Source organism: Seriola dumerili, unplaced genomic scaffold (assembly GCF_002260705.1).
Source record: "Seriola dumerili isolate Sdu_G_001 unplaced genomic scaffold, Sdu_1.0 BDQW01000319.1, whole genome shotgun sequence".
Taxonomy (NCBI): domain Eukaryota; kingdom Metazoa; phylum Chordata; class Actinopteri; order Carangiformes; family Carangidae; genus Seriola; species Seriola dumerili.
The window spans coordinates 2,024,961-2,164,895 of NW_019174574.1; the positions used below are offsets into that span (position 1 = coordinate 2,024,961).

At 41.2% G+C, this 139,935-nt stretch overlaps 8 protein-coding genes across 11 annotated transcripts; 4 read left to right on the forward strand and 4 right to left on the reverse strand.

The window, feature by feature from the left end:
- Positions 1–11,376: 11,376 nt before the first annotated feature.
- Positions 11,377–29,406, forward strand: chd1l (chromodomain helicase DNA binding protein 1 like). Of its 2 annotated transcripts, XM_022759084.1 has the most exons (25): positions 11,377–11,538; positions 11,748–11,860; positions 13,114–13,220; positions 14,412–14,523; positions 14,626–14,657; positions 15,249–15,330; positions 15,441–15,603; positions 15,893–16,048; positions 16,134–16,226; positions 17,295–17,391; positions 17,589–17,662; positions 17,971–18,081; positions 19,371–19,485; positions 20,982–21,135; positions 21,228–21,420; positions 21,747–21,892; positions 24,793–24,956; positions 25,059–25,255; positions 25,356–25,454; positions 25,581–25,651; positions 25,855–25,969; positions 26,441–26,549; positions 26,799–27,053; positions 27,186–27,267; positions 29,146–29,406. In XM_022759084.1, exons 1-25 carry the CDS (start codon positions 11,445–11,447, stop codon positions 29,266–29,268), a joined length of 3,057 nt encoding a protein of 1,018 aa, XP_022614805.1. In that variant the 5' UTR covers positions 11,377–11,444; the 3' UTR covers positions 29,269–29,406. The 2 variants fall into 2 exon arrangements, with proteins under 2 accessions (XP_022614805.1, XP_022614806.1); XM_022759085.1 differs by lacking the exons at positions 25,855–25,969; positions 27,186–27,267; positions 29,146–29,406 and having other exon boundaries at positions 26,799–26,997.
- Positions 29,407–29,850: 444 nt separating this feature from the next.
- Positions 29,851–35,043, forward strand: LOC111231802. Its single transcript, XM_022759041.1, has 10 exons — positions 29,851–29,987; positions 30,898–30,984; positions 31,144–31,799; positions 31,967–32,009; positions 32,108–32,172; positions 32,258–32,355; positions 33,977–34,045; positions 34,271–34,387; positions 34,533–34,607; positions 34,921–35,043. The coding sequence occupies exons 2-10, from the start codon at positions 30,920–30,922 to the stop codon at positions 35,041–35,043; spliced, it is 1,311 nt and encodes a 436-aa protein (XP_022614762.1). The 5' UTR covers positions 29,851–29,987; positions 30,898–30,919.
- Positions 35,044–36,952: 1,909 nt separating this feature from the next.
- On the reverse strand, positions 36,953–69,569 carry wwc3 (WWC family member 3). Its single transcript, XM_022759087.1, has 23 exons — positions 69,110–69,569; positions 57,856–57,965; positions 57,487–57,687; positions 57,089–57,165; positions 55,285–55,364; positions 51,492–51,621; positions 50,836–50,985; positions 50,099–50,172; positions 47,204–47,452; positions 46,029–46,118; positions 45,372–45,943; positions 45,176–45,296; positions 44,738–44,818; positions 44,553–44,639; positions 43,399–43,594; positions 43,119–43,289; positions 40,641–40,756; positions 40,378–40,525; positions 40,127–40,291; positions 39,850–39,942; positions 39,539–39,769; positions 39,320–39,447; positions 36,953–37,459 (listed from the first exon to the last, which is right to left on the reverse strand). Exons 1-23 carry the CDS (start codon positions 69,253–69,255, stop codon positions 37,393–37,395), a joined length of 3,483 nt encoding a protein of 1,160 aa, XP_022614808.1. The 5' UTR covers positions 69,256–69,569; the 3' UTR covers positions 36,953–37,392.
- A 2,716-nt stretch (positions 69,570–72,285) lies between these two features.
- Positions 72,286–73,421, forward strand: LOC111231863 (putative claudin-24). Its single transcript, XM_022759121.1, has one exon. It carries the CDS (start codon positions 72,286–72,288, stop codon positions 72,943–72,945), a length of 660 nt encoding a protein of 219 aa, XP_022614842.1. The 3' UTR covers positions 72,946–73,421.
- Positions 73,422–78,109: 4,688 nt separating this feature from the next.
- LOC111231858 (claudin-34-like) lies at positions 78,110–81,473 on the reverse strand. Its single transcript, XM_022759117.1, has 2 exons — positions 81,426–81,473; positions 78,110–79,659 (listed from the first exon to the last, which is right to left on the reverse strand). Exon 2 carries the CDS (start codon positions 79,569–79,571, stop codon positions 78,840–78,842), a length of 732 nt encoding a protein of 243 aa, XP_022614838.1. The 5' UTR covers positions 79,572–79,659; positions 81,426–81,473; the 3' UTR covers positions 78,110–78,839.
- Positions 81,474–81,685: 212 nt separating this feature from the next.
- Positions 81,686–116,555, reverse strand: shroom2 (shroom family member 2). Its single transcript, XM_022759103.1, has 11 exons — positions 116,350–116,555; positions 114,546–114,756; positions 104,318–104,466; positions 93,463–93,585; positions 90,594–92,991; positions 90,093–90,178; positions 86,074–86,679; positions 84,922–85,488; positions 83,676–83,841; positions 83,290–83,562; positions 81,686–83,197 (listed from the first exon to the last, which is right to left on the reverse strand). The coding sequence occupies exons 2-11, from the start codon at positions 114,750–114,752 to the stop codon at positions 82,925–82,927; spliced, it is 4,848 nt and encodes a 1,615-aa protein (XP_022614824.1). The 5' UTR covers positions 114,753–114,756; positions 116,350–116,555; the 3' UTR covers positions 81,686–82,924.
- A 415-nt stretch (positions 116,556–116,970) lies between these two features.
- Positions 116,971–119,348, forward strand: syap1 (synapse associated protein 1). The gene is made up of 9 exons (XM_022759042.1): positions 116,971–117,280; positions 117,396–117,514; positions 117,598–117,664; positions 117,833–117,906; positions 118,022–118,161; positions 118,303–118,454; positions 118,813–118,871; positions 118,993–119,137; positions 119,227–119,348. Exons 1-9 carry the CDS (start codon positions 117,103–117,105, stop codon positions 119,346–119,348), a joined length of 1,056 nt encoding a protein of 351 aa, XP_022614763.1. The 5' UTR covers positions 116,971–117,102.
- A 1,606-nt stretch (positions 119,349–120,954) lies between these two features.
- LOC111231783 (AP-1 complex subunit sigma-2) lies at positions 120,955–137,793 on the reverse strand. Of its 3 annotated transcripts, XM_022759021.1 has the most exons (6): positions 137,722–137,793; positions 136,424–136,602; positions 134,026–134,134; positions 133,762–133,899; positions 132,496–132,526; positions 128,322–128,393 (listed from the first exon to the last, which is right to left on the reverse strand). In XM_022759021.1, exons 2-6 carry the CDS (start codon positions 136,600–136,602, stop codon positions 128,341–128,343), a joined length of 510 nt encoding a protein of 169 aa, XP_022614742.1. In that variant the 5' UTR covers positions 137,722–137,793; the 3' UTR covers positions 128,322–128,340. The 3 variants fall into 3 exon arrangements, with proteins under 3 accessions (XP_022614743.1, XP_022614744.1, XP_022614742.1); XM_022759022.1 differs by lacking the exons at positions 128,322–128,393; positions 132,496–132,526 and adding an exon at positions 120,955–123,865; XM_022759023.1 differs by lacking the exons at positions 128,322–128,393; positions 132,496–132,526 and adding an exon at positions 125,422–127,076.
- Between the last annotated feature and the right edge of the window lie 2,142 nt (positions 137,794–139,935).

The window sequence follows — 139,935 nt, forward strand, 5'->3', positions numbered from 1 at the left end:
GGCCGCCCGCCCCCTGCTCCCACGGAGGACTCCTGAAAGCTCTGAGGACCGGACCACGCTTAGCCCGTCCTGCCGACGCTCCAGCCGCTGCATATCGCAGGGGCCGGGGCGTGGAACCGGCAGGATATGTGGGCCTCCACCGCAGCCGTGTGTCAGTGGGCTGCGATCCGGCAGAACAGAGCTTCCAACCACGGGTCCTGTGGGAGTGTGGAAGTGAGTCTGAAGACAGAAACGACTCCTATATACAACCTCGGAGAACGAGAGCTTGTGTGTGATGTCACTAGTCATTATGTGACGCCACAAAGCACGAGACTGGTTCTGGAATTGGAATTGTTATTGGAATTGAATTGAATTGAATTGCATTATGGGTAATGGCTAATACAGCGCTGTGAAACGTGTGCAAAAATGCCAAACAATTCGGCCGTTCCACTTTGTAAAATGTGATGACTTTCTGCTTCTCTTTGCCATATATGATGGTAAAATGAATGTCTTCAGGTGTCCACCTGTTGGATGAATGCTGTAATTTGCTTCAGGCTGATTCATTTGTTGCTATGGTAGCGGTTGCTTGGTTTCAATAAGAGACGCAGAGAGTTTCAAACGGTGCATTTGTATTTATTTTCTTCCTCTTTACGCTGAAGCTCCGTGAAAAGTAATAAACAAAGAAATACAGTGCTGATCTGTAACTGTACAATACACATATAAAATCATGTATGAGACTAACTGACAATACAATACATTATGACAAGCTCATAAATATGCTACTGTAAACTGCTACAATGAGCCTGAAATATAGCAGTAACAACATAATGTACCATATGAATCGTTACAATAAACCTCTTAAATGTACATTCAAAGTTTGGATCAATCTTCTGCTTTAATTAGGACAACTGTGCAGTGTTACTCATATGAACAAATCATGAAATTCTCATTTCCTTCATGAACATAAATGACACCTCTAATATTAATGAACACAATAAATGTTTCCATTTTCAACCTCTGTTAACAATCACTGCATAAGGCAACATCCAAGTCACTCATTTCCACTATTTTCTTACATTTTAATCATGAAAATAGTTCAGCTCTGTTCATTAAAGAAGGCTCATTCAGATCAATATTCATTTTCCAGACTGAAAATCAGTCTGAGGCCAAACTACAGCGAGTTTTTAACAAATGAAGTCAAAATAAAACGAGCTTTAGTAGAAGTGACCTCAACAGTTACAGTTTGTTTAAATCTAAGGTGCAGTGCTGAGACTTGGACAGATGAGGGCGCCACATACCATTTAATACCATACCATAGACTGTGACAGAGTGGAACTGCAGCTGTGCTGAATATAATATGTGGATGTATGTATTTGTTCATATAAGATTTCATTTGGCATCATAAGTAGAGCTGTATGATAACCATGTTACAAGAGCAAGTAAACAAATTTTTCATAAGACTCTGTGTCTAAATAGTTAATAATTGATTTGTATCATATCAAATTGAAAATATTCTTATCTTGTCCTACACAGTAAATTCCACAGTCCTAAATATACAGTGTCAGTGTTATTACAACAGAGTATGCAGTGTCAAAGTACATAGACTCTCTCAGAGTTATTGCAACAACAACAACAACAACAACAGCAACAACAACAATAACAACAACAAGAGTAAGATGCTCCCCAGTGTTGATGAAAATGATCAGAGTTAAAAGAGGTAGTGTAAAAAATACTCTGGAAAGCCCCGCTCGCCTCCTTCTCGTCTCAAACCGACCAGAACTTTTACGTTGCCATTTTCCTAACGTCGAAAGACTGCGGTACGTTTCTACCAATCACCTATTAAACTATATCTGGCTTTTCAGCAGAAGCTGTGTTTGAGAATATTTTTATATCGGTGTTCGCCATACACTTTAGCTGAATTCCTATTTTATAGTACCGAATTACACCAGTATGACGTGTCAGTTCAGATTAGTTATACTAAAATGGTGCGAGCAACATTTCAGCCTTAACATAACGCTAAACATATCGTCAAATTAATCAAGGACTGCAAGAGGCTAACTTGATGTTGTCAAGCGTGGAGGGTTGGTTTAGTGTATTCATTGATCCCCATGGATTCCGGTAAAATAGCCAAGACTATCTGTGTTGGGAGTTAGCTAAACTAGCTAACGTTAGTGTATAGTCATCAGTGGCTAATGTTACATTTACGTGCGCGGCAATCCAAGGATTGAGTTCATGCTAACTTGGCTTGTTGTAGCTTCCAAACGTTTTGGTGCAGTTAATTATCACGCTGCAGCAATCCCTTGCTCGTGTGTCGGGGCTGAAGCACCTCTACTAAATGAGGAGCTGCAGCAGAGACGAGCAGGGATTGCAAGCAAGCACTACCGTGCGGTAACTTGCAAACCAGTCAGTTTCCTCTAATTGCGAGTGTGCAATAAAACCATCGCAAGTAAAAAGCTAATACTTTTATTAATACATCTGGCAACAAGCATAAACATAGTAGCTATATTTAATCTGTTCGGATGTGTGACACCCTCGGGTTCGGTGAGGATTTAGGAGACACCAATGCTAAGTGGTTCACCTGTGCATAATTAAATTAATCTTATATTTACGGTGTGTTTTGAGTTTAGATAGGAGAGAGCGTGGGTAGTAAAGGAGTTATACATGTACTGAAAGTCACATTTTGAGTGTATTTGTATTGTGTCAGAGTAAATTCTATGATATTGTTTTTGTTTCACACGTCAAATTGATTTCTGCTTTGCACACCTCAGAGACTCAGTTTCAATGGCTTCAAATTTGATTTTTTTTTTTTGTGATTTTTTTTATTTTTTATTGACTGTAAAATGGGCAACTGGAACTCAGCTACCTCAGAGTAGCTTTTGCGTTTGTAGATCATAACGTCGATTCAGTTTTGCGGGTCTTACAGATACCCATGTGATAAAACAGAAACAAAACACAAGCAGAGTATCAGTGAAGTCGATGCCTGGTGGAATTCCTGAATTCTGGTAAGCTGTTCAGTCACAAGCCATGGAAAAATAAAAAGGAATGAATGAATGAATGAATAAAGAAAGTTAGTAGGCCAGACAGTGTGACCAGATTAGTGGTATGGTGAAAAGGTATAGCTGAGAATATACCCTTGGTTAAGACTGGGAATATCATATGGAATGTCTCCTCGTTGTATGTTTTTTCTCTACGCTTTCATGAAGTTCTCCATCCTACCCATCATCGAAGACATCAATGATGAGACGGGAACCGAGGTGGATGCAGACATCTTTGAGGAAGTAGTACAGCAGCCCAACGTTTGGGTTTCTACTATCAAATTCGAAAATGGTTGGGGTTTGACTTTTTCCTGTTTCAATTCTCCAGCTTTTTCTTGGTTCAGCTGTAGCTTTAAAGAAATTTTGTAAGATAATTGTTAGATTCTAGTAGCATCATGTAACATTTATCCCTTGTTTCTGTGTACTATCATCCTCTTCCTCCACCTGATTCCTCCTTTAGCCCAAGGCCAGAAGAGAAAAGACCAGGAAAGGTGTCCGCATCCCACACTGAGAAGCATCTTTTCATGTTCAAGAATGTTCGTATTACACCTTATGTGGATGTCAAAAGTGTTTTTTCATTTTTTTCTTCTCTTTAAGACAACCTGAGTGGATGTAAAGTTAGAATAAAACACAATGTTTTTTCCTTCATCTGTCTACAGTGTATGAAATTGATACTGGTTCATATTTCACCTGATAAAAGTTCATGTCTCACCTGATAAAAGTCCATATTTGACCTGATGAAAGTACATATTTGATCTGATAAAAGTTAAAACTATAAATACCTATGACATGGAGTGTTTGTGATGTCTGCTACAGTAAATTGGCTAAAGACCTGCCAGGTGAGAATAATGGACTAGGAATCACAATCAAGTTTGAAAGCATATATATATGGAGCTTTCCCACAGCACAATCGCTAACGTTTTTGAATATGGAGGAACCTGAACATCGCATTGCAAGGGAAAACATCAGATGTGATTTTGACGAAAGTCTCTGGCCAGACCAACAAGACGGACAGGATGGCCACATAGATGAGAACTTATAGTGTTATGTAGCTTACTGTGAAGAGCTGCAAAGGTTTTTGTTTAGTTTTTTTACTAAATTGCCACAGGTTTTTTCATTGTTGTGGGATGTTTTTTTTTTTGCTTTTTTTTACTTTGCTTTTTCACGAGGATGTAATTTTCTGGCAATCATAATCATGATATAATTTGTGACTAGCATGGTGAAAAAGCATCTATACATTTTGACCAGTATGACTTAAACGATAACAAAACAACTTTTCATTTTTGTGGCACTGGCCAATTAACTGACGGAGAAAAACTGTAAGTAAAGTAGTGGTATCATTGCAGCTGCTTGTTCAAGATCCTGTCTGGAGATGCTTTCACTGATGCAGCTCACGCAGTCATTACATCACAAAGGACATCAGTGTAGCAGCAGCGTTTACTTTACAGGCTCCTTGAAGAGACAAATAAAGTTGAAGTTGATTTACTTGGTACCAGGTGAGTCGAAGGAGGTTGAAAGATGAAGCTCATATGGACTTTGTTACAGATAAGCAGCTCCTTTGTTTTCTTATTGACTTTAAATCTAGGGGAATAGGGATTTCTTTACTGTACACTTTTAAAAATATAGACTATTTCATTAATTTTTGTTCAAAATAAATCAATACATTTGAGCCTTTTTTCAAATAGTTCAAATGTTTGTATTGGATTGGCAGCTTGTGAACATATCACTGACATATTGCTGAATGTATGAAACAAAACGCTGCAGTAATAATCAGGTGTAAAGGTGCTCTGTATATAAGTATGTGGATGTATAGTGTATGAATGTTTCTCTCATGTTTGTATTTAAGATGTGGGCTGAGCTCAGATAATATTTAACTGTATATTTGTGTGTTTGGAGGAAAGTTTCCCGCTGAATTCTTGGCTGATTAAAATGTGTGTTATTGATTAGTGCTGTAGATATGTGTGATGAATAATCAATGATAATGAATATTGGTATCGTGATTATTTGATTGTGTCATCATGTTTGATGTCATTTTGGTTCTGCATGTTAGCCCCTAGCATTCGGCTTTCAGCCAGTTTGTTTATTTTGTGTATTTTGTTTGTTTTTGATTTGTTTATTTGCCTACACTAATAGATTTTATTAGAGTTTGAATCCACTGGGGGCGGACAGGTGGCCTCAGGTCACCGGGAGAATCTCCCGGGTCTCCCTACTGGCCGCCCGCCCCCTGCTCCCACGGAGGACTCCTGAAAGCTCTGAGGACCGGACCACGCTTAGCCCGTCCTGCCGACGCTCCAGCCGCTGCATATCGCAGGGGCCGGGGCGTGGAACCGGCAGGATATGTGGGCCTCCACCGCAGCCGTGTGTCAGTGGGCTGCGATCCGGCAGAACAGAGCTTCCAACCACGGGTCCTGTGGGAGTGTGGAAGTGAGTCTGAAGACAGAAACGACTCCTATATACAACCTCGGAGAACGAGAGCTTGTGTGTGATGTCACTAGTCATTATGTGACGCCACAAAGCACGAGACTGGTTCTGGAATTGGAATTGTTATTGGAATTGAATTGAATTGAATTGCATTATGGGTAATGGCTAATACAGCGCTGTGAAACGTGTGCAAAAATGCCAAACAATTAGTCCGTTCCACTTTGTAAAATGTGATGACTTTCTGCTTCTCTTTGCCATATATGATGGTAAAATGAATGTCTTCAGGTGTCCACCTGTTGGATGAATGCTGTAATTTGCGTCAGGCTGATTCATTTGTTGCTACGGTCAAACGGTGCATTTGTATTTATTTTCTTCCTCTTTACGCTGAAGCTCCGTGAAAAGTAATAAACAAAGAAATACAGTGCTGATCTGTAACTGTACAATACACATATAAAATCATGTATGAGACTAACTGACAATACAATACATTATGACAAGCTCATAAATATGCTACTGTAAACTGCTACAATGAGCCTGAAATATAGCAGTAACAACATAATGTACCATATGAATCGTTACAATAAACCTCTTAAATGTACATTCAAAGTTTGGATCAATCTTCTGCTTTAATTAGGAAACTATTCAGTGTTACTCATATAGTTCATAGTTCAGCTCTGTTCATTAAAGAAGGCTCATTCAGATCAATATTCATTTTCCAGACTGAAAATCAGTCTGAGGCCAAACTACAGCGAGTTTTTAACAAATGAAGTCAAAATAAAACGAGCTTTAGTAGAAGTGACCTCAACAGTTACAGTTTGTTTAAATCTAAGGTGCAGTGCTGAGACTTGGACAGATGAGGGCGCCACATACCATTTAATACCATACCATAGACTGTGACAGAGTGGAACTGCAGCTGTGCTGAATATAATATGTGGATGTATGTATTTGTTCATATAAGATTTCATTTGGCATCATAAGTAGAGCTGTATGATAACCATGTTACAAGAGCAAGTAAACAAATTTTTCATAAGACAGAAGGTTGAATACTGCATGAAACAGCTGTGTAGCTATTGCATGACGTTAAAATGTACAAAGTGGGAAAAGTGTCTGTGTCTAAATAGTTAATAACTGACTTGTATCATATCAAACTGAAAATTTTTTAATCTTGTCAGTAAAGAAACATTTTTATAGGACAATAAATGTGATTTTAGTGCACGTGCACAGGTGACATCAGGTCATAAGAAAAAGATGAAACAGTCTGCTGCCTCATGTGTCAATCAGTCAAAGCAACTAAACAGCACTGTAACGGCAGCTGTGGCTGGAAGAAATGTGTGGCTTATAGCCTATATCTATCTAACTGTGGCCGTGCCCAGGCCTGAGTATATCAGCTTGTAAACTGCTTCTTGATATTGCTTGTAATTATTAGGTTCCTAATTTCTCTTGAATGAGTGCATTTAATCATTAATATCCCAAAAACTGTGAAGGCTATAGACATGAAATTTGACAGATAGGTGGCCCATAATGCAATGCTTCACATAGTTTTAGATTATTGTGATGGCCACACTCTGTGGCAAGATATGTATGTTTAATATTGATACTTTTATACCTACATTTTTTCTTACACGTTCATGTCCTTTGCTTTAACAACAATAACATCCTTTTTTACACATCTGTTGCACACTGCAGCAGACTGCGGCAATCACACTAATTTTCTTCAGAAGATGCAGAAGTTAGTTTTACTAGTTTTTCTTCTTCACTGGATCTTTCTGTAATAAAATCCTGTAGATCTGAGCTGATCACACAGACTTTGATGACTTTCATTAGCTTATTAGAATTTCTGATGAAGCAAAAGTAGAAAACAAAGCTATATAACATTGTACCTCTAAATAAAGTCAGAATAGATTCCTGTTGTCCTCTGCCTATGGCTTATTCTATAAAACTAGACTCACTGGGAGCTGTACTAGGAGTTGTGGTATTGAACCCACTCTACTGCTCTGCTCCTCCTGTCTGTTGTCTACAGTTACTGCTGATAGATCATGGGTGTATTATTACAGGATTAGAAGTCTTATAATACATCCATGTGCTAGATGCACAACTATTTGAAGCATCTGGATTTTTCTGGATTTTAACTGAACAGAACACAGTTTGCTGGGGAGGCAGACATGAGGGAGATGACGGCCACAAAGCCTACTCCACCGGGCGGTTCTCTCTTGCTCTCCCTTTGTTTAAGTCAACAGACCTTCAGTGTCTTTAATATTCAAGATTATTATTTATATTTTACATGATCTACATTATCTTATATTATTCACTTGTTGTTCATAGTTGTTTTGGATAAAAGTGTCTGTCAAATAGAGTAAATGAAAATGTAAATATTATTGTGTTCTCTAGATGCTCTGGATTCTTTTGTTGGTGACTCAGGTATACAGTCTTTCTTTGGAAGTCTGCAGGATGGTTCAGTAACTCAGGTATTGTCCATGACTATCAGGCTTTCACATGGCCAACTGGTTCTATTTAGAATCATGTCACCTGTGGGTGTGTGTAGTAGGTTGTTCACACATGCACCTGACTGTTACTAAAGGTCTGGTTTATGGTTAAAACTGTTATCTCTGTTTTGTTGACACATTTTAGTTATTAGAATAATTGTAAAATGTCATGTTCATATGAAATTGTGGTTGTGCTAATAAAGAAAAATGGACAAAGAGAGTAAAAACACCAACATAAAACCTATTCATTTAAATAAAAACCAGGTACAAACACTCAGTTAGCCTGTTTGTCATAAACATCACCATCTAGATGTTGGATTTTAGTTTTCACATAGCTGAACAGCAGCTGTTGGACAGAGTTAAAGTAACACAAAGACACCACCAGATGGTGCTGTTCTGCACATATTTGACACCAAATGTGGGGTACTCTCCCTGATTCACCTTCTGAGGAGCATTTTCTTGGACACTCATACACACAATTATAATTGCTTTATGACAGACAGTGAGCTGAAGCATTAAAGGCTAACATATATATTTATGTTAAGGAAAAGGCCCCACATAAGTTTTTTTGTTAGGGTTAGGGTCAGCTGCAACATCTGAATTCTTCCTTTCAAATAAATATGAGAGAGAGAAGGTCACAGTCTAGCTGATTGCTAAACTACTACTGGTGTTTCTGTACCCTGAGTTATTTGTACTAACTACTTAACTTAGTTGGAACACTGCTTTTTCACTTTTTGAGCTGACCTGCTCAAACAGATGATATTTTCTACTATTTGTCACTGAGCACTGTCAATACAACTGCTGCATCTGGATAAGGGTTTATTAATATACATATATATAAATATATATATATTAGTTTACTAATATATTGTAGTTGATGTGATATGTCACTATGAATGTACTGCAGTAATCCTTGGAAAATAAATTGGACCAATGTTCGCTCTAAAAAGAAGAGGTTGCCAGGTTGGCTATAACTCATGTTTTTCACGTTGGCTATTAATGTACCATTCTGTCTCTTTAGGTCTTTAGGCATGGCATATGCTAATATGTGAGGTAACCTGTTAGCCAAACATTGATCATCAGAGACAAAAACTTCATTCATTCCCACAGAGAAATGCTTTGTAACAGAAGAACACGAGAAACAGTTTACAACACAAGAAACAGTCTACAACACAAGAAACAGTCTACAACACAAGAAACAGAGTATCTCTCAGCCAGCAGCAGCCCTAAGCAGCTGTGGACAGGAGGAGGAGGCGTGCCCTGTCTTAGCAGCCGGAAACGAGCCCCCAAAGCGTCTGGGCAAGAGGAAACACAGGCGCAAGAAAACCAAGAAGGGGCGCAACTGGAAGCCTTATCACAAACTGTCTCTCTCTGGAGGAGAGAGAGCTGGCCAGGGTTATTCATGTAAGAGAGCTGCTGTTCGCCAAAGGGCACCCAATGGCCCCCTATAACACCACACAGTACCAGATTGATGCCAATTACCATAGGGAGCCTGACCTCAGCACCTAGATCAAGTGACCTTCAGGGGTAGATGGCTGCATAGAGGACTACAGAGGTGGCGATGGTATCAGGAGACCCAGGAATGCAAGTGGGGAGTTTCTCCAGAGAGAATTTTCCCGAGACCGAGAGATGTACTAGGTCCAGAGCCTGCAGAATATATCCAGGCTGGAGGATGAGAACAACCAGCTGAAGAGACTGAGGGCCCCAAACAGCCCCTTCTGAACCAGCCAAGCAATTACCACCCCAAGTCATTGCCAACTTGAGGACACTATACCCCTCTGAAAGAAAACACAGGACCACTACATTTAAAAAATAGCCTATTAAAAAAAAAGTTCAAATGTTTCAGAAATAAGATTCTTTTTTATGAAAAACAGTTTCAATAATTTCAGTGTGAATTTGTGTATCTGTAGGCCTACTGGGATTCAGTGTGTGTGTGTGTCACATATAATGATTAGGCCTACTGTATATAATGATATAACAGTCAGAGGCATCAAACCAGTATTATTATAATACTTAAACACCATTTTGCTGCTGATACTCATGTAGCTCACATGTGTTGTCAGCCATTTTGACTCATACAAGCCTCAATATGCAAGTGCACTTAAACCGTTTGGTGCTAACTGGTTCAGGTTGTTCAGTGTTAAGTCCTTTGGTTTTTGAATAATAACTCTAAATTTGTGAAGAATTCATCAGTGTCATTTTGGAGGAAGAACAAGCTCATCAAGAGCTTTTATTTGATGTCCATGTCAACCCAAATGTCACTTATGCCTCTAGTTCTCACACCTCAGTTTGAGCCAATAAGGTACATTTAAAAAGGTAATTAGCTGTACATAGTTACCTTGAGTTTCAATAATTAACCCTAGCAGGTATATTAGTGTAGATAGTACCTTGAGGGGCAGAAATAGACTCCTACTGTTCCTCTATTTCTGACCGAACCCAAATGTTGGTTGCTTGTGATGGCTCAGGTAAAATTTGGATACAGACACCATTGCTTTGAGTGTTGGGAAGGTATTTATTGGGAAAATATTTGAATGGGGTTCAAGGGTGGTGAAGGGCAAGTGTAAAGGTAGGTTGACTGTGTGGGGGGGAGTTGAGACAGAGACTGAGGTGTAGTCTGGCAGATAAGGAGGCAGCGTGGGCACAATGTGGGCCCTTAGATGGAGAAACATACAGGCCCAGCTGGGCAGACAAGCAGTGGGCCCTTGTGGGGTAACTGTGGGCAAACCCAAATGTGGGTTGCCCACATATTATTTTTCATTGTAGTAATCTTTTTAATATATAATAATATTTGTTCGAAAAAGGTTCAGATGCTGCATCATAGACCCCTGATATATAACAAAATAAAATATTTCCCCTTTAAATTATTACACAGATTGTGTCTTACAAGTCAGTGCCTGACAAATTCGTAAAAAAAAATAAACCCTTGTTTATTTTTGTCAAAACTCAAACTGATAATAAGTTTATTTTGATACGGCACCTTTTATGGAAATCTCTTATTATGTCCAAAGTTTATAATCATATTTTTTCTGTAAATGGGAATATGTATTGCTTGGTAATTTCACATCCATAAGGGGGTATGTTTTAAAATAAGAAACCCTTCTTTCCTGCTTTGATTATTGAGATATAAACCAACATTCACTATTTCCAGAAGTACAAATAGAGAGCAGCTTGTTTAAATTTTCGTTTAATTTGCTCCTTGAATTTACACCTTGAATCCCCATTTTATAACTATCGTTATAAAACTGTATCTGTTTGCTTATTCGGATAAATTACTCATTAAGTTCTTGCTTGTTCATATATACAATATTCTTTTACTGTTACATTATATTTGCAATAATTTTTCAATAAAGTTTAAGAAGAAGAAAAAATTACTGCTCACTGGTCACTGTCGCGCGCCTTTTTCCCACAGCGTCACATGACCCAACCAGGAAGTGGAGTTGCCCATAACAACTCTGAGCAGTCGCTTGTCGGTACATGTCTGTGTTCGACCAAGTTCTGTTTATTCAAGTCCCGTCGGTCTGAAAACATGACGGACATTTTGTTAAGAATAAAAAAGAACGTAGCAGAGAAAAAGAAGACGTGTGTTACTCAGTGCGACTTACAGAAGTGTGGTTTAAGAGGTATGGAGGCTTGTTAGCTTAGTAATGTAACAGTTGTCTTTATTCATGGAGTAGGATAAGTTTATCTAACAGGTGTTTTTGTCACATAAGCTTTGTTCAGTCAGTTTAATAATGTTCATGGTTCTCCTATTTGTGATGTTATTATTTCCATCAGATGATCCAGTGTTTTAATCTCAGTAGTGACAAATTGTACCGTTGTGTCATCACAGGGATCCAGCTGAGACCCTACCAGCTGGTCGGTGTGCAGTGGTTAACTCAGTGTCTGAAGAACCAGCAGGGATGCATCTTAGGAGATGAGATGGGTTTAGGTAAAACCTGTCAGGTGAGAGATTCTTGAGTCAGCTTTAAAAATATAATTGTGATGCATGGTTATTAGGACTAAATGAAATGCAAAAAAAACCCCAAAAACATGTGAAATATGAGTCACAATTTCAGATGGAATTTTTATATTTTCATTTTCACTGAAAAAATTGTACCAAACAAACATGTTTCATTATGTCTGGAGAATATGATTTGGTTAGTTCAGGGCGTCTCTATAGTACCTCAATGCCTCATTTATGGACTGTTGTGACACATTTGACCTTTATCAAAAGAATTGCAGCTTTTGCTATTTGGATATTGCACTTGGCCCTATTGTGATTTTGATGATATTTGGAATTAATGTTCAGCACATGTATAAAAAAAACAACAACACTGACTTATAGGCCTTTTCTCACAGGAGACAGTTTGACTTTTCATAGAAGGAAAAGCACAGGTGGTACTGATGACATGACCGATGGCTCTGTTCTGTTTAAATGCCCTGAGTCATGACAGTGTGACAGTGAGCCAGCACCAGGGAAGGGAGGGGGATTGTATTTTATATTCTCAGCATACCTCTATAGCAATTACTGTAAAACCAATCAAAATATATTTTCTATGCGTCAAATGTATTAATGTTAGTCAAGTTAGTCCAGAAAGGATTATTGCTACTGAAAGGAAGGGGAAAATCTCTTTTTGTATTTTGTGTTTTTAGATGTAAACTTTTTTCCCAGGAGACATTTTGACATTGTGTAGCAGGAAATGCTCAGTAATTTAACTAATTACAGTAATAATGAATGCATCTTATGCAGCGTGCATGACAGCTCACCTTAATGGACACTTAGTGGGACACGAGATAGAGTTGAGCTTTTGTTAATGAAATTAGTTGCACCTGTGCTTTTTGTGATCAGAAAATAACAGACTTTTGAAAAGAGCCTCTTTTCATTTAGAATTGGCTGAAACTATTACTGAGGTAAATTGAAGTTCACCTATGTGTGCTTATAATTACCAAATGAATCATTCACAAAAATATTTTGCACTACCAGCCATCATTATGCTGTATACCAGTAATGTATTCCTTAGCAAGTTTTACCAGTACAGATAAGCTGATGGCTATTTCATGCACCTGTAACTTGTTTCCATAGCAACATTGTACATTTGGATTGGATGGTTTCAACAAATGCATTTTAGTGTCTCAGGTTCCTTTAACCCCAGAGCAAGAAGATGTCAGGACTGCATATTCTTTGTCACTAATTCATAATGATATTTCCCCCTCAGACGATCTCTCTGCTGGTGTACATGTCAGGAGCTCTGGGGAAGAAAGGTCCGTTTTTAGTTCTGAGTCCACTCTCTGTCATGGAGAACTGGAGAAAGGAGTTGGAATGGTACTGTCACATTTATTATACTTTTATTTATTATATTTTTGTATTTGAATTGTTACTCTGCGTATAACACCATTCATCACAGGCTACAGTCAAGGCCATAAGTATTTGGACAGTTACACATTTTTATGTTCTTCAGATTTTGCATTTCAGCACATTAAATTTGATATAGAAGAAAGGAGACTGCATAATCTCAGTGTTAATTTGAGTGAGTTTACATCAGTATAGAAAGAACTGTGTTGGAGATGTAGTGCTTTTAACACAGTCAAAGTTTAGAGGTTCAAAATAATTGGATACATACACTTGAAGTCAAAGAAAATCATCAAAATGTTTAATATTTTGTGGAAAATTCTTTGCAGTCATTGACTGCCTGAAGTCTTCGACCCACAGACAACAGCAGACACTTTGTATCTTCCCTGCTGATGCTCTCCCAGAGCTTTGCTGCAGCCTCCTTCAGATCACTGCCTTAAGTCTGGTCTTCAGAAAGTGGAGTGCATCATCAACAGGCAAACATGTCTTCCTACGTCTTCAAGATCATTCTTGACTTGCTGTGCAGTCATAAAGGGCTTTTTCTTTACCAAGCAAATGTTTTTCTGGTTACCTTCAAGACTTGTGCTCCTCAGTCTATCACTTCCCATTTTCTAGTTTTCCAGTGTGCACCTGCTTTTTTAGCAAGTACCCAACTGTCGACTATGACAAACCTTTAATAACAACCTTTAATATCACTGATAGATTTTTGTTTCAGCCTCATTATCCTCTTCACTTGCATGGTCACCTCTTTACTCCAGACAGCTTTACCTCACAATCAAAATGGCAACTCTCAATCAGCTCTGAGCCTCGTGTGAGCTACTTTGAGCACAAACTAAGGCTAAGGCTACAACTCACAGCTGCCCAAGAAATATTTAGTAGCTCAGGGTCCAATTACTTTTGAACCATTGAAATTTGGGCACTATGTGTTAGGGTTATATTATATATATATATATATATGTGTTATATCTCACACACAGTTCTTTCTGTATTGATGTAAACCTAGTCAAGGCTGAGATTTGGCACTTTAGTGTAGAATCCATTATTTTATAACAAATTCAATGTGCTGAAGCTGAGAGCCTGAAGAACAAAGAATGCATAACTGTCCAAATACTTACAGTCTGGACTGTATGTAAAATTCTCATCTTGTGGTTATCATGGTTGCAGCTTTTCTCCGTCTCTGACTGTGCTGTGTTACAAGGGAGACAAAGAGAGGCGTGCTGAGATTCAGAGAGGAACAGACATACAGGACTTCCATGTTCTTCTCACCACATATGAGGTCTGTGGCTGTTTTGTGAAAACAAAATAACCTAAAGTTTTATCTCCATTAAAACTGACATGTTTTTTTTTGTTTTTTTTTTGTAAATCCTGTCATTTTCAGCTCTGTCTCAAAGACGCCTCATTTTTGCGACGGTGAGTGTGACACACATCATCAGAAACACCAGCCAATACAGTTACACACAGCAGCAGGGATTTGAAATGAGGTTTGGTTGTAAGAGACATTACCAGTGAAGACCATGTTCATAAATATTGAACCAAGCAAACCTATTAACAGTCTGTGGGCCCTAGTACTGTACTCTAGTGTGAGGAGTTGTGCCATAGGTGTGTAACTAACTTGGTATGAAATCATTTATTCATATGAAGCTTTAACGATGAATTTTCAGAGGTTAATTAAGCCAGTCAGTCAGTTATTAATGTCTACAGTTATTATTATTTGCACTAGTGATGTCATTCTCCCATGTTATTGTCATCCTCATTATAATATTACAGGTTTTGTTTTGCACCATTGTTGATTGTTTTTTCTTCGCACTGATGTTTCTTTATGTCATTGTTTTTTTTAATGTGTACACTTTGTTTTACACTGGTTGTGTGCTCTTTGTTGTGTATTTGTGTGTTGTTTTATGTCTGCTCTATGTGCCTTTTAAATTGCCCCCAGAGGACAAATAAAGTTCATTGAATTGAATTGAATTCAGCGTTTCCATGTACATGTATGTCCTCTCTCAGGTGGAAGTGGAAGGTGCTTGTAGTGGACGAGGCTCACCGTCTGAAGAATCAGAACTCACTATTACACAAGACCTTGACAGAGGTACTGAGCTGCACCTGGCTTTGCTCATCAAGTTTTTATCCCCTCATTTTCCCCACTGTTAGCACAGTTTTTTCCAGTTCATTGAGTTTGTATGTCTCTTTCTTGTGTAGTTTTCAGTGGGGTTCAGAGTTCTGCTGACGGGAACGCCCATCCAGAACCACCTGCAGGAGCTCTACTCCCTGCTGAGCTTCATTCAGCCCAGCATCTTCACCGCTGACGAGACGGACGACTTTGTTAACTCTTACTCAAATGTACAGAAGCAGCCTGCTCTTGGTATGATACATAATCATCATGTAACATAGTGTTGTTTACGTTGTTTGTTCATGTTATATTCAGGTAAAGAATTTGTCAAATAAGGAGTTGTAAAATATTAGTTACATACAAAGCAATATTTGTTATTTAAGTGATGTACTGATGTACTTGTGTAGAAGAACTGCTCCACAAATAGGTGCATAAAGAATGGTAATTGGTGCATAAATGGGTGCGTAAAGAATGGTAATTCTTCTGGTAACAGCTCATTGAATCTACACTGTGTCCTGTGTCCCTCTGCTGCTGTTTCCAGCTGCTGAGCTGCAGAGTGTCCTGGAGCCATTCCTTCTGCGGAGAGTCAAGTCAGAGGTGGCTGTAGATCTGCCCAAGAAGACGGAGCTGGTGGTCTATCACGGCATGTCGACTCTCCAGAAGACATACTACAAAGCCATTCTGACGAAGGATCTAGGTGAGACTTCTGCACTGTGGACCCGGCTGACTGACTGAGTTTGTGATGATCATTTAAAATCATAGAGTCACCTCTCTGCTTTCAGAGGCTTTTGGAAATGAACAAGGCATCAAGACACGGCTGCTGAACATCTTGATGAACCTGAGAAAGTGTGTCGACCATCCGTACCTGTTTGATGGTAAGATGTGTTGAAAGGACTGATGTTACTCATTGCACATGAGACATAGAAGAATATGTTGGTTTCCATTTACAATCAGACTATTCTTATAAAGGATTTATCAATTGTTTATTATGAGGTTATTAATTCGGTTGTTAACAATAAACAATTATAAACAAGTTATAACACAGTGGCATACAATAATGAAGACTCACTATTTGGCAAGATGAAGTTAATGCTTACTACTCAATCTTATTAATGAGTTACTACCATTTATAACTGGTAATAGGAGCCTTATTATAAGCCTTATTGTGTAGCCTTATCATTTATTAATGAGTAACTAGTATTTATTACTGGTAACTGATAAATAAATGGTTGTAAAATGAGATGAAGAAACATGAAGATGATGGAGGGAGAATCACAGAGATGTGAAGAGTGGGACAAAGAATTGATGAGCAGTTCACCAGGTAAAGGAGGGTTACCACCTGTGTTCTAGCTGGATGTTAAAGTCCTAAAGAAGAGAGCAACCAGCAAAAAGCATCTCCATGTTAATCTGCACTGAGCAGAACAATGTGATCAACAGCTGTGATTAGAATGAGGACGGCTGCTGATACATGTCAAGGTAAACAACACAGCCACGGCCTTAGACCATGAATCTGCTCATTTGATATGATCATCTTGTGAAGGAATTTTTTTATTTGCCCACTGTTAATGAGAGACTCAGGGTGAAAGGTCAGTGTGAGGCCCTAGGTCACAGTGCCACAGCTACTGCATTAAATCTTACAGGAGGAGACACTCAGGCGACAAATACTGATGATGGAGAAAACAAAGAAAGCCCAATAACTAATGAGAGAAGAGGCTGAACAGTACAGATACATGTTGATGTGATGGCTCACTATTTGGCAAGCAACAGGTTACTCTTTTTAATTTAATGTGTTATAACAGCTTATAAATTATTTATAAATTGTTAACTAAAAAGCTAATTAATAAACTAGTTATAAACCATTCATAAATCCTTTATAAGGACTTACAATATAAGTCTTATTGTGAAGTGGTGCCCATATGTTATACTTCAACTTTTTTGGACAGGGGTGGAACCGGAGCCGTTTGAGATGGGGGAGCATCTCATTGAAGCTAGTGGGAAACTTTGCCTTCTGGACAGCATGCTAGCCTACCTACACAAAGAGTGAGTGGATCTGCTTGTTGTTTGTCTCCCCCTGCTGGTACACTGTTGTAGTGGTTTGTTAACATTGACACCACATTAACTAGATGCTGACACAATGTACTGATCACTTGGAGCACTACATTGTATTCGCTGTCGTATATTAAGTCACATATTCCTCGTTGTTGTTATTATTTCTCTTTTCATGTTTGTGAGTGAAGGGGCCATCGGATCCTGCTGTTCTCTCAGATGACGAGGATGCTGGACATTCTTCAAGATTACATGGAGTACAGAGGTGAACAAGGGGGGTGGCGAGGACTAATTATTCAAACTCTCTTCTCATTAACTTTTAACTGTCTAATGTTGCAGTGATTTTCAATTTTGCAAAAATTTTGCATGTGTTTAATCTTAATAGTACAATGCTAATCCTAACCTTATTTACTTCCGAACCATATGAAATATCAACAAGGGATTTAACTTAACTAACATTTTAACTTATCTTCTTTTAACCTATCTACACTCTTCTTTAATGTACCTCCTAATGACATATTTTTTGATTTTTCTCCACAAATAAGTGCTAACTTGAGTACTTTTTCTGTTCAGGTTATAGCTACGAACGTCTGGATGGGTCTGTCCGAGGAGAAGAACGAAATCTAGCAGTGAAGAACTTCAGCAGCAAAGATATATTTGTCTTTCTCCTAAGCACTAAAGCAGGTGACTCAAACCCTAAAGTGTTGGCAGAAAGACAGATTGTGTCCTTGTTATGTGCAGGATGAAACTGAACATTATCAGTTTCAGTAATGTTCATATTCTGCTTGTTATTTGAACTTAGAGTCAATTGTCCTACACATCATAAACATCCTGATCCTTGCTTTTTAGTTGTGCAGCCTCATTAGTAATTATATATTTCATAGAAACTGAGTGAGTTTCTGTACTAAGTATGGTAAAGGTAATCATTTAAGATGCTGTAAGTCATGAATTGCATCTTCCAAACAACACTGGTAGATAACAGTAATTTTCAACAGTGAGTGAGCTGCACTTGCAAAGCTGTTGTGCATATCTAAATCTACAGCTGGGTTCGTAGAACTAGCTGAGAGAGGAAAGGGGACTGATCACACAGAGATAAGAGCTGTGGCAGGATGACACACCAGTGTAAATAAGGCCAGCACTTTCTCTTCTATCTCTTCTTCATGCACAATGTGAAAGCAGGTAGAAGGAAATCTTACTTCCTGTCACAGCTGATCACTTTTGCTGTATATTTTTGTAAGCTACGGTGGTGCTGAGAGCCCACACACTGCAAGTTAAGAACACACGTGCAAATAGACAAAACTTCAGAAAACATCTTCATCAGTTTGACACCAAATGAGTTGCAAATATTCACAACACGACACAAGTGTTTCCAGGCGACACTGAATAGTGATGAGGGGGCCCCCCATTACTCACCTGGTAGAGAGCGTACCTTGGAGGCATAGTCCTAACTGTAGCGGCAGGGGTTCGAGTCCGACCTGTGGCCCTTTGCTGCATATTATTCTCTTTCTCTCTGTCTCTCCCTTTCTCTCTCCCTCTCTCTCTCCCTGACTTCCCTGTCTCTCTCTCACTGTCGTTATCAGAATAAAGGCAAAAAGATAACTTGGAGGAAAACAAACCTGACTGGGAAGCACTTGCATGGATGTATTATAATGGATTATAATGTTGATAAATTAAAGTACATGAATTATAATACATCCATGTGCACTTGTTATTCAATGCTTTTAACTTTAAAAGTCACAAAGTATTGAACAACAAGTGCTGTGTTGTATTTGCAGCTCATGTGTTGTCAAATCAAACTGATGAAGCTTTTTTCTGAAGTTGTTTGTGTTTTGTCTGTTTGCATGTATTTTCTGAAGTTGCAGTGCGTTGAGCTCTCAGTGCCGCCGTAGTAAACGGTATAAGTGCATCATTCCACGAGTAGTATACATTGTATTAGACAAGTCTGTACTGTTCTTAACAACCTGTCTTTGCAGGGGGAGTGGGCCTGAACCTTACAGCTGCTGACACAGTCATTTTTATGGATAGTGACTTCAACCCTCAAAATGACCTGCAGGCTGCCGCACGCTGCCATCGGATTGGTCAGAACAGGTGATGTGTATGAAACATTATTCAGTGCAGTGTACATTGTACTAAGTAAGTTTAAGTATTTGTTAAAGGGGTACGCTGTGTTTTTACACATAACGGTCTCATCATGGATATACTACTCAGCCTCCTCAGCTTTCTTTTGCTCTGGAGGAGCTTTGTAAAGTTATCTGCAGTTAGGTTTGACAGAGTATTCCATGTGTGTGATTTACCATTGCTCACCTGTAGCATTTTCCCATTCACAATGGCCAATTTAAAAATAGTGTTAAAATTGATGCGGCAGATTCAGGCACATCACCATTTATTCCATGTATTCGTCTTCTTGTCTTCATTACCAACAATGCCACTTGACCGGCGACAGTTTGTCGGAGGTTCAGGTGTGTTATGCTAGCAGTGATTAAGATGGAGAGATGAGGACAGATGTCTAGTGAACTCAATTCTTTCTAAATCCCCCCCCCCTGTAATCAACATTTATCCCTCTGGACACGCAAAATGTTTTATGCAACTTTTTTTTCACATGTGGTCGTGACCGTAGACTGTAAATAAAGATGGCCGTAGTCTCTGTGATGTCACCCACAGGTTACTGAAGAGTGGTTTTTAAGCTCAGAGTGAGCTGCTGCACCATCACCATCTTGCCAGTGTCTTAGTCTGCCGAATTTATAGCTAATCCAAAAATAGGCAAAGTGGGGCGTGAGTGGAGCAGAGACTTTGGTGCATGCTGGTTTTTGGCAAGCATACACTCACCCACCTGTCACTCAAAGAGGCCACGGCCTCAATTATACATAACTTTATATTTTAATAAAATGTGAATAGTTGTCATGAAGGACGAAATTAGCTCTAGAGACCAAAACTGTTTTTGTACCAGCACCACCTCTGTGCTGGCGACAGTCAGAGTCAGAGCCAGAGGCATATTATTTTCGGGTTGTCTGTCCTTCCGTAAGTACGTCCCATTCTCATGGACGCCATATCTCAGTCACGCTTTGACAGAACTTCTCCAAATGTGGCACAAACATTCACTTGGACTAAAGAATGAACTGATTAGATTTTGATGGTCAAAGGTCAAAGGTAAAGGTCAGTGTGACCTCACAAAACACTTCTCAGCCATTACTCAAGACTTCACAGCAATTATGAGAACATTTCACACAAATGGTTCATATTTTCTATGACTCTAGATAAACAGGGATGTAACCTGAAACTAGTTTGAGTGGAAGAGGGATACAACCACGAGGAGGTGATTCTAGTTCAGCCCTGAGGTTTCCACTTGAGTAGGACACTCCAAGACCTGTAAACAGTTGATGTGTTATTAGTCAATATTTCTGTCTTAATGGGGAACTGAAAATTTGGGACTTTGCATCTGAAAGATGATTTAATAAGCAGTGAAGGTTTACGAAAGATGCTTTTGAGCTGCATTTTGTGAATCTCAGCCTCTGCTGCGTTGATATCAACCATTCTTTTTTTTTTTTAAATCCCTTTAACCTTTGATTGACTGTGACTTATTACAGGCCGGTGAAAGTGATTCGCCTTCTGGCAAGAGACACTGTGGAGGAAATCATGTACTCTCGCGCCGTGTCCAAGTTGCACCTCACCAACACTGTTATTGAAGAAGGTCGCTTCTCTTTACTGGACCAAGCTCAGTCAGCTGCTGCAGGACTGCAGGTTTGTGAACTCTGAACACTCAGTTCCTGCGTTCACTTTCATAAAAAACAGTTGTCTTTGTTTTCACCACTCATGTTTCCTGCCCCACACAGCTCAGTGAGATCTTGAAGTTTGGGGTAGATAAGCTCTTGTCATCAGAAGAGAGCTCCATACAGGATGTGAAACTAGAAAAGATCCTTGGTCTGTCACGTGATGGTCAGTGGGTGGATGATGAAGACTCACTCAGAGAAGAAGAAGAGGAGGAGGAGGAGGAGGAGAAGAACGGCTCTGGGTCTGACGGGCAGAGTATGTCTTACTTCCTAATGAACTCTTTAAAATCAAACCACCGTGGCTTTGTTTGTTTGTGTTTGTCTGTTCAGTTCTTTACCTTGTTTAAGGTGAATTTCATTTCATAATATCTTGGTGAGACCATCACTGGTGTGCTCTCTTGTCAAACAGGTTGCTCTGGCACATCTCAATTTTACTTCTGATTGTCTCCCTGCAAACACAACCACACATGAAAATACACATTTAATCAACTTGGTTCATATTCACTAATTCACAGTTTCATCATAACTTTCTCTGCTTATGATGAATAATTACATTGACCATCACTCTGTTCCGTCCATCAGACCACATGTATTACTTTGAGGGGAAAGACTACAGTAAGAACCCCAGCTCTGATGACCACAACAGCTTTGATCGTCTGTTGGAGGAGCAGCTGGCCGAGTTTCAGAAAGCCGCAGGAGACGGACGAGCTCTGCGACACAAAGCTGGAGTAAGTTTGTGTCTCCTTGACTTACAGCTGAGGGAAACATTGATTTTATTCACTTAAAAGAGACGAGATTCCATCCGCCTGAGTTTGATTCTGCTGAAGAAGGGAGAGTGAATTTTAACACACATGCACAATATATTTCAAGATTAAGATTAAGAAGATACTTTGTTTCCATGGGGAAGATTTTATTGTTTTTGACTCCAAACTGCAGTTGTGTAATAAATTAACAAATAAACAGCACAGAGTAGCACACACTATAAACTCAGAGCATAAAACAACAAAAATAAAAACAGCAGCAGCAGTATACATAAGACACATCAGTGATACTCCACATTTATCTGTTGCACATACACTCATGATCAATATCACCCTTCATTTCCTGGTGTTTAAGGTCCTGACACAGATACATGAGTATTTGAACAGGTTCTGTCTGCACTGGGGGCTCTATAGCCGGGTCTCATTTGCAGTGTTGTAGTGCCACAGGAGACATGCACCTGCTACACTCAATTGGCAGTTTATTAGGAACACCTAACAAAAATGAATACAGTCTAATTAAAACAGTCCTGCAATAAATCTGACCTTCATGAAGGTTTTTATTTTCAGATTTTTGTTGAAACTGTTTTAGAGAGGTGTTGATTCTTCTGTATGATGGATTGTATGTCACCTCATTGATATTAATCATAGAAACACCTGTCAGTGTCACTCACTACAACTCAACAACAGCACCACAAACTGCAGCCTGTATTCAGAGCAGTAAACGTCTGTTTGTCTTTAAAGGACCAGCTGATCTGAGCTTCATACTTCAGTGTGTATGAAACACTGGTCCTCAGCGTGCTGTGGTGTCTGAATGATCATCCTGCAGATTTTGTCACCAAATGTGTGGCACCAAACTAAACACTGGCTCTGGCACTTGGTCTGGTAAACAGCCTTCATGCGGGGTATGACAGTTGATGAAAAAACCACTGAATTAGGTTGTGTTCATACCTGTAGTTTTGTTCCCTTAGTACACATGACAAATGACAGGTGGCTGACTGACTTGTTACAATTTGTTATGTAATTTATTGTTGTGTACAAACATGTCCCCGGCTCAGTGATTGAACATTTATCAGACGTGAATATTCAGGCAAGAAAAAGTTAGACAACTTTTCGGGATTATCTCCATTTATGTCTAAATTTATCTTAAAATATGGTCTGATCTTCATCTAAGTGACAATTATGAACAAACACAATCTGTTTTAACTAATAACACACAAATCATTGTCTTGTTGTGTATCCATATTGAATACATCACTCTAACATTCAGAGTGCATGTTGGAAAAAGTATGTGAACTCCTCGACTAATGACATGAACAGAAGCTAACTGCAGTCAGGAGTTATCAGACCAGGAGTCCAGTCAGTGAAACCAGAATGAGCATTTTGAGTTTGTTATTCACAGAAACATCTGCTGATGTTGAACCAGGCCTCACAAATAAGATCTTAGAAGAGAAATTAGATGAGATGAAGAATGTTTTTTTTGCAGGAAGCTGGAAAGCAATCTCAAAGTTAAGATCTTCATCAGTCCATAGTCAGACAGACTGTCTATAAATGAGATAATTCAGTTCTTTGGCTACTCTCCCTTGAAGTGGACATCCAGCTAAGACGACTCCAACAGCTCAGCACAGATGATCAGCAACAAAGAAGCTCAGAGTTACAGCTGAAGGCCCAAAGGAATCATTGGAGCTGTTTCACATCTCTGTTTATGAGTCAACCACAGACACATCATGGGGTATGGAGTCCAGACATGGACACCACAGAGGAAGCTGCTGCTCTCCATAAAAACATCATCATGCCCCTGAAGTTTGTGAAAGAGCAGCTTGTCTCAGCACAACACTGCTGGGAAAATGTTTGATGCACTGATGAGACCAAGGTTGAACTGTGTGAAGAACATGCAGCTCTACAGTATGTGTGGTGTAAAAAGGGCTCTGCAAACCATCATCCCAAAAGTGAAACAGGGTGGAGGGAGCATCGGGATCTGGGTCTCTGCTGCCTCTGGACCTGGATAGCTCCACATCATCGATGGGAACATGAATTTTGTTTGGGTTCTGTGTCTTCCAGGATAATGTAAGGGTGTCTGTCCACCTGCTGAAGCTCAGGAGAAGCTGCAGGACAGTGACCCTAAACATCAAAGTAAATCTACTACAGAAATCCTCCTTCTGGATTGAGGGCAGAGCTGCTCACACCAGACACACACAACTTCCTCCTGAACATTGAGCGGCTCTGATCAGCAGCTAACAGCTGGTTTGAACTGAGTTATTATCAGTTATTAAATCATAGGTTTGCTTATTTTTTCCATCAGCACTGTGCATGTGTGATGGGTGTGTTCAGAAGAGTCACAAAAGATTATAGTTATTTGTATTGTGTATACAGGTTGTCCCAGTTAAAGATCTCTCTAGTGAGCCGCTGGTGCAAATAGTCACATCAGTGTTTGTTCAGGTGGCAGCAGGTTATGTTGCTCTGTAATGAGTGCCATTGATCTTCTCTGATAATCACTAACAGCTCACAAAGAAATTGGATTAAAAAAAAAAGTTGACAGACAGAGAAGTCATGTGGCAGACCCTGCTTTTGTGTGTGGTCTGAGGGCAGTTATGTTCATTAAACAGTTGAAGGGGTGTTTGTAGTGCAGTAGGAGTCAATGATCCCAGACTTATTCCATGATGCTGAGACCAGGACTTTGTGTGGGCTGGACCATCTGCTCCAGGACTCTGTGCTCTTCTTGTTGTTGAAGACAGTTCTTTAGGACGCAGTGTCCTGCTGCAGAATGAACCTGGGAATGTTGGGACTGCATGATGGATAAGGATCTGAACAGCACTGTACATGTGTGACTGTGCAGCTGTGACTGATGTATTTTCTGTGTTCATACTCAGGTTTCACTGTCAGCAGCTCTTGGTATTCCAACAAGGAAGAGGAAACCTCTTACTGAGGCCGAGCTGGAGCTGAGGCGACAGAGGAGGGAGGAGGCCGCAGCCAAGCGAGCCAAAATTCAGGAGGATGTGAAGAAGAAACAGCAGGAACAGAAATACAAGAAAAAGTTAAGATCTGTCAATCACACTCTGTGTCTTCACCCACTGAGCTTAAATATCTTTGACACAAACTATTTTCCTTTTATTTGGTGTGTTTGTTTATCATGCAGAATGGCATGGTGGGAGTCATGCAGCTACAGGTCACTGTGCCTGCAGTCTGTGGACAGTGAAGAAGAGGAAGAGGAGGACGAGGATGAGGGAAGCGTATGCTCCACAGACTCTGACAGCACAGCTATCCACTATGTTCTGGGGGATGTTACTCATCCACACGCTGCTCAGGGAGACACTGTCATCGTCCACTGTGTTGGTGAGGACTCTGAATTACAGCAACACGTCAGTTTGAATGAACAGGAAACACCTCTTCTATAGTATGTCCTGTATTTCTCAAAGTAGTGATATTTGTGTAGATGACTCAGGTCGGTGGGGCAGGGGAGGCCTGTTTACTGCTCTGGAGGTGAGATCAGATGAACCACGGAAGAAGTATGAGTTGGCTGGCAAGATGAAAGGTAAGATTTTCCATGATTAAGTAGAGAATGAAGACTTATACCATTAAATGTCTTTATCAGAGGCGTCTGGTTGAGAATGAAGTAGATAAATTACAAATTAAAGTGTGAACATTTTATTTGTTTTAGATTTGGACCTTGGAAATGTGCTGCTCTTCCCCATTGATGACAAACAGTCCAGACTAGACGGCCAGGATCGAGTAGGTCTTATTTAAATGAATAAAACCGCATAAAACTGGAAGTGCATGCTTGTGTCATCATGCATGCTGCTTCTTTGCAGTATCAGTGATCTGCAGGTTTGGGTTTATGTGTGGTGACAGAATTGTGAAGTTGTGGCAGATAAAATTGCAACAGTAATAAGATTATGCCATAACCTGATTCAGCCTCCTTCCTGTCACGTCAGTTGGCCCTGATAGTGGCACAGCAAAGAGACAAAGCCAACAACCTGTCTGGGATCCTTCTCACTGCTCTGGATGAAGGGCTGAAGAAGGTTTATGCTGCAGCCAAAAGACATAAGGGTACAGTGAAGCACGGAATCTTCATACAGCTTTTACAAATCTTTTCATGTTGTCTGTTAATGGTGAATCAAGTAAGTAATAATTAAGGCTCCTTCCATGAGGACAGAGAGAAAGGAGGGACATGATGTAAGCAGTGTTTGATTATTGTCAGACCTGACTGACAAGATAAATAGGAAGTGTGTGTGTGTGTGTGGGGGGGGGGGAAAGACATTCTTTGAAGCACAGCAACTGAAGAACACATGAGAGAGGAATTTGAGGAATTTTCCCTCAGGTCATTCTTCATAATAGACGAGAATCAGAAGAAAATGACCTGCTTCTGTCATAGTACACCTCACAGTGCTTTTATGTTGGTGACGAAAAACTGTCAGCTCACCTTCAGGTCACCTCGAGTGGAGCGTAGATGTGAAAAATGCAGCATGTTCAAGTTGACAGCCAAGCTAACCCTTCCCTCTTCGTCTGTTTCCCACAAAGCAAGTGTTCATCTTCCTCGCATCGGTCACTCCACCAAAGGCTTCAACTGGTATGGCACAGAGCGGCTCATCAGGAAGCACTTGGCCTCCAGAGGCATCCCCACATTCATGTATCTTTTAAAGCCTTCAGAGGTCAAGATGTGTCAGTCTAGTAATAAAGTTGTTCTGTGTACTGCAAGTGCTGCTGGAGTTCTGACCTGTTCAGACTTTTTTCTTTCTCCATGCATCTTGATTAAGTGAAGTTTACCTCTACTTTGCCTCTCGTAAAGTTTTCAGCAGATAAAATCTGTCTGTCTATTTCTCAGAGTGCATCTGTCTAAATGAAGTTTGGAGTCATTTTCCCTCAACATGACTGACAGATACTATCACAGCAGAGCTGCCAAGAATACAGCCACAGCACCGACTTCCATTTCAGCGTCAACATCCTCCCCTGAACCACAGTTGCATAACTCCGACAGGCTGACTGGTGAGACAGGAGCAGAGACGCCGGGCCCCTCGGCTCCTCTGCAGAGCTGCGGACCCACAGGGCTCCCCAGCTTCATGAAGGGAGTCCATGTGTTTTTCTACAACCTCCCTGCATCAGAGAGGAAGAGGCTGGCCCGCTACCTCATCACATATCCTTTCACACTGAGTGGTTTCATCACAGTTTGTTGTTAAAGTCAAATGGTTTTAAAAGCAACAATTCAGTGTGGTTCTGTGGAGAGAAGAGTGAACACAGAGTCAATAACTCCTTAGCTGCAGTGCACTTATGATGGAGATGAGGAGGATATGATGAGCCTGGAGGTCACCCACATAGTCGCAGAGGTGGAGAACAGCATCCACTCACAGGTTAGTATCATTATGAGTTTTACAGATGGTAATTTGACCTCTGACATACATTCACTGAGCACTTTACACTGGCTAGTTCCTCAGTTCTTTGTGTCACGGATCCTCCAGATGTTGAAACTTTCCTCTGACTCTCTGCTCCATGTTGATTTGATGCATCACATCATTTCTGCTGATTCATCAGCTGCACATTCAAGCTTTTGATGCCAAACTCTGACCCTACAAGTGCTGCCTCAGCTCAAACCCAAATTTATAGACCAGGTCATGTTTTTCCAGTCTTCATCTGTACAGTGTTGGTGAGTCTGTGTCACTGCAGCTTCCGGTTTCTGGTCTTGGGGACAGGAAGTGGAACCTGATGTTGCCTTCTACTGTTGTAGGTTGGACGTGTTGTTCACTCTGAAGCTTTTCTGCTCAGCACAGTTGTAAAGAGTGGTTATCTGAGTGACTGCAGCCTTTCTGTCAGCTTCAACCAGTCTGTCCCTTCTCCTCTGACCTCTGACCTCTGTCATCAACACAGAGCTGCTGCTCACTTGATGCTTTTGTTGTTGCTCCATTCTGAGTAAACACTCTCCAGGAAATCAGCAGTTTGAGAAACACTCAGACCAACAATCATGACACTGAGTAACATTTTTCCTTTTGATGTGAACATGGACTGAAGCTCCTCACCTGGATCTGCAGGACTGTACACACTGCACTGCTGCCACATTGGAGAATTACATTGATAAGCAGGTGTTTCAGTGACTGTAGATTTCCAGTACCTTTATTCTAAAGCAGTTGCCGTCTCCCTGCAGTGAACCATGGTGATGAACCCAGCATCCGTATGAAAGTGTTAGTTTTTTACGATTGCTTACACACAAAAATCAAAAATAATACACAGATTTTGAAACTCGACACACAAGGAGCAAAATGTCAGCCTAGACGTGCACAACTATACACACATTCTCTGCCTCACACTTTTTGCAAAACACCAAACACACCTCTCTACATTAGACACATCATTCAAAACTGAAAGCCTTTGTGTGTTAGCTGCTAAACACTGCCACTGAAACACCACACTCAGTTAGCAATCACCTGAACTCAGGATGCACATGTGAAGACACATGCAACCAATCAGATCACACAGAAATCACAGCTTGATCCCCATAAATACGAGTCAGGTTTGCTCTTTGGTGTGAACAACAATGGAGGACAATTTTGGAGAAAGAATTAAAGGAAGAGGTTTTCCAGTAAGAGGAGGAAGAGCAAGAGGAGAAATAGAAAGAGGAGAAGGAGAAAGAGGAAGAGGTGAAGGAGGAAGAGGAGCAAGAGGACACAGAGGACAGGGAGTGGTGAGAGGACGGGACAGGAAATAGGACAATTCTTACAGATGTCATCAGACAGACAGGATAGACAGTAACTGCAATACTGTACAGGCCTACTGTATTTTACAGTACAGTATGTTCATGTCATCTTCAGTTCACTATTGAGAATGAAGAGATTTTGTTTCCCCTTTGTGTTTGTGTTCATATTTACAGCATGCTGCAAATGTAAATGTCAAAAACATACAGTAATAGTGTTTTTATACTTAGTATATATCATGAGAAGAGGAGAAATGTGAAACTGTTTTAGATGTAGCACAGTTGTGTGCAGTTGGTGGTGGAACGCTCTATATATTTGGTGTTTGTGTGTAAAGTTTGGAAGCTAAAGTGTCACTTTTAGAAGAGTTCATTAAGTTTTTGATGTAGTGCTTGTTTTGCAAGAGATGTAAGATGTTTTGTATTTTGTGTATATGGTTTTGGTTTGTGTGTGTGGAGCTTTGACACACAGGGCCTTAGTTTCAGGAACTGTGGTTTTTGCTGTGGTGAAAAGCTGTAATATCTCTGTATGATGTGTGTGAACCAGGAGCTCCAGGACCTGGTGCGTCAGTACTCTCAGGCTGTCCCTGTGCAGAAGACCTGGCTGGAGTCCTGCTTCTCCAAACAACGAAAAGTCAACACTGCTCAGTTCATGCACCACCTCAGATAACACTATGATCCTGATCCGTAGTTTTCATCTCAGTCCCTACATGATGCTTTGGTTTAAAGCCCTAATCAACTCAGCTGTCTGCTTTAAACAGATGAATGTCATGTCATTTCAAAACAAGTTATAATGATTGATTTACAAATAAACAAAGACTTCTCTTCTTACTGCTGTGTTGGAGGTTTGTGTTGACACTTGTGTCAGGAGACAGTTTGCTTCTATAGGAACAGTAATCAGCAACAGGTCTGTCATAAATCCAGTGTGTGGAAGAGCAACACACACACGTTCACTCACACACACACACACACACGTTCACTCACACACACACTGACATATTTCATTCCCCTACCTTAAAATCAAGTGTGAACCTCATTTAAATTGGTGAGAAAACGTCAAAATGTCCCCACAACTATGGTTTCAAACCAAAATTTGTCAACACAACAATACAAAGACATCTGTCTAACACACACACACACACACACACACACTGTGGTAGAGAGAGAGCGGGGTTTCTCAGCGGGGCGGTGCTGCTCAGCCTCAAACTGTTGTACAAACTTACCTTCATTTTTCTCGGGACTCAACAAATCGACAAGTGTGAATGAGTTGAAGCAGAAGCTGGTCCAGTGTGTTTGACCCTCAGACCTCCAGGGTGCCGGCCTGTCTCTGAGCGTGTGGACGCCAGGACGCGGAGGAAGCGGAGGTTACCTGTGGGACACGTGAGGACGGTACGTTACCGTGAAGTCGTTACATGTTACATGATTATTTACTTTGACACACAGTCATGTTGTTTAACACACACACACGCGCGCGCGCGTGTACTTTAAATGTTCTTAACAAAACAGCTGGTTACAGGTCATTTAACAGAGGTTGTAAAACCTTTAACACGTTAAAAACTATCAAAACCTAAAACTTCTTGATAACTCGATAGCAGTTTACAGTTTAAACCATGTTTTATTAAAACACAGGTAATAATGTAAAAACACTAAACAATGACTGGAGGCGTGTGTCTATAGCCGTGTTAAAGTGCCTGAAGTCAGCACGATATAAAAGCAGAGGAGACATTATCTGGGTCAGCCTCAGTCACACAGTGGAAAGTGCAAACAGCAGTGAGTGTGCGCGACCACAGAGGCCTTTAATGAGTGTATTTACATTTACAGGAACTGTCGGGCTGTGTTGGAAGAAAAACCCACCTGAGCTGAGGTTAAACGGTCCGAAACTCATACGAAGTAGATTTATATGAAGACATTTGTTAACAAATTCACCATTTTATTTCCCACTGAAAACGTGTTTGGATGCAACATGTGGGAAATGTGAACACCTGGTGTTATAAATGGTGCTTTGAAAAGTAAAGTGAGCATTCAGTTTTTATTCATTATCTTTAATCAGTTATTACTCAGAAATCCAGGGACACGTTTTATCTGTGTGTTAGTGAGAGTCATCCTTTTTTTAATTTCCACACACTGAGAATTAACCACCAGGCCTGTGAGAGAAAAGTCCCCTGTGTGGGAGATACTCATGTACTAATGTTGTTCTCATGAAAATCAAATAGTCACCAGCAGCAGTGTGGGCTGTTCACCAATCTCTTAAATGTCAATAAAGCTGCATATGGGATGAAGCTGTTGTTGTCTCTGGCAGATTTTTAACCAGACACACATGGATGTCAGGAGGAGGAGGCCCAATGATGCTGCCCACGTCAAGCCTCCCAGCTTCAGCACCAAATAGGTGAGCATGACAACAAATACACAGTACACAAGCGAATGTGTTTTTACTGTGAATTTGTTTATGTAGCTTTAACCAGCCACAGCAGATGTCTCACCTTCATAAGAAATGTTGGTCGTCTCGTTGGTCCGGTCACTTACAACATGTCTTTCTTGCTCACAGTCACATCAGCCAGCTGAGCAGATACCTGAGCAGCCACCACAACACGCCTGAAGAGGACGATGAAACCATGAGCACCAAGGAACAGGACGCCATGCCAGACTCCACCCTAAACCATGATGGCCTCCGCTGTCTTCCAGAGTTCACCACCTTCGCTGATGACTCCCTGTTCAGCAGACAGACTCAGCAGGAACACAAACACAACCACACTCTCCCTCATCTGGGCCCGAGCTACTGCTCTTACCAGCCTTCTTGTGGCTTGCCGGCTGGATACGGTCAGCCAACTCCATTCCCTAGCCATGCTGAAGGGTCGTGGCTGCACCCGAGCTTTGCCAGCAGCTGGTCGGGGTATCCCAACAGCCTGTCGTCCTGTATGAGCCAGAAAGGTTACTCCAGCTGTTCTGGAGAGAGCTGCCACTCCAGGCACAAGTTCCTGTCCCTGCCCGGCAGACACAGCACCAGCATGAGCAGCCTGGAGCAGCCGCTCTCCCTGCGCTCCAACCCGCCTTCGGCCAACTCGTATCACCATACCTTGTCTCCATACTCGTGCTCACCCCAGGGAGCCGCCTGCTGTGCTCAGTGCCCTGCAGACACCTTCAACAGGGGGCCTATGGTCAACCACCCCGGGCCTCAGTACCACCCAGCGTACAGCCCTCGCTGTGAGTCTGCTGATCTGTTTATGACCCTGACACAGGCTCATACTGTATATCAGTTACAGTCATGACATGAACAGTAAACGAGTGCTTTTATTTTATTTATCATGCTAATGTATCTTAATCAGAAAGCTCATAAAGGACTTCTCTGAATTCTGTGTTTGCTGCTTCAGATCCAGGAGACTGCAGACCTCCTAGAGCTGGACACGCACACATGTGAGTCTCTGCCTCACACCAGACATACAGTATGTGAGTCCCACGGTACATGTTGCATGTTTCTTATTGTAATTCACATGATCTTTAACTCTGTGCAGTGGTCACAATGCTCCAGCTAAAGAGAAGCACCCACCTTACAGCACCATGCTGTCTCTGGAGCAGAGTAAGTGCTGATCTGCAGGTAATCACATTACTCCCCAAGCTGCTGTCCTCCTCTCTCATCACTTATGTATCTCTCCTGGCTGCAGGGAGGGTCTTTGTCACCTATGAAGCCGACAACGACAAACACGTCAATGAGATCATCAACTTTGTTGCTCTGCTGCGACACAACGGCTTCGATACACATGTATGTGCAAGTATCTTTTCTCATGTCAGTACAGGGACAGTTAATAAAGACTGTGCTGTCGTACAAAGACACAGAGCAGCGACTCCAGGAGAGAGACAATGGAGATAAAAGGTTTAGATCTTCTAGTTGACCAGATGAACGGTTACAGATGGACTGAATGTTTACAAGTCTTTTTATAGCTTTTTTAGAATTTACCACAAAAAAATCATTGATGTAGAAACTTAGACAAAGTTTGTTCTTTCAGCTGCTCTTCTGGCTTTCTTTTAAATTCACACCAACACATGAACCCTACTTGTTCTGGCTCTTCTGCTGATCTAATGTTAGAGCTTTTTAGCAGGACTAGTTTGTCTGTTTTTATGACTGGGTTTATTTATGTGGGATAACAATGAAATTGCCAAGACATTACATATACAAACTGATATATATAGAATAGTCAAGGGGTTTCAGTTGAGGGTAGCTGAGGCTAGCTTCAAGGATTTAGCTCTTGCTTGAACCTTGTAGTTGACTGGTTTGTTGTCACTGCACATTTAACATGCTGCTTCTATTGCATAAAAGGGTATGGTGTATATTATATAGTATAGAATAAATGTCAAAAAACCAAATTTTGACTAAACCCTAAACACACTATTTAACAAAACTACACTCCTGCAATATCACTAAAATGTTAAATGATTCAAAACTTCAAGTTTAGGCTATTAGATTTAATATACTGTATAATGAAAAACAAACAGGTTAGGGAAACATTGACACGTGTTGAAAATACAGTCCAACCTTAATGCAAGGTGAGTACACCTGTGATTTCCAGTCAATGCTGCAAGAACAAGGTTATAAAGGAGCCAGTGAAGCTTCTTCAGTTCTGATCTGTGTTGTGTCTAATGCATCATGGATCCACATGGTGAGGAACCGGCTGGAAGAAACCAGATTGAGAGACTTGATGAAGATGGAGAAGAAACAGGAGCATTCACAGATACTGAACATGAGCTGAGTGGTGAGGAGATACAGGAGCGGCCGTAGTACTAATAACAGAAGCAGCAGTGGCTGTCCTTGAAAAATGATGCCACACGCAAGAGATGGCATCGTGTTCACCCTAATACTCAGTGAAAAGATAAAAAATGCATGACAGGAGAGACACTTTCCCAAACACAGAAATAACTATGAGGTTTTAAAGAAGAAATAAGTGAAAACTATGACATGGCCAAGTTTGTCCCCGACTTGAATCCAGCAGAACATCCTGGTTAAAGCAGAAGTAGAACAAGAAGAAACGCTCCATCGAAGAGCAGCTGGAGGGAATCACCAGAGAAGAAGCAGAGCATCTCCACAGACTGGTGTCACCATGACTATCACAAATAAAGACTGACATAAACAATACAAAAAAGAAAGGATGTAATCTGACTGATGATGGATGCTCTGACTTTTGTTTCAGTTGGTTCTTTAATGTGGAAAATTTCATAGTGAAATTAGTCAAACATTTTTTAATTGGATTCAATTCATCTTGATTAAAATATATAAAACAGTATTCAATGGACAGGACCTGTAGTGATACTGATCAGAGTGTGCTTTGTTGTGTGCTGTAGATCTGACTGTTGGCTGAAACCTTCTGACTGATGTCTGTCTGTTTCAGATCGACATCTTTGAGCAGCAGTTCAGGAGCATAAGCAAGATCGACTTCATGGAGCGGTACCTCAGTGAGGTAAACACATTCAGATTTTTCTAAGTTCAACTGATTAAAATTCAGGAGATAAACCTGCTGTGATGTGTCAAACTGGAGGAAGTGTTACATCATCTCCAGCTCTTTCTTTCTGCAAGAGGGAACATGTTTTATGAGTTGGTTTAACTGCAGCACAAGAATGAAACCAGCTCACTGACAGGTAGATCTACTGACAAGCAGTCATGGTTATGTCGTCCCCTCACCCAGAAAGAGTACCTGATCATCATCATCATCAGTCCCAAGTACTACGAGACGGTGACGGCTTCGCCTGTTGGCCTGGAGAACGACGAGCGGACCTTCAACACTGTCTACATACACAAGCAGGTCAGAGTCCACATGGAGACTGGATTATGATGCAAAGATAGATGGATAGAATAAAGTATATATCTATCTATCTATGAGTCACTGTCCCATCAGTATCACTTTCTGATGATGATGGTTTGATTTTTTTGTTCTGTGTGTTGTTCAGCTCCAAAATGAGTTCATCCAGAACGGAAGTAAGAATTTCAGGTTCATCCCCATTTTGTTCCCCGGAGCTAAAAAGGTTAGTTTCATGCTGCATGATACCAGAGAGAGAGAGAGAGAGAGAGAGAGAGAGAGAGAGAGAGAGAGAGAGAGCATGCAAACTGTGATGTGCCTTCCCCCCGCCCCTCTTCCCCCATTTTACTCCCTCTGAATTATAATTATGTACGTAATCACAATGATGATGAACATGAGGATTTTCATCTGTGATATAACTGAAAACCTCAACAGTCTCATGATGTGCTTGTTCTGCTGTGTGTGCGTGTGTGTGTGTGTGTGTGTGTGTGCGTGTGTGTGTGACATGATCTCAGTGTCACTAAACCAACTGGCTTCAGAACACAAATGTGTACGGATGGCCTCGCGACCGGGACGACATTCTGCGGAGGCTCATGAGGGTCGAGAAGTACAATCCTCCTCCGATTGGGGAGTTGCCGACCATTGTTTCCATCCCCATATAGAGAAACTCAGACCTGGACTGAACCAACAGAGCCACCAGTCATCTTTGAGGTGAATAGAAATATGAGCAGGGTGTTTTATTTTTACTTGATTGTGACTGTGAAGCGATTGTAAATTGTTGTAATGTGTTGTTGTATTTTTCTTTAAATAACATGCAGTGCCAGTATTGGTGTGAAATTCAGGCGTACAGACTCACTGCATCACTGTGCATCACGCTGCATGTTTCAACCTGAACCTCTCCATGTTCTGATCACCACGAGTGATGTTTACTGGTTGAAGCTGATTACTTTTACAGCCTGGCAAGTTCATAAGTTTAATTTGTCCCTGCAAATGAATGCTTTCTCATATTTTATTGGGACTCACACTTGCACCTGTTATATAATTTGATATATGATGAATAGTCTGATGACTGTTTACCAGCAGGCTTTCATTTGATATGTAAACACTGACAGATATTCTCCACACTCATATCGCCCTCTCTTATTGCAGTGTATCTAATGCAAACAGCTGCTGGATGGAGTGAGTGAAAAATAGCATAAAACATCATTTACTCTGTTTTTACTGGTGCTCGGTGCATGGTGGCTGTTGTTTAAATTAGACAGATTCAGATTTGTTTACAGCGTGTTTTGTTTTGTTTTCTGTGATTTTTTTTGTACACCCAAGTTATAGGCCACACCGCAATTACACACATCTAATATTAAATTATGGTAAAAACTTTTCTTTTTTTCATAATTTGCATTAACGGGTGCTTTTTACTTGTTAACAAGGTGCTTTAATCACTTTGTCTTTACCCATTTACTACAAATCACAAGTGGCTGGTGCATCACCAGAGCAGGGAGGATTTAACCTGACAGAGTATTTAATTCAGGGTTATAGATTTTTCAGTTCACTAATGAAACCACTGAAACCAGCACGGTACAATATGCAGTGATGTGAAGAACACAGTATTTGTATTTGTAAAGAACGGTCTAAAGTAAAAACGAATGTACATTGTTACAAACACCATACAAAAGTCAATGTTATACATTTAAAATTTGAATTAAATTTTGATTCTGCACTGGAACTGTTCTCTGTGGATTTGGTTTTAAAACTAAACAGTGCGATTGTGTTTTGGTTTCCATCACAGACCTAATAATCACCTCTGGGAAACACACAAAGTGAAGCTGGCCCCAAATCTGACATTAACGCGTAGACAAGCAGAGACCTGAGTGTGGTTTGCCTGCAGGGCTAGGTGGACATTTTTTTGAAATGGCAAGCTGCATTTCTCTGTCTGTCTCACTTCAGCCTGAGATTAGAGAAGTAGAGCCACAGCAGAGCGACATGTAGTCTCTCCTCCGCGGCTGGTGGCTTATGTGGAAAAGCTCAAACAGGATGTATCAAGATAACTTGCTGACACAGCTGATTGTTGAGTGTGCGCCGGGGCTTCTCGAGAAACTGGCGAGTTCAGACTAAAAATGGGTCATCGCTCATCACAAGCTGTTTGTGGCTGCAGAAAAATCATGTGTAACGCTGCGACACGTTTCAAAGAAAATGTTTGTGTGTGCAGAAAGCACTTCATCCCAGCACAGGTTGATCAGGAAATTCACCTGCATCCGAATCATAACTGACAAACAGCGAAGCGTCGAGACGTGGTTTAATGGTTTTATCTTCACAAGAGGTAACACTGCAGATGTTCATACAGACATCATTAAAAAATCTGAATACAGTGTTTCATATATCCATCCATATATTGAAAAGTACATGAAATAATATTAATTTTAATAACATAACAAAAGGACAATAACATCAGTAATAAAAGTGGATTACAAGGATTGCAAAGTGACATTTTATGTAAATAACTCTTAAGAATTAGGAAACAGGAAACAAAAATCAGACAATAGTTCCATTTTACTGTATGTAAAAACACTGAAGTGCTATTTGTTCCAAGCTACAAAATACACTTAAAAAGCAGGAAGCGTTTTTTTTTTTTTTAAATTTCCTTCAAGGAAAAGTACTATAAAATAAGTTACAGTACAGTGAATTTGTCCAAACCGACTTTGTTCCCGTCTTCCAGCCTTTTTGTGAGCACAAACAACAGAAGTAACTCAGAGTACAGAGTTACGGTTTCCTCATGAAAGGCATCTTCATCAAAAAGGAAATGAACAGTTGTGCCGTTGTCAATAGGTGTGTGTCTGGTGTGTTCATGTTTAGAGGAATAGCCGCACAAACACTTTTGAAAATGTGAAACCTTCTAATCTTCACCATCATCTGCGTGTCACCTGCCCTCCTTGTCCTCCGTAGAAACAACTTTGTACTTCATGAATAATTCGACAAATACTTCATGTTTAGTCACATAATACAGAGGCGAGCGCTCATACGTCGTCAGCTGGTAAAGGAGGTATGTTGAACCTTGGTCTTGTGAAAAAAGCCATCTTCTCTCTGCAGACAGAAGAAAACAAAACTTATTGTCACAAACACCCATTTTATTTAGTAAAATAAAGACGTTAACAGCACTTCCACCAAATAAGGAGCTTCATGTCTCAGGTGCCGACATCAGGACCATGAATGTTTTGGTGAATATGTTTTCTTCAGACATGACGAGATTTGAACATTAAAATAAAAAAAATACATGTTCCAAGTTCTAATCCTGTGTCTCTGTGTGAACAGTTCTTGGTATGTGCAGAATATATCACAATCTCTATTCTCTCTTTCTATTAGCAAAATAGCAAACACCGGCCACCCTACACTACGGGTCTAAGTGTTAGAGCACCCCCAGTTCAAGTCCAGGGAAAAAACTTTCAATGGTACCCAGGTAAACATTAAACTGCCAAAGGTAAAAGAAAAGTTTAGTTCATATCATATAAATGTAATAGAAAACTGTTTTTTCAGGGATGAAGAAACTGGTTAAATCAGTTTTCCTGCAGCAGTGGAAATAAATGAAGTGAAATTAACATTTCCCGCAGGTTGATGACTGACAAACCCTCTGTCTGTACAAATTGTGTTACTGCACCTTCTGATGCATTATTATTATTATAATTATTATTATTATTATTATTATTATTATTAGTAGTATTAGTGTTAGAATTACTGTACTGCAGGAAGTAGGACGGTGTGCTGCTGTCAGACTGGTGAGAAACAGGCCAGTAACAAATGAAGACAGACTGGAACAGCAACATAATGAGCCACAACATTAGAAGATCAGAACCAGACGGAGGCTTCGCATGATGAAGACCAGACCAGTCTCCAGACCTGAAACCCATGGAGCTGGTCTGAGATGAACTGGACACGAGTGACACACAGTAGGAACTTATTAGTGCAGTAGAGTTGGGAGGAACCTTCTGAACAAAGTTTCCATTGTGTTCAGCTGCTGAATCAGTCAAATTTCAGATTTAAGATTCCGTGATTCCTTTTTTTAATCTTTATTATTTATTTGTTGTTTTAATATCATTAACACTGAGCCATTGAAATATGCAAATTTCAGTAACAACTGGAAAAATAGAGGCGATGTAAAACTTTTCCCTGGTAGTGAATATCATACTGGCCTAAATTTATAGCTTCATATTTTCCTCTTCTTCTGTATTTTATTTGAAGTGTTGATCCATAAGAAGATATATTTGTGGTTTTAAGAACCAAAAACCATCTCAGTGAAGTTTTACATCTTCTCTCTCAGGCTTCTCTCTGGAGCTCTAGTAACAACAGGTTGGTGAGCCAATCAGAAGAGAGGAGGCTCTAAGCCTCTGTGGACTACTGGCTACTTTCACAGTGTTAATATAGAATCTAGACCTGCTTTATAATCAAACACATGGAAATCTACCTTTATACTATATGGACCTTTAGAACTATATTTTTTTGCTGGGAGTTTATATTATTTTTGAAGATAAAACAATTATGTATTTGTGTATGAGGATACAAATGATGCAATAGACCTTTCTGGAGATAGTTTCTGACTGACAGGTGGTGGTGACGTGCCAACAGGCACAGCAAAGCTCCAGTAAAGGCAGGGCAGAAGATGAATGCTTTCAAGCAGACAGGGATGTAATTCAATACAATGCAGGTTTCAACAGTTCAACTAGGCTGAGGTCTGACCTACTACTTTCTCCTTTGTGCTTTGACACAGAGTGAAAGCGGGTGATGGGGGTGTGGGTGGAGGCAAACAGGCCTGTGAAGGATTTCACCTTGTAATTATATCAAAGCTACATATTGTGGTTTAATTGTAAATGTGTCACATTACTGAAGCTGAAGTTTGACTGTGACTTTAATCAGGTATGAACGCTGACCGGCAGTCAGCACAGTTCCAACCTGAATGTCTGCACAGGCAGGGGCTCCTTCTGACTCTGCCCCCTCATCTGCAGAACCTCTTTGGAAGCCTTCCTCATCCTCCTCTCCACCGCCTCCTCCTGACGCTGCTCCTGCTTGCTTTGGTTGGCCTGTAGAACATCAAACAGTAAGCTGCTGCTGAACAAGTCCAAAGCTCATGTGGATTGTAAAGTTCCTACAGCAGCCTGCCTCCAGTCTCACCTGTCTCTGGGCCTCTCTGAGCAGGCAGCGGAAGCGCTCGTCTCTCAGGGCCCAGTGGGGGAGCTCGGTGGCCTCCCTGGCTTGCGGCTCCTCCAGTCGCAGCTTCAGCTCCCTCAGGGCGCTCAGTTCCTCCATCAGCTGCCTCTGACGCGTCCTGCAGGCCTGGAGATCCAGCTCCAGGTCCAGGGAGGTACGGGTCGGCTGCTCGGCCAGGGAGGAGCGGTATGACTGCTGCTCACGCACAAACACAACTCAGAACCTAGACACTTAACACACTCCTACATGTATTCCTGATGAGCGACAGGCTGTACCTGCTTATATCGCAATGTTCTTCTCTCCAACGTGTTTCTGACAAAAGGTGATTTCTTTGGTAGAGTTGAGCTGTCGCTGTCGCTGCGATACAACTGAAAGGTAAAATCAGTCTTTTTATGTAGAGAAGGAATTCACACAGGGCTGTCAGTCCAGAAACATGAAGCAGAGTCGTAAATGTCAGTCAGCAGCACTGATAACAGCCTGCTGTCCACACAGACTGACAATTAAGGGCGTCACAAATGTTTTCCCTTTTTTTTTTTTTTTTTAGAAACTCACCCTGCAAACGTACTGACTGCGAGCCCCAGGAGAGAAGGTCTGAGAGCGGACGATGGTGCTGCCACGCATGAAGGGGGAGGCGTGACCCCAGCGTCCTCCCCTCTCTTTGGGCCGGACCCGCACCGGCTCTGGGAACAGGCCTTCTGTCATGGTGGCCTTCTCCACCTGTGGATCAACGGCAGTTTAATACATCTGCACCACACACTGCGAGTGGATGAGAATGAGCCACTACACACTGCTGTGCACTCTACCTTCACTGTACATAGTCGGCTGGCTGTCTGATCACAGCGCCCTCCAGTGGTGATGCAGATGCCCTCTGCACACAGGCCCTCTGAGCAGGGAGCTGTGAATGCAGTGCTGTTGCTGCAGCCGCTGTCCACAGACTCTGCCTGCCAGCTCCTGCAAAAAACACCCATGGCATGAAAACACAAACACACACACACATTGGGAGCAGAAAGAAGTGAATGTTGTGAATGACAGGAGAGACTTTGGCTGGAGCAGGAAATGTCATCACCTCTCAGATGCCGCCTCTCCAGGCTCGTCCTTCTTCTCCAGCCTCTGCAGCTCCAGCTCTGTGTGCCGCTCCTGTGTGGTGGTGGCGGTGCGTGACAGCAGAGAGCAAACATTGTCCTATAATATCACAGAAAATACTATCAAACACCATCTTCACACACCCTCCTGTGAGTGGGTTGAAGCTGCAAAGTGTGAAGGCGTGTTTGGCTTCACAGACACATTCTTGTCAATTACTCACTTTAACAAGCTCCACACCTACATTACAAAAAGCTGCTGAGCAACAGCATGAAGGGGAATTCCTCCAAAGGGCCTGACAGAATTTACAATTTAATGCAGGACTTTAATACAACATAGTTATTTTTCTTGTAACACCTCAGGATGGTGATGATTTTTTCTTTGTAATGTGTCAGCAGGTGGATGAGCAGTCACAGGATGATGACAAAGACATGAAAGAAAAACTACCGGATACTTTCACCTCTAAAAAATAAAATGAAACCATCTTCTATAAGTGCTCACAACGAACAGCTGGATGAGTGTTTTTGTGGTGTAGCCCAAGCTTCTATTTTACCTCCTATCTTATTTGTATTATATGGATTCCCCCCTGGATCTGTTTTAGAAGGTACATCGCCACTAGGGTTGTCAAAAAAAAATCGATACTCAGATACTAATCGATACTAAAAATTAGCATCGGATTAGATACTCATTTGCAACAGTATCGATACCAACAGTCTTCGCCTCCTCCAGTTGACACAACTTCATACAGCAGCACTGCAGATAGGCAGGCACACGGTCCCTGCTCTCACTAGCAGCTGAACACATCAACGCTAGTTGACATTCACAACAATGAGCTGGTGTCGCCAGCATAAAACTACATTAACATGGCAAGTGCTGCTGCTGAAGGACCATCGCAACCTGTTTTAGTGGAAAATGAAAAAAGAAAAAGTGCCAGGTAAAAAATTATTTTACCTGGCCGGCAGCACACGTTATCTTGAGCCGTTTAACTATTAGCAATTAGCCGTCTGTTAAGTTATCATTAAGCTAGCGGCTATGGTTATTAATAAAACGACTAACTTTAATGTGGGAGCTAGGCAGCAAAGTTTATCAGTCCTGCCCGTCTGTAACGTTAATAGACAGTGTTAATTTAACAGGATAACACAATTATTTGTGTTAGTGTTATATTTCTCTTAAAGTCCCAGACTGAAGCTGGGAAAAGTCGACCAGCAACTAGACAGAAACAGCGGCAGCCTACCCGACAACTCTATTTGTTCAGCAACGAAAACATGGTGGCAAGTCACGAGAAGCACAGACAATAAACAGGGCTGTAGCTGAATACATTTACATGTCATATATATATTTGCACTACCTCAAACAACCTAAAAATAGTGTCATTGTTGTTATTTGTTGTATTGTTCTAATCTTTATTTTAAAAAAAAGGGTTAGGCTCATTTTTTTCTTCCCATGGTATCGAAAATGGTATCGAGTATCGATTATCGAGTTTTGGTATGGAGTTTGAAATTCTAGTAGAGTGACAACCCTAATCGCCATTTATTGTTGCTAAGCGACAGCTACATTAGTCCTTTACAAATACAACAGGAGCTTCTTTCAATAATTCACTCTTATTCACAAGGTATTATTACTATTTCAATTTTTTATTTATTTTGTTTGTAACAGTGATTTATGTTTATATTATTTTCATTGTATGATGTGATTGTACAATGAACAAAAATATAAATGCAACATTTTTGTTTTTGTTCCTATTTCTCATGAGTTGAAATGAAAGAGCTAGGACTTTTTTCCCAGGACACTAAGGGCGCCTTCCTCTCAAACTTTGTTCACAAATGTCATTAAATCCATTTCCATCCACCTGACAGATGTGAAGTATCAAGATTCTGATTACACAGCATGAATTTTGCACAGGTGAGTCCTGGGCTTGTCACAATAAAAGGCCACTTTAAAATGTGCGGTTTTATTTTGAAAAAAGATTTCACAGGAATTGGGCTACAGATGTGCTTTTTTGTCGGAGTCTCAGTATCTGGTATGACCATTTGCATCATGCAGTGCAACACATCTCCTTTGTACAGAGTTGATCAGGTTGTTGATTGTTGGACCGCTCCTCTTCAATGACTGTGAAGTTTCTGGATATTGGCAGAAAGTGGATCACACTGTCATACACACAGATCCAGATCATCTCAAACCTGCTCAGTGGGCGACATGTCTGGTGACTATGGAGGTCATGAAACAAGTGGGATGTTTTAAGCTTCTAGGGAAGCTTCTTTGATCTTTTATCTCAACTCATGAAAAATGGTAGTAAAAGCAAAAGTGTTGCATTGATATTTTTGTTCAGTTAAATTCTCTGTAAAGACCTGTGGTCGGTATTTCCCCCTCCCTGTGGACGAAACCTTGGATCACTTTCAGTGCTGCCATGCTGTAAGTTGACTCTGCAGTAATTTCCTGTACAAATATATGTTTGTGCTGTTACCATGGCTCTGGGCCTTTGCTCATCTTCCTGCCCATCGTGGTGTCTTCGGTGGCTGAGGCTTTTCTGTTCAGGCCTCGGCACCTCTGTCCCGCCCAACATCTGGACTCGCAGCCAGTGGTAAACCATCTCTGCGCTTCCCTCACAGTCTGCCAGGCTCACCTGGGCCGTACCCTGCAGTAACACACAGACAACTTCATTATTTAATGTTAGTTTTCGTTCTCCCTCATCGGTAGCAGCGCTGCCGGAGTTTCTGAGTTGCTGCTCAGCCTTCCAGACCCACCAGTAGTTCCTCCTGAGCCTGAGGTCCCAGCGAGCAGACGGACAGCTGCAGGGCGCACACCGCCAGGGCGTTTGCAGGGACAGGAATGCGGAAGCCTTCGTTGAAACTCATCTGGGACTGCGGCTCCAACGCTGTACAACAGTAAAACGCACAGGCCCTGCCGGCGTCCAGTGGAATCAAGTGCACCTTCACATACCTGAATATGAACAGAACAATATTCATAGTGAGATTTCTACTTCTTCATCGATACATGGAGCTTCACATCAGCTGCTGAGGCCTTTTACATACAAGCAGCTGCTCTACTCTAGAAACAAGCCTCTTCACTCCATGTAAGAGCGCAGAGAGGATTAACAATGGTTTTGTTTTATAAACGTCTTTTGAATAGAAGCTACGGCAGTATTCAAGTCCATCACATTGAGGTAGATTAATTATTTTCCCCAACTTCTGCATTGTTTTCTTCATCATGTCCTTTTAAACTGTGACAGTGTGAGGGAGAGATTTACTCTCAGTTTGGCCTCTGCAGTAGAGATGCACATCAAGAAGCAAACTCTGGCTGCAGAGTAATATCCACACTCTGATGGAACCAGCTGCCATTAGAAATCAGATGAGCTCCTCCATCTTGATTTTTTAATCATGACTAAAGACACATTTTTATTCACTTGGCTCACTACCCTACTAGTCCCTTGTCATGTTCATAATTGTGTATTTGCTCCTCGTTATTTTCTTGTTTTTGTTAGCATGTTTATATGTTTCTGTATACGGTATATTAACTGTGCTTTCCTTGTGTTTTACTTGTTCTACACATTTGTTTTACTTGCTTTTATTTATATTAATTGTCCTTAGTACAGCACTTTGTTCAGCTCAAGCTGTGTTTAAAAGTGCTCTAGAAATAGAGTTGACTTGACATTATATCGTCCAGCTGTCATGGAGTCGAACAAATAGTTTGATATATTTTGGAAATATGATTATTTGCTTTAGCTTTGTTAGCTTTATGCTAAGCCAAGCTAACTGGCTGATGCCTGTAGCTTCATATGTACTGTACAAACATAAGAGAGGTATTGATCTTCTCATGTAAATTCTGACAAAAAGACAAATAAAAGTGTATCACCAAATCTCAAATGTTGCCTTTAATCATCGAAGCTGAACGTACTCACACTTTATAACCGTCTCTCACAGTGGACCTGTTTAAATTCTTCAGCTGCAGCAGATGTAGTCGCAGAGACTGAGAGTTCGACTCCCACCTGTGAAGAGGACAGGAGAGCAGAGAAGACGTGGAGTCAGATACTAACAGAGGATAAACCTGCCACGCATGTACAGTCTACACTAACAGTTTACTCACAGCAGTCCCAGCTGGATCTGGGTGGGCTCGCTCACTGAGCTCAGCTCTTTCATGTACGACATCTCCTCCGACTCCTCTGCCCTGTCGGAGGAATAAACAAACGTTTGTCTTCTCTTCCTGGACTTAGACTTCTAGTTTAATTATCAGAAGATATTCCAGTGATGTTATGTCGTGTGACATGAGCAGGTTTGTGCAGTTCTACTTCCTTTCACCTGTTATATGCGTGAATGTGATTTTACTTGCTAATTTAAAAATCTTTTCTAGCTTGCTTGCAGACACTGACACTGACACAGAGTGATGTGATTAACTACCAGAGCTCACACTGGGGTTGATTTAGGATGTTGTAGTTTTCTCCTATGTCACTAGGCGGCACTGTTGCTCGGGAAACCTTAGTGATTAAGTTGTGTTTTACCATTGTTGTTGAGGATTTCCTCTCACCTTCTACCCCAGGCCTCAAAGACCCCACTGTCTGTGGCCAGAGCGTCCTCAGACACCCCTGCAGACACTCTCCTGGCCCTCCTGCCGCTTCTGTTGGCACTGTTTCCTCTCAGAGTCACTCCTGAAGAGAAAGAAACACCAGTTATTCATGAGCTAGTCCTCACTCTGTGGGACAAGTATCAGCTGTCTAACTTGCCTGTGGAGGTAAACGCCCCCTGAGCCCCGCTGTCTCTGTGGCTCTTGTTGTCCAGTTGATGGGCGGCGGCGGGGCTGACCGCGTCCTCGTTGCTCAGCATGGCCGTGTGGGGCAGGGTTTGCGACTGCGCCCGCAGCCCCTCTAACAGGCCGCGACCCGCCTGCTCCATGTATTCCTCCGTCATCTGGGTGAGGGGGCAGTCCTGAGGGGCAGAGTGGTAGGGCGTGTCCATGGGAGAGCTGGGCGGCGACAGAGAGGAGAGCGAGGAGCGAGAGGAGAGGGAGGCAAGAGACTGCGGGGTGTCATGGGAGCGTTTGGTTTTGCTCTGGGTCAGGGGGTCAGGATTGAACATCGAACAGTCTCTGGACACGGTCTCTGGGGGCAACAGGTAGCGCAGGTGGGAGTCGAGCGGCTCTCCTGCCCCCTCGTGACGGTCATACTGGGGGGGACCGTAGATGTCGCTGAAACTGATAGAGCTGAGAGAGCCCCGGCTAGACGCCAGCGAGCCCCTGCTGGAGGCGAGAGACCCCCGGCTGCTGCTGGACGACACCGTCAGAGAGCTGGCCGACAGGCTGCAGATAAACAAGATGACAGAGACATGAGACACAGCTGCAGTGAAGATCAGCTGAGATCTTTGGGAATGCGTGGGAGCCACACCTCTTGAGCTGGGAGTGAAGGTAGGTGGTGATGCGCGTCGCCTCCTCCAGCTGTCTCAGCAGAACGTTCCTCTTCTCCTGCTGCAGGATCCTGTCATGAATGATGCATAGGAAAGTCAGTTAGATAAGTTAAAGGAGCAAAGCAGAGCAGAGCTGTGTGTGTGGTCTGTCCTAAACACCAAAACAATCCTGTACACATCTGTACACATCTGTATACAGATGTCCTGTGTTCCACTGTGAAATCTAGCAGCCAGCTGCTCCACATCAGCGAGCACAGACGTTTCATCTCACATGATAAACTGAGCAATGAGGGCACCCATACTTCCCTCCAATTACAGGAGCATAACTGCAAAACTAACAGATCACCTGATAGTGAACACACAGAGAGACGTGATGCCTCTTCACATGGAGGGAAAGGAATCCGAGTTATTGTTCTCTCAGTCCGCTCAGTTCTCATGTGCTGGGTTAAAACTGTTTTTACTGTTAGTATACAAGAAATACTTGACTGTGAAACTGTGACTTTGTGACTGTGTTTAGTATGCATACTGATTATTCTGAGTAAACTTTATTCTGTCAATTGTCCAGTGTAAACACACCACACACTCAAACCTGCTTATTCTAAGTAGGTATTATAGAACTGGAGAAAGCTGAAGTCCTGCAACTCACTGGGATTTATCACAACATAGTGTCAACACAGTGAGGCTTTATAAATGGTGCACGTACATGCAGTCATTCATTTGTATGATATAAAAGTGAGATCTCATTTATCTAAATTCTGTTCATTTATGACACAGATTTAACCTCTGGCTTTATTTGGGGTCATAGGTCACATCTGGCTGTTTGTCAGTGCAGTAACCTGCAGTTTGTCTTTGTGATTTCTGATATGGTGCTGTATTTCCTGGAAGTTCATGTTATTAATTAACCTGTAAATTGGTTCATGAATGATTTATTGATCCGTATTGAATTTGACAGGAGGGAATATGACTGTATGACTGATTTACCTTCAGTAATCAATAACATGCTGTGGTTGCAGTATTTCTCTTACTAGTTCACTATTGTTTGCATCTTAATTCTAAAATTGATTTACAATCATAAACCTGACTGTGATGTTAAATTATCAAAAGCATGATAATGATAACAACAAAAATCTGACAACACAGACATCACCATCCTCACCTCTGATTGGCTCCCTGGCTCTGGGAGCTGTGGGCCCTCTGCACCTCCTCCTCCAGTCTGGAGCGCTCCTCCTCCAGCTGCAGCAGCGTCTCCGGCGGGTGCTGCTGCTTGCTGACTAGGATGATCTCCTGCAGGAGGGCCTCCTTCTCACGCAGGAGCTGCAGGAAGTCCCGGTCACGGTCCGCCTCGGCCCGGCCCGACCAGCTCTCACTGTCCAGCTGTGCTAGCTGGTGCTGTATGCTCTGCACCCTGAGGAGCAGCAGAGAGGAGTCAGTATTGTACAGGAAGGATGTGCTGATGTGCAGACTTTGTTCAAAAATGGATAGAGCTGAAACAGATTTCAGGATACAAATTTTGCCTGCACCCAAAATATGTCAAGTATGTGGGGGGTCACTCATGCCTTATTGGATAGTGACAGTTTAGTTGGATCTCACAGTATCTTGAGTATTTAAGGTCAAATTGTGCATCAATATCTCTGATATAACACATATTAATGTGACTCCCCTCCTTTCATAGATAACACACAGTCTAGAGAAGTGGAGGGTGCTCAGTCCAACCCCCATCAACACCATTAAAATGATGAGGGCCTCACAGTTCAAATACCTGTCAGTGATGCTACTGATAAAACACCTGGAGACATTTACCATACAACCAAATTAATGTCCTGTGATGGACTAGAAACCTATCCAGGGTGAACCCCTGCTGTGACCATAAACAATATTGCTAATGAATGAATGAATGAGTGAATGAATGAAAAACCAAATTATAAAGGATTATTATGGAATGGGAACACTAAAAGTGAAGGGCTTCCCCTGCCTGATGTAGAGCTGCAGGTTATTACCTCTCACTGGACTAATGAGGATTAATACTGAGAATAATCACTTGTGATGGACAGGGGTAGAACAAGAACTTACTGCCCCCTTCAGTCCAGTTGAGGCTCTGTCACAAAACACCTCATCTCTGAATAAACCTGGGAGTGAAGGGACTAATCCAATGTCTGGACTAAACTTGACAAACTGTTAAAGATTTCACAATATAATCAGCTGAATTCTTCACCTGGGAATAACCCTACAATGAAAGTGAGGACTAAAGTCAATTGTTGGTGTCTCTGGTTGTGTCTGATGTGGTTATTGATAAAACAGCAAAGTCTGATCAAGAAGTTCAACCAAAAAGATAAACCAGACCTCTGGAGATATGTGAGTAGTTTGGGGAGTGTAGTTAAGCCTGGGGAAGATAATATGGTTCAGTGCTATTTTAAATTACCTGCAAATAATCATTGAGCCTCCACCTTTTATTGACGACTGCTAACACACAACACGGCAGCTGTGAGAAGCTCAGAACCAGTGCAGGCTGGTTTACAGAGAAGCTCAGGGAAAATGTACACACTATAACATGCTCTGTTTTCTAAGGGTTTTCTACAAAATAATTTGTGCTGGAAATGTAAAAGGGTTGAAGGTGTGTTCATCCATGAAACGTGGGTCTGCCCCCTTTTTCTGCCTTTTTACACCTGAACCAGCTCAACTCTGCCTCTCGGGTGCAGGTCGTGTTTACCCAAGATCTCCATGCCAGCACCACTACATACTATATTGCTACATAAACAATGTGTTTGGCAATCTGCATTTACTATACAAATATTTCTTATAAGATTTTCATTGATCGTTGCACCAGAAGTAACATTTTTGGAAATAAACGTATTGTTTTTGCCGATCAGATTGATTCGTTAGACGGATGTTACTCTCACACCAGCACCTCTAAATCTCACTAATCAATAAGGTATATGGTTTCTGCTAAGCTAATTAAGCTAAGCTAACCAACGTCTGGCTATAGGTTCAGAAAGTGAATAAACGTGCTTCCAAAATGATATTTTTCAGATGAAATGTGGTTTTTGGATGAAGCTGGACATGATGTTGCTTTATGCTGCGCCACTGTCATAAAAACATCACTGCGACCTGAAAATCTGCATCATCGACTGAAAATGAGCAACAGCTTTTATCTGCAGGTGAAGTCCAGTCCGACACAGACGGCTGCTCCTTAATGTTCGTATGAGAGGTTACTCACTTAATGTTACATGCCGTGTCCAAAGTAACACCTATGAGCCAAGCAGACACTTAATGCTGTGACTACAATCACGCGTTCAGAGGAGTAATTTCTACCTGCTGCATCAGCCACAGGTGCCACAGTGTGTGTCACCGAGACGTTGACACAGACAGAGTAAAGTAGGATCTCAGAGAGTGAAATAACTGTGTTTATGTGAGCTGGATTTCAGACAGAGTGACTCAGTGACAGAGCATGCAAGTTTCCACAGGTCTCCCTTCTCTCTCACCCTCCCCCCTCCCTCCCTGATGTCATGGTTGGCATTGGTGTTGCTGGGTCACCACAGCAACATGAATCTTGTAAAAAAGGAGCCAGCGTAATAACACGGTGAGCTAACACACAACCTCATCACACGCAGTACCTGCGCTGCATTCAGAATTCACACACATTCATGCTTCATTCACTGTTGATCCTGCCAACATATAATTCAGCCTGTGCTATAGGTGGAGCTGGGGTATATTTAACCAAACAGTGTGTACATTAAACCACCTTGTGGAGCAGCAGGGTGTGACTGAGGCAGGCAGTGGGCAGTCCTCTCTCTGGCTGCACACAAAGGCAGCACACAGTCAGCAGCGGCAGCGTGGCCAGGCAAGAATGTGACCACCCAGCTCATTCCGCTGGCCAGACATCGCTCAGCAGCCACGGCCACCAGGCGCAAATACTATTCATAACACGTCCTCCCACTGGACAACGCGCAGCGCTGAGGAACGAGAGGGGGCTGACGGGGCCGTGAGTCAGTGCTGCGCAGCCGTGTGTCATAGTACTAAGACTGATAAACAACAAACTGCCACACACACTTACTTTTTCTTGGCTTCCTCGTACTGCCAGTTGAGTTTCACTTTGTCCACCATGTGCAAGGAATCTTGAGAACCATACTAAGAGGAGAGAAATAAGGTGCCTTTAGGTCCCAGTGGTTTACAGAGGAAATAGTTTTGGAGACATTACAGGAAGTTAATCATAATATTAATCATTAGTCACTCCAGATGCATGAAGGGAGTACAGGGAGCTTCCTGCATCTTATCTAGTCATCATTTCAGCAACTGATCATTCTTTTAGGGGAGTGGTTTTCAAAGTCTGACACTGTGCAACACCCCCCCCCCCCAAGACCGGTATACCCCCTCAACAACATCCCCCATGACCACCAAGTAAGTCAACAACCTGAGCCCTGTTATTTTTTAGCATATACTTATTTACATATTGCCAAATTGGCAGCAGCAGCTCCTGTTTGTAATGAACACTGGATCCGTGTGATAATGAAGAAAACTTAAAAACATGATGAGTTCTGTTTCAGCAAGCCTCTTCTTCTGTGATTTCCAGGCATATTTGTGGGTGTTTTTTTGTTTGGTTTTTTAGCACTGATTATACAGATACCCCCATGGAGTGTAACTCACACTGAATCTAAAAATACAGCTTTCATATCTATGTGCTCAGATTTGCTCAAAAGTTGTGGTTCAGGTCTTCCCACCTCCTTCGACTCTCCCTCATAGTGTGAAAAGCTCTTTTAGAGGGAGACAGGGAGGAGCAGCGTCGTCTCCTACCTCTCCCATGATGTCAGTCTGACAGCCGGTGTCACAGTATTGCTGCAGACTGCATGAGTCACCCACGGTTCCAGTGCTGTTCGCCACTTCACTGGCCGAGTCGCTGACAGACAGGCTGCTGTGGAAGTGCACCGTCAGCTTCACCAGACTCTGGAATAAAACAGTGATTAACAAAACAGGAACATTAACAATAACAATAACAATAACAATAACAATAACAATAACAATAACAATAACAATAACAATAACAATAATATACATTTGATGTGATGATGAAACAATGAAAATGTGACCAGAAATGCAAAGTAAATCATCAACAGCTGGTGGATTTCAAATTGTTGTAACATTTAAAGTGTGTCATTTCCCTACAGTAATGTTATCACAAATACACTCTGACATTTGCCAGGAAATGCTTCAGCAAATTTGGCCTGAAAATCACACTGAATCACCCTCTTTAATTATTTCTCATTTCTCCTTCATATCTTTTGCTTTGCTGACAAAACTGGAGAAGTGGTCTGAGATTCAGGCGTCTGGAAATGTGCTTTAAAAAGACAATGATGAGGAGCAGCAGATCAGTAGAGGTGAACAGACACTAGAGGTCAGCAGAGAATATTTCAAGGACACATAACAGGAGTTACAGGAGTGGACAGAGCTACCTGGATGAGGTCCTGCCTCTCCTTCTCGCCTGTGCTGATGGCCTTCTTGATGCTGCGCAGCTCGTTGAAGATAGCCTGAGCCTCGTCCAGCTTGTAGTTCGTCTGACTGCAGGACATCTTCCTGTCGATCCTGTAACACAAACACACACATTACCATTTCTGCTCTGGCACTGAGAATTAGTTCAATGTTATTTTATTTGGTGCTAGAAGGTGGAGTTCTGATAAAACTTCCTGCTATTATAGTTTAATGGAACTCATCACCCTGGAAGCTTCAGTAAAGCTTACAGGTTCAAAACCTAATTATATTCAAGTGTGAGGACCCTTAATGAATTTCACTGGTGCACAGACTTTACAGAGTGGTAGTCACACTCCATTGTCTCCTCTTTTTATCTTTACCTTCTTTATTTTGTCTTGTTTTTCCTTTAGTTGGACTATTTTTTTATTATTAATAACAATAAAACTTGTGGTTCTTGTTTTACTTTAAGACTTTAATAAAGACGTTTAAAACAAGATCATTTTGGATAATAAGGAAATCAATTGATGCGCAACAACATATTTGCACATTTGTGAGTGCGCTGTAACATTTTAACTGCGGTGCAGATGTTGCAGATGATGGGAAAGTGGAATAAGAGAGAGAGGCACAAATCATGCTGATGTGGTGGTAATAAACACTTTGTTGAAATGTTATAGACATGACCAAACCTGAGGGAGAGCATTGTTGTTAAATCTGGGGGAAAAACAAATACGTTCACTCAGATTTGAATTTCCTTATTGGATAATAAAGCTGGGATCCTGCTGGTTTTGTTAGATCACATCAATTGTACATTTACTCAGCTGTGACCTGATGGGACGTTTATGTATAAACCTCTGATCGTAACCTCACAGTCCCACTCAGTGTCAGTGTCTCATCAGTTTGATTCATCCTGGTTAAAACAGAGTGTATTGTAGTTATTGTAACTTTTAGATGTCTATTATTATAAATATGAATATATATATTTCAACATGTAGTAAATTTAAACACACACAATTGAAATGTTGTTAAAACAAACTAAGACTAATATGCAGAGTGCATCGACCAATCACAGCATGAGAAAAACATCCTCTTTCATCAGTGTCTCGTGTGTGTAAAGCTTCACAAAGAATTTAAAAAAAAAACGTATTTACAGTGATTACTACAGTAATGTACGGTGAACGTTTGAGTGCAGGGGAAGTGGCAGACAACCTGCCAGCTGTCCTTTCAATCATCAGTGTAAGGACAGAGATCGCTGTCTCCGTCCTTACACTGATGACTGGTTGATCATAACAGTGGTAGTATCAGTAAAGATTGGGTATCAGACTAATATCCAACTGGGATTTCAATTTTCTTCCAATATAAACTTTGCAAATGAATGGACTCAGATAAGCGTTTCCATATCGACTGTGTGAATCAGGAAGTGAAGTGCTGTGACAGAGGCGTCTTCGGGCTCAGCAGGAGGACACACAAACAAACTCAGGGTGTGTTGAGGAAAAGCTCTGATCTCAGTTTCCCTCAGTTCAGGGTTAACACACCCTGAGTTTTCACTTTCTGGATCTGGATACACCCTGATGCTAAAACGGGCCTGCTGGGCGTCATTACACAAATTACATAATAATATCCCCCCAAGTAAAGTTCGCATAAGCATCAAGTAGAGTCAAGTAGTTCTAAATGAAGACTGACATCCCTCATTCTTCACTGGTCACAGATCAGTTTAAAGACTGAAGAAGAGCCTGTGGCCTCATCAGAGAGTTACAGTTTTCTCTCAGTTGAAAAGAATCATCAGATGAGCATCTGAAGTATTTCTGTGTGAGGTAATACTCATGAACAACTGTTTTTCTTAGACTGTGGTCAGTTATGAAATACTGACACTGCATGTGACAGTCCAGTGTAAATGCTCATCTTTGTTTCCACATGCTGAGATATTGTTTCAGGCTTTAAAGAGCTGCTTTCAGAGGCTCCTTCATCTGGAGGTGAAATCTCACTCAAGGTTAAACAGTCCAGACACCATATGATTCAACTGTATTGATTATTAAATAACAAATCAATCTGCTCCTCTGCTGTGAAGGGACTCTGCCTGTGTTTTTCGGTGTGGGTGTGAGGAGGGGGTTTGCTTGGTTTATTGGTTGGGAGCTGGAGGACTGAGGCCTGGTGCCTCCTCCATCACTGGGCCTGGCACGTGGCCCCCACTCTCACCACAGCCCGCTTCCTTCACTCTCTTTCAACAGCAGGTACTGTTCATCCGCCCGACCCTGCCTCTTCCTCCCAAAACAAGCCCTGCTTTGTTCCCCCTGCCCCATTGGCAGGGCCTGGGAGTTTATATGCTTAGCAAAAAAAAGGTACTACCCACCCCTAAGTGCCTGGCTGAACCCCCCCCCCCCCCCACCCTGCGTACTGTAGAGTAGCTCATATGCTCTTTCTATTTCTTAACATGTGTTTATGTCGATTAGGGCCTTAAAGTTTCTATAGAAATAGGGCAGGGTGTCTGGAAGCAGAAATTTGAGAAATTTGGGGAGATAAGGTGGAGAGCAGATGAGCAGAGGAGATACTCGTATGCCAAACCGTCCACAGATAAACTCCTGAATTCTTCTCGTGGAGTAGTGATGATCGGCGCGGGGATTTCTACATCACAAACTGTTTGTTTGCTTTATCTGATGTGTCATGGCGAGGACAACAATTAGCTCCACTGCTGACAACAGCTGAGACTGAAAAAACAACAACTGTACGATCCCTCCTGGCCTCAACCCCACTGGGCAAAAACCAACCCCGGAGAAACAATGGGACGCACGCACGCACGCACGCACGCACGCACACAGGCACACAGGCAAACAAAGGCACAAGCACATGCAAGAGCATATACACACATGTGAACTCTCAAGAGGAGGATGCGTCCATGTTTTCTGCAAGCTGTGTATTCTCCTGTTCCTATTCTGGGAATAACTGGAGTTGTGTATTATCTAAGAGATAAGAGACTCTTCGCCAGGACTCAGGAAGTGCAGAGGAATTTGCTGCCAGATATCTCTGTGTTTTTGAAACTGTTCTCGAGCCCACATCCCCCCACCCCCACCCCCCCACCTCCTACCCCTCCCCTCTCCATGGAGCAACTTCCTCTCCAGGCTGAGCCTTGGCTCCCTGCACTCCACTGGTGCATCCTCTTCCTGAGGTGGAGTCCCCTATTCCATCAAAAACTCCCTCCATTTGCCTTTTCTCAAACACTCTCTTTTTTTTTCCTCCAAGAGGTGGAGCTTCTATTTCTAACATGAAATTTGGAACCGCTGTGAAATGTTCCCAGCGCAGAAAGACGCTATGTGTGTGTGTGTGTGTGTTTAAATACCAACACAAACTAAAGGAAAATGGAAACTGCCTCTAAACTAAAAGAAAAAGAAGAGTGTCTCCTGGTTATAATTTGAAATCCTCTCATTTTCCATGGGTCAAAGGTTTTTACTTACATGAACCGAATAATGTCTAATAATGAAATTAAACTACATTTTTGAACTGTGTGAAATACTAGAAATTAAAAAAAGGATATTTCAAATATAAAAATCCGATAAACTACATGAAACACTCTGTATGAACACAAAGAGACGTGTGAAGAGGAAAAAGAGAATAAACAGAGAGACTGAAGATAAAGGATGAGACCCAACACCGAAGGTGAGAGGGAATAAGAAGGGGAAAGGCCACTGGGTGGGGAGCAGCGGGGCCGAGGGGTCGTAGGAAGGAGAAGGGGGGTCATGGGAGGAAGGGTGGGCCTGGGACACACAGAGGCAGAGGAACACTCACTCCTGCAGGGTCTCCACTCCCATTTCCTTATACTGCAGCTCCTGCTTCACCTGGGCCAGCTCCTGCTTCAGTCTGGAGAGCTGCGGACACAAGGCCGAGCACCGGGTTAGCGCGGTGCACAATGGGCTTCTCTCACCACCAGCACCACTCAGAACTGCTTAGTCATGACTATTCACACACAGGAATGTTTGACTGTGTTTATACAGAGATGTACATACACACTGGGTCTCACACTGAGGCTGCTCTCTCCTGAGGATGATTCTCATACTAACATTTTATCTGTAGCTGTGTAGAAAGAGACTGTGGCTGTAGCATTTTAGAGTATGACGTGAATTTAAAAAAAGGGCTGTGCGATAATTCAGTGTCGTCTTATAAAGACTTTAAAGGGGCAAGCTACACATTTCACACATCAAGTTCACTTCACTCATCATGGACTATTTTTCAGCCTGAAACCAGCTGTATAATGGCTTCTGTGGCTCTGCAGGAAATGATCTCAAGTTTAAGTAAATCACCCTGGTGATGTCATCAGGGTCTTGAGCCAAACTAGGAAATAAAGTCGATAGAGATATCAGCCTCCATCAGCTTCTGCTGCTTCAGTGTTGACCTTTATTTTTATTTTTTTATTCTTTATTTTTTCCCTTTATTTTGTTTCAAAATGAGTTACTATGGCGTTTGTTTTACATGTTTGAAAAGTTTTGTCTAATTGAATGCACAACAGCAGAGACAGTTATTGTGATGACCATCAGCTGGATAATATTGCACTGTATCGTGCATGTATATCGCTATCAGATTAATATAAAGGGTCTACAGATGTGCTAGCAGCTCTGTGGGGCAGTGGTTAGATACAGAAGCTGCTTTCCGCCGAATGTCAACATGCTAACATTCTCACAGTAACGATGCTAATATGCTGATGTTAAGCAGGTATAAGATATTTGCCATTTAGCACTAAACACAAAGTGCCGCTGATGCTGATAGGAGTGTCATTAGTTTAAAACTCTCCTGTATAAAGTGAAATTTTGACCTGATGATGGCGCTAGATGAAAAGTCAGTGGATCACAGTCATTAGGGTTTATCCTCTGAGGACCATGAATGTCTCCATTAAAATTTAATGACGTAACATCCAGTAGGTTTTAAGATATTTTTGTCTGGAGCAGATTTTGTGGGGCGGTTGTGGCTCTGGAGGTAGAGCGGGTCGCCCAACATAAGTGTGTGGCCCTATTACATAAAATATAATCAATATTGTGATATTGATTTTATCCACATCGACCAGCTCTAATTGAAAATTTAAAATGTTTACCAAAGATTATTTTGATATTTACAGAAATAAAAATAATGAGCTGTGGCTGAAAAATCCCTTTGACTTTGCTCATGTTGATTTCCGAGCGTTACCTATGAATAACCAATCGATCGATAAGGAAAGTGTTATTAACAATTGCTCTTTATAAGATCAAAAGGATTAACCGTAACCATTTGTCTGGAGTTGTTGTTATAGTTGTAATCACTCTGGCTCTGATTTGTTCTAGTTAACAGATTTCTATAGTCACGTTAAGTCTTATTCATCCTTTCAGAACAATGCTGCAGTAAACACCCTCACCCTTATGACTGATCTCAGAGAAATGTCCATCTTGGCCATGTGAGTCAGTAACCTAGCCTCTGCCTGACCCTTTGATGATGATCTCATCCTCATCCTCTCGAGTCCCCGGGCCAGAGCCACAGTATCCTGTAGGGGCCACACCCCGGCCCCCTTTTCTGCCCAAAGAGCCCCTCACTGTTCTCCCATTGTTCTCCTCTGATAATGACTTACCCGCTCCCGTCTACAAGCTATTTCCACTTTTATTTGGTCAGGGTCGTATTTGGCATTTGAGGACGAGCCGGAGAGCGCTGTGAACACAAGGAAAGAGAAGGACAGGGGGATCAGCTGTGAGTTAACAGTGATGATTTTAAAGTTAACTTGATGGGGGGGGGGACTTTGTTGCCTGTAGACACCCCCTGGATACTTTGTGTTTGACAGTTGGCTGGAGTGAGGAGGGCAAAACCGGGTGGGGTGGTTAAAGGGGAGGGTGTGGTAAACCAGGAACTGGGACTTTCTATAGATTTTTTATAAATCTGAACCCCCCCAACAGTTCCTGAAGGGACATCAACAATATAGAGTGTCCAGGCCAGAGAACCAGGTGAAGTCAGAGCAGGATGTTAGTGTCTTACTGCTGGTGATGGAGCGGTTGTCCTCAGAGAGCTCGTGGAAGAGCAACATTTCCTGCTGAGCCAGCTCCAGACGCTGCTGCTTGACCAGGTACATCTCCTTCTTGGCTTTGAGGGCCTCCTGGGCCACCACAAGGTACTCCTTCAGCATGCGCTCCTGCTCCTGCCGCCATTGAGTCCGCGGGTTCTCAATCTGGGTGGTCTCTGACAACAGAGCACAACAAAGATGACGTGTGATAATATAAATAAAATAGAAATGTCTGTTGTGGCTTCTTTGAGACACTTATATCCAGTGGACATTCATAAAATACAGAACTCTGAGGTTCCCTGCAGGACTGCTACGATAATACTGTATGGAAACAATGTACTCACTGTTGATGTGGTCGATGTAGTAAACTCCCACTTGCTGGTCGTAAACTTCCTCCCACCCGAGAGGCAGCTCATCTCCAACACAGTCGGCAAATGTCAGCGGTTTAGTGATCCTGAAATGATTTAAAATCCATTCAGTGCAAGAGGAAGACAGAGGAGCGCACACATTCACTTTTATATCAGCTGAAGAATTAACAGCATCCTGCACCTCCGCACTCTCTCTCTCGTTTCATTTTCAACGTGCCAATAATCAATATTGACCAAAGATAATGTGAACCATAAAAACTAATGTCTGTGATGTAATGATAATAATTAGAGCACGACACAAAAAGTGAAGATTTGTTATAACGACTTTTCTCTGCCCACACAATGAATGAGACTGTAAAGTATGAATGGATACAGCAGGTCATTTATGTTTATGCAACTCTTTCACTTATTTCGTGTGTTCAACGACTTCAGCAGATACAAATGAGGCAAAAAATGAGAGATATCATTTTTACTGGTTCCTCATATCCCAATACTAGCTTATCATGTGTCAGTTAATATTATTGGTACACTTTTTTAAAATCAGCTGAGCACTCAAACCCAAACTTTCAACTGTTGTATAAACAAAAAGTAGCAAATAAAACCATCAACAGATAAAGAAAAAGAAAAACATCCCAAAAGATCCTGAAGATTCAACATTGCTCTGAAACCACTCTGTGTCAGTGACTGTCAGTTCAGGTGGTCAGGACCCCCCCCCCCCCCCCCCCCCCAGTGAATATGGCAGCAGCTAAATCCAGGCATGGAGAAAAACATAGTTCAACTAGTGGAGCCAGACAGCTAACTAGGCTAATGTTAGCTTAGCAGAGGAGCAGTAATTGAATCTCAGCTTTTGGCCTGAGTGGAATTTATGGTTCTCTGTGGCTACACTACATTTTAAATCACATATTTTAATGTACTAAATTATAAATTAAATTAAATTCTTAATACTTCCATACTCCATACCAAGGGACTATTTATAAGTTTTCTCTGCCGCCGAACGTGGTTTCTGAACGTGGTTGTGATTCAAGAACTTGGACCATCGTTGTCAGGTTGGTGGCTACAGTGAGCCGCTATCAGACAGTGATGAGACGGGCCAGAGCTAGCTGGATTACTGCAGTCAGCCTGTGCAGGGCAGCACATTTCATACATCCAAGTTGTATTCTCATATGTCAATAAACAACTTTAATTTTAAATGTAGTCATATCAGCGTATATACATGTGTAAACATATAGTAGTTACAACATGACAATGCACTCTTTGGTGTTTTATTTAGCTTACACTGTGAAACCTGAGTCGTCTTTCCTCAACAGAGTTTAGTCCAACGATTGCGTGTGAACCCTGGTTTTACACAGCTACGGTTACTGGCAGGGTCTTCTACATACACAGTGATGATTTCAAAAATACAAGGAGAACTTGTTGAAAGTGAAATCTGCTGTGGTAACTCTACTCAGACTTTCTTCTTAAAGCTTGAGTTAGCAGGGATTAAATGTCAGCAGTAAACAGCAGCCAGAGTGTAACGGTTTATTAAAGCATGTGTGTGGAGGGAGGGCCCCCATCAGCACACACTGACTCTGACAGGGCCGAGCTAATGACATCAGCCTGACACATAACTATCTCTACTAATCTCCACACATCAGTGAGCTGTGAACCATCGGGTCTGATGACAGCGCGTCCAGTAACCGTCTGATTACCATCAATCAGCGCAGACAAAGGGGGGTCCAGTGACAGTGACCCCCAGCCCACCACAGTATGCTCAAAATGCAGACGGCACATGAGACCTGATCCCAGCGAGTTACTGCCTACAGTGAGGGGACGGCCCGGAGAGAGTGGCTGAGGTATTCTGCAGCACATGCCTCAGGAGACAGACACAGCAGCTCTGCTCTCTGCACTCAGGACAAACTTCACTGGATCTCACCTTCAGTTTGTTTCAAACATTTGGGTTAGAGAGAAATGCCACCAGCACTGAGACACATGCTGATGATTCAAATTCAGCAACACAGAAGTTCTCCTCCTCTCTCACAAAACTCAAAAAAGCCTTTATTAGCACTGTCAGGGTTTACTGAAGGAATCCTAGCTGAAGATGAATCTTCTTAAGCTTTTTTAAAAAAAAAACAACCTTCAGTGCCTCAAATTCAATAAACTCCCTTTGCATTTCACACATGTTCATCACTGACGTGCAGCCTTCGTGTAGACGACAAGTCAATATTATTATTCATTATCTCTTCCTATAATTATCGTTATGACAGAATCCTCAGACTGAGATATCGTAGTTAATGAACGATAAGTCTTCATACATTAGATCACAGCAATAAACAGGACCCGGCTGTATAAATGCTTTATGTGATGAAGTCTTGCGTATATGGTCAGTATGCCGAGATAGAGATCACACTGTTACTCAACTGCACAAATGATTATTATCACAATAAACTGATTGATTGTATGATCTTTTAGATGTCATAAAACTGCCCACTGCAGTTGAAATGAGCCCAAAGTGATGCCTTCAAGTACCTTACTGTGCACAGCAACCGTTCATGGATAATCACTGTAAATTGAATATCCATGAACTGAATGTCTGATTTGTTTCCAGCCATTTAAAACCATGTAAAGTTAACTCCTGACCCCTCATCAAATCAAATCACATCTGTTCTCAAATGTAAACACAACATAACTTTATATGGATGATTCTGTTCTTCTCTCTGTACTTGTTGATCACCACAGGACTTCTTAGATTCATCTTGTGACCCTCTTTGGGGTTTCTTTCCTCAGCTTGGGAACCACTGGACAAATCAATTACCTGCCTCATAATTTCAGCTCTAACATCTATACAGCTGTACTTGAGTGCCCCAACAAAGACTCACATATTCCCGAAAGAACTGTTTATGTCAGCACCAATTACCTGCTCACGTCTCCTGCAGACGGTCAGCAGCCTGGTGACAGTGGTTCTCACGAGTCATGTGCAGCCACGCACAGGGACAAGGCAAACACGAGCCCCCACCACCACCACCTTCTCCTGCTCTCAGTGTTTGCCAAAGGTAAACAAGTGTCCAGAGACTAAATGCACTTGTAAATACTTAAAAAACACTCAGACAGGCAGTCACACTTGACTGAAGGAGAAGATTCAGAGGCATCGTAACAATATGAAAAATTACAAACAGAACAGTAGTTGTGATATATATTTGATTTAGCTAAAAGGGGAAGACCACAAGCAGCTATGGATGTGAGGGTGTGTGACGTCAGTGGGAGTTTAGTCCTGATCTGCCCTCCGACCTCTCCAGGGAGAGAAAGAGAGACGGAGGGAAAAACATGTCCTCTCACAAATCTGAATCCCAATATCTGACTGTTTGGTTTTTTATGCAGTCTTGTGACAGCAGCCTCTGTTTGCCCGAGTCATGTCTCGGTCTTGGGAGACTCCAACCGCTGCACAGCACAACAGACCCACACAGAGGAGGACACACACACACACACACACACACACACACACACACAACAACACACACACACACACACACACACACACACACACACACACACACACACACACACACACACACACACACACACACACACACACATTCATTCAGCAGCAGCAGCAGCAGCAGCAGCAAGGAGCGGGAGAGGAGCAATCTGATGACAAACATTTAGAGAGACGACTCAGACAAAACTACAAGGAGCTGAACATATGAGTATTTTTAATGTATGAAATCTACAGCAGGACATAAAGAATAATGGTGTCACTCTCCTGTCAGACTGACACAGTGACCCCGCACTGACACTGTGAATCTGTCAACAGTATGAATTACCCAACAGAGGTTAATGCAGGTCTCATCTGCTCTGCTCTGCTTTCAAAGGATGAACACTGATTTCACTATAAGACCATTATGGAGTAAAAATGAAATGTAAAAACTTTGTGATCTCTTGATTTTTCATATTGTGCTTTCATTAGTTCAACGTAAATGTTAGCGTGCTAACGTACTGAACTAAAATGGTAAACATTATACCTCCTTCACATTAGCATGTTAGCATTGTCATTGTGATCATGTTAGCATCAGCTTTTAGCTGAAATCACTGCTGTGCTTCAGTACATGTTACCATGACTACAGACTCTTTAGTTTCATTTTCACGAGTCAGATCTGTCAGATTTTCTGTTGCAACGATGTCAAGTAACTTAAGGAAGATATACACAGCAGATACTGTATCTAATGAGGTTTTAACCAAGCATCAACCTCCAAGGCTGGAAAATGAAGCCAACACAGAAGTGCTAAAACCTGCAGTTCCTCTAATGACCACTAGAGTCTGGCTCCAACAGTGAGTCAGTCCCCATAGACTCCCATGTTAAAATGTCCAACTTTACAGCAGAAATAAACATGTTTACAGCCTGGTACAAAAACTGTTTTGGTCTCTAGAGCTAATTTCCTCCTTCATGACAACTGTACGGGTGCTTCCCTGTACGGTATGCTTCCCACAAAATTCATTCACCAAAGTCTTGTCTCCACACACGCCCCACCTCTTTGACAATTTTTGGATTAGCTGAGAGTTAGGGGCGGAGTCAGACACAGCCAAGATGGCAACAGCGGAGCAGCTCATTCTGAGCTTCAGAAACTAGCGGGTGATGTCACAGAGGCTACGTACAATTTAACACCAGGAAAAACATAAAAGCATTAAAAAATATATTTTTCAAATGATGCTGTGATATAATGTATATTTTAAATTTACACACTCTGCAGGATCCTCTTTCAGGTTGAGAGGAAACAGAAAATGAGACAGATCTCTGAAATAGAAAAGAGAGACTGACAGAATGACAGGCATGTTCAGCTGTGGAGGACTTACATGCTGCGGGGCCTTCTACAACTTCCCAGCAAAATATATTTAGTTGTCAAAGACATTTGCTAATTCTAGAATAATCTGTGCCATCATGGGTCGTCCCACAGGATATTTCTATCTGCAGCCCCCCCCCCCTTTTTTTTTTTGCTTGGCGACGGGCTGCTGTATGGGAAAGGCATGTGAAACTGGAGTCTGGGCCACTGGACCTCGTCTGGTCTGGTCATCCCAACCCGCCCGTCAGCCTTTGTTTCTCACCACAACAATTAAAATGTGCCAAACTGTGGATTCTGCAAAAAATCATATCCCTTGTTACGTTCAATCACAGAAGCCAAGAAGCGGGTTTTAATACTCTGGATCTGGGTTACTATTCTTCAGCTTGACCACAATGAGCTCACCAAGACTTGACAGCCACATGTTTTCAAGCAGCTAACACGGCTCTATAAGACACTCCTGGCGCTACTGCCTTTCACACAGTTCATTCAGTTCATATTAAATTAAAAATGCTGTTGATTACTCCACCAAATGTGTTAATTTAGTCAAGTTGTCACCACAACCCAGCACAGGCTTCCCAGCGTAGGAGTGCACATGGGATACATTTCTGACACTGGTGTTTAATTGTGTGATGGTTCACTGTATAAATAAACCAAACACCAGAGTGATAAAACAGCAGATAGAGTCAACCACTACAGAAGACTGTTAAAGAGCTGCACGCCTCAAAAAGACATCAACAAACTTATCCAACCACTTCAAGTCATCTATCGCCTCAGTAAACCAGCTGCTGCCGCCTACAAATAAGAATTGAGGCTTGACCTCTGGATGACAGGCATTGCATGTGTGACCGGAAAAACAACAAATGTCATGACATAGACAACACTGTTGTAGATGGGCATAAGCCAATAACAGAAAATATTATAACTCCAATAATCGCCAAAAACATCACCTGTTCTCATTGTAATGTCAGCTCCTCTCTGGAGGCGGCGACAGACAGTCTCTGACAAAAAAAGGCCACGAGTATTGTTGGACTAAAAATTCCTTTCTGTGTTAAAAAAGAAACGTGAAAACAACTTTGGGAGGAATGTCATTTATGTCCAGCCTCTCTGAGGACCGGGTGCAGCATTTCAGAGCCCGGCCTGAAGCAGCTGACAGGCTGACAGACACCCACTTCTCCCATTATGTGTTGAATCTTATAGAAATAGGTCTCTATAAGTAGCCCCACATCCCTGTCTCTGTTCACATTTAGACAGCGTCTGGACACATGGGAAGGGCTCGTCTTGTCGGGAGCAGAGAGTTGGGTCCACTGAGACAAAACTGTCATACTGTCAGAACAGCCATCAGGGCTGGAAGGACCATCATACTTCAGTTTCTTCACTATAATATCACTCAAATACTGAAGCACTATGTGTTTAAATGTAAGTGTCTCTTTAAAGGAGCATTTTGAGAAACACATCTACACATAGCTACAACACATGGTCACTGTGAAAGGCCCAGTGTAGCACTGACCACAGTCGTTTTAATATAAAATAAGCGAACACTTGACTTTTTAGAAGTCAGGTTGACTGCCATAACCCTACTTTAAAGGAACAGTTGAATATTTTCAGTCTCTACCATGTCTCTCTCTCTCTGTCTGTACTGTAAATATGAAGTTAGGGCCATCAGCCAGTTAGCTTAGCTTAGCACAAAGACTGGCAGCATGGGGAAGCTGCTAGCCAACATCTGCTCAAAACTCTGCTGACCAACACCTTGAAGCCCGAGCCTCATCGCCTCTGTGATGAGCGGATTCTCAACGTGAGTTACTGCGCCTCGCCAAGAAATAGTCTGGCATGTAATGTGTTAATTACTGAGCTTCAGAGGTGTTGGGATCCTGGTTTTGTTAAATTTGAATATAGCTAAGCTAGCTGTTTCCCCGTTTCCACTCTTTATGCTAAACTAAGCTAAGCTAAGCTAACCAGCTGTTGGTGAGAGCTTCATATACAGACCTGAGTGTTGCGTCGAACTGTCCGCAAGAAAGTGAATAAGCATGTTTTCCAAAATGTTTCTCAAATTGTTCCTTTAACAGTAATAGTAGTAGTAGTAGTAATAGTTTATAACAGAGTATAATGTTGTTTTAAGCAGATACATGCATTAATTAAGATCTTCTATCAATTATTAAAACTAAAGCATCCATAACTTAATGCTGGTGCATAAATAGTGAATGAGAATATAGCACAGGTGCAATCATTTAAAACATGTCTTCATATGAGAAGTTATTACAACTGTTGATAAATGACGTACATTAAAAAAAACTATTTAAATGCCCTCAAATCAGCTCATTACATTAAACTGTTTTACATACAAGAGTGTATATAATGCTCATAAATGCTAAATAAGGTGTTAAAGTTCAAATGTTATCCAAAAAGTTAAAGTGGAAGTGCTCATGTTAGAAGGACCACACTGAATTATAAGTACATGAAAAGCTGGTTTATTATATATAAATGAAGTTTATTATTATTATTATCATTATTGTTTATTACCGTAAAGAGAGATTTTTGCTTTTGTTTTCTCACCTCTAATAGTTTGGTATTTTAAAAAGTGAAGCGAAGAGGTGTTACATACAGAAACACACACACCAAACGGGTCGAGCCAGTGTTGTCAACAATGGTTGGGAAAAGAAAAAAAAAAACAATGGTGGCTCAAAGCTGGAGGTTGGTCCACTGAGTTTGGCATGTCCTGTTTAGGTAGCATTCTTCACAATATACACATAAAACACAAACCAGCCACAATCTTTGACTGCTGACTATAAGAGCCATCAACACACAGAGAACTGAGGCAAAGCAAAATCTACAAAGTGTTTTTATTGTTGTAAATGATCCAGTAACATGGGTGGTCAGCTGGATGAGCTGGACATCAGAGGGAGAAACTGCAGCAGGAAAGTGGTTTGAACTTCCAGAAAAAGGAGCGAGGTGAGAGCTGAAGACAAGCAGATCGTCACAGAAAACACACACGGCAAAATGACACCGGATCAAGCAATGGCATGTTCCTAACCTCCCCCCACCAAAAGACAAAAAAGAGCCATCATAATGAAAACACTGGGGGAAGCAAAATAACAGCGGGGTTCAGCGCATGTGAATAACCTTTCGGTGCTGGAAACACAGCTCACCCTTTCCAGAATAATTGAATTTGGTGTGCTTTGTGACCAAGTATAAAGGCCTCCCTTTGCTGAGCGGCAGGCCGGCCATGACTGTTGCATAACAGAGCTAATAAAGGAGGCCTACGGGGCCCAGGACGGAGAGGAGGAGGCAGACACGTGGGAACTGCCTCTGTTCTGCTGCTTTGTCTGGGGCCGCAAGCAAGCAGAGCCCCTGGGCATTAGCGTAGGCATGCCTAACATAACGCTCATTCCACTGTAACAAAAAAGCCCCACAGAACAGCTCAGCTTATCTGCAGGAGCTGGCAGGGCCACCCCGGGCTGCTCAAGGCGTCCACCATCCTTTGATCATCACCAGTCATCACTGGGGGTGTAGACGGTTTACAAAATGCAACGTGTTAAGAGACTTCTATTTGTCCTTAAAAGTTGGGTCATATCATAGTGTTGATAAACGCAAGGTTAGTGCCAGCTCTGCACTGCGTTAACACATACATCTAATCTTTCACTGCATGCTGTCATCTGACCAAAACAGCTCCATCCAGCTTCTCTCCTACCTGCAGATGTCTGATGTACCAGCCGGAGAAAGCCTGAACTCTGGCTGCTGCGTTAAAGATGTCAGGATGGCAGCACCTGAACTCTGCAGTGACACACAAACTGTTACACTGAGCTTTTGATTCTTGAGCATCACGAGTTGCTGAGGAGCTCCTGAGGCCGCTGTTTCGCTTCATACACAGATCATATTATTCCCAAAATATGAGCGTTTGATCCTGGCAAAATAAGGCGCGTTTCAATGCCCTGAATTTCACACTTGTCCTGTCACCAAGGCCCAACAAATTCTGACTGGGTGACTGGTTTCCTATTTATTCACAGCAAGAGTTTCCACTAACCTTCTTTGTAATTATTTAAGTCTGCTTTTAGGCAAGAATGCCAAAAAATGTGACTAGTTGTGACATCTTGAATGTGAATATTTGCTGGTTTTCTTAGTCTTATATGACAGGTCAGCCAGAACACTGAAAATAATTACCTGTTAACTGAACTAAACTAGGGTTCTGATGGCTGATTATATGATGTATATATATGATGTATATGGAATCTCAATATTTAAACTAATATTAGCCAATAATAAAAGCNAGACATCTGTATATGTGATGTTTGGTTTTTGGGATGGTGATGGACATTTTTCACTATTTTCCAACTCTTTATAAACAAAAGAGTTATTCAGGAAAAATATTCTGCAGATTAATCAACACTGAAAATAATCACCTGTTAACTGAACTAAACTAGGGTTCTGATGGCTGATTATTTATATGTATATGAAATCTCAATATTTAAACTAATATTAGCCAATAATAAAAGCAATAAGAAAACGTGACTAGCCTGACAACATGTAATATCATGAAAAAAAACATTTGTCGAATGAAGACTGCCTTCCTCCTGTCTGTGTGGTATTTAAATATCACTGCTCAGATATTTCTGATTCCACGCAGCACATCTGAGGAATCTGATCACAACCACTTTGTTTCTTCTGGTGGAGCAGTACGTCACACTTAGTTAAAGCCTGTAACTCATGAGGACAAAAGCCTATAATAACATGTACAACAATCCTTAACCTATCAGTCTCTGATTTTTGTTGTACTTAATGAACGGAACCCTGACAGGGAGAAGTATGAAACTTTTGTCACCGCTGCCTTCATCTCCCTGCTCCATCCTCATCGTGCCAGAGTGGAACCCAAACAAACCATTTAAATGCAGCTGGTGGAAAAAGTTACACTGCTACTACTGAATAGCTGACACTTTTTGTATCTGTTGCATGTTAGCAGAAAGTCAGCTTCTAGTAATGTGATTTATTGGAAAGTCCGTATCAGGTGGTGACAGACATTCCTCTGGCCGAGATAACCTATAAATCACTGAGCTGCACCAGAACAAATGCAGAAAACAGTCTTTAGTCATGCAAACATAAAACCACAGAGAGACCCCCCCCCAAAGCTGACCGGTAAAAGATCTTGTGAATCTGCTATCAGCTTCAAATAACAATGGTTAATCAACGTGCGGGGAGGAGGGGATCTTGAAGGAAATCAGGTTTCTCTTATCTAGATTACATGCAGCTACTACATTCCTACTGTCGAAATCAGCGGCAAGAAATCTGGTGTAAAATGTGATGTATGCAGCAACAAGCAAACAGATTTACTCAGAGACGGAAGCTCAAACTGGACTTGTGACTCCAGTCATACTCAGAGTGTTGTTTCTGTGGATTTCTGCCTTTTCCTCATAATGCAGCAGAGTTTAAATGATTCTCAGTAATCTCACAAAGTCTGCTCTGAATGCCTGATTGAGCCTGTTTCTGGGTTGGTGAAATCCCAGTCCCCACAAAAGCATATCCTTGCAGCTTTCCCAGTGGCCCAACTAGCATTCCTCACATTTTTTCACAAAGATTTCTGGGAGTTGGAGTTTAAAGCTCTTACCGTGCTCCATTCTCCTCAAATCCAGTGAAACACACACATTAAGGGTCATTTTGAGATGAGCTGGTTCATCACAGAGCAGACCTCAGAGCTGGACTTGACACACTGCTGGTCTTGGGGAGGTGTCTTTGTATGAAAAGGAAAGGGGAGCTGGATAACAATAGGTCTCTGTGTTAGGTGTGTGAACCAGGAATGTTTCAGGTCACTGGAAGTCATAAATCTACAGATCTGAGCGATGAGTCCGGATGACTGAAGTCTGAGACATCTACTGAAGACGACACAGATTACTGTAAACTCAGAGGACCAGACTGACAGGGTTTGTATGTGCCGTTTGGTGATACCCACCTCCTCTGAAACATAACAAACCGGAAAGGCTGATCTGCTGAGTAAATCCATCGCAATTCTAACAAAAAACGCTCATATTCTACGTTTAAAGAGACACACTGGGAAAATATTAATTAGAGCAACTGCACGGTTTCTAACCATGGGCGATACATCCCGTGTTTGCATGGGAACTTCATCAAGAGGTGGGGAGGCCTCGACTGCTGCCAAATCTCAGCTGATTCATCGGTGGTGGCTACATTATCCACCGCAGCCTTGTATTACATTATGGGGAATGGGGGGAATTTACAGCCCTGACCCCCCAAAACAAAACTAAGCTGCCCTCTCTTGTAGTCGCCCCCTCCCTCCAGTCAGGCATCCCCTCCTGTAAGTTATTGTAGATTGTTGTTGAATCGACATTACTTTGTGTGTGTGTGTGTGTGTGTGTGTGTGTATGTGTGTGTGTGTGTGTGTGTTTAATCGCGGAGCTCCCGGGCCTTTAACATACCTATCTCTGGGGTCAATCCATGAAGTTTGCCGGGTATTGTGGTCGATAAAGAACACTCTGCCGTCGTAATCCCGGGCTTCCTCCCAGCCCGCGGGCAGCGGCAGCTCAGAGCTCTCTCGCCGCTTACCGCCGCTGACCCACGGCATAGCGTCGGGATGGTGAGAGGGCAGAAGCCCCCTGCCCTGCTTTTTATCCCCCCGAAAAAGTCGGTCTTCACTGCATTACAACAAACTCCACCTCGACGCACTTGTCGGCGCAAAGAACAGAGACGCAAACACGAAAGTTTCCACCGAGGTTCTTCGCTAAAAAAGTCCCGCTGGAGGTACATCCACTTTTCTTCTTACAACCCCCCAAAAAACAGCACCGCAGCGCTCTCACGGTCCTCGGTCCTCCATGTTCGCCTCCTCCACCATATTTCATTCCTCCGTGTCCATATTCGGGTAGAGCGGATTTGCATAAGTGGTCGGACGTACGGCTGAGCGAGCTGCTCTGTCCAATGAGGAAACTTCAGGGCTCAACACTTTCATTAAAGTTTAATGTAATGTACCTCCGCGACATGTCACTGGATAGAAGAAGCAGCGTTAACAGTAAAGACAAGTTATTGTTAATGTTCAGCTTTCAAACAACAACCAATGGATTCACATGAATTCACTGACCATTAACTTAATAAAATTATAATAATTATTATAAGAACAGGAGTTATCACTGACACAGGTCAGAAGTTTAAAGCCGTTTAACTTTAATTTAAACTCATGGGCAACACCCCCGTGGCTGTAGTGACAATCCCGTGTTTTGTTGTTGACTGCAGGGTTGTTTCGGTGGTGCAGCAGCGCCACCTGGTGTTCACTATAGATAAAGCAGCTGTCAGGATAACAACTTGACGTCCTTCTCTTTGTACTTTTTTACTACATTATGGATTTGCCAGGCTGGATAAAGAGAGTGCTCAGATGCCTGAAGGCTCAAGGTTAACTGTGTGATGATGAATCTGTATTCATTCCATTCATTATAAATGTCCTAATTTGTTCAGACTGTATGCACCACAGAAGCACAACAATATGAAACAACAGGGGCCTTAAGACAGTATTGCCATATCTCAGGGGCTTGTCTTGGGAAGGGGCCCTGAGTTAAAATCTAGTTTTAGGCAGATCCTATTATGTCAATATATTAATATATATTGTGCTTACACAAATAAATCTATGCTCTAATTAGCACAGACTAATAAATACTTATTGACTGATATATGCATTATTAACAGAGATAAACGGGGAGCGGCTGCAGGATCTGCACTGTGGGTGTGAGATGTGTTTGGTAATCACTGATGCTGTTTCTGCCTTTTCTTATTCTCAGTTTAAATCAAATACGGAGACACTGATAAGAGCAGTGTTGATCTTTCAGTCTCTATGTTTGGTCCAGTGCAGTTTTGGGGCCCTGAGAGCTGCATCCCTACATCCCTACATCCTACAACCACTTAGGACCCCTAAGGACATTTTTGGTACAATGTGGATCAGTTATTTGCCCCACAGAGAGTGCCAAAGAATTAAAGCTCAAATTTCTATCTTCACCATTTAGAGGCAGCAGGTCCAGTTCTCTGATCCAGTTCAAGGGTCATACTTTATATGTTCTAAGTCTTTATTTATATGTGCTTGAGCAACAGTTAGAACTCTATCAAGAGGAAGCTGGATTCAGTTTTTTGACATCTTGTGTAATTCAGGACCTTGGCGACCTCTATCTGTAACCAGTAGGACCTGAAGCTCCACTCACTGAATTTATTGCCTCATAGTTTCCTCCAGGTTTCTGTTGTAGTTACTGAAATTCAGTGTGGCATGAAATTCAAGAGGAATTTCCAATGAGCGGGGATTTCTGTGGTCAAACATGTTGTGATTATGACTCTTTACATCTGTGTCACTGCAGAGATGTTGTGAGACTGTGGAAGAAAATGTTGTCTTTTTCTGGTGGGGTTTGGAGTTGCCTGTCACTCCATCCACCCCGTGCATCAGATAAATGTCCCCGTGCTGCGACCTTCTACCAGTGCACCAGGCTGTGTGTGTGCATGTGTGTGGCCAAACAAACGCAGAGTGTTTGTCAAGGCGTCTCTTCAGTCAGCTGAGCCTGTTCTTCTCCAGAGGAGGAGGGGTGTAACAGGCCGGGGATTTTATCTGTGCATTTTTGTTTGTGTGTGTGTGTGTGTGTGTGTGTGTGTAGCTGGGAAACATTTTCTCACATCACAGCTTTGATCTATAGCCTCCTACGTCCATTTCCCACAGGCTGTGTAGTATTCATATGAGTAAACACAATAAGCTGCTCTGTTGTTTCTGTGTCAGTCACATGCAGCAAAAAGCCTGACTGTGACACCAGCTATCCCAAACTGATGGACATGAAAGTAAAATAGCATGCACTATTATTCTTTAGATAAACCAGGGAGCAAATTTTATTTTCCTTGCATGGGATATAAAATAATTAAGAGCCTGGTTGTGTGTTTATGATACCTTAACATTATAAAGACAGTCTCGTCTTTAGCACACATGCTCCTGAGGCATGAGGACAGTATAAGTGCTGCAGCCAGAGGTTCTAATGTTAATCACACAGATTAAAGAGGTTTTATTGTATCTCTGGAGGCAGCTCAGTTGATGAGAAGCTTATCTTTGACATTTGTACAAATAAATAATAACCTGACTTTATTGCCTTGTGTTGCCTGTGTTTATTTGTTGCTGAAACTGCTGTCTCTCTGAGGGGGTACAGAATGCAAAAATAGACATCAGGAAGCGTTTTCAACATAAAAATGCAAAAATAATATCCTGTCTACATGTCTGATGAGATCTCTCGAGGCCTGCTATCGTAGAATAAAAGCTTTTGATAGAGATCTTGTGGCAGCCTGGTCATCTCTGCCTCTGCCCCTGCTGCCCATTGGCACAGCAGCAGGAGCAGGAGGACCGCAAAGGGGAGGGCCGAGCGGCCCCCTCTCCTCCCTGCAGCAGAAGATGTGAGCTCCTCTGAGTGGAAACTGTTTGTGAGAGAGCTCCGAGTTCAGAGACCAAGCAGTCAAGTCTAATTATCAGGTGTTGTGAGCAGCCTCTTTCCTGACTGGACGTCAAAAGGGCTCTCCAGAGAAGAAGAACTCTTGTGGCTCTGTCGAGCGTGGAGTCCAGAGAGAGAGAGAGAGAGAGAGAGAGAGAGAGATGGATACGTGCGCCTCCGCCTTGGAGCTGCTGGGGATGCTGGTCTATGTCGGAGCGTGGTTGTGCGCTTTGACGACCACTATCTTACCACAGTGGCTGACCATGTCCACGGCGCTGCTGCCTGTGGAGAGCTACGAGCTGGGCCTGTGGGAGACCTGCGTGGTCCAGGATGTCGGGGGGATGGAGTGTAGAGCCTATGACAGCCTGCTGGGCCTGTCCAGTGACCTCAAGCTGGCCCGCATCCTCATGTGCGCCTCCCTCGCTGTGGGCATGCTGGGAATCCTGGTAGCTATACCTGGACTTTACCTGGTCAACAGCTGTAAAGAACATGGAGGGTATCAAACCAAGAGGACTTTAACCGTGATCGGAGGGGTGCTGGGGATGGTTTCTGGAGTGCTGTGTCTGGTCCCTGTGTCTTACATGGCTCATTTAGCCGTGATCCATTTCTTCGATGATAAAGTACCTGATGTGGTGCCCAGGTGGGAGTTTGGAGATGCCTTGTTCTGCGGCTGGGTGGGAGGATTTCTTCTCATAGTGGCCGGGCTGCTTCTGGTCTCGTCCTGCTTGTGTTCCCAGGTGGAGCCTCAGCCTGCGCTGCAGCGGCGCTACCAGGTGATGAGCACAGACGTTAACTTCAGGAAGCGCTCAGAGTACGTTTAAGGGATGAATGATGATGATTTACCTGCTTAGAGATTGACAGCACAACACAATCAACTGTAGAACTGCACTTCAAACTGCTTAGAAACAATGATGTTGACATCTGGTTTAATATCAGATACAATTTACTGTGTGAAAGTTTCTTTATCATTTCAAAGGCTTTGTAAAACAGTGAAATTGACACCTTGTTCCAGCCATTTTCACCTGTACAATCAAACATTTGATTTCAGGACCACCTGCTGTGACAGTACAAATGAATATTTTTTTAAAGATATGTTTTATAAGATGCTTTATATTCCTTATTCTGGGCCTTTCTCTTATCAGTACCAACAAAGCAGAAACAGGGTCTCATAGTGTCTCATTTATGAGAAAATTTAGCTTTAAAATGCTGTGATTGTAAATTATTCTTGATACCAAAACATAGAGAAAGCACATGTTTTTCTAGTGGAGTTTGCTTATGTGCTGTAACATGCAGCACGTTCAGAAGATTCACATAAAGACTTCTGTTGAAATTCTATTGAAATATTTTCTCTTTTTTCCATTAAAGATGTCATTTCTTCTAGTACTGTATTTTCTATTAGAATTTGATGAAAATGATGATGTGTTGATAAACTCTTCACTTATATCAGAGGTGGAAATATGACTGCTCTTTTGTTCTTTCATGATCCAGTTTCCCATCAGTCTCATAAACCCACAGCCTATTTTGGTCTGACTTGGTCCCCAGTCACCCTCCAACCAGACAACAAGCTGAGTGGGGGGGTGGGTGGGGGTGAGGGTGGGGGTGGGTGTGGGACTGAAAACAGGCATCTCGGTTCATCAGGTGTGTCTGCGGCGGTGGAAACGCAGCTTGAGACTAATTCCATCAGATTTCCTGGTCACTTGCTGAGCTAAGCTGTGTTTAATGAATGCTTTAATGGGCGGCGTGTACTGTGAAGAATGCAGAACAGGTTGCCCTCGCGGCTCCTGCTTTGACATAATTACACAAATTTGCCAAGGTCAGAGGGCGCTGCTGCTCTCTGTGCTGCAGACCTGTCTCTGGCACTTGCTACAGTGACATGAATGTGTTGTTGCATAGAAGGAGGATGATTTATAAAACTAATGATGGTCTTTTTATGGAGTTAGATCTTATAAATGAAGTTAATAAGAGATAATGATGTTGTCACAGAAGCATATGTTTCCTAAGGAGCTCACGATGTGACAGACTTTACTTGTGAGCAGCTAACGGTGGTTGTGTCAGAGCCACACAGAGCCACTGAGCATGGATCGGCCTCCTCTCTCCTCGGACGCCATGGCTGCAGGGAGGGCGTCGTGTCTCCCGGTGTGAGGCGGCCATCAGCAGGGGAGGCAGTGAAAACAACTGAGGAGATGTTCTTCTTGATTACTCTGAGACTCCAGCTGCTGTGGGGCAACAAAAAGGAAGTGGCATGTCTTTTCCTCCAAAGGAATTATGTCTAAATGTATCCGACAACAAACAAACAAGCTCTGCTCTGAGGAGGTGATAATTAAAGTGTCTCTCAAAGCAGTAACATGGCCCTCTACTCTGACAGTTCAGATGGAGATGGAGATTATCCAACCCTGAGGTCAAACTCTGATGAGATATCATGTTCACAGCAGCAGGTTGGAAATGATGTTTTGTGAAATCAGCTCAGAAAAGATAAACGACCATGATAATATTCCTGCACCCTAAATAAATCCCCTTATCTGATTTATCTGACACTAGAAAGATGAGATCAGAGTTATCTCTCATGAGACACTAGATTTTACTGCTCAGATGTAAAGCTGCAAGAAGAACCCGCCATCACTGACACTGTTTTACAAAGAGACTTTGGCCTGGCGGTGGAGGAAGTCCTCACGTCCTTTTCTTAAAGTTCTAATCCTTAAGGTTTCACTCCTGGTTGATTTGGCGACACCTGTGGTCACTGGTGATAATGTCTTCATAATACAAGTCCCTGAGTTTTGTCCATGTCCATGTTTAAGCTGCTTCTCTGTCAGAAGTACAACAGAAGTCATTCAACTTGCACAACTTGAACTAGTTAAACTGACTGTTTTGAACTGATGAGTGATAAGTTTTTCTCTTTTTTAAAATCCAGAGGACTGGCTGTTCCACTCTTACATGTGACGTCGTTACACACACATGCACAGAAATGATGTGCAATGCATTTGAATCCAGACTCACAGAACAAGAGGTAACTAATGTAACTACTAAATACATTCAGTGGCTATAGCACAACAAATGTCAGCTGCAGGTATCAAAATCAACTGGATATGACATGATAAAAGTCTTCGGGAAATCCATTACAAGAAAGTGCAGAAGTACAATCAGCAAACACTATAAAATGTAGAAGTTTAGTCCATTTCTCCCAAACCTATAGAGGCCAAATGTTCACAAGATAAATCTGAGTTGTTGTGTGTTGATTAAAGGAGGAGAGCAGGACTAAACTAATCCTGCCACACAAAAGTGTTCTTTTATTTATTTATTTTTCAACTTTAATCTTTACTTTTTTTGTGATCATTTTACATTTTGAGGTACAGCTGTGTAAATTAAACCATCTGAGAAGTTAAACAGAACTCCACAGGTTTCGTATTGCAGATCAACACTGACTCAGGATGCACAGTTACATACTCCTCCTTGTCTGGGTTCATGAAGCCTCGTGCTACCGGCCTCAAACAGAGCTGAGGAGCAGGCTTCAGAGGTCTGTATATAGTCTCACTTCTGTCCAACTCCACACCCCCGGATTTATTTCATTTTCAAGACTTGAAGCAGCTTCCTCCGGACACACAAAGGGTTTTATTCAGCTTTTTCCACATGCAGTAGTGTTCACCAGTCCCTTTAAACAGACCATTGGAGCTCTCCTTTAAGAAAGGAAAGACTTTTGGTGAAACAGCTAACGGCTCAGATACATCTGAAACAAGGAATCCCAAATAGACACTGCTTTTTGTAAGGGGGTCCCAAGTCACAAAGGTTGGGGCCCACTGGTTTAATCTGTGACAGTGTGTATTTTATAAGCAGACCACATATGTTTTTATTGAAATCTGGATATCTGTCCGATAAAGAGTCAAAGGTAAAATATTTACCTCTGAAACAGAGATGAAATATAAAACATGGAGACACATGTAAAACACCTGAGAGTCTCCACCACTGCACATGGAGATGGCACTGACTATAAATGTTATCTGATCTGGATCTCTGATTGTATCTCTGAAGAAGATAAAAGAACACATGACACATTATTGCTCATCGGCCTGGAGCTTTATCACCATCCTCTTTTGACCCTAGAACTACAAATAAAATGTCTTCAGATCAAACTCACATAGATGTTTGGTGAAACGCTCTATACTTTGATATGTCACATCTGAAGGGTTTTTAATCTTAGTGATTACCTTCCTTCCTCTTATCAGTGTTCCTCCATTAAACATTACAGTTGATAGAGTAGATGACTTAGCATAACAGATTAGATAAAACATAACCGGCTCAGGGTATTATGTCAGGCTTATCTGCAGAGGGGAATGTACAAGAGAGAGGTGGGAGGGTGATGAAGGCCTGGACGCAGAGTTAGAGAAATATTTCCCCCAAATCTCTTATCTACAGGAATGTTTTTGAATAATATTTAGTTTGACTTGATTAAATGAATATCAGTGGATCCTATGTTACAGATTTCTGGCACCACCGTCGTCCACCTCACCACCCTCCTGAAGCAGGTCTGCCATTCATCCACTTCTGGACTTGTGTTTTTGACAGAGAGCTGTGCTCGGCTGAAGAGGGTCTTTTGTTCCTCAGCAGCTAGCCGCCTCCAGAGAGGTGCAGCAGGCCACCGGGCCACAGTGTGTGTGTGTGTGTGCGTGTATGTGTGTGTGCGCGCGCATGCGTGTGTGTGTGCGTGCGCCTTCCCTGGCAACAATCACCCTCTCCATACTCACATGCCTGCTCTCGTCAGCCTCCTACCCAGGTCACATGAACGGGGGCCCCCCAGTCAACCTGACCTGCTGAGATCCCTCCTCACATGGGGCCCATTAGAAGCCCACACCTTGGCATGTCATGCTACCTCCCCCGTATGCGTGGTGATAATGCTGATCAGTCATTACAGGAACCTCCTGGCTGCTCGCTCCGACCAACATTCAGCTTTTACTGAGGACATAAAGTTTTTTATAACATCTGTAGATATGAATCTGTCCTTGAGCTCTGGCAGCTCCAGTCCTGCTGCTATCATCAATACTCTTTTTTTTTTTTTAAGTATATTTTTTTGGGCTTTTTTATGCCTTTATTGAAAGTGCAGTAGAGAGAGACAGGAAATGGGGAGGCAGAGAGAGGGGGAATGACATGCAGCAAAGGCCGGGGCCAACTGCAGCGAGGACTGTAGCCTCTACACATGGAGCGCCTGCTTAGACCACTACGCCACACGACGCCCCCTGTCAACATTTCTCTTGTATTAATAATAGATCATGTGACTTGTATGTGAAAAGTTCCTCTCAGCTCTACAGAACATTTTAGCTTCTTTCAGCTCATTGTTTTGGTTTTCTGGTCTGGTAACATTACTGTTTTGATTCACTCTCACCTGTTTTTGTTTGGAGCAGGCAACGTGCTTCAGCCGAGAGAGACGCAGTCCAAAAACCAAATAGCAAAGAAATGGCAGACATTTAGCACTACAGAGCTACCCTAAGCTAACGCCGCTCAGGAGTGGGTAAAGGCCAAAGCAGAGCTCAAAAGAGAGCAAGCTGACATTCATGAGGCGGACAGTAACACAACTCCAAATGAACGATAACGTTTCTCCATATGTGCTAGATGCAGGGCTGCAGTACCAACCGGGGCCCCGGACCTCCTGGGGCTCCGGAAGCTCCAGATTTTCAGTCTACATGATGAGGCAGAATATCAACTACCTATCTACAACCTTGTAGACTTGTCTTGTGTGAAATCTAGTTTTCAGACATGAATTGTTTATTTTGAGCTCATTTGTTGTAAAGTTGTGTTTTATAAAATTGCTTTCACTTTTTCATAGTCGAGGCTACAATCAACAATTATTTCCATTATTAATTATTTTCTGTAATAATGAATTTATTGTTTAGTCTGTAAAATTTCAGAAAGTAGTGGAAAATCACGATCATTATTATCATCATTAACCCAAGTTTATGTCTTCAAACTGTTTTTGTGGTGTGAGCAGTCGTCAGACACACACAGGACATGTTGAGTTTACTATCAGTGAAAACTGGGAAACAAGGAAATATTCACATCTGAGAAGCTGGTGCAGTGGTACAGTCAGTTATTGGTTATTTTATTAGAAAATGACTAAAACTATTAATCACTCACCAATTAATTTCCTTTTAACCAACTAATCAACTTATCAGTCCTGCTCTGGAGTCCTGGTTGGTTTCTGGGTGAACCTGCCATGTTCAGTGGGGGTCAAAAGATTTTTGCCCCAGGGAGCCGTAGGAGATTAATCTGTGTAAATAGGCAACTGTTTTGTAAAAAGTTCACTGTATAAACCTAAATAGTGATAGTATGAAGGTGTTATGTTACAGCTTGTGTTACTGCTCCTACATGACCAGCCACTTATTGTAGGTTATATTCTGATGTATGTCACATTAAAACAGTGTGATTCATATGTGCTCTGAGTACATGTGTAAACTCTTGTGTTGTCTCATGTACTTGTAATGAATCAGCATTGTTGTTGTATATGGAGGGGATGCCAGCAGTAATTCTTCACATGAGAATATCACTATAAATCATGTTTAATTATATAATTATAATTAATGTCCAGTGATAATGAATTCTCATCTGTCAGTCTGTATAAGGATGAATTTTGATGTAACATCATAAACGATAATAAAATGTGATTGATTCAGCATCTCTGCGTTAAATGAGACTCTTCTCTGTGGTATTCCTGCCGGTTCAGGTTTTTCCATCATGAGACTTCTTCAATGTGGAACACAGGATTATCCATTCCCTGGTTGACTCCATTTGTTAACTCATTCCAGGGACCATGGAGTGGGTCCCTGGTGTCTCTGGGGGCCTCTGACTTCAGAGTGTTCCAGGCGTAGTGGTAGGAGAGGAAAAGCAGGCCACTGATGAGCATCAGGACGGAGGCTAAGATGCCCACCCCGATGGCAGAGCCGACCTGCTGCCTGACAGGAGGCACAGGGAGGTGAAACTCAGGAGGGAAGTCTATGGTGCTGTTGTTGAGCACAGAGCTCATGTTCCACACCAGCGGCACCAAGGACAACATCCCTGTGAGCAGATACAGGGTCCCTGCCAGCATGAAGACCAGCCTGATGCTGCTGCGATCCTCCAGAGAGAAGTAGACCATCCTCATGGCCACCGCGCCGCTGACGTTTCCCACCAGGCCACAGACCACCGCCAGCACCATCAGCACCTGAGCCACGGGGATCTCCACTGGGACAAAAGAGTCTGAGATACTGATGCTCCGACAGTTCTCCGTCTCTGGGAGGACTTGGCTGTAGAAACACGCTTTCCAGATACCCACCCAGGCCACGCCCGAAGTGATGACGGATACATCGTCCACGTGCCACAGCCGCCACTCGTTGAGGCTGACCGTGGTCATGGTGAAGATCCACGCCAGGAAACCTGCTACCAGGCCCAGGAACTGCCTGTGAGCTGTGTGGGCCAGATAAATCATCCTGTCCAGTGTGACCACTAACGTCTGAGAGACTGTTCGCTGACTCACACAATGTTGAGTTCATGCAGCTTCTCTGACGTCATCACACCTGATGAAACAAACACAGATATATTCATCTTCTGGTCTCATTATGCCTCTGCGCCGCGTGGATGATATCTCTGTAACGCTTTGATGGAACTTCTTCAATTTTGGCACAGACATTAACTTGGACTCAAGGATGAACTGATTAGATTTTGGTGGTCAGAGGTCAAATGCAAGGTCATGGTGACCTCACATTCTTGTGAATTAAATATATCAGGAATCCTCAGATGGAATTTCATCACTTCTGTCACAGTGTGACCTCACAAAACATCTTTTTTGGCCATAACTCAAATTCATTCACTAATAATGACACAATTTAACTCAAATGTCTATAAGGATAAAATGATGAAGTGATGACATTTGAAATCCAAAAGGTCAAAGGTCAACTTCACTGTGACATCATAATGTTCTGTAAAAACAACTCTGCCCATTATTCAACACTGTAACTCAGGAAGGAGAGACTGTGACCATCAGGTTGGCGGAGGGATACAAACACGAGGTGGTGATATGGCCTCTTTAATTTCTGTTTACTAATTACAGTTCTCTGTATAACTGCTGAGAAACTTTGAATATGAGAGGACAGCTTCAATATGTCGGTGGTGCCTTGTGCCAAAGATCTGGAGAACTGAGGCCTGAAGACAACTGAATTGCTTTGCTCCATGTTCTTATTCCACTGTTATTATCTGTATCATATTTACTGTTTTATACCTGGGAGCTGGGCCAAAAACCTGTTGTAGATATATTATGTCATACTGTAAGTGTGTATATATACCAATAAATCGAGTCCACAGATCACTAACAGGTAACACTGTAAAATGCCCCCCCTCAATAATATCCTGGTCTTCATTCTTTAAAAACAGGGATCACTGATAAAAATGTTTGTCTTTTATGTGCTTTTGTTTGAAAAATGACGATTGGCCACATGCTCAGCTCTTATATCAATACTGATCCAGTAGTATAATGTACCACGTCTTCCATATGCAGTCTGTCCTGAACAGAGCAAGTTATCTGAAATATTTTGTCCATATATACACATATTACTAATAATAATACTCATTATTCACTACTGATACACAAATACTTTTTTTTCTCCTGTAAAGACCATGTATCCACAAACAGGTGACACAAGGAAAAACCAACATAAAGTGCCTTAGTAAGATGTTGTACCACAACCCCACGAGCTGCTAGAACAGCTTCACTGCTCCACATGTGATTTACATCATGTTGATACTCATCAAAACATGCTACAGAACCAACAATGAGACTGTGTGCAATGTGCAGCACCGAGACCATGACTGTTAATATAATCTGATGATAACTGACTGTCACCACAGTTACTCCACTTATTATTCAGGTAAACTCTACATATAATGATGCAGCTGTATTTGTACAAGCATACATTAACAGACACTGAGATTATTTCCATAGAAGAAGAACTTGGACTGTAACAAACAGCATCACAATGAGATGTTTAAGTTCCTCTTTTTTCAAACAATATCAAATTATCCAGGATATAAACGATGTCTACAAATACGGTGAGGAAAATAAATTACTTTTAGAAGTTTTGGAACATACAGAAATGATTTCGGATTAAATTAATTTAGAGAATTAGAATACAGCTCCTCAGTGAAAGTGCGGAGAAACCTTATTTTCTAGTAACTGTAGGTACCATCTGTTCATGCACTGCTGGAGTTAATGATTGTCCATTTAAATCTTTGCAGGTTATGCAGTAAAACAAAACAACCCTCTCTAACATTTTGCCCTTTAACTCACTGTGATGTTTTTTCATCAGACACTGGATCCTTCCACAGATGCTTCATATATCACAGGAGAAAGAGTCTGAGCGACAGTCCACATTTTGCTCCAGTGTGTGAGAGAACACCACCTGATAGTTAAGATACTCCTTGTCATGTCGAATACTTCGACATGACAAGGAGTATCTTAACTATCAGCAGAGAGGAGGGCGGGGTGAGGTTAATGAATGACGATGGACATGAGCCGATCACTGAGAGGAAATCAATCAAACACTGGTGTGTGATTTCAGCAGACTCTTTATTCAACATAAAGGAGCACAGCTGATAAAGTGTTAAGAGTCAGGCTGTAGCTGTAGCAGTGCACAAAGCGTTTCAAACTGTAACATACTCACATGTGCAGAACAAACACCCTCCACCAGGCTTCACCTCGGGGACACTGATTTAATCCTGACAGTCTGAAATTTAGACATTTGATAGACTCAAAGCTCAAGCTGGTCAAAATGCTTTGGAACGATTTCGTTCCATATTTGGTTGCAGAATGATCAACCTGAACAGTTTTTAGTGTTGAAATTATCTAGAGGTCAAGCAACATCTGTGGTAACTATGAAACATCTGCACCGTGAATAACAAAACACAGTGAAGTAATAAGACAAAAATACAGACTTGGTAAACTTACATGTGGCAACATCATTATCTAAACAAGATTCTGTGTCCGTGAATAAAACAGAGCAGCACTGACAGAAACAACATGCAGAGGTGGATTTAAGATCGGACAGTGTTTTCAGTGACATGGAGAACTCCCCAGGCATGTTCAATGTGGATTTGACTGTGGAGTTAAAGTCTGGATGTGAAGTGCTTCTTCTGTTTAGTGAAGTTGAACAAGTGCTCTTTAAAATGACCAGGACATTCACAAGGTTACACTGCTGCACTCACATCCTTCTGTCTTCATCTTGTTTATCGCAGAAGAAAAGTTTCTTTAGTGAGGGAAGCGAGGGCACAGAAATCTTAGTACAAGGCCACTAGTTTATAAATTTTGACAAAAAGGTTTGAGTTGACTGAAATATTTGGCCAGATTTCATAGTTTATCTGAAAAGGGTTAGAGAGTGTGAAATTATTTAAACATAAAACATGATAAATACTCTTAGTTGCTCAGCATGTAACACACATCAGGTAGTGTGGCTGCTCAGATCAGTTGAAGATAAAATACTGTCCCCTCCTGCACAGATTCAAAAGGCTACAATAAATTACTAAAAAAGGAGCCAAAAACACAGAATAAAAACAGCAAAAAATGGCATGAAAGACATTAGATACAGTGGTCTGTTGATGCCAGGAAAAGCAGCATCTGTCACAAAGGAGTTACATATGGATGCTGTCAGTCTGTGGGAGTCCACCTCAGGAGGTGTGAATTGAAAACTGTGAGAAAATGCAACAGTCATTGTTGCAAACAGGCTGTTTGTCTCTGTCTCCCTCTGCTGGACAGTGAGTAATAACCAGTCTGTCTAATCAGAGCTTTGGGCTTCAGAAGGACAGCCTCTGTTCTATTGGCAAACTGTCCATCAGACACTTGAGTTGCTCGTCGCCCAGTTTGATTTTGTCCTCAAGCTTGCGCTGCTCGATGATGAGCGCAGACTTCATCTTGACAAAGTGTTCATAGTCTGTAAGGCTGTCCTCTTGCAGGTAGTTGGCCAGGATGTCATAAACGACACGTTCCCGACGGTCTAGGTTCTCCTTCAGCTCCTTTGCGTCCTCATGCTGTCGGATCAGCAGCTTCCTCTTCTCGACTAGCGTACGCTGAAGAGGAAACAAACATCAGGATTACTGAGGATATGACACATTTTCTTCAAACACCATCACTTAGATTTCTAAGATTTATATCCACTGACCCTCTCCTCAGCTGTAGCATCCTCCTCCAGGCTGTTGAGGGCGTTCTCCACTCTGGCTAGACGGCCTGACAGAGACAGCAGCAGACTCACCACCTTGTCCAGGTCCCCAACGAACATCCTGAACTTGTCCAGCTCGTTGGGTTTGCAGACCTGTTGGACTCGGGCCTCTACCTCGTCTCCCAGGGCGTTGTTGTCCAGGATGTCCTCCTGAAGACTCTCTCTGGCCTCCCGCAACACCTGTAGCTTCTTGCTAAGGCTGTCAATCAACTCTTGCTACATGACAAAAACAAACATTAATTAATACTGTTCTCAAAGGCCTTCAGTCAGGGGTGGGAGGGTCATGATTTGATGATATGAAGACTAAATGTGTGTTCAGTGTCTGGTACCTTCTTGTTGGCCAGATCAATGTCCAGTTCTTCCTCTGAGTCTTCCTCCTTCTGCTCCTGCATGTCCTTCATCTTGATGAGGAGTTCAGCCTTTGGAGCAGATGTGCTGTAATATGTAGAGCTGGTCACCATGGTAACGGCTGCTGCCATATTGTCCTCCTTTTCCCTGAAATACAAAAAACAAAATCATGTTTCCAAACCAAATAAAAAGACCCAGGGTAAACTCTTGTCAAAGGAAACTGGTGAAAGAACCAAACACATTTGTTCTGTGACACACGAGTGATTCAAGACAATTTGTTGATTCACAGTTTTCTCAGACTCAAACAAACAGCTGTCAGGGTCTTCATGCTGGTCATTGTCTGTCATCCAGACATCCTGTGTTGCACGCAGCGGCCTAATACAGTTGTACCTGGCCTTTTCTGCCCGATGTTTGGTCTGTCTGGAGTGACTGAAGCTACTTTTAACAACTATTTCAAATTCTCTGGCAACATGAGGATGTGCAGTTATAAAGGTGTTAGAACTGGCTCATACCGGAGGGATGTGTGCACAGTGTAGCAGCCTATTGTAGCTGGCATATATTTTATCAAATCATAATTTCTATTTTTTTCATATCAGCTGAGCTACTCCACAGCTACTCCATATACCAGCAACTTCAGAAGTATAATCTGTGGTGCAAGTTTTTACCTGGTTGAGAACCAGTGGTCGAATGTATGAACCGGTTTTCTTTGGTCAGACAGATTTTTGTATCTTTACTGGTGTCAGTCAGTTCTCTGTGGCGCTGCTCTGACTGGATATCACTGGCTGCTGTTTTAACATAACATTGTTTCAGGGTAATGTGACAACTAACACAGTAACATCTGTCATATTTTCACCTGCTGTTTTTTGACTTGAAGTTTTACTCTCTGGTAACATCTGTGTAAATGAAACCACACGTGGTACAGAACAGTAAGCCTCACGGACATGTTGAGTGTTTTGGAAGAAAAATACTAAACTGTTTGAGGCCCAGTGGTTTTTTCCAAGCTCATGTATATGAATGACTTTACTCTCATATGTAGAAACTAAACATACTGAGAGTAAATACACACTGTAGAGGTCAAATAAGGAAGAGTAATCAGGTGAACTGTAAAAAAGGTGAATGTTTTTTCAACAGTGCCCTGTGGTTTTATATACAGTAAGTTAGTCCAGCAGATCACAGATATAAGAACAGGCACCTCTCAGGTCATACAGAAGTTAAAGTGAGGCTGACCTTTCCTCAGCAGGCCGGGCAGCTGACTGTTTCGGGGGCACCTTCCTGCGTTGATGAGCTTCTTCCAGCAGCTGCTCCCCCTGAGGGAAGATGCCCTCCATCAAGTCCATGGTGGTCTTCATTTTGCTCTGATCCAGAATATCAGCCAGTGACTTGTCCTTCCCCATGATGTCCCTGGCCAGCTCCTCTCTCTTCTGGTCCTCCTCAGTCAGTCCTGTGGTGACAGCGGTCCTGTCTCTGCTGGGCTCGGGCTCGTCTGTGGGCTGCGGTGGCTGCTGACAGTTGGAGTTGATGTGATCTCTGACAGTGGTCATGTATGTGTCCGTCTGAGAAGCTGGTGGACTGTCGGGCTCTCTCTGCCGAGTGAAGACACAGAAGACAGAGTCCTGCCCTGCACCTCCCAGACTGCTGAGCCTGTTAACACCAGGAGCCTCGGCTTTAATGGCAGAGGAGTCACTGTGCTGCAAAAATGGACTGTTCTCCTTCTCTGTGGCTCCCTCTAAGTGGACGATCTTAATGGGAACTTTCTTCACTGCAGAATTTTGGTTTTCTGTCACATGCTCCATCCTGAAATATCAGAGAAAGAAAAAGAGACAAACTTATAAAATGAAGCTCGGGGAAGTCTCTCTGTGTGAGGAGAAGAAAATCTCCTCAGTTTTGTTCCAGCCATCGATGATTTAAAGTTTCACTGCATGATGGCAACTCAGATTTTTTCCATGCCCAGTGTGCTGGAAGACATGTGGACTCCTCCTACCACTTTGGTTTTGTTAGCTGTAATAATCCTACTGTACAGTCAGAGGTTCACTACAGATGATATCAATTAGTTCTGAATCAGAAAGATGAACAAACAGCTTCATGTTTGGAGCTTCAGACTACATTTTACATTTTCAGCATTTAACTGAATTACGCCGAAACCGCCAGTGGCTTTTATAGCAATTCGGAGAATCCCTCTAATTTACTGTGGCTTGATAGCACTCACATGTTGCATGTTGATTCTACAGAGGCAGTGACTCTCAATAAGCCCTTTTGTACAAGTAGCATAAAGACACGATAAGTAGTGGAGTTACAGTCACTGACTTCTGACTAAACTGGGTGGGAGTTTGCAGTTGCAGCAACACTGTGGAACTCATGAAACAGAACAAAAAAGTTTACCTGCTTGAGTCTTCATCCTGCAGAGAGACTGGAGGCTTGTCGCTGAGTCTTTGTGGGGAAAACTGTGGAGATGGTGAGCGCTGCCTCTCCATACTGGCCAGCCCTGAAGGTCTGTAGGAGGAAGCCGGGGGAGAGGAGGCCAGCTGAGGATTGGATGTTGATAGATGATGTACTGCCCCTTGTCCTTTGTCCACAAGTCCTTTGCCCTGCTCAGAATCTCCCTTTGCAGAGTGGGTGGGGACAAAGGCGGAGTTAGGATCAGTGTTAGGAGAGCAGTGGATGAAGACTTCACTCTGGGAACTGGTGAAGGACTCTTGGGAGTCGACCTCTGGGCATGTAGGAGGGGGAGGCTTCTCCAGCGCAGAGGGCTTCCTCCTCAGTCCAGATGGCAACTCGTTGTGGCTGTGGTCCCCAGGCTGAGGGAGGCCAGACTCCGTGAGACCATGAGAGACAGATGTGGGTCTGTGGTTCATGGTGGCAGGAGCAGCTCTGTGTCTGCTGTCAGGGTTGGCTCCTGTCATGGGCGGAGGGGGTGGCGCTGAGTAATGTTCAAACTCCACCGGCTTTTCTCTCACTTTGCAGTCACCGGGGCTTCTGTCAGAGAACCTGAGGAACACAATAGAAAGCTTTTAATTACACAGCGAGGCAGCACCAACTATCATCTGCAGCTTTATCAAATAATACACTGTGGTGGAGGACGTGTTGGTCTCCAGCAGCCACTGTGATTATGCCAGCATGACAAGACACACGTCTCCCTGGCTTGTGAAGGCCTCCTCCCTGGTAACCGTTCAGCTGGCAGTCTGAAGAGGAATATTTAAGTTCCCACAAAGTCTCCATAGAGGAATAAATAATCCTCCAGTGCAAAGAAGCAAGACCGGATCACTTTTTCCTGATGATTCACATTTACACTTTTAACTCTTTGGTAAAGTCAGACATGGAAGAGGAAGAAAAGGTCAATGTCAGGAGATCACAGCGGTCACTAGAGACCTGACAGTGAACTAGCTGAGCTGAGGTGAAGTGTTTTAACCTTTAGCATAATTTAACATACATCACAGTGGAAAGATGCCATTAACTCAGCCATCTGGGCACTATGGTGAAGGCATACAAACCTACCTACTGCTGTGGTTTCATGCAAACAGATCTCATACACAGTCAATTAGGAGTTCTCAGAGAACATTAACACATAAACCACACAGCTTTAATTTAAGTCAACATTATATTGATTCTTCAGTCACATGACACAGTACAGAGACGTGTGGACAGACAGAGGCCACGACTCAAACCTCCCAGTCTGAATTCTTACAAGCTCTGACAAGTTACCCAAAGAACAACTGCTGTTGAAGCTTACACCCTCCCCTCTGGAAACAGTGTGAGAAAGTTACCTCGCACAAACGTGAAACATGATGCCAGTGATATCTGGTAGTTATATTACTGTGATGTAGGTGTTCAACCAATGACACGTTTATGTCAGAAAACACGACACACTCTCAAGAAAATAACTTATCTGTGATTGTATAATAAAGAATTTCTTAAACATTTTTGTCCGTCTAAGGTGCCCAAACATTATCTCTGATCCTTTCGGTGTGTATACACTAATACACTATTTTCTTTGTGAAATAAGAGACAAGAAAGCATTCAGGATGTTTCCAACTTTACAAATGTTGTCGCTCTCGTTAGCAGCTGTGGAAACGTATAGGATTTTTAGGAATATAATAGATTTAAAACCAAATACGTAATAAGATATTGTACCAACTCACCCTATGTGAAGTCTTACTGCTGTCATTTCCAGAGAACAGAGGTAAAAGCGAGTCTGTCTGTCTGTCTGATGACTCTCTGACAGGAGCCACCTGTTGGAGTCTTTTTACACCTGTATCAATAACACTATCAGGGTGGAGCACGCCTCACTTAGCTCATCTCTCAGACTTCTGAATGACAATAACATCCTCTGCACTGTTGTAATGCAAACGTGACATATGGTGCGGCTCCTACATGAGGGATACTCTACACCCTTCAATGAGTTTCACCAGTGGGAGTTTAGATAATGCACAAAGACTCCTGAATAACTGGTTACAAACCATGAATTCATCTTGACTATGTCACCTTACATAGTTTAAGAATCACCCTATGTAATCTGAGACAATCTGACCAACATGTTAAAGTATTAAACATCTGAATTCTACTTTTACAAACCTGGCATTAAGATTAAAATACACACAATACATAGATCAAGTAAACACATTACTGCATAAACATCCACTTCAAAGCATTTGCAATGAAGGGATATTCCAGCAATTTAGGTTTTCCTTTAAGTAGGGGGACAAAGGCTGAAGCTGAGATATCCCATAATGAATCGCAATATTAGTATATAGTATAGTATATTTCATTAGAGCCTCTCTGTGTGGTAACTACCCACTTCTTTCACCTCCAGTTTGAAACACTTGATTTCAGTTTAAAATTTTCTTTTTGTCTCAAGCCCAAAATGAGTTCACCCTGATGATGTCATCAAGGTTATTTTTTTCCTCTAGAGCCATAGAAGACATTATGCGACATCTGGAGTGGTACTCTCCATGTCAAGTAAGGTAAACTTGGTGGAATGTTTGTTTGATTTCAGCGTAATTGGATGCTGTTGGTGGAAAAATATAAAATAATTGCTGTGCTTCATTTCTAAATAAAGGTAGAAACAAAAGAGGTGAACAGACAACTGGAGGTCATATGGGATCATCAAAGGATCAAATTAAATCATCAGTGTTAGCTGTAAACATTTCACCCTTCCCATAAAACAAACAGTCAGCAAGCAAGTAGGTTTAATCCACTGTCACCAAACCACTTCATGTACACAGGCAGCTTCATAGTCTTGAGGTTTGTTATTTAAACCTTCTTCCAGTCTTATACATAATTCAAATCAGGGTTAATATTTCCACACTTTTCCCCACTGAAGTTATTGTAGATGTGAGTCTGTATTTAGCTAGCTATGCCCACCTACTCTGTAGCCTGCATCTAATTGTTGAAAGCACAAAAGAGTTTTCTATAATTATTTTTTCCCTGAAACACAGAGGCTAAACAAGAGTCTACATCCATGCTAGCAGCTCTGTGAGACTGCACTTAGACACAGCTTTCAGCTAAATGGTCATTTCAGCATGCTAGCATGGTCATCATGAAAGTGCTAACATGGTGTGGGCGCTAGATGAAAAGTTATTACAATTCATCCTAAGGGGGACGTGACTGTGGGCACCAAATTCCATGGTAATCTATTTAGTAGTTGTCGAGACATTTCACTAAAGACCACATGGCAATCTCATGGTGGTGCGAGAGGAAATGGAATCATGAAATTCAACTGGATTCATCCTCTGAGGACCAAGAGAGTGCGTGCGAAATTTCATACCAATCCATCCCATAGTTGTTGAGGTGTCTCTGTCTGGACCAAAGTGGTGGAACCAACCAACTGAATGACATCGCCACCCATGGAGCCACTGCCACTAGCATGGCTAAAAATCTAATTATGCAAAGCACCAGATCTTATTGATGATAATTTCATGCCTTAGACCGGCCCCCTGAACTCCTGTCCCCATTACATTCCAATAGAGGGCTGAAGAAACACTTCCTCACTGTCACAGACATGCCTCGCCTACACCAGTAAGCCTCCACTGAACGACACAAAGCGCAGCAAGAGAGACAGCTTATGTTGTCACAGCTGCGCCAGGGCAGTGCCACTGGTATGCCTTGACAGATCACAAAGACTTCACTGTTCCTCTACAATCTCATTGCCATCTTTCACTGATAAAGCTCACGAGCAAAAACACTAAGATATCACGAAAAATATGCTGATAGAATGACACAGGTGCAAGATCAAAATAATACAACTGTCAAACTGTACATTATAGTAAAGCAAAACCTCAAATGCAAAAACACTGATATTCTTGCATTTATATACAGTATTATATAACTGAGACATGAAGTAGCCCCACTTCCACAGACGCTGGTTCACTAGCAGGTCACAAATGAAAATGAAATGTACTCACCCTGTAGCAGTGTCGAGCAGCTCAGCAGGTTTTCTCTCAGTCTGTGAAAACTCGGTCTCAGACTTTCTTGCAGGAACTGGAATCTTCTGTAAATAAAGTTGAACAAACACACAGACTGTAAAGTTAATAATCCAGAGAAAAGAAGTTTCCAGTGATCCCAATAGCAGAGTTCTTTCTTTAATTATTCTAACAAACTCATGTTGCAGCTTTGCAGCTTTTCACTTGTGAAAGGCGTCAGCAGGTTGGTGCCCCTCTCTCTTCCTTAAGATGAGGGTGTGTCATTATGAACAAACATGGATTAATATTTGACTTGGTTTTTTCCTTTGTTCCTTTCACTTCAGTCAGTGTGTTTGTCTTAACAAGATGTAAAGCCACCTCGACAGCTTGGTTCAGTTGCAACATTTAAGTTATTAAAATCATCTTAAAACCTCTAATTTTTTGATTATCCCAATGAAATGTTTGTCATTTTGAGATTACTAACTTTCTGACTTTGTGCCTCACCTGCCCATAGATGTCAGCTGAGGGAGAGGATCTGGATCTCTCATGCAAACAGGTGGTTTTAGTTCTCTCCTCTGGTCCAGGATCCAGGATGTTATCAGCTGATCGGTACCGTCCGGAGGCTCTGGTTTCTGGTGGTTTCTTCTGTGTATTCCATCTTGCCTCATACTCAGCAAAGGTGCCCAGTCTTTGCTGGTCTAGGATGGACTGCTTGTGTGCAGAGTAAGAAGCTCTCTGGGCCTCCTCAGTGTACTCTCTGCTGCTGATCCCTTTCATTGTGTCTCCTGCTGCACCAATGGAGGCAAGATCTTGGCCTTGGTTGACTTGGTTCCCACTTTCTTTGAAGAGCTTCTGTCGGTCTAATGAGGAGCTTGTTTTTTCGTTGCATGGGAGATCTTCTTTCACCCCGACTTCATGGATCTTGTCTGGTTCAGAGAAAGACCTGACCTTCTTTTCTGCAGAAAAACGCTTCCGGCCTCCAATGCGAGTCACCTGACCAGCAGCAGGCCCTGATTTACTCATCACAGATTCTGTGACAGTTGGCAGAGGGGTGACATCTTTACGGGCCAGTGCTGAGGATGGGTAGTTAGGTAGGGCCTCCGCTGCAGGGTTCTCCACTAAGACTGGCTCCAGGTCTTTTCTCCTGAAAGAGGTAGCCTTCAGCACCCTTGCTTGTGCTTCCTTCAGATGGTCCTTGTAGGTGTTGGTGAAGGATCCGTCTGCAGACGATGGAGTGGTGCTTTCAGTGGACTTCCAGACATCCTGATCGTCTTCAGTCTCACCCTCAGCACCAGGAAGGATTGCTGCGCTCCTACTTTTCTGCAGCTTGGCTCTTCTCATCTGGATTTCATTCCTCAATGTTGTGGCAAAACGATCAGTGCGCTTTGCCTGCTTGCTTTCAATGGACTCCTCAGAGATTGTGCCTCTTGTTTTCTCATCTTGGCCTGCAGCATCCATGGATAGAGAGTGCAGCATGGGGGTTACTTGGGGGCTGATTTTGTTGCTCACTTGACTGTGATATCTAATGTCTTGGGGTATTTCTCTGTGTTGTAGTGGGAGAGACCTTCGCTGTTCAGATTGTCTGGTAGGAGGGTAATTCACGTACGGAGTCTCTGTGTTTTGAGTGTTGTGTCCTCTCTGGCTTCCCCTATTATCTGAGCTGGGTTTAGGAACACAGGTTTCCAGTACAGTAGTAACTTGGTGCTTGCTGTATCCATTACTGTCTTTACTCTGTGAGGAGTGTTGTTGGGGCTGATGATACTTCACTTTGGTGACTGTCTGTGGGCTGAGAGAATTACGCTCACTGCTGCTCTCTGCCAGGTCCACGCCTGTGACACTCCTCCGGTCCTCTGGTTTCCCTGACATCAGCTGGGGGTTGGGCTGCGTGGGCTGGCATGTAGTGACACAGTAGTATCGGCTGTGTCCACTGCTGTCAGTGTTTTGGTCAGCGGCTGTGATCGACAGGGAGGTGCTTAAGTTTCTTCTCTGGTTCTGACCAAAGTGTTGTGCAGAACCGTTAGTAGGCATTTCCTGCATGCTACAGTGGTAGCCACCTGCGTTCTGTGGCTTTGGTACAGACGTAGCCCAGGGCTGAGAATACAAAGTGCTTTTGTCACTGTGGTGTCTCTGATGGTAAGGCTGGCCTTGCCGAACATCGCTGCTGGACAGGGAGTACTGCTTGTTTGAGCTGAACTGGTTGTGGCTGGATTTATCAGATGAAGGGTAAAAACTGTCGCTGTCACTTTTCAGGGCAAGGTTGTGGCTGCGGCGATTTTCAGTCGCAGTCTTGTGTGGATCAGGTCCTTCAGGGTGAGCTATCACGAGCCCCCTTTCATGTACCTTTGTTGCAGCAAAACTGTCACTGCGTGCAGGTGGAGGGGGTGGGGGAGGGGATGGGGATGCAGTCTTCTTTTTCTCAGGGACATTCCAAACAGGTCCAAAGCTGGTTCTGCTTGAAGTGGAATGGCGGGAGCCAGCCGGGTCCTCAATCTGTGGACACTCATAACCTGCGCTTACTCCTGGCATCTGAAAATATGTGAGCCTATCATCCTGTTTGCCTCCCTCAGTCAGGCTCTGGCTGTTTCTACCATTGTTGTGCTTTCCTCCTGCATCCCACTGGCTGACTTTATAGAGCATGTTCTCTGTTGAGGCGGTGTTGCTCTTTGACAGGGTGTAGTCTGGTGTGCCAGAGCTGGTGGAGAAGGAGCTGTAGGCTGAGTCTCGTTTGCCTCCTCCGAGGTGCTCCATGCTGTTGTTAGACTTGGCAGGTGACAGCTGACCGGCAGGGTACGGGTGTGCGACATGTTCTAGACTGTCCATGCTGCCAAGAGAGCTGAACTGGTCAGACACTCTGCGCAGGTTTGTCTGCTCCCAGCCAGAGGAGAGATCAGTTGAGGATGAGCTGGAGGTCAATGGAAATGACAACATGTGACATTAGAGGAAAAAAAAAAACAACAGTTTTTCTTCTAGAAAACGTTGACATTTTCTTAAAGACTATTATTTGTGATCAGGTTATAAATTATGGCCCTTTTACATTTACATTTAATTAATTATCATCTCCTTGGCCACACAGCTGGAGAACACAGCAAACACAGGACAAGCAAACTGAATGTTCTCTTTAAAGTTGCATCTTGATAATTAAAATTCATAATTCTATGTTTAAATATAGAATAGAGTCATGAATGTCAATAAAATGAACCTTTATACCTTCACTCATTGAGCCAATGCAATAAAGTGACAACACAGGGCTCTTACTTGGTGTTGCCATGTCATCATTTATAGCTCACGGTTATCTTGGTCACCAAAGAGTAATCATAAAGTTTGATATCCAACACTGAGACTCAAAAAGCAAACTTCAACATCCCAGCGTTACCTTGCATCATATCTGGTGTGCCAGACTGGCGTGGGTGGAGACTGTGTTTTGGCAGTCTCTGATTGGCTTTCGTTGAACTTGGTGGAGTGCCAGGAGTGAGGCCTGCTTATGGGTTCATTCCGCCTGCAGAGAGGGCAAAAAAAAAACAGACTGGATTAGAGAGCAACCCCGTATGGAAAACAGTATGTGTGTTTCCATATATGAATCAGTGCAACTGAAACTTACAAATATAACTAGTGCTGCAACCCTGATGCTGAACCACAAATAAAACATTTTTACTTGTGTCACTGCATCTATACTGAGGCAGTGACTTACAGCATTTTTGACATTCACAGTCACAGATGGGAACTTAATCACAAACTCTGTGCAGCTGCACATTACACATACCCTTTAAAGTGGTTCTTTCTGAATTGCATGTCAAAAGAAGGTAAACAGAATATATAAGCATAAAATGGCATGAACCAAAATTAAAATAAAATTTGACTTTCATCAATATAAACACAAAACATGCGTATACATGTCATGGACACAAATTGTATTTACATGCTCCACAAATGGGATGAACATCATTCATCTAATGACATGAACAATGAGACAATCCAAAAAAGGGCATGCCAGTGAGGGCAGGTAATAAACCACAGTAGAGGGAGAGTTGCTATGAGAGGAATGAAGATGATATTATCACTAGACGAATGATTAATGTGATTATGGGCACAGGGCAGGCAGGGAGGGAGGGAAGGAGAGGAAAAAGGGGAATGGTTACTACTGATTATGATGAAGCCACAGAACTGTACCTCATGGAACTTCGCAAAATCTTCGTGAGAAAGCTTCTTGCCACATGCACGTCATTCTCTGAGGGCATTTTCTGAGCTACTATATCCACCATTTTCATATTCCTAGGCAGCAGGGGGAGGAACACATACACTAAGAGCTCACCGACAATTGACTGGATTCACAGTAGAAGACAGGACAAAGAAGACCACCTGACATTTATACTGCTGGTTCTGATTGTTGACAGTTTGTGCACACTATAACACAGCATAAAGGTTCATGAGTTGTGGAGTTCAGTGCATCAAAATCTCACGAGGACAAAAGGTTCTTTAATCCAACTGCATCATCACAAACTGCTCCTAATTCTCCAGACTATAACATGCAGTCTACAGAGGTGTACACGGCTGCTGATACATGGTACAATAGCTCCCTCTCCTGGCCACATTTGTGTTTGCGCGTGTTGTTATATTTTTAAGTTTCATGGAAGTTGAAAATGAGAAAACACCTATGTGATGGACCTGAATCACAACAGAACCAATACTGGAATGAATCCGAGTTTTCCTCTTCTCTCATTAAACTCATCGATAAAATATTACATCACTGAGGTGAGCTGGTTGTGCTCAGACTTTGCCATATGGTCTCAGGGGGAACACACCCCCAGCATGGGGCAGGGGGCTTAAGAGAATAGAGAATCTCTTACACAATCAGATCAGCCACCTCACCCCTCAAACCAAGCTGTCGTCTGCCTCCCAGACAACCTCTGTGTACTCAACAACGTTCACAACTTACATTATCTGACAGCCACAGGGGACTTTTGAAGTCATTTAGTTTTCTGCAGTTACACCCGTAGTACTGTAATGTGTGGGGTGATGGGGAAAAACATGGGATCCTTCAATTAACATCATTATGTATATTATTTATGGCATGTATGAAACGGGTCACCCCAAATTTGGAGACATTTAAAGAATCAGTTTATACTGAGAGGGTTCGGGTTGTTTTCTCTGTGACTGTAGTAAGAATGAACACCTCAGCCTCTGACCTTTAACAAAAGACCACAGACAAATTAAAGGAAAACCCAATTTGAGCTGTTGGTCACCATGAGCTGCCAGAACAGCTTCACTACTCCTTATCATGGGTTCTACAAGTCTCTGAACTGTACAGGAGGATCAACACCATTCTACCTAAAGATATTACATCATCTGGTGTTGATGATGGTGGTGGAGAGCACTGTCTGACACTTCGATCCTAAATCTTCCAACGGTGTTGGGACTGGACAGAGATCTGGTGACTATGAAGGCCACATCATATGATTAACATCATCTTCAGACTTATCAAACCGTCAGTGAGCCCTCATGGAGTCATCGTCGTCCTGTTTCTCCACTCATTTTCCAGGTTTTTCCTTTAATTCATCACTGTCTGGTTGTAAACTGTCCAATAGATTATACAAAAACACTTAATACAAACTCATTCTCAACACGTAAGAAATGTTATTCTTAGTGCCTCTCTGGTAGTTAGTTTATCACTTTACTGCAGATGTAGCTTGGACTGGTGAAGAATTTTAGACAAAGCTTTGCTTGCTTGCTTTCATTCTCATTGGACTCAACTTGCCCTACAAAGCCATGAGGTCAAGAGGTCTTGCACCCTCAGTCACCTTGTCTAAAGGCCTTCAGTGATCTGATGACAAGAGGTCCAAACAACAGCTTCCTTCAGATGAAGACCTGAAACTAACTTCTGAGTAAAATGAATAGAGTAGGTTATTATATTTACACCCTACACTCACTTTTATAGATTTAGAATTTTCAGATTGAGACAGAGATTTAGTTAAGCTCAATAAAATGGGACAATTCCACAAAATTAATTGTGGATTAGAGTTAAGGCTTATTTAGAGGACAAAGGAAAGCCAACATGGAGCGCAGTCTTCCTTGTCCCCTCACAGTCCGTGTTTCTGGGGCACCAGGAGCTAGCCACACATGGCGCCTGCTATTGGTATGCAAATGAGCCTGGTTTTATTAGGCCTATCGTCAGGGCTACAGCTGGGCCAGCACAGATATGCTAGGAAAGTGAATCAGTTGCCTCAAATGGGGGCAGGGGGAGAGACTGTTTTCTGAGTGATCAGTTTAGAGCCAAATCTCACTTCAAATGTGTCCAGTACCAACCAGTCCACATTCAAAAATAAACAGCCTGCACAGTGGACTCGTTAAAACATCCTGACAAACTAATGGCCTGTTAATCAATTAATAAAACCTGAAACGCTGAGGAGAATATTCACAGATGATTTTGTTTTACCTATAAGCCTTTCCCTCAAAGATTAATTTGCATTTGCTTTTGAAATGCTAAGTCTTGCTGATCATGGCTTAACCTAAATGAGGGATGACCTCATACTGAATGATAAGACAAAACAATCAAAACAATAACAGAGTATTAGGGTCATAAGACAAAGCAATGAAAACCCCAATATGTTAAATAACCCCAACTCATTCACCTAAACATAGCAAGACTCAAGCTGCAGGTGTGAGTCAAAAGGTTTAGGGCTCAAAAAGTCGATTAAACATAAAACAAAGTTAACGTGACTCACCAAACATCTGGATCAAAGGTTTCAAAATGGACACATAGTAGAATTGTATTATTTGAAAGGCCAAAAAATAATATGAGACTGGAGTTCAGTTTGGAAGTGTGACCAGTTGTATCCGTGTGCTGGTCAGGCACCACATTCCACAGACACTTCAAAGACGGGCCAAAATAAAGAGACATGCAGGCCGCCGAGGTCTGAGCATCATTACACAGCTCCAACAGTGATCCACTACCTCCAAACACACTTTCCACAAATACATAATATCCACCACAGAATGACCATAACTAAAACTGAGCTCTCCCAGCAGAGTTGGTTTGAACAGAGGGGAGATTTCCTTCAGGATTATGGGGGTTTTACCCCTGAGAGGGGGTGGCAGAGTGTACAGAGAAGGAGGAGGGCTATTGTCACAGCCAGTCCCCTTGGAGTATTCCCGTACCTTGCCTCGTCTCATTGGCTCTAAGGGGCTAATATGCTAATGCTGGGATGAAATGCCGGACTCTTCTTTTCCCATCTCCCCTGTTGTGAGGCAGACATGCATTTCTACCATTACTATGGCAACACGTTGATCTCTAGGGTGCAAGGGCACCCAGTTTCCTGAAAGCTGTGGGTAATGAGCATTCTAACTGGCCAAGCAGGGATGTCAGCAAAACATGGCAAATACTTAGTGTTCCAAACTAATGACTTTAGCCCATTATTTCAGGTTGTGTTGTTTGTTGTAGTTCAATGAATATATGAACCTAAAATAGAAAGAATATAAATTAACCTCATGCTCACTGCACTCAGAATCCCACATGAGAACTTTTTTCTATCTTACCACCTTAACACCATCACTTCATTCTTATTGTGCTGCTATTCCATTGGAATTTCCTCTTTCATTTTTTACATTCTTTAAAATAATGATTCATGTTCATGAGTAGTCTGATGGCCTCTTGCACTAAATACTGAATGCTATACCAGAGTGAGATTGAAATACATAAATAAATGAACCATTTTATTTCATTTATTTATTTACAAGAACAATGAACTTTAATTATTTAGGTGAGTGTGCTAGTGTTAGCATCTTCTGTAATTAAAATAGACTTCTGAAAGTGTCCTGTTCTGTGATCATGTAACTAATCACATTTAAAGGAATCTGGTTCTGTATAGGAAACGATTAACAAGTGTTGTGCAGTTTGATGAAGTTGTCCAATGTGAGCTTTGACTTGCAGGGTAATGATTCATAAAGCACCAGAACACATAATACCTTTCCTATGAAAAACTAAGTCTGTAATCCACATGATATGTCTATTTTCATTAGATTTTTTTTTTTTTTTGCCACTTTAAGTCCTTTCAGGAGGAGAAAAGCACTGCTCTGTTGTCTAAACTGTTGCCTTTGGGTAATGACTATGATAAATGGTATAAATGTGAGAAACACATCCTGGGTGAGTGACAAACAAGTGTTTCTTTTTATTAAAACGTTCCCTGGCACAGCAGCTAGAGGTCTGGTGACAGGCAAGAAGATTAGCAAATAATGGTAACAACCTAAAGCTGATAGGAAGGCAATAAAATTCACAGTGATCTATTGTGAGGGAGGCAATCAAGCATAAGGCCCCAACAAGGTATTCATTGTGAGGGAGGTACAATAAACATGTTATATTCCCTTAAGTTTAACAAAAGCATTAAATATCATATTAAGTGTTAAGCAAATCAAATAAGTTCTCATTCTAACATGCTGATCTCAAAAAAAGGAGATGGAAACACTTCCGGTTGTTTAACATGTGACTGTGCCTCAGAAAACCTCCTGATGTGTTTAACAGATTTCAGTCTGTACATAATGTATATTGGCCACATTTATACTCTCATTTTAAAGCAGATAATCTACTGTATGTCTGAATACAGGTGACCAGGACCTCACCTTGTCTAAATCACATTGTTAACCTTGGTGTCTTTGGTGAAGGAATTAACTGTATTATCTCCATGAGATAAAACACAAAGTAAAGTGTAGCATCATGTACAGTATAAATGGACAGAAAAATGGGGCTGAGAGGACCCTGCCTGCTCTTAGAGGTGAGATGGTGGAGTCCATTTAGGCCCTGAAGGTCTGACAAAGGCCTTCTTCAGCAGAACCTACAATCAAACCAGTCATGTTTCGGGTGAGAGAGGTGAACCATGAGCCGCATGTAATGACCAGCACATTCCTGGGCTGAGTGGCATACCAGCTGTCAAGTCACCGGCTGCCTGCACTGACCCACAGCCCAGAAACACCTGGAAACTTTTTGTCTGAGGCTCACTACAACATACAACCTCCATGTCCTGAGACTTAGACACAGTCCATTATTAAAGTTCAGGGGAATCAGTGTGAAAAAGTACAGGTATGAATTCACAGACAATCTGTCAATCAAAGCATGTAGCTAGAAGAAGACTCAGTGTTCCATATTACTTACTGTTCAGTATCAGCTGAAGTGGATTGTGGAATGTAATGCCAACCACAAACAACCCATAAAAAGTGTCGTAATAACATAATAATGTGAGCAAACATAGTCGTTATTAATGTTTATGTAACATCAGCAGTGACCTGCTCTGACTGTAGCCCTCTGATCTTCTCCATAAACATTCCTAACAGCAGCTATGTGATGACAAAATATTTCTAATGTTAGACAAGATGAGACAATAACAGACTGAATATGAGAGATGAATACTGTAAAACAGTAGTTATCAAACTTTTTCACATCAAGGACCCTAAACTGACACAAATTAGACCACAGATCCTCATCTGATAAGATTTTTACATTTTATAACAGAAACTGTTTGAAACCCATCAATATTTACACATTCTGTCATTGTGTTACTAATGGATGGAAATATAGTGAAAATAAGTTATTCCCCTTTTTGCTGGGGACCCCAGAAACACCCTCAAGAACCCCTGGGGGTCCCTGGGCCCCACTTTGAGAACCACTGCTGTGAAAGATGGTGAATTCACACTAAACTGGTGATTATGGTATAAATTAAGGCTGCACAATAGTCAAAATCACAATATGGCCAAGTGCAATATCCAAACCATTGGAGTTGCAATTTTTCTGATAAAGGTAAAATGTGTCACAACATTGTAGTTCATAGTTAGCACCATAAGTATTGTGGTGCTACAGAGACGCCCCAACCTACAAATCATATTCTCCAGACATAAAGGAACATGTTCGTTTGATACAAGACTCAACAAAAATCACATAATCATCATTTTTATATTTTCTTCAGTGAAAAAAGTGCAAAAGTTTAACATTCCTAAAAAAAAATCCTAAATACACGAAATGGTCAAGAACTATCATTTATTCATATCACCCATCACAGTTCAGTCTAAGTGTATTTCAATGATTGAAACCTTCATCCTGTAAAACTAGTCACATCCACTTCAGTGACTTGCTGTCAACTCACCTTGGCAATGGAACAAACCAACAAAGAAACACAGGGGTGTAGTTAAGACTGGGCAACAGTGAAATCTCTAAACTATGATTTCCTCAGCTGAGACCCAAAAAATTTTAAGAAATCTACTTACGACAAGAATTCAGCGCACAGCGTTCCAAACATACTACATAGGCTTATTTAGAAAAACAAAGACCAGCAAATGTAAGCTACTGGACTGCAACCCCTACTGAATGCTTACACTGTAAGTTAGGCCAATAAGCTTTTCAGGGTATAATTGGATTGAGCACCAAACCTCTGTGCAAGCTTCACTTATCTAAAATAGCCACACAGATGTATCATGGTAATGGAAACAGCATTCTTGATAACCTAGCAACTCACAAAATCTTTACCCCTGAGCTATAGCAGAGAATATGTCTTCCAATGCTAAATAATGAAGCACATTAGTGAGTATGGTACTTCTCTATTAGAGCCAGAAGGGGGAAACCAAATGCCACAACAAACTTCCAGCTTCATGCTGTAAAGTTTAATGATTCACTCAAGTTAGTTTCATGTTCTGCAAATGCCTCAAGGGAGAGGAAAGAAAGGCAGTCCAGACTGTGGGGGTCCTGATGGAGAATAAAATCCTAACTGCCCCAACCTAGAGAGGTAAGTAAAATAATGTGAACGCACAAAAGAGTTTAGCTGCCAAGGAAACAGGGGACGGATTTACATGGGACAGATTTTAGTGCTTCAAATGATCTGTGCTTCCGTGAAATCTAGTGGCACTGGTCAAAAAGTGTTATCCATTCTGTTTGATTCCTTGCTGTCAGTTGTTACAGCTGCTTTGAAGACAAGTGCAGTCCATATTCAGTTTGGTGATATATCACTAACTAGAATTCAACTCAGAATTTACTGCACTTAGCTAAATTACAACTTTTAGATTTCCAGTTAGTGAAGCTGGAATCCATGCAAATACTATGTGTCTATATGGGACAATTATAGTTCTTAACCGTATACAGTAATTAGTGTTGTCAAGTTTTAAACAAATTTTGCATAAAAACGTGCAATTTAACTTCAGCTCACACCCCGGTTTTGTTCCTGATGCACAATACTTCAGAGATTTCCTCGTCTGACAGACTGAAGTAGAAGCACAGAATGAACACTGGGTTTGTTGAGGCATGTGCAAAGACAACAAGACGCTTTCACACAGGTTACCACACCTATCTGTTTTCTCTGTGACGCGTGACAAGCTTCTCCTCCCCTCTCCCATATGACATTACACCAACAGTTTCACATTAGTCACTGCATGCAAAATACACGACTTGCTACATCAAGCTCCTCCCTTCCAACCACACCTGTAGGCAGGAGCAGGTTGTGACAGTTTCCTGATCTTCGTTCAACTATCCAACATTATCCCTGAGATAAACAGAGAGGTGTTTCATGGCTGCCACCTGCATGCTCAGGCACAGGTTAAGCTGTAGACAAACATCAGGGCTCCACATAGGTCCAGGTTGCATTTTCAAACCCCAACACCAGAATTCTACACAACATGCAGACTACAGCTGGATGAGAAGAAGAAGAAGAAGAAGAAGAAGAAGAAGAAGAAGAAGAAGAAGAAGAAGAAGAAGAAATGGGACTGGAATTGAAGCTTTGAGGTTCTGTGATGAACAATTATCACTTTGCTGTTTTCTAAATCAGACACAAGACTTGTTATTGTGGCCTTGGAAAATGACTGTGTGGAGATCCTATTTGAGAGTATCGTGACAGAACACAGTAAATTCTTCAATATAGACGAGGAGAAGAGACTGAGAGTCCTGTGAGGCTAAAACCCCGTCTAAAATACAGTAAGAACAACAAGACTTGACCTTGTAAGGAAATGTCTTTCTCCATCTTGAATCACAAGCTCACTGGAATGACAATATCCACATCCCTCAGTTCTGCCTCTTTCTTCTTCCTATTCCTCCTTTGTTTCAAAATGAAAAATACAAACTGCAACCACAGAGACACCTCTGCTGGCATGCTAGCTGATTAGCCAAGACACAGAACACTTTGGAAATGTTTAGAAATATTTGTACTGCTCATGGGTCCATTTACTGTCTAAGTTTCTCATACACACTACTACAATAAAAAAACAAAATGCAAAAAAGCAAAATAAAAAAACTTTTCCCAAGGTCAAATCCAGTGTCCCATTGTTAATTGTAGTCTCTTGGTATGTGTCAGATGTTTATCAAAAATTAATTTTTGAGTTTGTTCAAACTGCCTCTTTTTTCCTGTAAAACATTAAAATATTGTAGCATCCCTCACTAATGAAGCTACGAACCGTTAGCTGCTTCCACCGGCTCTCTATCCGTTAACTGAACACAGGCTTCTGTGGGCAGCAGCCAACACCAAAACAACAAACCTAACTGGTTTACAGTGTGATCTCAGCACTATCTGACTTCAACTCCCACTGTAGACTAACTAACAGCCAGGAACAACAACAACAACAACAACAGGTCCTCCTCACTCTCTGTTAATCACAGGTATGTTATGTCACACATATATGACTGACAGGCTTCATGACCTCTAAACATACCACACATTCACTGACAACATGGAAAACTCAGTAACTGCAATAACCTGCCCTTTTACCTTATCTGAACATAACACAGTCTTAACACAGTAACACTATAACATCACAGTTATCACTAACATGTCACCCACATATTTTTGATGAGTCATCGTGAACTCAGGGGTGTATACATACATTGATCCAACCAAATGTGACTTGGGGCGGGTAGCTAACATTAGCAATCAGTTTAAACTGTACCTGATATAAGCTTGTTGGTTGTAGTATCTAGCAGAGCAATGATATAGTAAGACGTGTGTTTGGATGTCAGTTATCAAAAACCTTGTTTATATCTTACAACTCCATGTCTACATACAAATCCTTATTGCTCTGTATCACCTGAGACACAACAATCAAACATTTTACATCACTCTTGTAACCAAACCCAGCTCATATATCCTGGTTCACTCGAAAAGACGTCACCTTCCCTCAGGCAGGCTGGTTATTTATTCAGATTTTTTTTTTAACTATTGCTTATCTGCTCATCAGAACTGTATGGGTGTGGTTTGATCAGATTTGATTGACATTTAAATAACATAAGTAATCAAACAGACTAAGATTGTTATAGACAGCAATGTAATCCTGTTTTCAGTCCAATAATCCAATAATAGACACGTCCATTGAGAATAAAAGACAATGAGTGAGACTCACAGCCACATCCTTGTGGATGGATAAATGGAGAGTGGACTTCCTTGTACAGTAGGATTTGTTCAGGGATTACGTTATGATATGATACAATAGAGAGAAATGCAGATGGCTAAGAGAGACAATGTGACTAGTGTTTCACACAAAGCAAGGCCATTTGTAAGAAGGCCTCCAGGACTCTGAACAAATGATTCATCACTTAAACAAGATATGAATACTAAACAATACGACAGAGTCAATAAGTCACAAGGACTGGCTTCTGACAAAAGAGTGAATGTAATCATTTATTGTGGGTTCACTGTTCATCAACAGTGTGTTCTTTACTGAATGAGAAAGAGTGAGATGTGTGGCACAAATGCAGCTGGCAAAGAAAACAATGTAAACTAGAAATGCCCTATCACAGAGGGCGTGAGAGCCACTGACAACAAGGTGTACTGAAGTGTTACAAAAGTCCCAGTGCCATATACTGTCATTTGCATCATAACTTCCCCTTGTCTGTCCTTCCCACACCTGCCTATCTAACAGAGGGAATGATTTCATCCATAACCTCTCTTCCTTCTTTTAACTTGATTGTCATGAAAACCGTCACAGACCATGAACTGCTGTCGCCTTCAACCCAAAATAACCTGGCAAAACAGGACCATCCAGCTACCAAGAACTCAACATTGACAGTGTAGAAATCCCAGAAAGCATCGGCTAGCCTACAGACAAACTGCGCAGGCAAAAAGCTTCAAGGGCCAGGATCCTACGTCTCCTCTGTCACCTTGGTTTGTTGGCAATGTTACCATGGTGAGCTCTTAGGCTGAGGGGGTGGTGCACTTGTGACAGCAGCAGATGCAGGAGGAGAGGGCAGGGGAGGGGACCAGGGATTGGTTACCTACCTTTTCACCACCAGACGGAGGGTCTTATGGGAGCCTTTCACAAGGCAGATTGCCTCCTGTCTGTAGCCACTCAGGGGAATCTCGTTGATGTTGACGAGCTCGTCTCCCACCTGGAGACACACAGCTGCTGCCTTGCTGCCTTCCTCAACCTGCAACATAAACGCAGCAGGTGGAAAAGAAGAGAATTTAACACACTATTTGACCAAGCCACCAAAATGTTTCAGTATGCATATTCGTGTTGGCTAGCTAGTTAGCAAGTGAGTACCTGTATTTTTGTACCATTACAGAGATAGACAAAAAGAAAGGCAGAGAGAGAGAGAGAGATAGAGAAGGGAATATACAATGTAATGTTGGCAATATTAAGCCATATTAGTACTTCCTCTTCCTGATGTCTTCTTTTCTGTCATTTAAGAAGGTTGTATGTTCAGTTTGTAGAGTTTAAAGTCTGATACACTGTTGCTCCTGCATTGCTCTGTGTACTGTGAGGCAGCTACAAACATGCAGTGAGTCATCTGACAAAAGACCTCTCAACTGATGCATCGACTCATCGACCCTTTAGGGAACAGCCCCAGTTTAGACAAATTCCAGTTCTACACCAACACCAACTTTTCATTCTTTAGCTGTTAGCTGGCAGTACAGTCCAGTTTATTGTATGTGTCCTACCTAGGAACACCAGCATCTCCTTTCTGTTTCAATTAGGGCCGAATGATATGCAAAAAAAATCATATTGCAATTATGTGATTACGATATTGTGAGATATACTGTGATATTGTGATTGCGATATGAGTCACAATTTCAGTTGGAATGGTCATTTTTGCATTTTCATTTTCACTGAAATAAATAAAAGTGCACTAAAAAGTGCAGCTCCTGTGATTTGGATATTGCACTTGGCCATATTGCGATTTTAATAATATTCTGATTGTTGTTCAGCCCTTGCATGAGTTGATACGAACGGAGGATGACATATGTTTAGGAATTCAGAGGAAAGTAGATGACATCAAACTGTCTTCATGAACCTCTGCCACTGGCATGTGTACTCTAGCATGATGTGATAACAGGAGTAGAAAGGATGTTGCACACCAATCATGGATTATGCCATTATCAGAATGGCAGCCAGCACATAGAGAATACACAGTTTATAAGTGGGTATGAACAGACTTCTTATGCTTCTTACATTCAAGGGCCTCCTACTACAGTGGTTAAGTAACCTCACACAACCTAACCTTGGTGCTACTTACTGCCTCTCAGTACTTAAAATTCAGTGATAAGCAAAAATCTGATATTTACTGAAGCTTTTAAGCTATTGTGGTGCAGATTGTTCTAATGTGACCTTACATGGCAATGTTTGTGTGGTGTAGAACAGCTAAGGGTTCTTAGCTGATTAATCTATTCTTTTCTTAATTCATCAATGTGGTGTGCTAGTCTATAAAAAGTTGAAAGTAGTGACAAATACCGATCACAATTTGCTAATGCCCAAGGAGACAAAATAAAATGCTTGTTTTTGCTTGATTTCGATGAAGCTGGAACCAGAGTCTGTTTTTTGCACGAATAATTACTTCAGCATGAATAATTGAGTAAAAATTGAAAAATGTATGAAGTTACTGTTGTTTAATGAAGGCATGAGGAAAAAATTGGACACATTTTGTCAGTGTCTATTACAAATCCTCAATGCAGAAAACCATTTATGAAAGAAAATGATGTTGTAATTAAATAATGTAAAGCTCATTATCATTAATGTCATAAAAACTCCATGAAAACCTCAAGAACATGTTTTGTAGGTGGTTAATGCTAAATGCTAAATTTTGACAGCTGAATACTGTGAAATACATGAATAAATAGAAAATGTATCTTGCAATTATCTCAATCAAATCCTTATAGCAGTTGATTTATCAAAACCAAGCACAACATAACTACTATGAAAAATGCTTAACTGAAACAGTATGTGAGAGACATGCATCTCATGTTGACATTCTTAATGTATTTTATATGGTAACAGTGACAAACACACTGTTTACCAGACTTAACAGCAGGCAGGGCAGTTTCTAAAGAAAAGGATCAAAGGCTATAAAAATACTTCAAAAGCTGCTGTCCAAACCAATGGCGTGATGTAAAAACAAACACTATTGTATTTGTCTGCGGGCAGACACCTGAAATAACACATCTGTCAAAGGGAAGTACAGTGAACTGAAGTCAGCAACTGCTAGTGTTGATGTACTATATCTCTGGAGAGGGCCCACCAAATACAAGATATTAAACTGAAAGAATCCCATCTCTGAAGTGTCAGATACACCAAGCTTTAAGGTCACGGCTGTCCTCACACTGACGCAGAGAGTCAGATATTAGAGGTGCAAGACAGAATGGCTCAGTGTGGAAAGAAAAGCAGCCAGAAGTTGCTTGGCAGTTGGCACATTAACACACACAAGCCAAGCTCTGCAGCTGATTATCAGTTCTCCACTCAACCTGTGAGTGGGGGCTGCATGACTCAACTACAGAGGTATGTGTACATTTACAGACCATTACGTCTTATACGGCCTTTTTCCCCAGAACAGAGAACCAGAGCTAAAATAGCTCTAATATAGAACATTTTCATTCCTCTAGAATTCTGATTTTAAAGCAGGGTTAAGGTCAAGGATTTTTATGATGGCTGGCTGGATTCCTGAAATGGTCCTGATATGGTAGTGTATTTTGTAGAAACACTGAATCACTGACTGATACATTTACTGTGAGTTACAGGGTTTAAAACGGACATAAAACACCACAGTTTAACTGAAACTACAAAACCATTCTTACTAGACAACAGTAGGATGAATGATTTTAATCACATTTAGACTAACTGTTGTTTTTCACAAGCATAACCATGGTTGTAGGCAAGTAAGATTAAGGTAAGGTCTGAGATAGAGGTGTCACAGCTATAGTAACAAACAGTAAAGGATAAACCAACATCCTTTATCTTTGTTATTGTTTCCAAATCCACTTAAAAGATCAACTGGATGCATGTGTAACGTCTTTTTGGTTTTGATTTCGGTGCACATGCTAACAGGTTAGACCGACATGCTGCCTTGCAGCCATGAGCCGTTATCTAGAGATTTGGCCTCTCACCTATTTTTCATGTATGACGTGCGCATCTTGCAGCAAAAAGACAGAGAAAAGATGTTGATCTCATATTGACATCATAGCAGCAACATTACATAAAACCGACATCTTCCTCTATAGTTTCTAAGCCTAAACTCAATCTGAACATGATAGACATGAAAAAAAAAATTTTTTTTAACCATTTTAGCAGCTGCATGTGGAGACAGTGCCATTTTAGTTACGTTTTCTGTCAAAAATAAATCAGAAATTAATTTATACTGAAGTAAAATCAACATTCAACATTCCAGTAACCTGTAAACTCAATGTAGAGAGACAGAGCTGCAGCAGCAGGGACACAGCCGGTGTGAACAACACAACTCCGGCAGTGTGTTGCTGGCGTTAGTCTGTCTCTCAATACTTTCTGACTTCTCTAACCTGTCTGTCACTCTCAGCTGCAGGCCCAAGTGAATAGTTTATTTACTGGGCACTACTTTCGGTTGGGGATGAATACACATTTGCTATTTCAGTATCACCAAGATCAGGGCAGGACTGACACAAAATGAGAATACTACAGTCTATGTTTGTTCATGATAATGAAAGATGTCAGCCAGTACTGAAACAGCTTGACAGGATATCTGTAAAACAGGCTAGAACTACATACTAATCTGGCTTTTATTCCATACAACCTTACAGGAAACAAGGCTCCACAAAAACAAATATTTTAAAAATGTAAATAAAAACAACAAACAGGTCAAGTTGCAGTATAAAAGAAAACCGAAGGGCAAATGTTCAGGCAGTGTTCACACAACATCAAGGCAGGAGATTCATACTGCTTCTACAAACACTTTTCACCACGGCAGACCAATCAGCATGAACCATGCCATGTCCTTTGTTTACCATCTTCCTCCAGGCTATAATCAGTCAAACTGCAGCCATCCTGGATGCCTGAGTGTCCTTAAAAATAGCCCTGTGTCTCTCTGTGGGACATGAAGGGAAGGATGTGGTGGCAATGAGAATAAGGAATGTGTCTTTTCTGCTGACAGATGTCCTGTGCAGCGCGCTGACAGGGCACTGAACTCAGACCTCATGTGTGGTTTTCGGCATTGGCTGCACACATCATTGAGAATGTTCATCGCAGTTTGACAAGCCAACAGCAGCCGCATAAACAAACGCACCCAAAGTTGACCTTTGCACTTCTTGTAATGTTTTTAGGGTTTAGTTTAATAACATCTGTCTCTCTAAATGTAGACAGATGTTTTAAGCATCTGTGCCTTTTGCAAAGTTCTTTGAATAAATCACTATATTTGATTGTAACACACAATAACCGTGTTAACCTGCAAATCTGCGATACACCTATTCACATGACTCTGTTAGTGGCATCTATGGAGTTAAAAGAGGCAGGATTAAATCATTGTACTTGTACTGTAGTTATGAGGACAGTTTAGGGAGTGCACAACATAACCCACAAACAGTGGGTTTCATGACAAAAGAAGAGAAAAGAAATGTCATGAGGGTTAGCATGTTAACCCTCGAAATAGATGTTAGCTTTGTATGACTCAATTGTCAGAGTTACAAACACCTGCTAAGTGTTCACCCATGTTCACCAGCTAGCTGCTAACTTTGTCTACCTGCTGTAGCCAGGTAATGTGAAGAGTGCTTTTATGCTTTTTCACTGAAAACAGTTGCCAGCTGTTGCGGAAAACAAAACTAGTGAGAGTTTTGAGGATAACTCAAACCAGTAAAGTTACACGCTGAGCTGAAAGAAGCTAAGACGCTCAGTGTTGAGGGGAACCTCAGAGTCAGGTGGTGATTCTCTGTGGGTTTATCACTACAAGTGATACATTTCTCTTATATATAGTCATTTGAGCCATTGTTAATAGAAAAAAATGCTTCATTGGTCATATAAAAACATTGCTTATAATAGATTTAATGATTTAATGAATAAGAAAGACAGAAAAAAAGTATTAACACCTTAATATGTGAATGTTTTTGTTCATACATGTGATTGACTGGGTACTGAACCTCAATGCATTTTTTGGAAGTGACCAAAATGTGCCTGTATGAAAAGTTGGCATTGTATTCCCAAATTTGTACTATATACTTCTTTAATCAGAAAGCATCTGTAAAGGCAGAATCTTGTGGATTTTAGACAGCAGTTTATTTTTCTAAAACAAAATGTTTGTTTTATACAAAAAGAGGATTTGTAGAACAATGTTTATATATTACAAAAAGTAAGATGTTGAAATGAGCATTGTTTCATTATTGGTACTGAAACTTACAGTACTACACACAACAGTGATTCTATGTCTCTGAAATCCCAGATAAGACATAAGTGGAAGTGACTTTGTGCCTTTTGCATAAAAAATACCAAAAAAAAAAAAAAAAATTACTCTCAAAGGGAATTCCAGATTCCTACATAAGCATTAAAAAACTGTTTCAGTATAATAAGTTAGCAAGCCACAAACATTTAGGTAACACTAAATAATCTTTGCAATAACTATGTTTTGTATCTCATACATAATAATGCTGATCATTTCCATCAAAGAGTGCACACATCCATTCCTTCATCTCAGTCTAAATGTCCTTCAATAATCCTCTCAACATTCTGTATTCTGACTTCCACAAACAGAAAACTATTTGAATCTTCAAGTCTTTCTCCTCTCACGAGCCATACTCAGCTCCAGAGGTTGAGCAATCCTGGTACAAGCTGAGCCCACAATAATGTCACACAAAGGATTCATTAATTGGTAAAACCTGTTTACCTGCAGGTGATTTATCACAGCGTGTAAGAACACAGATATTCTGCAGTGTTTCTGGTGCTGGTTCTTTAAGAGTAAACAATACTTTCCTCACATAAAATTGGATCCTGGCAGAGGAAACATATGTATGAGATGCATGCCCAGCTGTGTTTGGTAAAACAGGATTATTTAAGTTTATTGAGACTAAGGACTTTAAGTCCATGAAGACCTTGAGCATAACCTGAGTTATGAGTGGAATGTTAAGAATTTTAATTAGATCCAGGATATTTTCTTAACCAATACTCTAAACCTCTCATCAAACTGAGGGCCCCTTTTTTTTTTTAAACTATCCTTCATTTGAGCTATCTCAGAGAATGCAGAACAAAGTTATTAAGTTTGGCCTTCCTCACAAGTATGTGTTCCTCAGGTTTTTATGTAAAACAGCCATCCTGCCAAAACCAGTGTGCTCACTACTCACACTGAGGCAGAAATACATACATACAAAAACAAGAAGACATTGCAAAGGGAAAAAAATCTGCACTTTTCTGATTACAGGTCAACAAACAGTGAAGTGGAGTGTGGCTGACAAATGGTTAGTTGCAGGAAACCTGACCAAAAAATCCACGGGGTGCTGCTGCTGCGTGACATGTTTCAGCAGTACACAGTGGACAGGAAAATTATTATAACATTTTAACTAGCCTGACAAAGTATTTTTTTTACATTTTTCCACAGAAGAACAAGTAAATGCTGTGTTTTATTGTTTAATAATATAAATATAAATATCATAAATATAAATCCAAGAATTGATCTGATCAGCCAGGAATTTAACTCCTACGTCATTCCTACCTGTTCACGTAGGATAGAAACATGCTGTTATTTTAAAACTGCACTCACGAAAGCAGGACATAGTAAACATAAGGCAGCAAGAGCAACCTACGATATGTTACACTGAAATTACCATCCAAAAAAATTGGGCAGATAAAGAACAAAGGGCACCAGGTAGTATACACAGGCTTATATGTATTTGTCTGCTACATATCCACATATTTATATTATTAGACAGACAAATGTTGGGAATAAGAGGAATTCAACTTTTTTTTCAGTATCAAGCAGACAGTGGTCTGTATACTTTAAGGGAAATAGTAGATTTATTTGCATCCTTATCTAGTTAGCTCACAGAATTCAACAACACACCTTTGTAAATCAATGGTGATAATCTGAGAGCTGCTCCGAAAGAGCACAAATCACTAATCCTGACTTAATTTATCCCATCATGCCATTCCTACGGGCTTCAGGCTGTCATGGATAATTCACTACATTTAGAAAATCAAACAAAGCTCCGACATTCCTCCTCTGCTCCTGGTACCATATGCTACCCTCCGAATTGAAATTCAACCCAGCACAAAAATATGAGAAAGCAAAGGTCCAGGTGGGATCTAATAACACACACCCTAGTGTAAGTGACATGAAACATAACTCTGACGCATTTGAAGACAGTTTGACAGACACGTGTTAAGTCTCGTCCATGACCAATTTATTTTATGAGATCACTGAACAATGTCTTCAAGTGGGAGTCAGCAACAGGTGAAAAGTTCAGTGTAAAAGACAATATCTCACCATCTGATGCAAACAGATCCGCTGTTGGTCCTTGGAGTAAGGATGTGGCATTCAGTGACATTACATGAACAATAAAATGCTGTCAATATCAAACCAGAGAACGGCAGTCCAGCTGGGCAATGCTTCACCCCATACAATTCAGCAATGTGACCTCGCCATTTAATCTTACAGCTTAAGGACTTAAAATTGTCAGAATTCTAGTCATTTGAATCACATGCTTGTAAAACCTAAGGTAATGGGACGAAGGTGGTCCTGACTGTATTGCTCCAAGCCCATATGATCCAGAGTTTCAGTCATCGGAGTTTGGACTTTGGACCCGTTTTTGGTGAATAAAGAAATGGCGACCAAAAAGCAAGCAGGGACACAGTTCTCAACTAACAGGTGCTGGGATTTTACCAAGTTAAATTAACTAGCAAGGTCTTTTGTGGTAAATCATTACACAGTCAACAGAAAAGTGAGGTTACAGTGTGATTTCAGAGCTGATTGGGCTGCACTGTGATTAGGTTGTTCTCATGACCACTGTTTGCATATTGCTGCTCGTATCACCCACTTAAAGTCATAGCACACAAGAATTACAAGCTATAGTTCATGTTCAGTTGAATGTTTCTTTTTTTTGTAGAACGCTGATATAAAATGCTGACTTTCAAGCATTCCGGTTTTACTGTACTACTTCAGCCAGATCTGCCAAATGACCACAGCTGTAGATTGAGTAGATCAAACTTGAAAGGAGACATTAATAATATAGCTACATCCAAATGCAACCGCTCTGAAACAAGCATAAGAGTCTACAGTGATGTTAGCAGCTCTTCAAGGCTGAGGTGCTTTGAGCTAACATGCTGATAGTAAGTAACTTTTGTTCTTAGTTCAGTTCTAAACTTTCTTGGTTGAAATATTTTGAAAGTTTTCGAGTGAGCTTCACTTTTCTAACCAATCAGAGAATCTCATTGCTGAATGTGCTTCTGGTCGCCGACTCCTCTCACAACAACGCTTATTCACAGGCTAGCAAGCTCCTGCATTAGCTGAGACAGTGAAAACGACAAGGATGCATGTGAGGGGCTGGGCAGAATGTAACCGAGCAGGGAGAGGGAGGGGTGGGAGGAGAAGAGGGGTTTGTTTTTGAGTCTCATGTTCATCATAGTAGGTTAACAAGTTATCATGCTGATACATTTGCTTATTAGCATAGAACACAAAGTACTGAGGCAAATGAAGCTGGATGAATTGAAATTTTGATCTCATAGTGGCACTAGAGAAAAGTCAAGTGATCACTAAGATCATTAGGATTCATCTTCTTGGAACCATGAATGTCGGTACCAAATTATGTGCCAATACCAGCAACGAGCTAATGGTGATTCATCCAAAAGATGTCAAGATATTTCACTAAAAGCCAAAAATGTCAACCTGAGGGTGGCGCTAGAGGAAACATAATGGAATCCCCACAGTTAGTGGGATTCATGTTCTGGGGACCATGAATGTATATAAAAAAAAAATCATGGAAATGTTAGGATATTTCAGTCTGGACCAAAGTAGCAGACCGAACAACCAACCAAAACTATAAAACTACACACAAGAACAATAGACAGCAAAATGTTTGCCTTGCACAGTAAGCAGTAGGGCTGGGTGATATTGTGATAAAAAAATTTTCATGTGAGTTGATATAGATAACTATTGATTATTTTTAATGATCTATTTTAAATAAAGACCAGGAGGAAAGTAGTATGTTATGTCCTTGTACTGTTTGGATGTTTTGTCATACAGTTTTGCTGTAGGTGATAAAATAAGTTTGTTGTATTCCCGCTCTTGGGCGGGACAATTTTCCTGCAGTTTACACACAATGGTGTTCTGATATGAGTTAGACTTAGAGAAACCAAAAAACTGTCAAGCTGACCCGTCCCTTTATGTTAACAATTTCCTCACCGTCTTCACTGGCTGGACTCATTTGCCTCACTTTATGCTTCTTGTTGTTGATGACAACTGAACAACACATCCGTTAAACGAATGGGTATTTGTGTGCCACTCATAGCAGGCTCCATTATCAAGGCATGAGCCAGGGAGGGAGCAAGCTCAGGGTTTTTTCATTTTCTTTTTGCTATTGATGAAGTGTTTATCACTGGTACATATTACTACTGTTTCATCGCACAGGCCTAGTAAGCAGTGATGTGTAAGAGTAGTCAGTACCTTGTATTTAGTTAGATGACAGCAACTACTAAAATTATAATCTTAGTTTATAATCTTAGTGTCTGGGCCACTACTACCAAAAGTTATTGTACAAACACAAACACATAGAGTAATGTTTAACTTTGCCAACTATATTCACCTGTGCCATCATGATAAAGGTCCTATGATCCCTTGTTTGGGATCCAATGTGAAAGGACATTGGGGATGTTCACTTGAGGGGACACGGATAGTAACTGCCGTTGATGCAGCTGTACACTGACATATATACAGTAAATACACACCTCTGACCGATGATCTTGCTTTTATTAGTCATTTACTTGGTAAACCCACATGTTTTAAAATGTTAAAAATGCTGTTGAATGCTGCAACAATGACAATTTGATTGCATGTCATTTTTATATACTTTGCTGACTACAGTATTAAAATGTGCAACTTGTTAATGACATTGACAACTTGACTGGAGCTGACAATTTACAGGAAGGAAAAAATTTAAGGATTTTGCCTATTAAAACCATATAGAAGCATTTTTGTTTTGCAGCTAAAGCCCAGCTCTCCAACCTGCTGAGTTGCACTGAACACCTCAATTCTCAACTATCTTTGATATAAGAGTATTTTAGATTACTCACCTTGGTTATGAGGAGTGGCTCTCGATGCTCCAGTCCACCTCTGAGTGTAAACCCCCATGGCGCACCTCCTGAGAGAAATACATCCACCAGCTTCCAGCTCTCTCCATCTCTGCTCCTCTGATCCAGATCTCCTGATTGCTGCATCACATGCCAAAGACTCTCTGCTTCTGTGTAGTGTAAGTCATTTCTATATCCTTCGGCATCCATGATACTGTTATGAAAATAAAGATCATCAATGTCCACTCAACACATGTTAAGTACAGTCCCATGTGGACTACGTTCGCTACTTTAGAGCAATTTCGGGCCCAATGTACTAATCATAAAATACTATTGCGCATATAATTGAGAAAGCTGGAAGCTTCAGCTAGATTTTAACTGGTGCTAAAGCACAAGACAATATTTCAGTCAATCAGAAATCATCAAGATTTTATTGATCACTTTCACAGCTCAGCATGGTCTGACCCCATGTTATACCACTGATCTTTTAAGCCCTCCTGAACCTGAGCTTGCCCTGAAAATACAACTGACTGTACAATCTACACTGAATAAAACTAAGTGAGCATTTTACCAGTGTCTGGAGAAAAACTCATTAAGAGACTAATTTTAGACTGGTTGAAAAGGAAATATTTTAAACTGTTATCCACTTAATGCTTCTCTCTTACTGCTTTTTGCAATTTATTACAGCTGACCTTGTTTTGGAGGATTTATTATTTCATGTATTTGTTCATATGCAATATCTGCTCTAGGCAAGTTGTGTTATTAAAAGTCAATATTGCAGTAGAAAACTGGTCATTGTAAATCTGTTTGAGCCATTAAATAATAAATCTTAACCATTAATGCTGCACCTTAGTTAAAAAATACAAACAAAATAAAGAAAACAAAGATTCTGAATTATTAATAGATTTTACAGAATGCTGTTCATATTCATTTCATCAACTCTACTTTTTATTTTTGCCCAACTGCATCTTAATCAAACCAACACTGATTTGTAGGCTACGCTAGTTGATGCTGCTGCGAACCTAAAATTGATTATTCGTAGCCTATTGTCTTTTACGTTTTGTAGGCTTTAATCTGTATTAACGATAATCATGTTTAGAAGAAAAGAGAAAAGTAGATCAAGTAGACAATCATAGCTTGTCAATGTTGAGTAATACAGTAAATGTATTCAAACATTGCCGCCCCATTAAGTTAAACAAAACCTTACACAAAGCAAAATAATCTTAATTGCATCTAAAATGAATTGCAAAAGGTCTAGGCCGCGTTAATTCTGGTTAATTATAAGATGCAATTATCAAATATGCATAATTTCCATAGGTTTCCGACTTCCATGGCCACTATGGCTCGGCTATCTTCAACAGTTGGAAGTACGTTTATGCTCTTAATTTGAAAGGGACAACGCTTCAGGACACGAATGAATGTGTGAATGTTAAATCCAGCACATTCGCCCGTCATACGAACTGTTTTAGTGTTTATAGGGAATAAAACTGCATCCCGGTGTCACTAATTTAAGAAATCTGTAACGCTTGGTAAACACCTGTTGTCATACTCCAGACAGGCTGACTTAAACTTAATGCTCTTATCTGTGAGACACACTAACAATGTCGAGCAGCACAATGGAAACCATCTTCGCCTGTATCAACAAATAAGTCAAACTGAGCTGAGTTACACAGACCTGCCTCACACATTGGTAACCGGATCATCGTGTGAAACAGGCGCAAAATTATAATATCAACTACTCTACTGCACCAGACCTATAGCTTTATAAAAATGATCACAAACCAAGTGTTTAGACGGCTGACCTTACCTGGGAGTTCAACTTCTGGATAAACCGGTGAACACGAAAGCTTCCTCGGGGTGGCACGCAGCTATATCCCAGATTTACGTTACACATACTTCATCTTTTGTAAAAGTTTCTATTTTCAAATGAATCACTTTTTAAACAAATGGCTAGTTGTACGTTTCGTGAAATAAGTCGACAGTTCCCACTGTTTTAAACGCAGCAGCTCAGTCCGTATCCTACTACATGATCCAAACCAAGAACGACACACTGACACACTCAGGAGAGTTTAAATTAGCTAAGCTAACCTAGCTCCATCCATGGACAACAAGGATAACAAGTGTAGCGAAACACAGCGCAAGCGTGCCCTCTAGCGTTACCGTTAGCTGGCAAGTCAAGCAAGATTCCCCTCTGAAAAAACTTTGCTCTACTTTATTTTTAAAGAAATAAACCTATTCTAACTCCAGAGTTAAAACTTTAACAATGCTGTTTGGGGTTAGGCAAAACTAACCGCAGTAAATGGCCATTTAGCTAACCATTAACTTGGGTTAAGACAAACTCGTAATTTCGAGTACAACGCATTTCCATGACAACCTGTTAAATTAAGGGTGGCCAGGAGGGTCAAACTTAGGAGATCCGCGGAAATGGGTGAGTGGTGAAACGTCACCAACTACCACACTGTAGTTAGTTTCAAACCAGAAAACTGACATAAACGAAGTAATTAATCATTAGGTTATGTTAAAGAACTTCTATTAAGATTTTTGACAAAATATTTAAAGTATGTTTAAAAACTTGGGGGCTTGGTTTGGAATAGAAGGTGAAAATGGCCAAGTTAAACAAGAAGGCGAGTCTATTGTTGATGTCAACGAGGACACGAATCATGAAATAAACAAAACGACGGCTGCTGTTGAAAGTGAGCGGACAAGTGCTGCTGAGAGAGATGTTAAAGGCTTCAGTGGTAAGTTTGATAAAGTTTAGTATAGTAATAGTATGGACAGTCGATTTTGCTGAATGTGTTCAGTTGCTTTGCTACATCTGCATAACATACGTAACGGTGATCATATTTTTTGCAGGTTTCATCTATAATTTCGCCAGCAGTGCCTCAAAGAAACTGTCCGAGTCCGTGGTTGAAACGGCACAAACATTTAAGAAAAGTGTAGAGGAGGGAAAAATAAATGGAATCATTGATAAGGTAAATATCCCTTGGTGTGTAGAAATTAAATGATTTCACATCCTTTTGTTTGGCCTGCCGGATGAAATGTTTTCTTCCCTCAGACCATTTTGGGTGATTTCCAGAAAGAACAAGAAAAGTTTGTTCAGGAGAAAAAAGCAAAAACGTTTGGTAAGTACTGAATACTGTGTTTATTTCTATATTCACTCAATTATTACTGTTTACACTTAAAGTGGTCACTTAACAGTTACTTAATTGCTTGCTGACCAAAAATGCACAACATGTAAGTATATTAACATCACAATACCATAACTACAAGCTAGTTTTCATTGTTACTAGGTGCTGCTGTGCCACCATGGGTCGGTTATAATGAAGAGGACACCATACAGCAACAGATTTTAGCTCTCTCAGCTGTTAGTATTAATCCTTACAAGACATTTATTTTGATATCAAAACAAAAAAAGTAGTTGAATTGTGCATCTATATAATATTAAGCGTATTGCTTAATATTGCTTAATGTTTTGACAGGACAAAAGAAATTTTTTGCGAGACCCTCCTGCCGGGATGCATTTTCACTTTGACTTTGAGCAAATGTATCCAGTTGCCATGGTGATGCTGGAGGAAGATGAGCTACTCAGAAAGATGCGCTTCCATCTGGTCCCCAAACAGTGAGAATTTCTTACTTACTGTACATATTAACTTGTGTTTTCATCATGTGCATCTCTGCACAAGAGTGGGTTTATTAAAAACAAAAATACCTCATTCTACCACAGAGATGACAGTCTATTCCTTGATGTCATTCTCTTTAGGGTGAAAGAGGAAGTGTTCTGGAAGAATTACTTCTACCGTGTGTCCTTGATAAAACAGTCGGCTCAGCTCACAGCTCTAGCAGCACAACAGACTGCTGAATGGAGGCATGTGGAGAAACCTGGCTGCAGTCCTCAGGATCCTCATCAAAAGGGTACAATCTACTGTGTAGTGTAAAACTATAAGGCCTGTCTTTAATCTTAATGTTCAGTCAGTGAGAAGAATAAAAATAATAAATTTTAAATGATAGCTTCACACACAAAAATCCATAAATATTAAATATAATCCAAACAAAAAGAATGGTGAGGTACGGGCAAACATTGTGTGGTAAACTAAAAAGTTAGCTAACCCTAGGAACTTTTTGTACATTGAATTTTAGCATTGGTTTGTGCCACAGTCTGCATAACAGCAATGTTAAAAGCAGAAGTAGCGAATCATTTCTATGGATTAGTCTGCACTGTTAATGTTATTGATCACCTTCTTGAGAGATAATGCCAAAATGATTTTTTCAGATGTAGTTAAAGGGAAAAATCCATCTGCCATCTGTCGTACCAAACCGAAGTCAAGTGGGGTAAGCTCCTGTTTTCAAAGTTTAAAACACCCAAGAAAATAAGAGCATACCTAATAAAGTAGTAAAAAGACTAAAGTCATTGTAGTTACATTCAGACTTTGCTCTGTTTCCTTGATGAAAGGATGAAGAGGAGATCTCCACCAGCCCGCATGTGTCGGAATTTGTGAGCGATGCTTTTGACTCATGCAAGATAAACGAGGACGACTTGCGCAAAGAAATGGAACAGCTAGTTCTGGACAAGCGGGAACATTCAAACACACAACAGGGCAAGTCTTCTTGTCCAACTGTGTTTTCATGTGATTGGTAGAGTTGTTTATCAGAGTTCAGTGAGTGACCCAACATTTGTTGTTTTCAGAGGAGACTGCGGACTGGGAGAGAGAGCTGCAGGAGGAACTTCAGGAGTACGACGTGTTGGCTGATAACGAGAACCACGATGACAACTGGGACAAAGAGATTGAAGATATGCTAAAGGAGTAGTTAGAGCAATTAAGCTCCTAGCCTTAACTGTTTGAAGGACACCACCGCTAAAGTCATAAACAGCACCTGATGACAGTTTTTATTCTCCTAGTGGGATGATTAATTTCAATATTGGTCCTCTGAAAGAGATGGAGAAATACCACTGAATGTCATTAAGATTTCACTATGCTATTTATAGTTTAAAGTTCTATCAGAAAATATTCAATATTGTCTCCCATAGTTAAAAGAGGAGGAGATATTGTCCTTCATCTCAGATTCATAAAGTGCATCTCCACAATGAATAGAAAATGTTCCTCAGGCTCAGCCTCAGGAATTAATTTTGCTGAACAGTGGCCACTGATCCCACAAATGCCAATTACAGGATGATACTAAATTTTAAGCTGAAGCGTAACAGTAGCACAAGGAGAGAAGAGTCACACAGTCAGCAACCTGACTCATCAACTTCTGTTATTCAGCAATATCAGTGTAAATTGTTTTTTGTCTAATATTAAAGATACATTTAAGATGCAAGTGCTGTTATGATGATTTCAAGTTCATGCTGATTAAAACATCCAGGTACAAAAATAATAAATAGGTTCAGTGTGAAGTATGAAATCAGAGACCTTAGGCTTTGATGTGCTTTGGTCTGATGCTGCAGAAATAACTTAAACCAAATCGAGTGATATTTTCTTTCAGTTGCAGAGGATTATTATAAATGTGAGCCATATAACAAGTTTATCCTAATACTGAGCCAACACTTTTTTTTTTTTTTTTGAATGAAAACTATGTTGTGTTGGTTTCTAATAACACACAATAGCCTATTTTCATATTACTTTTTTTTTTTTTTGTTAGTACATTTTTTGGGGCTTTTTATGCCTTTATGATAGCACAGTAGAGAGAGACAGGAGATGGGGAGGCAGAGAGAGGGGGAATGACATGCAGTAAAGGGCCGTCTGATGCGGGATTTGAACTGGGGCCGACTGCAGCGAGGACCGTAGCCTCTGCATATGGGGGGCCTGCTCAACCCACTGCACCACTCGACGCCCCTTTCATATCACTTTTTAAAAGCTGTTGATAGTGTATTACTGTATAGACAATGTGTATTTTATCAAAATGACACAATGGATGAACATACTGTATGTATTTGTTGTGATCAAATGTCTCGTCTCCATACACTCACATACTGGAGATGCTGATATGATGTACTCTGGAAAAATGCAGGTCCAAACAAGCTGTGTTCTTCCTGTTTGTGTCAACATTTGTTCAGGAAAATGGATCCAAAAGCCTTTGTCTTTTGTGTTTATACTTATACAAACTGTAGTGTTTTGTTACATTTCTACCATCAACTTTATCAGCTTCAATAAATCTCCTGCTTTTCTTAAGTTAATACATGTTGTTTTATTTAGTTTACGTTTATAATCTGTTTTTGGATACGATGTTTTGTCACGAAGCTTATGAAACCAAAGAATATCTTTATATCTCATGCTGGTTGAGTGTATGTAAACATGTCTTTGTCAACGTGTAACAACACATGGAAACACATTTGCTCTTTTTATCACCAAAACCAGGCAGTTTTTTTGTCCTCATGTCTGTGAGTGACCTGTGAAGAATAAAAGGAAACAAGCTGTTTGTGACAACAGACTTTCCGCCCCCAGAGTACTCTTTATTGCTCAACTTGACAGGAAAACATAACCTTCCTCCTTTATCCATTTCAGACACTGTGCCAGTAAACTGCACAATTTATCCTCAGCGAATAAACACAAGTCCAGTAATGTGAAACACAGGTTGCACTGCACCCGAGCTGTAGCTACTGTATATTTCACTTTATACATCAGTCACACATCTGAGATACAGAACAGCACACACAGTCAATTATGCATGAAAATGCTAATTTGTAGTTACTGTATATAAAAGAGATAATAGAGATTTTATTTATTTAGAGACGTAAATCAACTATGATATAGAGGAAGTTGCAAAATGGAAAAAAAGAAAAGTGAGTTCAGAAATAAAATAACCAATACCAGCTTCTTAAAGATGAACATACCTGTGCAAGATGAACATAAAACACAGATTGAATGCCAGTTTATGATGTTTGCACAGTCCTGTGTCCAAGGCATCTAATACACATGTGTGTATGTGTTTGAGTACTCATCAAAGTGGCTGGAAACTACTGTTTTAGTACATAAAAAAAATCTCAATACTCTGCTGTGGTTTATGACGCTATTGCTATTTTATGCATGGTCACTTTTTCAGAGTCACAGTAGTAAATAGGTAGTTAACATGCTGTGCAACATGACACATGGACAAAGTTTCTTTGTTTTTATGTTAAATCTACCAATTTTGAGTCAACAGTGAAACGGCTTTAAAAGACCCTCACAGCTGTTTTCAGTTACTCTTCCTCATTAGACCTCTGCTCAGGTTGGAGTAAGGTGGAGCCATGCTCAGTGTTACATGAGGTCACCAAACTCCCTGGGCTAATGAGAATCAGAGGTCTAATTTGGTTGCACATTAACACAGGAGTGAGGGAGTTGTCAATTAACACAGTCTGTACAGGCTTATCACCTGGGAGGAGCTCTAATGAAAACACCTGAGAGGGTGGATTTAAGGTGTGTAGGAGCTCTAAATTATCACCTGGTCCGTGGTCTGTATGAAATCAGTCTATCAAAGAGGGAAAACAGTGATTTATAGTACATGCCCCCATTTTAAATTGGATGCATATGTGAAGTATGAAAGGGGAGGCCTGTACTGACAAACCCATGGAGATCCTATAACTAGCTATGTGGAGCCTTTAGCTCTTTGTTTTGGTTTAACATCCACACTTTATTGTATGTAAGTCTTACCACTGTCAGCCACCTCACCTTCAGCAGCATCAGGCAGTTGTTAACATCACACAGGGTCTGCTTAGCCTCCTGTAAACTACCAGCCCAAGACCAAAAAGCAGTTAGCTAGTCCACTAGCCTGTGAAGAAAGCCACAGCATGTCTACAGACAAAGTGTTTCAGCCATGTTTTTCAGTTGCCTGACAGAACAGATAACCAGTCCAGCTCACACAGGTCATGTAACAGCTCACATTTTACTCGCACTATAAGCCCGTAAACGCAACCCAATGTGTATTTTTATATGTCAAATATATTTTCCTGCATTTTACAAACATACGTACAGTGATTGTGTATTGGGCTGTGAGCCCTGCCAAGCTGTGGGTGACCTACAACTCAGTACTGTACCCTGAATGCATCCTGTGTAGACACAGACGGAGCACAGGAGCTGCTGCTGCTTTGTTAATCTGCTGCTCTGTCGACAGCCACTGTGTAGACATAGTGTCAGATGTCTGACTCCTGAATATTCTATATTTCCCTCAGCTGGTGGAAACCAAAACAGAGCTGAAGGAATATTGGACTTCAGCAGGTGGCCAGAAAATAGTAAAATCATGTTGCTCCATGTCTGCTGGACAACTTAAAAAGGCGATAATATTTCAGGGCTCTGTCAATGTCATCTTTCTTTGGATTTCTGCCACCTAGTGGCCAAAAAAGGACTAATTCAGCTTTAAATCAAATAATCTGGTGCCTTAAACTGAGCCTTTATAATACTGATTAGATATTTTAAGAATCCACAGTAACAGTTTTTTCATTAGAAAAAAACAAAATTCAATAGTAAACACGAAGAAGAAGAAGAACAGTCAATTTAGTTCTTGCACATTACACATAAATAAAATAAACTCATTGTATTTACCTGCTACATTGCAACAATGGGACAATAACAGATTCTTTCCATCAGAGATTAAGGCATACAACATTAAGTGGGATTAGAAACCAGCAGAGTGATAACGGTCTGTAAACTGAGATAATACTTATAATATGACACAGAACATTTTCACCAGTCTTTTCACTTGAGACTGCAGTGGTGCATTACAGTGTAAGGACAGTGTTCAAAAACCAGGTGCAAGGTGTTTTGCTTGAAACTACAGTCAGGTTCATGATAATCACAATGCATTGTTAGTCGAGATGAAATGAAATTCTTTGGTTTTGTTATTGTAATACTTTTGACTTCCCTTTGCAATACTGTATATACTATACTTTTTCTGCAATCATGAATCTACTTCACAGGATAATGTGATCCCATCGGCTTTGGTCAAATTGAGATTGAGCAGTTCACTCAGTACAGTACCTTGGTTGTGAACTGGAGAGCAGCAAAAAGCTTAATTATGCAGAATTTTTCCTTGGTAACAGTTAACGTCATCACACTGAACAAATAAATAACTCAGTAGGACATACACAAACAGTGCAACATGTTTGTCTCAGAAAAAAAAAAAGAAAGTAAAGGCAGAGTTGTGGAGCAGATGCACCGTGTGTGTGTGTGTGTGTGTGTGTGTGTGTGTGTGTGTGAGGTTGTGTGTGCTCAAAGGTGAATTGGAGTTGGAATCAGCTACATACAGCAGTTTAGCTGGCAGATGGAGGAGTGTGTGGCAAGTGATGATGATGATGAGGACCATGTTTATGTGAGTCCAATTTCCTCCAGCACGCTGCGGGGGGTCTCGGCTTCCTGTTGAGGGAGAGAGGAACCAGAGCTCCAGTTAAGTGTTGAGTGAGCTAAACGTCACACAATGAAGATGGGAGATTTCAACACGAACACTGTTACTCAACTGTGCAGACACATACACACTGTGACGCCACATTTTATCTGGTTTAATGTTACAACTATCTCAATATCTCAATAGCAGCAATCCTGGGGGGATGTTTGCACGGTGTGACAGGCAACCATTCAGTTGTTGGCTTCATGCAAATGGTTAAAACAGTTCAAAGTTAAAGCTGCATTAATCGATTAAATTAATACTTTATCAAATTAATATATGTGGGCGGTTGTAACTCTACAGCTCAGTTCATCCTAATGTTTGGGGTGTGATTAATTGATGAAGTTAAAGTTGCACTAATTGACATGGCTCACAGTGAGGAACCAACAACTCTGTAGTTCAGCCCCCCCCCCCCAAATTCTACATTAATACATTACATTACTACATTACTAAATTCATATCAGGGAATCTGATGGTACAAATAGTTATTCAAGTTAAAGGGCCCCTACTGAGTTTTCTTGTTGAGTTTTTTTAATTCATTTTCCCAAAATGTGCTGTTTAGCCTTGAAGCCCAACAAATGTGTTGAGTATTTTAAAATGTTCATTGTTTGCAAGCTATTCTTCTTCTTCCCTGTCATTGTGAATGCATTGCTTCACCTCTCTTCACGGTAACAGCACAAACAGTTTCTCATTGCAACAGAGCGAAACCGAAGGCAGGAGAGTGAATGACCTCGTTTGTCTGTGTGCGCAATGCAAACAAAACTCATAAAAACACTGTTCCAGTAGCACTGCTAATGGTCAAAAACTCCACAGGGCACCTTTACAGCTGCATTAATTCATATTTTTTATATTGATCAATAAATGTAAAGTGAAAGAGGTGGATTTGAGTAGGGAACCCACCACTCTGTAGTTTAGTTCACCCACCAAATTCTACATTCATATTTGGGGATTTGATACCACAATTAAAGTTAAAGCTAAATCTAATCAATCTTAATCAATGTAGTAGCTACAATAATGTGTATAAAGACATAGACATGGTAATACAGGAAAAGATGAGAGCAGGTGGCTTTTGGCAGAAAGAAAGAGAAGCACTTACTTTGGCATCCTAAAACAAGGTTCAGCACAAAGTAAAGAGAGGAGTTGCATCAGAGCAGTGAGACAGAAGTCTGGCTTCATGGTAAGAGGAGAAAAACAACCCACTTCCCCACAGTAACTTCAAGGTGTCATTTCAATTTCAGTACAAAATGTTCAACCCAGATTTTGAAACATAAACTATGCATTTTCACCAATTACAGACTTTTCGCTCTCAGGTAGTTTCTGCTGGAATGATGTTTCCCTTGTCGCCTGTTATGTCGGCTAACCCTCTTCATCTGAAGAACACATGGAGCTGAGCACTGTTCAGTGCTGAGGTTTCAAACACACAAGATAACAACTGCAGAAAAACTACATCACTGAATGTCAGCTCCAACTTAACCATTAACATAGGGACCAAACAGTTACATCAAAGAAAGACACCAGTGTGCTCTAGTGACAAATAATCATAAACAATTTATTCATTATCTATTATATACATTGATAAAATATCCTCAATTAATCACGATAGTCTATTAATGCAATCTGTCTTCATTAGTAGGACACAGATGAACAATGACTGATCATATAAAACATTTTAAGTGCTTAGTCAGTGTGCAGTTATGACAGATAAATCTAAGTGTAAAGCTAATTATTTCAATTATGTTTGATTTCTTCTTATGATGTAGAAAGTCAAAAGAGCCCCTTGGTTAATCAGTGCAAATATTTCTTTAGTATTAATCCCATTAATATTACTTACCTTCAAAGTGGCTTTTTGCCATTTATTTAAATAGGAAATAATCAGGGTCTATCAATAATTTACAAGATAAGGATCAAGAATAACTCCGCTTATAACTGGACAGATATTAAAAGGCTGTCCCCTCTGTCCCATGGTCAGAGCAAAGGTTTGTTTCAAACTCATAGCAACAACAAATCCTAGAAATTACAGCAAGGACAAAACTAAAATGCACATATATGTGGTTTGAATTGAGAATATATGAGCAAAAAGACATGAAAAAGTAACATGACTTCTCCTGCATTCTCCTCCCACATATGGCTGATGTAATGTGAAGTCAGACATAAAAAGACCAATGAGGAAAGCAATAAAAATATGAAGTACAGAACTGATGGGATCAACACCTCTCACACATAACAATGACTTCAATGATGAATCTGTGTTTAAGTAACATCAGAATTGAGATGCTCATACTGGAATTCAAGCATTTCTTTTGAAAGAGTGTGTTAACATTGAAATACTGTGAAGGTGCGCCATTTACTTAAACACAGTCAGAAATATTTATGCACCTGTACTGCAACCTGTGCAACAGGGGGCAGACTTTCCCTACAAGTTTTGAGTGGCAATAGATGAACAAGACCATCCCTCATAACAAAATACTGGATATGACTCATCTTATTTAATCTTAGTCTGAGGTTTTCAATCATGTGTCAACACGATCCAAAAGTTTACAGATGTTTTTGAACCAGAACAACATCAGCTGATGTAAACTGATTTTAACTAATGACTAAATTAGCTCCTTAAGTGGTTTGTTGAACTAAGGAATTGTTTTTCTTTTTGTTGATCTTGAAATGTCATTCTTCACATTGGAAACATTTCAGAAATAAAGCCACTGAAGGTCAAGAGATACAGCTGAAAGCTCTGGAAAAACTCCAGTGAGTGGGTCTAAAGTTAAAATAATTTGTCAAACAGCAAACTTAGGTTGTGATGGCACATGATAGAACCTTGCTGCATTGCTGGTGCAATGAAACAGTAAGTGGACCAATGACAGGCATGGAACATATCGCCACAACAAATATGACTCGATAGAAATATTGATGAATTTTAGTTTAAGTAGATATTATTAAAACATTTCAATTTACTTTTACTATTGGGACAAATTTATAACATGACTGTCATGTATCCAGCAGAACAGTGGACTGAGAATATTATGACGGCCCCCAAACCAATGGCAATGACAGGTGCTCAGAGGGAAGAAAGAAAGGTGCCAGGCACTGAGGAGCTCAGCATGCAGGGTGGATAGCAGCAGCAGCAGCAGCAGCAGCAGCGATGGCAGCCAATCAGTACACAGGCACATTAAAGTACTCATGACGGGGCTGGGGGAGAGAAATGCACACAACTTAGAAAACACGAGAACATTAGGTTGTAACAGCCACCTCAATCACACACTTCATTCACAGGACATGCAGGAGACAGAGCAGCAGGCAGGAGGCATCAAGAACAAACTCTCATCACTGTGTTGCCTTTTAAAGACATGGTTTATATATTATGGGAAATATTCTTATTCACTTTCTTGCTGAGAGTTATATCAGAAGAGAGATAGCACTCTGATGTTTGTCCATTAAATATGAAGAATGAACCAGGATGTTTTTATAAAAATAAAAAAAAAAGCTCAGTTACTTCCTGGCTCTGTCTAAACTTTACTAAGCTCACTATTTACCACATTATGTCTTGTTTGTTTAATTGGCGCAAAAACAAAAATGTAAAAAACACAATTTGTACTTTTATGTGGAGTTATCCTGGAATGGTAAGAGATCAGGAGGTTGCTGAACCTGGATGAGAAATAGTTCCAAAATATATTTAAGCAATTAACTCATGGTTTCCCCCTATTTCCAGTCTCTATGCTAAGCTATGCTAACAATCTCCTGACTCCAGCTTCAAATTTAACATACAGACATGAAAGTTATATTGTTCATCTCATGTAGCTCTTGTCAATAAAGTGAATAAGCATATTTCTCAAAAAGTTGAACTATTCATTTAAGGATTCCTTGAACTGGAAATTTTATTTTTCCTACTCACCCAAAGCCAACAGACTCACAGTGGTTTTCTTCTGTCTGTTAATCTTTATAGTAACAGTGAGCTGAGCTAATTAAGATCATAGTCAGGATTTCATTAAGGAAAAAGCATCCACAAATCTGTTTGATCCTGAGTAAGATTCCCCATTAGTGAGAGTCATTTCAGTTTGAGTGATGTGTAAACAGAAACAGTTTGAACGGTGCACCGCTCAATGTTTTAAATGTATGTAACTGTGACCACACAGTTAAAGTGTCGCCTCTCCAGACTGCAGAAATGGAGTCATAGAAAACATTTGGTGGTGCGGACACTGTCCATGAGATGTTACACATACATGAAAAACAAAGACAAACAGAATAAGACAGACTGTGTTTCCAATACAAATATGTGCTGTGAGCCGTGGAGAGACTGTTACTACTGACAGGAAACCAGGAACGACACCAGGAACACTATCTGAACCAGCACGAATCAAGCTACACACAGACTGATATACACAGTGAGAGGACTGAGACTAGTTCTGACTATAAGGCTCTAGTGGTACAGACACAGAGTATTCACCTCAGCTGCCTAGTTCTGGAAAAGACCAGAGGACTCAGAGGCCATACTTGGGACCATCACACCTGTGAGGCAAACATTTTTCATAAGGACAAAAATAAACAGAGTGATGCAACACTGATCAACTCAGGTAAAGTCCAAAACTCACAGGAGCCTACATCGCCTACACATCTACAGTGTGTGCTCAGGGACCAGGAGACTAACCGTGCACCTCCACAATAACAGTGACCTCTTCACTGGGACGTCTCTGTTCAATTTACCTCTGATGTCTCACATGCAGAGCTGGAAATCTTCAGAGGCATCGCTATTCCAAAAGAAGATCTGCTTGCTGGCACCAAACTATCGGCCAGCTCCTGAGAAATGTTTCATTAAAGGCTTATTAAAATAGCTTCAGCTAAAATCCCCTGTGGTATGTTTCCATGTAATCACTGAACTATGCACTCACTAATGCCTTAAAGCTCAAGGGCCAAAATTCCAAATGTGCCCCAACTCAACCCTTGCATTATTTCAACCACGCAGTTGTTATATCTACTAATTTACAGTATATGTATGTTATATTTAGATTTTATGATTATAATAATTTTTGTCCTCAAGGAACAGAATTTGTTTATTATCTTATGAACCATTTGTTGGAAAGTTGACAACACACACAAAATCTGCATTTCACCACTGCACTGTTTTAAAAGTTCATTTGATTAGTCTGATCACTAAAATACACTGACAAGGACTGTGTCCTAACTTAGGGGTCGCATCCTTCAGAGGCGACACGGCTGTCCCCTTTCAAAGGCTCCTTCAAATGGGTCCTTCTTTTCCTGGACAACGAAGGATCCAACAAGTGGATCCTTCATGACACAACGTATCCCAAGATTCATTGCGCACCAGTAATGAAAATAATATGGCAGCAATCAACACCGACAGAGAGCCTGAGGATTACGCTGTTAAATGTAAGTGTTGGGTTTCAGCTAAGTTCAACAGCTAATGGTAACTGTTAAAACCAAGGACCTTAAAACCTCAAGTTTCTGTACAAAGAAGTTATGTGTTGTCAAAGTTGCTAGGCGACAGGAGCTGTGCTTTGTGACGCAACAGTAAGGACGGAAACAGCTGGTGACGTACAAGACCAGAATGTCTCATTTCAGTTTGACTTCGCAGTCTATAACGACTACGAAGGGCCACACCTCGTAGACGATGGTCATTTCGGGTCAAATGACACCTCATACAAAAACCTGCAGAATCAATATTAAAACAAGTAAATGTAAAATACTGTAGTGATATATCAGAAAACAACATGTATCATTAATCTGAGCAATTTCATTCAGTGCTGTTAGTAAAACAGGCTAGTCTTCACACAGGCAGCATAGCTCTATCACTTTCATGTTACAAGTTACAATTTAGAGTAAACTGTAAAAAATACAAATTACATCTTACAAATTGTTATGTGTTACAATTACGTAAAAGATTATTCAAATTTACGATGTAACACAAAATCCTGGATTATGCCGCCTGTTAGTGAAACTGAGTGTATTCAGACATGTTTGAGTTCATGCCTGTTATTCACATTGTGTCATGTATTTTTCACTCAGAAGTACATGCAGGTCAAAGTTCACGGCACGCAGAACTGGAAACCCATGCTGACCGACTGACTGCACCAGTCTTGTAGTTACCAATTGCCTGGACGGAGGCACGGACAGACCCTAGGCCCATTACAAGAGCTCCTCATTAGGCAAACTTCCCCAGTCTTCACTCTGGCTCTATAAATACAGAATTGAGCCAATCAGAGACGGGTTTCTCTCTCCCTCTCAGGGTAAACCTGAATTGGCACTCTTGAGGTTCTGACCCCACTTATTCCCAAGCAAGAATATCAATTAAATGATTTTAAAAAGCTCCTCAACTCATACACTTTAAAGGAAAAAGGCTACCTGAGGAACTTACCATAAGCCTTTTAGGATCACAGTACAGTATGTTCCCTACAGTACGGCTCCCTGATGGTACTGCTGACTGTAAATCAATGAACAGCCTCACAGTTTGTCCTTGGGGATTATGGACTTGGCTAAGCAGCAACTTCCTCACAGCAAATGGTTGTGGGCCACAATCAGCTTTTCTAATGCGTCTCAACTTTACTGCTCACTTCATTTCTTCAGGCTACTTCTCTTTCTCAGATTGCTAACATGAGTAAACTCTCTGTTTTGTCTGAATTTTGTCTTATTCATAGCTTTATGTAGCAATATCACAAATATGGTGAATGACTTAAGCCAAAACCATGACGAAAATCAAATATCAATTACAGGGGAACAGAATATTTTTTTATGCTTTGGCATAAAAATATTCATAACATCATAACATCATGTCTCAACTAAACCTGACTAAATATTGTCAGGCTAATATTTCTGAGTTACTGAGCTTTTCCAGGACATCTGTATCAGTAATCTTTATTATTCTTATTCTAAATTTAACATATTTTATTATACACTTATTTTTAAACTTCAGAATATCCTTCCACAGATATTTTTGTCACTCGTAGCAAAATATGTGGGATCTTTGCCAGAATTGTTTGATGCTGTATGTAAATATCATCCCCCCAGAAATGCAGTGTAGGTCGCTCTCTACAGTTCACATCACTTTTCTCCACCCGGTGTTAATGGGGTGTCAGCAGTGACCTGATTTTGCTTCCCAGAACTCATTAGCGGTGGCCTTTTTGGCTCACTAACTGACTAAATGTTGATCAAACAAATCCAGCAGAACCCATCAGTCTGCTGACAATGATTAGGTCAATGCTACACTAATGTGTAATCTAAAATACAATATGTGTTTTTGCCCCATTTGTATGTGTTCAACATTAAAAGCTGCATTCACTGGCTAATCCTCTGAAATCATTGATATATTTTGACAATTTTGCATTCTCTATAGAAATATTTATAAAAAATGTATTCTATTAACCAGCCGTCAGGACTTCTGGAACTTTGTGATGTCACAACCAAGCCCCGCCCACCTGGACCCACCATCCAACGTTGCAGGATTTGGTTTCTCTGAGTGTTTACCTGAAATCTGCTATATTCTTATCTGATTACTCAGAAAACAGTCAGCTAATCAGAAGAGAGGCTTAAAGCCTCCACTCTTCTGATTGGCTCACCGACCTGTTGTTACTAGAGCTCCAGAGAGAAGCCTGAGAGAGGAGATGTAAAACTACACTGAGATGGTGTTTGCTTCTTAAAATCACAAATATATCTTCTTATGTATCAACACTTCAAATAAAACACAGAAGAAGAGGAAATATGGAGCTTTAAACTTCTGGTTTAGATAATGACATTAACAGACTGAAGTGAAGCAGAGCCTCCTTTGTACTTACACTGAGACACAGTTGTGCTGCTGAATATGCCTACAGTCAGGATCATAATTGCAGTGACACTGTGGTTCTGCTACTGTAATTATTCTCCTTCTACATGAAATGCTAATGTGGGCCAGGAGTGTTTGTGTGGCCTCAGCAGTGCAGACAATGAGGATTTGTTTCTGGGCTGCACCATGATGCTCCCCTCACTTCACTGCTTTTAAACAAGACCGAAAACACTGTGAAGATTGTGTGAAATATCAAACTGGAGAATCACTTTCCTTTTAGATATTTATTGTTACTGAATGTTAATGTTTTAATTGTGCTATCAACCACTATCCACTATCTTCCATATTTTGGACATGCATATTTGAAGGAATATAAATAAGAAAATAATTAAAGTGATTAATGTATATTTCTAAATAAGTAGTAATAGATTTTAGAGTCCTATTATATTCCCTTCAGTCATCAGGACACTTTTTCTCTCCTGAGCAAAGCATTACTTTTCACAGTCATTAATGTCGCTGTAACAAATTTAAGCTCCTTGTGAAAAGTCCCTCAGGGTGAAAAACTATATACCTGCGAGGTCATTTAGATATGCTGCAGCAGAAGTTATGGGTTAGTGCCTAGGATACAGTGACACTGAGATATCAGGGATGGAGTCATTACAGAGCAGAAAAACACACCAGCAACTGCAATATCTACAGTGTGCTCCTGACACTTGAAATGTTGGTGTTGCTGGTTGTTTCCTGTGGCTTTAGTGTTGTGATGGTGAATCTACAGTATGTCTAAAGCTACTGATCTAACACTACAGCGGGGGTTATTTGGGTTTTAACAAACAGTACCTGCAAACAGGCGCATCTGAAAATCTATATTCTGCAAATCACAATAGCAGGAGAGAAATATGAGCTGAAATCAAGAGCAAAATCAAACAAAATGGAAAGACAATACAGCACTGTGAAGTCAAAGAAATGAAAATCACAAGAAAATAAAATGTAAAACATTTGTGAAAAACCACACTCATATAGCTCAGAAGATGAAATTAAAGATGAAGTTAACACTGAATGAAAGAAACACTGTGAAGCACGAGCAGCTCAGTGACCTCTTACACTTAATATTATAATGAAGTTAGCGCTCATCTTTCACAAAAGCTTAGTGATTTAATTACTTCAATATTTTAACTACTCTGCTTTTACTGCGAGATACAACCACTCCTACTCTGACTAATGAATAATAATAAAACTTAAATTTATAAACCTTTAAAATTTCATGTCATCAAATTGCATTTTTATACAATTTATTGTAGGCATTTTTCACCAACGCAGTGTATTAGCATTAAGAAGCTACTTCTCTGTACAGCAGCTTCATTGTTAATCTGACATTCCTGCCCTGGATTCAAATAACCTTTACACAAATGATTCAGCGTGTAATCCTGTGTTACCGTTTGTAATTTTACTTCATGGATAACAGCCTCACTGTTTACTGTTCATTCTCCTCAACCAATCAGAGCTGGATTAAGTTACTGCTAAACATTTTCTACTGTTGCTGCTTCATACTAAAAGTTGTCTGGTGTGTTTTATTGTGAAAGAGTCACTAGGAATACAATATACTATCGTATCGTCACATATCATTAACAGTGGTCATTTTCTACATCTTTTGGACAGTGGGTCAGTTTAAAATGTTGCAGGGAGGAATGGAACAACACGCAGCAGCCACAGTGAGTGTATGTCCATCCACCAATTTTTGAAAAGGTGGAAATTCAAAAAAAAAGTTTTAGTTTATGATTCAATAATATTCAATAAAAACAATATGTGACAAACAGTGGTGGAAACAGACTCATCAGATAAACTGCTCTGAAAAGTATTAAACTGTCTGTGCTGTTGCCACCAGTAAGCACAGGTGTCACCAGATCAACCACGACTGAGATCATAAAAACTTCACATGAGGAAGCAGGACTGTACTGGGGTAAAAGATTCAGACTCTGATTCACTCCTCAGTTCCACCTGACTTTGCTCTGGAGAATCAGAAATGTCAGTGATGGCAGATGACCGATGAAGTGGGAGAAAATGAAATCATTTTAATTCTTATTTTGATGTAATTTGGTGCCTTACCTCCTGCAGCAGGTCCGCTTGCTCAATGGCCTTTAACACATTCTTTTTGGATGTCTCCTGAGCCTCCCCACCCAACAGGAATTCATCCAGAATGAAGTAGGCCTTCTCAAAGTTGAAAATTATGTCCAGCTCACAAACCTGTTAATCAGTAATTAAAAACAGATCTAGTTACAAATGAATTGTATTTTAAGTCTCGGTTTAACAGGTGGCAAACACACGATTAGCAATGTCATCAACAGAAGTGAGGGGACAGCAGAAACGCACACTGCCAAAGTATTTATCCAGTAGCTCCACATATCTGTGGATGATCTCCAGCGTGATGAGCTCATTGTCCTGGTCCTCTATGGCACAGCAGAAGTACAAGCTGGCATATCTGCAACAGAACAACAAGCAGCCAAGTTCAACTTGACTAAGTAAAAAAATAACAGCATTTTAAAAAGTATTCTACTGTGAAAACTGCAACGTCAACCTGACAAAGTGAATGTAAGAGGAGCTGACTCTCAAAAGTGATATACACCGTCTCCCAGCTCACTATAATAGTGCTGAGAGAGCAATTCTCGTATTATCAGTGACTGCTGTTTACTGTGTCCAGGGTATTCATTTAAAAGCCAGAAGCCAGGTGCAGAAGGCTGTATCAGTTAAGCCTCATTCTGCCATGGTTCCTTATCCCTGATAATCCCTGAGGCACTCTTTAAGCATGTGATGACCGGCTAATAAAGGAGCTGATCGGTTGATCCCTCACAACCAGCAGGTCAGGAGGGCACAATGGACCAGGCTGAAGATTTTAGGAAGACAAGCATAAAGGAGCAGGTCTCAAACTGAAGTGGACTAGAAATTGTTGGCATTATTGATTACAGTTATTTGATCAGCTTCCCCTTTTTTTGAATTATTTATTGTTTCATTGTCTACGCCATCCCTGTCTGCTGTTTGTGCAAGTTAATGCATGGTACAGCCAGGCTCAGGAAACAATGACTACAGTTCAGATGTTCAGTTGTCTTTGTCACAGAGAAGTGAAACAGCACTTTTACTGTAGCTGACCCAAAGTGTACCAGCAGGCAGGGCAACAGGACACATGTAGCTCTATGTAGAGCAAGTAAATAAAATGCTTCTCTACTGTGTGTTGCATGTGGCAGCCTGATGACACGGTTCGAGCCTACACATGGATTTGTTGTTTATGACTTTTATATGGTTATATTGTGAGTTTTACACATGGCAGGAAGCTCAGTCTTACTTGGAGCTGCACTGTACTGTTGGCTCTGGTTCTTATTCTTGAAACAGTATCTATGTGTTTCATGAGCAGCATGAAAAACATATAACTTAATATATTTGTGTTTTGGACTGAAGGTTGAATAAAACATCTCAATCTGAGCTGTAGGAAATTATTACTGACATTTTTCACAATTTCTGATGTTTCATAGAAAATAAATATTAATCAGCTAATTAAGAAAATAAACATAGATTAATCAATAATGAAAATAGTCACTGGTTGCAGCCTGAGACATGCTGCATGTTTTCATGAAGGCTGTATGTTGCAACATTAGTTGCTGCACCTTATCAAAATCTCTGTCTACAGCTGTGAGCTCTTTTTCAACATGAAGACAGGAAACCGTGGTAGCTACGCTTTGCTGTAACTGTGTGCTCCAAGTCTCATCTTTCCAGATTCTATTTCACACTTTATATTTCATACTGTGTCATAAACAGCCTAAATATCAAACAGCAGCAGCAGTTATTGTCTTTGCTGTATCAAAACAAATTTCCACTGGCCGTTCTGAGACTCATCCGGCTGTGGAGCACATCATGTATGTACCTATCTGACCTGACAACTTATAATTTTCATTTCTTCTCACTTTGGTTAATATGTGAAAAAATTAAATAAAATAAAGAAATAGGACTTCAAAATGTCTGTGACCCTTCACGTCTCCTTAAAATCATAACGTCTCAACCGAGGCTGAATCATGTTCTCAAAACAATTACTACTCTCTGACCTCTTTCGCTTCACCTTCAGGACAAATATTGTTCAATTTTGGCAGAGAATTATTGCATCAGTACACAGACAGTTTACAAGAAATCTCCTCTGACATGTGAGTAGACAGGACCCTCTCTCTTCAACTGTTAGCTGAGCTACACAGAACTAATGTATTCTGACCCCTGCCGTACAACTAGATCCACAGGCAGCAGCCCTAATCACATTTAATAACACCTTTATGCCTTAATTGTATGTAATAATAGTCAATTTAATTGTTGTAGGCAAAAAACACAGACACATATAAAAATAAAAAAAACACACACAACCAAATATTATGAAAAATGCAAAGTAATTTATTAAACTATTTAAATTTAAGAAAATCTGTCTGTTTGAGCTGTGGTGCAAAGTCGCTGACAGGTCAGCACCTCCACCACTGTGTCTGTCTGGCCATGTTGGGTCACTTGAGTTCACCAACAGTCTGGCTGCCTGTCCGTTGGCACGGCAACAGGACATAATGAGGTAAAATGAATGCTCTTTCATGTTGTCATAATGCCTTCATCTCTTTGATAACATTCTCCTGATTCTCTGACCGTCTATGAATGATAGGGCTGTCAATTGCCCTGGGAGGTGTGACAAACTCTGTGAGCATTCAACCAGTCAACATTTTGCTCATACACAAGTCCTATTTCTACGCACCTCTTATATACAATCTTGAGGTCTCTCCACTCCAGGAAGCTGCACATTTTGGGCTTTCGAGCCAGGACTGTCTGCACCAGTTCTCTGGTGATCTTCTTTTTCTCCTTATCAGACAAAGGCACGTACCATTTTTGAAGCCTGAGCTTGCCTTGTCGACTGAACAGAAGCATGAACTGCATCTGAAATGAAGAGATGAGAGAAAAACAGGAGCTGTGACACAACACAATGAGGAACAAGGGGAAAGCGTGGGTGGTTAAAGACAGCTGCAGAAAGATTCAAAAAAACATTCAAAAGAGCACCTCCGCCCACTTTTTATGGATGCCAGAGGTAGGAATTAGGAGTCAGGCTGATTCTGACAAGTTCAGACAAACTGAGGAAATGACTGTGAGAGGTGCATGAGACATCACCAAGATTAATTAAACTTGATTAGGTCAGTCAAAGTCTGGATCTTTACCTTCGTACAATAATTTAATATACACTCAGTTGGCAGTTTATTAGGTACATCTAGCTAAACAACAACCCTCGTTCATGACGTTATAATGTTCAATTTTTATTCAAATACTTGTGATTGTGATGTTGATTCAACTGTGTGATCATTTTAGAGGCTGCAGTCTGTGGTGCTTTTAAACTGTATTGCATTACACAGACAGATGTTTCTGTTATTTAGCCTTCTCTCATAAATATAAGTGGGGTGGACAAAATATTAGAGACACCAGTCCATTTAAGGCAATACAATTCAACAGCAGAACAGACTGCAGCCTTTAAAATAACCATATAGTTGAACCAACACCTCTTAAAAAAACTATAACAAGAATGAAGGAGGATTCACTGCAGGGTTGTTCTATTAGACTGTGTTAAATGCCCCATACAAACTCCCAGCTAAGGGGAAATGGCAGTAGAATAGCTAACCTAATAGTTAGTTGTTAAGCTATTTACGTGTTGTCTGCTGCCATGTGTTAAAGATAAACAGCGCAGCATTTCACTTCAGGTTAACATTTCTGTCTGAACAGTTGACAACATATAGCACGTTTAAAATTCTTCAAACATTTGAAACAAATAACACAATCAGTAGTTTATACAGTCAATTCTCTACCGTTAAAACAGAAACATGACAGAAATGATCATCTCGCCTTTACCATAATCAACACAGCGCAACGGAAGTATCGTTAACACCGTTATTCAGTGATTAGCATTAGCCCGTTCAGCCGACGCCACGCTTACTTAACACGACACGCGACCAAACGTGTACAGACATTTTAGTGTAAACGGTGAAATAATATTAACTGAAAACTACTTACCTTGTACAATAATACTGTATCTCCCTCTGAAGACCCGAGCCACCCAACAGCACCCTAAAACAGGGCCAGTAGGCATCGAGCATCCTGATTGGCCAGTCAGGCGCTCATGGCGTTGTTCATTGGCTGACATGTCACAGCCTTTTCGACGCTTTAACTCGTTGTCGCGGATGTGATTAGCTGCTGTAGACATCAATCAAACCTCAAACAGGCCGACTGGTTCCGCCTATTCAAACGTCATCAACAGAAGCAGCAGCTGAATGTTTGAATCCAGGCGGAAGAACCCGGAGAGATGTTCAGCAGATTGTAGTGTGTGATGTTGATGTTGATAGAGAACAACATGGCCATAATTTATAGGCTAATATTATATCCACCAGGGGGGCAGCAAAACCTCAGAGTGAATGATACAGATCCCTGATTCAAGGTTGGAATCTAGTCTCTCTTTCTTGAAGTTCTCTTGTTTGTCTCACAGACTGAATTTTTGCAGCTCTGTCATTAAAAGCTCTATTCTTGCGAATTTGAAGGAAGGAATTTATACCATTAAAGTACAATATAGACTAAAGCAGATCCTGCATTGTTATGTTGCTGTGACTACATCTTGTGCCAGAGCCCTTGTTAAAAATCTAGTTCTAAGACCGTGTCAGGGACTGAGCAGATACAGAGACACAGGTCTTTGGGAAAATAATATCAATTTTTTAAATTTATTTTTTTACTATAATTCTGGGCCCATGAAAATGTCAACACAACAGAATTAAACTTAAGCACTAACTGAAAAAAACTATACAGCACAAAACTGACCTCCTGACTGAAACATAGGGGAGACATATATAGTGGCTGATCAGGCCATTCAGACACATGGGGGACAGACCACAACATAACCATTAAAGCAAACTACAATAATGACAAAACATGTCAGCATAATGCTACCCCATATTAATTGAGGAAAAATAATAAACAAATAAACTCAACAGAATTGTCAAAGTATTAATACCAAAAACCCAAACTAATAAAGACACTGCCCCCGCCCATGATGCTGAAGCAACATGGTGCAGTCCAATTTGCAATCAGCCCCCATATAAGCAGGCTTGATGGTGGTGGGGCGTTTTTTGATGGCCAGCCTGGCAACTCCAGCTGCAACCCCCCAGGAACTGGTAACTCAAAGAAAATGTAGTTAATTTCGTAACACAACAAACAGCTTAAATGTATTTAACTAATTTAACAAAATTGACAAAGAAAGTTAAACTAAATGTGTGCACACCAAATAGGTAACCATGCTGTCAAATATTGCTAATAAAACTGTTATAGTAAACCAAAACATGTGAGTAATTATTTATCTGTTTGTATATGTGCTTTTTTTGCTCAGAAAGAGACTCTTACAGTAGAGTAGATTAAACAAATGAAAAACATTACCACCATGCCTTGGTTCAATGTGTGGCTGCTGGTGCGGCCATCACAGACCATCATCAAAATATTCCAGTTAAAATTGTTTAATCAAATTAAAACAAGCTAACTTGAACACAGAAAAGCCTAGGCCAGGTAGAATTATTCCATCATAGGAGACCATGTTAGATTGTAGGTCTATGGGCAAAGTGAAACTGTGATGAGTGTAATCTTGAGGGCAACAGGACTCCTGTGGACCAACAGCAACATTTTTCCCCTGTCAATCTGGCTATGGTTTTGCAACCTAAAATTTAATCTACAATTCCTCTTTCTGGCATTATGTGTTTATATTTTCAATTTTCATATTCCTGTGTAATACTTTTACAGAGACAGACAGTTAATTTAATGAAGTTATTACCACATGTAAATAAAACATTGACATTTGTGCCTCTGGCTGAGTTCAGTGGAGACGACTGATGAATTAGGGTCAGATCCTGTCCAAGTCTTGCACTTAGCTGGGCACAAAAAAGGTGACAGCTGATTTCACAAATGTGACTCATTTCTCATAAAGTTTTTTGAACTTACTCGCTGCTCACATGGGTGACTCAGCTTTAGTCTGTGAGGATTCTGTTGTTAAAAGGTAAATAAATGCACTTATATAACACTTTCCTGGTCTTATCAAGCCATATTCACCCATTTTCACGCACACACACACACACACACACACACACACAAACACACACACACACACACACACACACACACACACACACATTCATTCAGCGCTTTCTTTCTACACATACTCTGCTTCTACCACCCACACACATACACACACTC

Bases quoted from the DNA above. Each gene is read 5' to 3' on its own strand.
- chd1l (XM_022759084.1), top strand. From the start codon at position 11,445: ATGACGGACATTTTGTTAAGAATAAAAAAGAACGTAGCAGAGAAAAAG. The intron at 18,082-19,370 runs GTGACTCAAACC...CTGTCTTTGCAG, and splicing joins TCTCCTAAGCACTAAAGCAG to GGGGAGTGGGCCTGAACCTT. The intron at 21,893-24,792 runs GTAAGTTTGTGT...GTTCATACTCAG, and splicing joins CTCTGCGACACAAAGCTGGA to GTTTCACTGTCAGCAGCTCT.
- LOC111231802 (XM_022759041.1), top strand. From the start codon at position 30,920: ATGTCAGGAGGAGGAGGCCCAATGATGCTGCCCACGTCAAGCCTCCCA. The intron at 34,046-34,270 runs GTAAACACATTC...CCCCTCACCCAG, and splicing joins TGGAGCGGTACCTCAGTGAG to AAAGAGTACCTGATCATCAT. The intron at 34,388-34,532 runs GTCAGAGTCCAC...TGTGTTGTTCAG, and splicing joins CTGTCTACATACACAAGCAG to CTCCAAAATGAGTTCATCCA.
- wwc3 (XM_022759087.1), bottom strand. From the start codon at position 69,255: ATGCCGTGGGTCAGCGGCGGTAAGCGGCGAGAGAGCTCTGAGCTGCCG. The intron at 57,688-57,855 runs GTGAGTACATTG...CTCTGTTGTCAG, and splicing joins CTACATCGACCACATCAACA to AGACCACCCAGATTGAGAAC. The intron at 47,453-50,098 runs GTAAGTGTGTGT...GCTGCTCCTCAG, and splicing joins TACGAGGAAGCCAAGAAAAA to GGTGCAGAGCATACAGCACC.
- LOC111231863 (XM_022759121.1), top strand. From the start codon at position 72,286: ATGGATACGTGCGCCTCCGCCTTGGAGCTGCTGGGGATGCTGGTCTAT.
- LOC111231858 (XM_022759117.1), bottom strand. From the start codon at position 79,571: ATGATTTATCTGGCCCACACAGCTCACAGGCAGTTCCTGGGCCTGGTA.
- shroom2 (XM_022759103.1), bottom strand. From the start codon at position 114,752: ATGGATGCCGAAGGATATAGAAATGACTTACACTACACAGAAGCAGAG. The intron at 104,467-114,545 runs GTGAGTAATCTA...TTTATGTTGCAG, and splicing joins AGCCACTCCTCATAACCAAG to GTTGAGGAAGGCAGCAAGGC. The intron at 92,992-93,462 runs GTAACGCTGGGA...ATTGACCTCCAG, and splicing joins CACACCAGATATGATGCAAG to CTCATCCTCAACTGATCTCT.
- syap1 (XM_022759042.1), top strand. From the start codon at position 117,103: ATGTTTAAAAACTTGGGGGCTTGGTTTGGAATAGAAGGTGAAAATGGC. The intron at 117,281-117,395 runs GTAAGTTTGATA...TATTTTTTGCAG, and splicing joins AGATGTTAAAGGCTTCAGTG to GTTTCATCTATAATTTCGCC. The intron at 118,455-118,812 runs GTACAATCTACT...TGATTTTTTCAG, and splicing joins TCAGGATCCTCATCAAAAGG to ATGTAGTTAAAGGGAAAAAT.
- LOC111231783 (XM_022759021.1), bottom strand. From the start codon at position 136,602: ATGCAGTTCATGCTTCTGTTCAGTCGACAAGGCAAGCTCAGGCTTCAA. The intron at 133,900-134,025 runs GTGCGTTTCTGC...ACTGATTAACAG, and splicing joins TGGATAAATACTTTGGCAGT to GTTTGTGAGCTGGACATAAT. The intron at 132,527-133,761 runs GTAAGGCACCAA...TGTGATTTGCAG, and splicing joins AAGCGGACCTGCTGCAGGAG to AATATAGATTTTCAGATGCG.